Source organism: Cnephaeus nilssonii (genome assembly GCF_951640355.1).
Source record: "Cnephaeus nilssonii genome assembly, chromosome: 15".
Lineage (NCBI taxonomy): Eukaryota > Metazoa > Chordata > Mammalia > Chiroptera > Vespertilionidae > Cnephaeus > Cnephaeus nilssonii.
In genome coordinates, this window is record NC_137086.1 from 4180247 (window position 1) to 4324425 (window position 144179).

Below are 144179 nucleotides of genomic sequence, written 5' to 3' on the forward strand. Positions count from 1 at the left end.
TTTTCTCATTATGAGGGCTGAAGCCAGGATGGTCACAGTGGTTACAACTCGGGACTCCTGTCCCCAGTGCCTTCTGACCTCATATGCCTTGAACCTGTGATTCTGAGACTTAGGATCAGTCCTGCAGTGTCTCTAACTCATGGCTTTGGCCTTCTCTGGCCTTGAGTCCACATTCCTCTACGACGGAGGCTGGGGGAAGGCTTGGGAGAAAGCGCCTTCCTTGAAGACGAGGGCATTCAGAGTGAGGAAAGCAGGATCGTGTTCTATTTCTTGCTGGACCCAGGCAGGTAAAAGCATTTCTAAGAGCCCGAAGCAGCAGCGTCTATGATTCATGGGGTCATGTCAGAGCCTGTCATCGGAGCCGCCCAGGAAAAGAATTGTAAGGGAACTTGAGCTCCAAGGACAATTGCTCTGTAATGGGTTTCAGCACTCAACGCCGTGGGCTTTCAAGATTCAAAAGGAGAGATTAAACCCCCAGGGGATAGGAAAACAGTCTACATCTTATTTGTGGGAGAGAATAAGGCGGCCTGCACCTCCCACCTCACTCGCACTAGCTTTTGAGAATGACCTCCACCCGGGCTTGTTTGGGATCCTGCTAATGCCCGGGCCAGCAGCTGCCTTGGTGTTTCAGTGATTCAATCCAATCTCATTCAGTTCAGTGGAGTCTCCTAAAGCCCCTACTCTGTGCTGGGTACTAAGGAGACGAGAATGGATGAGATAGTCATTTGAATCCTCTGGGAGTTCAATTCTAATCAAAAGAGACAGACACATTCTCCAGGTTACATAGAGATAAATGGTTTTCTCTTAAGAATGTTCCAATTCAGTACGAAGAAACCAGCTTTGCTCCTCTGCCCCAGGCCACCCCTTGACTCCCAGGTCAAGAATCACGTCCTCCAGGGACCCCAACCCCACATGCAGTGTGGGGCGCGGCGAGGCAGGCATCTGATTCCTCCCTGGGGAGGAGAAGGCTGACGTGCATGTGAGGGACATTCCAGATTATAAGAAACTTGAGAGAGGGGGACATTAGGGGCATGAGGACCCTTTTGGGGGGCCACTAACCTCTCCCCATTACAATTGATAACCCAAGACCTTCCAGAAGCACTGTCCCGGTGTTCCTGACATTGTAAGCGTAAGGACTAGGCAGGGGTCACCATCACCACTTTACAAACGAGGAAGCAGAGGCCTGGAAAGGAGGGTGGTGGCCCCGGAGTCACACAGCAAGGTGTGCTGGCGCCAGAGGGCACCTGGCCTCTTCTCAGAGCCCACAGTTGCTCCCTCGGCTGATCCCTGGAGCTGTAAATCGAACTCGCTACCCTTCAGTCCTCGGGCCCTAACCACTGAGCCAAGCCGGTTAAGGCAAGGGGAGGAACATTTTGATCTGCTCTGAGCTAGAGGTTCACTGTTCCAGACACCCAGGCCAAGCCGGGCACTCGAGTGCCAGTTACCAGAGGGTTTCCCTGAAAACCCTCGAGTAAGAGCCGGGCCATCTCACACCGAAACCTCCACGTCCCACACTGTTGCTCCTCAGACCCTTCAAGTTCTCAAGGCTTCTTTCTGCAAATCTGAGTTTAAAAAGCACGAGTCTTCCGGCAGAAAGGGCCTTGGGAAGAATTTTCCCAAGAGGCTCCGCTTCTCTGCGATCGCTTGCTTGAAAGCCTCAGAGAGTTTGGGTAACTCGGCCCGAACACGCTCCCAATGTTCACTCCCCACAGGATCACGCTTCCCAGTCGGCTGCTAGTTACTCCTCATTAGGAATGAGAGTCAGCAAGCCCCATTCGGCATGCTTACCTGGACATCTGGAACTAAAAGCGTGTCAAATGCATTCACTCTAATGCGCACATTTCAAGTGACAGCTTTATGGCTCTCTATCTTGCAATGCCTCAAGCTGCTGCTCATCCAAAAATACAACCTCTGGAAACTGCTTCTGACTCCTGCCACCTTCCTCCTGCTACATCACCATCACCATCAAAATAGTGGCTACAGAGGGCCTATTATGCTACCCATTGAGGTATACTTGACAGACAATGACATTGACTTTTTGGAAGCATCCAGGTGAGAGAGTAGTGATGAATCCATATGTCAAACACGCCCAACCCCAAACATAGCTCTGCGTCCATTTGCAGTAATTCCCTTCCCCAACTCTCCGGCCTTGGCAATCGCCGAGCTGATGCCTGTTACCACAGTTTGCCATTTCTGGGTTATCACATAAATGGAGTCAGACTGTATGTGGTCTCTTGTGTTGGCTTCTTTCACTAAGCACGATCCTCCTGAAATCCATCTTTGTTAGACCCACTAGTTCTTAACCCTCAAGGCTTCCCCAGTCTCCTGGAGCATTTAAAAATTACTCCGAGGTGTGGTCTCACCCACCGGAGAATCCAACCCCTTTTGTCCGGGGTGAGGGCCACTTTTGTTTTCAAAGCTCCCAGGTGGTTCCAAGAGGCACCCAGGTTTGAGAACCACCAGCCTGTACCATGCTATTCTGTTTTACATGCGAACCCCTGTCCTTCCCGTGAACTTGAAAGGTCCCATTTCGTAGGTGAGGAACACAAGGCCTGGGCAAAGGGTATGTATCTTGCCCAAGATCACACAAACAGTGGTGGGGAAAGTATGATTCAAACGCGAGTCCTTTTCCAGCCCACATTCCTTCTCCCACATGGCTTCAGGCGAAGGAGAAAACCTCCCACTGTGACAAAGAATCTGTTCCTACGCTCCAAAGAGGCCCTGGAAAATTTTTACTTAAAAAAAAAAAAAAAAAGAGTAAGAATTTGGCTGGAGGTGGGTGGAAAGCATCTAAACAATTTCAGAGCGTGATGGCCATGCTTCACGCTCCCACAGTATAAAAATGGCTGAGCACAAATTTACCGAACTTCCAGGAGGGAGACAACACCTTGGAGCCCAGAATAAGGCTCCTCAGTTCCACCCCAAAGGGTGAGTGGAAGGAGGCCGCGGGTTTCCGAGACACAGACGAGTGATGAACACGACTGGTGGGATCACTGCGATGCTGCCTACAGGCAGGCAGCTGGCTGTGGAGGTCAGAGTGGCCGGAAGCAAAAGCTCCCTCCAGCCCCTGGTTTCTATATAGACGCTGCTCACTGGGCTTGTCCGGGAAGAAGTCTGCGGTTTGTCAGAGAGAACGCTGCGGCCCATGGACATTTTCAAACGAAGAGCAGTCTCTTTCTAGTGAGCAAACAGCCCAGGAACCACAGTTTTAAGTGCATTATTCAAACGCTGTGCAATGAGAAACGCTGTCCTCTGTAAGGACCTTTGCATTAGTGTGTCACCAGGGCGAGGCTGGCTGCTGAGAATACAGTGGTAAGTGGCTTTTTTTGTGTGTGGTGTTATGTACCAGGATTTAGCAGCATTTAAAAAAAAATATCTTCTTATTGATTTCAGAGAGGAAGGGAGAGGGAGAGAGAGAGAGAGAGAAACATCAATGATGAGAGAGAATCATGGATTGGCTGCCTCCTGCACCCCCCACACTGGGGATTGAGCCTGCAACCCAGGCATGTGCCCTGACTAGGAATTGAACTGTGACCTCCTGGTTCATAGGTCAACACCGCTCAACCACTGAGCCACACTGGCTGGGCTTTACCAGCATTTTTTTAACCAGAAGAATGTCAACCAATGTCTGTTTCAAGAAGTGAACAGTCCCATCCTGACTGACTCATTGGTGACAGCAACCTGTCCACACCTCCCACGAGAGTCCTGAGAAGCGCTGAGCGCATCAGTGAGGGTGGCAGCAGCTCAGATGCCAGGGACAGCCAGGGGAGGGAACTGCGCAGCAGAGCCCACCCCTCCTCCAGGCCCTGAGGCTCCTGCAGAGGCCTGCCCCTGCCCCTCCCCCAGAGATCCCGTTCACCAGGAGCCGCGTGGGGGCGGGGCTGTGTATTCTGTTCCTAGGGCAGCTGCCACAAAGCGCCACAGGCTGTGTGGCTTCAACAACAGAGACTCACCATCTCACAGCTGTGGAGGCTGGAAGTCCAAGGCCAAGGGGTCGGCAGGGCTGGTTCCTTCTGAGGCCGTGGGGGAGAATCCGCGCCAGACCTCTCTCCCAGCTGGTGGGGGGTTGCTGGTTGACCTTTGGGGGCCTTGGCTTATGCTGGATCACCCTGATCTCTGCCTTCATCTTCACAGGCTGTTTCCCCCTCCGCATGTCCAAATGTCCCCTTTTCATACGCACACGAGTCATATTGGAGTAGAGGCCCAGCCTAGACGAGCATGATCCTACCCTGGCTTACCCAATTATGTCTGCAGGACCTTCTTTCCAAAAAAGGCCACCTGGGAGGTACTAGGTATGAAGACTAGGGGCGATACCATCCAGCTCATAGCAGGCGGGACTGTTCTTGTAACCAGTGACCCAGGCGAGCTTATCAGCCTGGTCAGAGAACCACTGACTTACAGTGGAGGCAGCACCCTCGGATACACCCATGCCCTTCGCAGGAGGAAATAAACAATACAAATGCCTCCGTTCCCCTCAATTCCCTTCCTTCTCCCCTAATACCTCATCTTTGTTTCCCTGCACGTACTCTCTCGGACCAAAGGAGAAATCATTGGTTTAGAGCAGGGGTGGGGAACATCTCATCCGTGGGCCACGTAAGGCCCAAGAATCATTTGGTCTGGCCCTGCCAAGGCATTAGCAGTGAGTTCATTAAATATTTGACCAAATAGGGTAGGCTAATTTTTAAGTTGAGAATTTTGTTACAAATATCCAAATGGCCCTTGGCAGAAAAAAGGTTCCCCATCTCTGGTTTAGAGGGTGGTGGCTTAGGTCTACAGAAGGGTCCGACAAAAGGGGCCACACTCAACTGGGCATCAGGGACCATCTTTGCCACCCCCTCCCCACTGGTGACCCCAGGAGGAGCCAGAGATGAGCTTTACCAAGAGAGTGACTCCTATTAGATGATGTTCGAAGTCTGTGAACATTTGTTCTTGTCCCCAAAGATGTTTGCTCTTCCAAGCACCAAAGAGAACTGGACATCAGTAAGCAGCAGGTTCCTCTCTGTGGCAAAGACAAAGGAAGGGTCCCTGCTCCTTTCAGCCACTCGCCTCCCGTTCAGTTTTCTCGGGAAAGGGCACTGGCAGAACGCCAGCACAGATGGTGCACGTGAACAGCGTGGGGATGTCAGGGACTCGGTGACAAGGAAGGAGGAGAAGATCATTTGCAACTATCATTATTGGCAGCACCATCCATATGTGGTCCAAACAAAAAGCATTCTGTGTGGCACAGATCTTTGTGTTTCGTCTGGTATGTTGTCTGGTGTGTGTGTTTTTGTGTAGAGTCTGCTGATGTGCAGTTTTGTAACGTGTGTGTTTGTGTGTACTTGTGTAGGGTGTGCTGTTTGTGTGGTGTGTACTTGTGTAATTTCTGGGGGGCGGGAGGGGTGTCATGTGACCAGCCTGCACAGAAGCCCTTGCTCAGCCTGGCCACGTCCTTGGCAGCTGCATCTCAGGTCTCAGCATGGATGGCATTGCCTCTGAGGACCTTCCTGCCACTATAGCCCCATCCTCAGCCCTTCACTTTCCTGGTGCACGAATCAACCATGTGAGGTTCTTGCAGACTCTGACCCAGCAGGTCTGGAGTGGGACCTGAAATTCACCTTTCTACTCAGGTCCCAGGTGGTGTGATGCTGCAGGTTGGTAGGCTGCAACTCTGGCTAAATAATAGCATCGCCGAGAGAGCTTCTCAAAACTGCCAATACCTGTGCCCTGCACTGAAAATTATTAAAATCAAAATAGTTGGGGATGGAACAGAGTGCAGAATCTCAAAGGGAAGGTGGGGGAGGGTGGGTAGCTGGGAGGTAATCAACCAAGGCTCTTGTATGCATGTATGCATGGCCCATGGACACAGACAATGGGGTGGTGAGGGCCTCGGGTGGGGGGCGGGGGCAGGCTGGAGGGGGCCAAAGAGGGGGAAAAGGGGGACGTATGTAATACTTTCAATAATAAAGAATTATTAAAATAAATTTACAAAATAAAAACAGTTGGGGAGCATAGACATTGATCATTTGAAACGGCCTTCAGTGATTCTAATGTGCAACCAGAGCTGAGATGCTAAGTCTCAAGCCACCGCTCCTGACTGCAGGAAAAGGGGACGCAGAGCGAGCAAGTGACCTGCGCCAGATCACTCATTTCACGAGAGAGCCTTCCCACGGGGTCACAGCCTCTCGTGCAGGGATCTTGGAAAGTTCCTCAAAAACAATGGCAGGAGGCTGCAAATAGTGTCTGGGGTATTTTCCTGGGAACGGTTTTGGGTGCTATTCTGGGAGTTTATTCTCATATGCGTGTACTAACCTTTGATCTTCTTGATTAGTGAGTGAAGAAAAGACCCCTGAACTCCCCTTCCCATTCTGTCAGCTGCAAGATCCTATAACAAAGTGTGTTGAGAGCTTAATAGGAAAAACTGGCAATGTGTTGCAATTATGCTTGGCTGGCTAGAAATTGAATTCCGCAAATGCAAATCATTTAAAATTTAAAGACGTCGGTGGCTGGGGTTTTCACTTAGGAAAATAAAAGGGAAAACGTGTCCCTTGGACTGTGTTTTCTCATCTCAGAGGCAGTATGGCCTTGAGGGGAACCACTGGACTGAGCTCTACTTGGGGCCTCTGTGACTCATTGTGTGACCTTGAGCAAGTGACAGAAGTTTTGAGCCTCAGTTCTCTCAGCAGTGAAATAAAGAGGTGGAATTAGATGACCGCTAGCCCTCCTGCTCAGAAAAGCTACAGTTCTAATTAAAAAATAACTGGGGGGTGTGAGGGGTCAGGAACTGGGAAAAAAAAATCCAGCAAATCAATGAATTAAAATGTAAGCAGAAAAGACAGTGAGAACGAAAAACTTTGATTCTGGCAAATAGGTACTGCTAGTTACTTTTCCAATATCTAAGTTCTCTTTCTTCCTTCTGATCAGAACTCCAGTTATGTTTGAGGGAGCAATGGGTTAAGGTAAAAATTACATTTCCCAGACTCTCTTGCAGCTAAGATGGACCATGAGACACAATTCTGGCCAATGAGACATCAGTCAAAGTCACTGGAAATATTCTGGGAAAGTTTTGCTTTCCCAGTGTAGATGGGATCTCTTTCTCCTTTTAGCTTTTTACTCCTTCTTCCTGCATGAAGCATATTTGTAAATTTCCAATCCATGTTATCCACAAGTGCTTTCAAGTAGTATTACCTACTAGTGCATATAAACAACTAGGAAACATACAACTAAATTGTTACCAGCAAGACCACTGTGACACTGCTTATAGTGATCACCCAGCAAAATCTCGAAGCCAGCTAATTCATCAATAATCATTATCTCACTGATTCACCTAAGGACAAGTTTGTTGAATTATTATTGATTTACTAAAGAAAAAGGTTTTTATTTCTCAATGACTATAAAATGTATATCTATTCTGTTTCCTTTAACAATAGCTACTGTTAAGGATACTTATGCTTTGCAATTTTTTGTATTTTGAATTTTGCCTGTCTGGCAGGCCACAGATGTTGAATATACATAAAGGATGGGTTTGTTTCACTCAGTGTATTTTCAATCCAGATTACTGCCATTTCTATTTGGTTGATTCACTGGCTTGTTTTTATGATTGAGAGAAAAGGGATGGTACTTGGGTAGTGCACCAAGAAGTGGAATATTTCACTCGTTTATCTACACAGATCACACATCCAGCAAATCAGTACACTCACACACCTCATAACACTCAAGCCCATATCCACACAGACCTGACCTGCTTAGTCAGGCTGGCGAATGTATATGATAACACTGTAGACCTTGCATAAGGAATAGATGATACAGAAATCACACAGTACCAATGGAAACGGTGATGGAGACACAACATGTTAGTGTCCTATCTTGATAAGTGGGCATCATTTGAGATGAGAAACAGAGTTGCAATATGCTACACAATGAGTAACTTGCCTAAACTCTCTAAGAATAAAGAAGAGCCTCTGTGTCTTATGGGCATGGATGTATGTGTATCTGAGTGATACATGCATGGCAAGGTGAGTGTGCAAAGGCACTTGTGCAAAATCCTTCCCCAGGACAAAATCCTGGTGCACTCTGTGAAAATCCATCCTTTTTCTCCTACTCAAGAGAGTAACTCCATGGACTGAGGAAGGTAGGAAAGGCAGAAGATTGAATTTAAAATGTACTTGGGGACAGAGTCCACACATTCATCATAACCCTTGACATTCATGTTGTACATTACTCTGAAATTCAAAATTGACAAAACATAATACCAAAAATGCACAGAATGTTGGGCCAGCCTCAGTGAAACACATATACTTGCCATAAACTTTCTAAGTGAATAAAAAGTTTGGGGGTTTTTTGGAGGGGATGATTAACTACGTGTTGGGGTAATAGGTCCTTCAGCAACTGGTTCCATTGATCATCGGCTGCCTTAGAACTGGAATTGGGCCACTGGTCATGCCAAGGTAACTAGTAAACTATTCGGTAAAGTACTCTGGGGCTGATTGTCAGTGACATCGCCCAGGGCTATATCCTGAGATTAGCATTACAAGCATTTAGGTTATTTTTAAGCATTATAGACATTTTATTATAACGATGGTGTTATTTTTTAAAAGACTGTTCATTAATGAACTCAGTTCCATTGTCTCATGGGTCTGGTGTGGAGGCTTCCAGCTGACTGATATTACCTTGTGATCCTAATATGAACAATACTCCTAAATTACATTGAAAACTCCTAACTAGAAGAGAAAAAAAAAAGTTCTCCCCTTTCATTGTTCGGATCCTGCGGGCGATCTGTGTGCTCCACACCATTCCGGTCCCACACAACCTCCACTGGAAATGTCATTTTCCTTTAAAAGGCAGTGAATCACAAGAGAAATAATTTTGTGTCTAGCTGTAATTGTTTCAAGTTCTTACTTAATGGAGAGTTGTCATCAAGGACATTTATTTAAAAATGATCTTTGAAATGCTAGGCACTGTTACTTATTTCAGAGCGCCCCTGAAGGTGTTCTGCCTTGGGTGTGTGTGTGTGTGTGCCTATGTGCGTGCATGGAGAGCACAGTGGTAAATCACACTCTTTCTGATAGGAAGATAACATCATAGTTGATTCCAAACGGAAATGAACCTCTGATGGTCAAAAAATGAAGCTCCCATTCCTCTCACTTCCAGCTTTACCCCTTTGGTCACCTTACTAGTTGTAGCCCCTCTGGGACTCCTGTTTGAAATTTACACCCCTTCTCTCATCACTTTAACGTCAAGGAGATTGCCAGTGCTTAGCCACACCTCTATTCATCCTCCAGTGTTTCAACCACCCTCTACATTAGGTCTTCCCCCTTTTTAATTTATTTATTTTTATATTAAACTAGAGGCCTGGTGCACAAAATTCGTGCACGGGGGTGTGTGTCCCTCAGCCCAACCTGCACCCTCTCCAATCTGGGACCCCTCGAGTGATGCCCAGTAGGATCGGGCCTAAATGGGCAGTCAGACATCCCTTTCACAATCCAGGACTGCTGGCTCCCAACTGCTCACCTGCCTGCCTTCCTGATTGCCCCTAACCACTTCTGCCTGCCAGCCTGATCACCCCCTAACCTCTCCCCTGCCAACCTGATTGATGCCTAACTGCTCCCCTGCCAGCCTGTTTGCCCCTAATTGCCCTCCCCTGTAGGCCTGGTCACCCCTAATTGCCCTCCCCTGCAGGCCTGGTCCCCCCCAACTGCTCTACCCTGCAGGCCTGGTTCCCCTCCAACTGCCCTTCCCTGCAGGGCCAGTCACCCCCAACTTCCCTCCTCTACCAGCCTGATCACCCCTAACTGCCCTTCCCTGCAGGCTTGATCACCCCCAACTGCCCTCCCTTGCAGGCCTGATCCCTCCCAACTATCCTCCCCTGCTGTCCTGATCACCCACAACTTCCCTCCCTGGCAGACCTGGTCTCTCCCAACTGCCCTCCCCTGCTGGCCATCTGTGGCAGCCATCTTGCATCCACATGGGGGCAGCCATCTTTGACCACATGATGGCAGCCATCTTGTGTGTTAGAGTGATGGTCAATTTGAATTACTCTTTTATTAGATAGATGTATTGGGGTGACATTGGTTAATGTCATATAGCTTCCAGGTGTGGGTTTCTATGCTACCAGAGGCCGTAGAGAACATGTTAAGAATTTGACCCCAAAGGCAAGGGAAGTAAAGGCAAAAATACATGAATGGGAGTATATCAAACAGAAAGGCTTCTGCACAGCCAAAGAAACTGCCAACAAAGCAAAGAGGCGGCCGACCAAACGGGAGGTCTTACCCCCACAGTCCTCGGGTTTATCTAATATTAAAATCCAAAGCTGTCACCGCCCCCCTTAACCACTTCTGACAAATCCCATCTCCGACAGGGTGGAGGGCAGACCCTACCCTGGGCCCGCCCCGCCCCGCTGGCCTCCCCCGGACTAACTCCTTCTCTAGGTTGGCGGGGCAGTGGTGTTCGATACCCGCTCCCCCCGCAGAAAGGCCTCTGATGCTGTCCTCTCCCAGGCCACTCCATTGGCGTTTTCCTCCACCTGGGCAACTCCCCTGAACCACGATTCAGATTTATAACCCACCCACAGCTGTGCGGGGAAGAAAGAGGAGGGGAACGCCGGAGTCATCGCCTGCAACAGGGAATGGTCTGGAATCACTGATCCCCTGGGGAGGGGAAAGGGGCTGGGGGACTGGAGAAGCATATGCCACCAGATAGCTAGTTCCAAGAACGCTCACAGCTATGACCCCAGCCTTTAATACATAGGCGTGTGTTATTCTTTCAGTAAATCCCGGTGGTATTAAAGTTTCGGGTGATGAATGGCTGTAATGACAGCGTCTCTGAATGCCCCTTGTCATTTTTACTACTTTCCCACTCAAAGAAGTGCCGGTCGGGTTATTATTTTGCAGTTAACACACCCTCAGATACGAAAGGCTCCTGAAACCCAGGCCTCCTTCTCAAGAACATTCTCATAATTTAGACACGAGCTGTTTTTTATTAACTACAGAAAGGTACAGGATTTATATGCCTCATAAAAGCCATCCCAGGTGAGCGCGCTGTGAGTCTGACCTGCCGCTGCCCTCCTCCTGCTCCCATCGCAGAGGCTGGCTCCCACGGCCGAGCCCACCAAAGGCGACGGGGTGACTCAGATGTCTTTAAAGCCTCTTTGGAAAGCGGAAGTGCATCCTCTTAGGTACCTAACTGGCGACTGTCTAAGCAGGAAACCAAGGCTGTCAGCTCCCTCCCCGGCCCATGAGGCACCCAAGGAGAGCCAGCCAGCCCTGCACGCCCAAGGAAAAGGGGGCTGTTCTTCAGCTAAAGACGTTCTTCTCCCCGCAGCATCTCAACAGCGTACGGCTTAGAGATGATGGAGATGCACAGCTGGAAGGTCAAGTCAAACTGCCCCTGAGGGGACAGAAGGCGCAGTGAGAAAGCATGAGCCCATCCTGTCCTCGGACGTGGCTGGGAAAGGCTCTGACCCCACAAACATCTCTCCACCAAGACCCATTCCAGACACCTGATATGGACCTCCGATGCCCTTCTGGAGGGAGAGTTTCTAGTGCCCTGGAGTCCCTGGGGGTCCATTCCATGAGATAATGGGTGGGAGACCACTTGGTTATTTTAAGATTTTTTTTTTAAACCTCGGGTACAGAGGGTGGTAAATGTTCATTGTAAATGATACACGATTAGATGAACCAAGATGAAGTTGTTGTCATAATGAGAAGAGTGTCTCTGCTCCCCACTGCCCCCCAAGGAGTTCTGGAGGTGAGAAAATATGTCATCAGACCTCTCCCCGCCCCTCAGAGAGGAGGCCCACACTGAGAACTTGGTCTGGCCCAAGGAAAAGATGAAACTATAAATTGAAAGCAGCCTCCTCGTCTTTGCATAGCTAACTGGAGGTGCCGAGATCAATGAGAGCCCTCTGGAATGACACAGTTATGAACCACCTATCATATGTCCGAGTGGGTCCCTTGCCATGGAACAATGCATGACGGGAAAGGGAGAAATTGAGAAGGGGAAGGAACGCTGTTTCCCAATGTAAAACGCCATCCCCCTTGGGCCCAGGAGGAATCCTGGCAGCCTGCATACACTGTGGAAAACTGTTGGCCTGTATTGATTTAGTCTGTATTGTCTCGGAGATTTATTATCTGCTTATCTGCCCTGGAGGCAACATAGGCACATGCATGGGTGGAGGGGCCTGGTGGGGAGGGGTTTAGCCCAAGGTTTATCCACATGGGAGCCAAGGCCCGGGAAGAATGAGGGCAGGGCTAGTTTTTCCTTCTGGCAGGGAGATGTGACGTGTGAGCCACCTTGGGAGTCCATCACCTACTTGAACTGTTCTAAGATGCCCCATACACATTGGTCTTGTGAGAACAATTCGGTCTTTAGGGAATGGATATTGTTGTGCATAACTGTGGCTGCTGTTTGCCAAGGTGGGGGAAGAGGCTGGATCTAGAGTGAGACCAATCCCTGAAGGTGGATGTGGGTTTCCTTAGCAGGAGACTGAAACCCACTCCCTGAAGGATGAAGGAAGTGCCTATGGCTCTCACATATCCAGCCATGTCAGGACCCCTGTAAGTGACACGGTTTACTTCTGTCCCTTGGTTGCTGAAAACAATATTTTTAGCATCTAATATTAAGAGTCTTACTCTCAATGCTGTAATTCCCTTTCATTACCCTCAAACCTTAGTAAAAATTCTTAGACAATACAACCGAATTATATTAGTAGAGTTATATAAAATTATGGGCCCAGGCAGTAGGGGTGGCCTACACAACACGAGGCTAGTGTGATAACAACACCAACCATGGAAAGACAACAATGGCCCAGAGTTCCAGTCCCTGAGCAGCTGAGAGTGAGCACAGGTTCAAAGTGACAAGAGCGAGATGAATTTATCTGTCCACAAAGTAGCAGCTGCCTCACGGACAATTCCTGAGCAGATACTGGGAAATCCCCTCTTTTCACAAATATTCTAGTGGAAGTTTCCCCTTCTTTACATGATTACTACTTATTATGGTTCTAATTATCGTTAAATGGTTCCATAAATATTTATGGAATTGAACAAATGGAATAATTCATTCACTGTACAAATATTTACTGTGTGCTGACTCTGGGCATACACAACACTTTCCCAAAAGTGTGTACTCTATCCTCATATCTGCACACTCAAGCATGCATATACCCATACCCACCCATGTAGAAGTATGTATGTCTCTATTCACACATACACACATGTACACATAGGCACCTAATGTTCACATATATACATACTAGAGACCAGTGCACAAAATTTGTGCATGGGTAGGGTCCCTAGTGGCTTCTGCGCCGCCCCTTGGTGGTCAGCACACGTCATAGTGAGTGATCAAACTCTCCACTGGTCAAACTCCCAAGTGGACACTTCGCATATTAGGCTTTTATATATATAAGATGGAATACACAGAAGGACACACTCCATGTACTTGCAAGTTCAGACACTAGCTGCAGTGTTGATGATACAAGACCCCAGATGTTAGCCCAGGCAGAGGCAGAACCTCATGATTTCCTCAATGCTGCCTCCCTCCAGTTCTCTGCTCTGACTGCAGGAATCCTGGCAAAGCAATGGCCCTAGTTGCCCCTTTACAAATAGAGCTTCGTCCTTAGGGGACTTTTACCCCTGAATAGTCAGGAACCATTTTTCAAATACCTGGTCTAACGCTAAAGATTGCTAGGTTGGTCCCAGTCCCTGTGAGACATCCATTACTTCCTCTCCCTGCTGCTTTCACTCTGTTCCATGTTGCCCATCACCTGGCCAGCTGTTGGGGTACACACAGGTGTGTCTGGCTCAGAGGGCCGTTAAGGCACCACCAGAACCAAAAGGAGATGGGATTTCAAGAGGGAAGACACAGATAAAGGCAGGTAAAGACTCCTATGGAAGAGTGAAAGGGAGATAGAAATAGTGCATGAACAATAAGATAAATTGTCAATGGAGGTGATGGAATGGAGGCAGGATTAAAATATGGAACGAGTCAAATATGAAGGCTCGGAATCAAGTTGGTAAATGTTGAGAAGGCAACAGGGGTGTTCCTTATGCTCAAAACCTGCTGTGTCTTTCCAAGGTAGGGACAGGTCCTTGGGAACTTCAATGAGCAGACCCAGCATTAAATAAAAACAAAAAGTAAATGGCAATTGAAAAATGTACACAAAAACACAAATTAAAAATAAACATTAGAAAGAAATTAAAATATACAGTGTCGTCAACAGGCTTCCTGTCTCTTTTGTGCAGATAGTGAACAGCTAGCAGACTGGTTGGGTGTTTGTCTGAAATACTCTTTTTCTTTAGGGTTAGGGTTTGCACGGGCCAGTGTTTGCACATACTTGTGCACTAGAAGAACTTGATAAGTGTGAAACCAGAACAATCAACCAGAAATAGAAAGGATGCGGTTTCTGACAGGGAAGAACAAATGACAAAATCGGGGCATTCTCTTGCAAAATACAAAACTGAATACATTACATCGCTGTGTCCTTTATTCAGTGTTTGTTCTATTTGTGGGAACAGCAATATTTTACCTGAGACACTTTTATAGGTATGGCCTAATTGTTTCTGCTCAGCTTCTCAATATTTGGGGAGTTTCCACAATGATAAAATTATTCTTTATTTCTTTGACTCATCCTTTTTTTTGTAGAGTGAAAATACTGGTGATTCTACTGAGGTTATAAATATGATCAATGATGTTATACATACGATAGTGATTAAATAAATTGTTGTATTACCTTTAAATGGTCTGTATTCATTATTATCTGTTTAGCAAATAAAATACTTATTTGAATTTAATATTTTTAAGAAATAAAGATGAGCATTTTTATCAATGTGGCTTAGTTTAAGACTTCTTTTTTTCTTACCTCTCAAGAGACTTTTGAAAGGACTTACTATCCATTACCAAATGGCTGAGCCCTAACCATTTGACTCAGTCAGCATAGCTATGTAACAACTATTTATTGGTTTCAGAAAATGTTAGAGGCTGTTGTAAATAATTTTCATATTAAAAGAGAAATATCTCAGGATTATTCTCTACTCATTTATTCAAAATATGTTTAAAGTGTGGTATCATAGAGACCAAGGGAAAAATAATAATTCCATGGTTTATAGAATCAAATACCATAGAGTGTTCAAGTAGGATCAATCTGGAAAAACTATCCAGGATCTAGAAAATAGGAGATTGTTGGTATCATTTCTGTGAGACATTTCAAAGGAATGAAGAGAGTATGATCTAGGTTACAGAAGGTTGATAACAACTGAAGAGAACAATTGCTTTCTGGCTGTATCAGTTAGCATACTCTAGGGTACACTGTGTAACAAGCAGCCCCAAAATGTGAGCGGTTTATTGTAACACATTTATTTCTCACTGATGCCACATGTCTAGCATGGGCCAGTAGGAGAATCTGCTCATTGTACACAGGCACCCCAATCCCCTGCATCTCCATCTCAACAGATCTGTCCATGTCTCCATGTAGGGACAGAAAAGATGGAGTCAAAAATAAAAGGAAGCAGTTAACAGCTTCAACCTGGGAAAGACAACTCTGCTCCTCCTGCATCAACATGAACATGTCCTGCCCTGGTGTGTTGTGCCTGCATCACAGTAGTTACACCGTGCAGCCTTAGATGTATATGTGTGTATCCACCAGAGCAGCAGTCGCCAACCTTTCAGACCTTACGGACCACCAGCGGTCCATGGAACACCGGTTTGTGACTGCTGCACCAGAGCATTAGCCACTCGATTCTATCTCCTTGAGGGTGAGAAGTCTGCAAATCTTCAACTTTTTATCATTCCAGTGCCAGCAAGATGCCTGTCCAACAACATCTGTCTACGTTTATTTCAATGCAAAGTTCTTGTTTTATTTTTTTCCTCATTTCACATAGATTAGGGCCCAGATACAGAGTTGACAGATGGCATCATCTATAACCACCAGACAGCACAGAATTTGGAATGCCAGGGAGAACTGCCTTCCCATAATCAATGGACTGAGTCAAGGCCTCCGTGGGTAACCCTGTGACAGTTGCCTAACTGGCACAGCCCATCCCCATCTTCAAATCCACCCTCCCTCCCAGCCCTATGCCAGCCACCAAGAGTCTTGGTTTCTTGGCCTAGAGGGAAGCAGTCTTTCAATCAGGAATTGTCAATTCTGAAAAGGACTGTAAGCCACAGCTAATCCTTTGGTTCTCAAACTCTCTCTCTCTGAGGAATGCAGAGCTAAAAAGAGATGACCTGCCTTTAAAATCAGATGGGATAACTCTCAAGGAGCTTCCATTACATGTCAAGCAATAAATTAGATACTCTACCCACATTATCACATTATATTCTATAAACCAAACCATGAGGCCTTTCCCCAGTCCTCATGGAAAAAAGAAATGCTACCGAGTACAATTTCTAATTATAACAGTTCCTTGAATGAATTTTCATGAACTTTTAGCTCCTTGCATTGCTTTTCTGCCAGTAGGCAATTTAAAAAAATTAGTTGGTAAATATCACACCTGATATCAAGTGTCTTTGCTCAGGTATGTGGTAGGTAGACCTAGATTGTTTTTATTCTGCTCATATGGCTTCTTATATTTTACCTGATATTCCCATTTGAGATTTGGAAGAATAAAGAAATATAAAATATGTTCTTCTAGAAAAATCTTTCTGGTTGGTATGGAGAAATTACAATAACTTCACTGCATGTGGGAATGGAGAACCCAAACTTCTGTTGCTCTGCTCTCTAAATAACTTTGAGAACAATGCTGTGCTCCCACCTTTCATTTATAGATGAAAATCGTGATGCTTAGGGAGAAAAGACTTACTCTAAGTCACACAGTAATTTAGCATCAGAGGCAAGAGTAGACCTCAGCAAATTCCTTCTCCTGAATCTAAGTCCATTCTTCCCTCTGAAGACACAGAAATGCTTTATTAATGCTAAGGGCCCAGAACTGGGTTCTCTTCATTACTTTTGAGCACTAAAAACCTACTTAGTTATGAATTTAAAAAAAATAGACACCAGGAGGAAAAGGTGGTTAAATAGAATAATTTCTTTCAAATTTCACACTTAGGTTCATAAGGGAAAAAGATGTCCAAATGTCAGAAAATTATTAGTCCCTGGAAGAAACAAACACTGAATAAATCCATGACTTTTGCTATCGTTATTGGTTTTATGTGTAAATGTGGGGTCAAGATCAAGAACCATCATTACCAACTGGTAAGGTGGCGCACTTACCCCAGACCGGTACCCACCACCTGCAGCAGGAACTGCAAGTATAAATAGGTAGGGCCAGGAGTAAGGAGGGAGAGTGAGGGGCCACTTCAGGATGAAGGCCACATCCAAGGCTTTTCTGACTCATCTAAGCCCTTAAACTGGAGTACCTGGCATTCCAGCTCCCATCACTGAGAACAAACATGCATGAACTGAAACATCTAAAGGGAAATAGATAGGATTTCAAACAATCCGGGGGTCAAATCCCAGCTGCATTTCCCAGTTGTGTGAACCTAGGCAAGTGATTTGAACTCTGTGGGTTTCAATCCTTTGTAATTTGGAGACGATAGGAGTTAAATGAGACAGCACACGGAAAGCTTCAGCACTTGCCCAGCTTCAGCACCATCACCATGCACCTTGCCGCCCCTGCTTGAAGTCCTCATGTGCATCTTAAGCACCTAGTCCTCGCCCCAGCTCTTACACTGCTGCTTTGCGAGGTCCTACTTTCCAAGCAACATCCCTCCTTCCAACAAAGATGTCTACCTCAGAACCTCACAGATGCCTCTCTCTGTATTAATTCCTCCCAAGCCGGCCAAAGGTGCAACATGCATTAATATCACAGAAATTGAAAGCTGAGTCAGCAAATCCCAAGTGCTCTTTCCTGGGTGCGAAAGCTAGAACAAAACTGTCTGTTAAAAAACGCTTAATTTTTCAAAACCCAGACACCTCGCCTTCTGAAGCCAGCTGGAAAAGCTGATGAAAAATCAATGGCGTTTGATTGTAAACCTGTCAAAATGATAGCAACGGCAGTACATTAATGGTGGCTCTCGGGTATTGATTCCTCCCCATTCCTTTCTCCATCATCGCACATCACCGTCATACTAGTAACAGATTCTTTTTTCTAAATTAATCTCTGCACAAGGAAATCAATAGCATTTGCCATGTGTAAATTTTCCTACCCTAGAGTCTAGAGCCAACGGTTCCTGTAGCTTTGAACTTAAGGAGCAGTGCCGTCCACAGGACACGCTACAAGAGGTGACGTCTGTCTATCTACTAGTAAACGTTTGCTGATTCTTTTTAGTGTAAGGGCTGACCCAGTCCAGCAAATAACAGGAAGAAGAAAGACACAACATGTAGCCCCATGTGTGTTTAAAGGATGGAAATATGATTTCTATGCACAGAGATTTTGGAGAGGCAAAAGAGGTCAGTCAGCCAAAATCTAGTAACATTTCTTGACAGGAAAAGTAGACAGAGGTGAGGGTCTCTCCCCCTCAACAGTCACAGAATTGGGCCACATATTAGATCTTGAGGGGACAGGAGAGGACACCTAGTTCTCTGAGTTCCATCTTCGGGATGTGGTTTGAAAAGAGAGAATCATTTTGCCCCAGTGACAGGATCTCTTTTTAAGCACAATATTGAATTCTTTTTCATTTTAAATGACACTAAAGAAAAAAGTGAAATTGTATAGAAGATGCAGAAATGACAGTTTTGAAGCATTTGAAAAACGCTGGTCTAGTTCAACTCCCTCAATCACCAGCTGAGTCCAGCAGAGCGAGGCCTGAAGTTCACCCGGATGATATGACAATCACTTTATGATAATACCGGTAATGCTTATAATAATGGCTGTAATACACTGAGCATTTACTTTCAGGGTCAGTCTCAGTAGGCACTTTACACAAGTGTTTCTACTCCTCAGAGCAATTCCACATGATAGCTACTATTACAACCATTTTAAAGCTGAGAAAATGAGGCTCAGAAATGTTAAATAATTCATCCAAGATCACACAGCAAATGCTCAGAGGATCCGGGATTCACGACCTGACCTATTTAGCTCCAGGTCTCCTTAGAAGCCATGCTGACCTTGCAGATACTTACAGCAACCATGAGTCTTGTGCTGTGCTAGGGACCGAGGATCGCCTAAAGGTGGTCTGATTAGGAAGTGAGACATGAGTGGAAGTATATGGAAGTGAGAGCAACACCATATAGCAGAAATACTTAGTTGCTTGGTGAGTGAGGAATCAGGGTAGGTCAGAATAGCAGGCACGGTGTTAGTAAAGACTGGAGAATTTGGGATAGGAGGAAAGAAAGAGAGATTATTTCACATAGAAGTGGTTAATCCAATCAATAGAAATTAGAATAGTGAGACTTGGTGGGGGGTTGTAAGGAAATTCTGGAACCACCTGGTTCATAGAACAGAACAAGAGGACATGAGTCATGACCTACAAAGGTAAGAGAAGATGCAGGGACACTCCCCCAAAAGGTTATTCCAATGGCCTTGATATCACCCTCCAAGGACCTGGTCTCCAGGGGCTAAAACAGAAGGACAAATGGAAAAGACGTTGTAAGAGAAAAGCTTGGATAGAATCGGGAAGCTGTAAGGATTGGGGGACAGAGGAAAAGCAGCAGTTGTAGACATATTACACTGATGCTCATGGAATGAGGGTCACTGTAAAAACATCAGCAAAATAACAGGAATGTTGAGAAGCAGATGAGACCCCCTAATTTATGTCGCAGTTTTCTATTAATAAGTGTTTTTCCTATACATCCCTTGGAATGTTTCTAAAAAATGAACAAATTAGATGGCACTCTCATCCTTCTAAAATGGGCACCCAGGAGCCTAGAGAGTTCAAATGACTTGCCCAAGGCTATTGGATCTGTTGAGAGTTCAAATAATCAATATTGTGAAATAAGTAACAGCAGAACAGCAATAGCAGAGACTGAAGATGGAACAAGAGGCACTGGGCATCTTTGGCCCAGAGGAGTGACGTCCATACAGAATCACACGTCTTGTCTTGAGGATTAACATTTTGGTCCATTGAATCATGTCCTCCCACCCTGTCCCCCAGACTCTACAGTGGCCTCCTAATAATCCTCCCTGCTTCCACCCAGGGTCCCTCCAGCCCACTCTCAGTGCAACAGTCAAAACAAGCCTGCTCAGTATGTTAATTTCCATCAGTCCCCTGCTCCAAAGCTCCACCACTTTCACTCTGAGCGAGGTCCAAGGTCAGCATATAATCTGCCTTGTGACCCCCCAACCTCATCTCCTCAACTCCCCACTGTACCCTCTACCCTGCAAACTGGCCTCCTTGCTGTGACTCAAGCCCACCTCAGGGCTTTGCTCCAGATGCCCCCCTGCCCAGAACAGTTTCCCCTGGACGATTGGGAGATACACTTCTTTTCTTTCTTGAAAAATATATTTTTTATTTTTTTACAGAGAGGAAGGGAGAGGGATAGAGAGTTAGAAACATTGATGAGAGAGAAACACTGATTAGCTTCCTCCTGCATGCCCCCTACTGGGGATCAAGCCCACAATCAAGGTACATGCCCTTGACCGTAATTGAACTTGGGACCCTTCAGTCCCCGGGGCCGACGCTCTATCCACTGAGCCAAAGGGGTTAGGATGGGATTCACTTCTTAGTGCCCTTGAGTTCTCACCTTATCAGCCCTTCCCTGGCTATTCTCTGCAAAATAACAGCCCTCCTGCCACCCTTATCAGCTTTATCTTTCTTCACTAACCTTATTTCTGTCTTACATATTATACATTATACTCTGCTGTTGTCTGACACCCAATTCTAGAATATTCCCTGAAGGAAAGCAGACTTGTTATTTTGGTTGTTCCCCACTATATGCCCAGAGCCTTGAAGAGTTTCTTGCATATAATAAAAACTCAAAAAATATTTGTTGGATGACTAGGCAGATGGATTCTACAGCATTGTGAAGTCTTGTTACTTATTTGTTTTAATATCTGATCAGTATAACCCTGGGGCAGCCTAAAGAGCTCATTTCTTTGTCATTATGTCATTAGCAGGCACTTAATCACCTGCCAGAGTCTATTCACTGTGACCCCTAAACTTCACCCACTTCAGGCCTTCAGGTGCCATCAGAGGTAGAAGAAGAGGACTCGCATTTTCTTCACATTCAGACTTAGTTTCCTGCCAGTGGGATTAACGTAAGCATTTAACCTCCCCAAATCTCAGTAACCCTCTCAGCAAAATGAGGGTCAGAGTAGCTTCTTCGTGGGCTTGAGAATGAATGGTTCCACGCTTAGATGTGATAAGAAAAATGATATGTAAAATTAGTATAATCTTTGGGGGCCTGCACTTCAAATTAAACAAACATACTAATGTCTTTGAAGCCAAAACTCTTAATGATGCAATTGCTATACATGCAGCAACATTTAGCCAAGATTTTGGATTCAGTCTGGAAGCTGATGTTCTGCCTAAAACACATGAGTGAAATGAAATAAAACCCAGGAAATAACATTCTGTGAGAAGGAGACCTTGCCCAGATTCCTCTAAATTAGGCCTCCATTTGATTTGAAGAGCTGGGAATTTCTAGGTTGGCAGTGCCACATGCAAACATAAGCAGAAGAGGTCCATTAAGAAGTCAGAGAGGAAGACCCGCTCACCACTGCTCTCCTGAATTGCCAAGCTGGCCATGCTCTGGGAAGAATGGTAATTTGGACCTTCTTCAGAAAGCTTGCTTTCATCAGACATTTACCAGAAGAGAGCTGCTCTATTTTCGGCTCCTAGACATCTTCAGAGGGCTGGTTAGGTTGGTTACCCCACCCCCAGGTAACTCAGGGAGACTCCTTTGGGTTGAAAATAACTGGAACCAAGTCATCTCTCATGTTGCATTGTGATTATCTGCTTATGTGTTGTAGGCATCTGTTTCCCCCAACAGACCACACATTCCTTACAAATAGGAAAGTCTATCTTTGGAAATTTTGTCTAGAGTTGTCACTGACATATTACGGGTGCTGAAGAAATGTTTGTGGAAGGAAAGGGGAAGGGAGAACGAGAGGAGAGGGAAGAAGGTAGGGCAGGAGAGTGGGAGGGAGCCAAAACAAAAAGGAAGAAAAAAAAAAAAAAGGAAGGCTAGAGGAGGAGACATCTACTTTACAATTTTAATTTAGCCATCTGAGAAATGAAAATTTCACAAGATATTCCCATAAATTATACATGCATTTTAGAAAATCTGCAACAGAGGAAAGGAAACTATTCTTTGCCATGCATCCCCTTCCCCCGGCTCTGCTGGGGTTGAAGCGATGCTCTAAAAGCAGACGTATTTTAAGTGAGGAGACTTCTCTCCCTGGAACAGACATCAATAACACTGAAGTGCCTGTCCCTGTAGTGTCCTTACAGTGTAGCACTTGTTAGAATGAGACTTTCCAGCTCATTAATTTGCTTACGCAAATAGAGCCCAGAACCAGTGAATCCCGAAAAGGGATGACTGTTTTTATCTTGTGGTGACTGTTTCATGCCCAGACTCAAGCCTAAGCTAGACAGAGACTCCTCACTTCCCCCCTGGGCTGCTGCAGAAGGAAATCTAAAGCGGCCTTGTCAGGTCCTGCTCATTTCTTTTCCTGAAAGTGGCAGAGGACATCATTATTCAACCAGAAGGCAAGGCCACGGCCACCAGGTCAGCGTGGTTATCAATCAACCTGGGGTAGCAGCAAAATGCGCTAGGTGGCACTCCTCAGCGCCATCATCAGGTGGGGGCCCTTGTGACCTGTCATTTTATAAAGTAGCACTCTCATTTTGAGTAGACATGTCTAATGGCTATCATGGCAAGATAAATCTGCCATGGTTTGGGTATGTTTAATACCCATGTTCTTTAAAATGTAGAGATGCAAAGAGCAGAGCGTTTGTTGACAATAATTACAAGCTCGTTCTTGCAGTTCCCACTCTTACCACCCATTACCTCTCTGTGTCCTACAGCATGAGGCCAAGAGTCCATCCTCCTCAGTATGACATTCATGACCTTAAGAGTGCACCCCCAAGCCAGTCAGTCCACTCCTCAAGCTCGCGTCCCCAGTGCCCACCTTCCACTTACAAAGCCCCAGCCTTTGATCAGCATGTCTTTGTCCATCATAATGACCACCCCCCCATTTCTGCCTTTCAATGATGGGTCAAAAGTGTTTCATGGTCCTGGGCTAATAAATGAAATTGAGTTCTGCATCTCCTGTAGCATTTCTCTGCATGTCTCTGCAACACGTGCTTCTGGCTCCTGTTAGAACTTGTCCTTACATCTGGGTCTTCCACATTTGGTCTGATAATTAAACAGCAAACTGAGTCTGAATGAACTCCTGGACACTGGCTGTGACTCACGTACTGTAAAGGGTGACTCTACCAGACTTCAGCCTCAGCAGACAACTGATGACTCAGAACTAGTTCCTCCCGCTTCTAGAGCCATGATCCCCTGCGTATCCAAGGTACATACAGATGGGAACGTTTCTAACATTAGAAATCCTCATTTCCAGAAACGATTGGGCCAATTGCCTTGCAGCCATTTGCTCCTTACAGCCAATACCTTAGGCTCAGCCATCTTTCAGCACACAGATAACAATAAAAGAACCCTAAAAGTAATTCCCCAAGATAGAAGGGGCACCCTCCCATCCCCCTGCTGCTGTGCCCTGTGCACTCCTCTATGCCGATCCCTTTGTTTATGGGGCCATCTCCCCATGAGAGAGAAAGCCCCAGGAAGGCAACAGGGGTGTTTTAATTCCTCTCTGTATCTCCAGGGCTGGTGTACACAGCAGGTGCTCAGCAAAGACTTAGGAACAGAGGAGTAAAACAAGAAAGTACATAGACCTGCTGGGGAAAGTATAATTGGTTTTCCACAGTGGAGCAGGGGCCACTCTGGGCTAAAGCTGAGGTCTCTGTGATGGCTGGAATTATATGTATTCAGCTCTTACTGTTTTCCTGGCACTGAACATGGGTTCTCTTACTGAATCCTCACAATACCACTGAAGAAATAAAATTAGATGAGATAAAGAACTTGTCTAAGATCATGTAGCCAGGAAGTGTTGTTTTGATTGGCTCAGGCAAACCAGTAACACTTGGGCTCCGGTGGTCCCTCCTGGATCTGCCCAAGGGGCGGAAGTGATTTTCCCACGCCAGGCCAACAGGTATCTCTGCACTGGGAGGGGGTGGGGTCTGCTCCCGCTGCTGCGGCCCTGCCAGCCCTCCGTCCTCCAGGCTTTGCCAGTGTCTCTGGGTAGCGAAGGAGAGTCTTGGACCCAAGAGAACAGAGAGGTGGCCTCCACCAGGTTGCTTCCAGTTCTTCCACCTGCCCATTCATATCCTTTTTATTTTCTCTCCCCCTTGCCTACATTTTAGCACTCAGTGCAATGCTTTGCATATAGTAGATGCTCAGTTGTTACTTTACTTGTATGACTCATCAAGGTGTTGGTCAAGATGGTTTGATTTTATTCCATTCTCATGGGTTTGTATAGATCCCTGTAAACCAGAGATATGCCTCTCACATATGGTTATATACAGGGCATGGATTCTTCCCATGGGAAGTGTCTACCTTCACAGAAGTAGGGGAATGGCTTGGAGGTAGCACGCTATTCTGTTGAGATGTTTTTGTTTCTGTCACACAGAGTCCACTTGAGAGGCAAGCAAGAAAAAGCATTGCCTCCCCTCCTTGGTTTTTGTACAGGAAATCTAAAGGATTGCAGAAGGGAGTTCTAAGCTTTTCCATTGCAAAACTGGGTACTTTGTTGACATGAGAGGAATCCATAAACAGGTAACTGTTCTATCCCTTGTCACAGTGGCTGGCTTAAAAGCACACATTCCTTAAATTTGGTTGATAGGATTCTAGAATATTAGAACTGAATGAGATAATAGAGAAAAACTGGTCCCAAACCTCTGTGTTGCCAGTGTGGGAAATGAGGTTTATATTTAAAGTAATGAAAGAGTTAGCAGGAGATGGGCAGTAGCAGAGAAGAACTAGACTGAAAGAAATGTCTTGAGGACCAATGGGATTAAAAAATAATCCAAAATTTTATTCGAGTTCCAGAAGGATTGAAAAAAAAAGTGGGAAGTAGAAAGGGTTTCAGAAGAAACAATGGTTGGAAATATCCCAGATTTGCTAAAGATACACTCCTCCACATTCAAGAGACTGAGCAAACACTGAAAAGGATGAAGTCAAAGATATCCATGCCAGGACACATCATAATTACAGCTTTAAAAACTGAAGATAAAGGACAAGTCTTAAAAGCAGATAAATGACACAATTCTGATAGGAGAACACCAATTCAAATGACAGCGGATTTCTCATCAGAAACCATAGAGGGACAGAAGGAAGTGGCACAATATTTTTCAAGGGTTGAGAGAAAAGAACTGTCAAACATGAATTCTACATCTTCAGAAGTCATCCCTCAGGAATGAAGGAGAAATATCAACCCTCTCAGATGATGAAAAACTAAAAGAATTTGTCATTAGCAGACCCGCTCTTACAGACTGGATAAGAGGAAGTTCTCCAAACAGAAAGGAAATGATCAATGAAAGAATCATGGTAAGTCAGGAAGAAGGAACATCAGGAAGATCATTAATATGGGGAAGTTCGTTAGAATATTCTTTTTCTCCTGAGCTTTATAAATCTTATCTGAGGATTAGAACAATAATAACACCATCTGACACCCAAAACAACATTTAAATTGTAGAAGGTAGAGACCCAAATGGAAGTATGGTTTCCCACCCTTTGCTCAAAGTGGTAAAGTGTGGATGTCAGTAGACTGTCATGTGTCACATACATATATTAAACTACGCAGAGCAACCACTATCAAATCTATAAACACAGATATACTCAATAACGTGATAAATAAATCAGAATTGCATCTAAAAATGTTCAAGGTTCTCACAGGGAGTTAAGAATGAGAGAAACCTAAGAATCCTAATCAGAGGGCAAAATTTTTTTTAAAGTAAAATAAAATGGCAGACTTGCATGCTTGCATATTGATCATTATCTTCAATGTCCAAATACACTAATTAAAAGACAAGCTTTCCTTTTATTTATGTTGGGCCACTGTGGTTTGGTGTGTACACATTTGGGCCCTTCATATTTCCCTGGTATACTTATCCTTCCATCATTATGTAATGTCTCTCTTTGATTTAGTAATTCTTTTGCTCCGGCATCTACTTTATCAGATAATAATATAGCCATTCCTGCTTTTTTAAAACAATCTTTGCATGGCATATTGTTTTCTGTCCCTCTACTTTTAGTCTGCCTATGTCAGTGAACTTGAAGTGAGTTTCTTTTAAGCAACATAGAGGTGAGTCGTATATTTTTACCCAACTCTGCCAATCGCTGTCTCTTCCATTTACCTCCTGGCACACACCCACCTGTGCTGTAGCATCCAGACCACTCTGAGTCCCCACCCATCACAGGCACACCTCACTTTACCTCGCTTCACACGTGTCCTGGGTTTTACAAACAGAAGACAAGACCCTCCACCAGCAAAAAGATTAAGTCTTGCTTTCTGTGATGCTCGCTTTATTGCAGTGGTCTGCAACCCGACCCTCACTATCTCTGAGGTCTGCCCACAGTAGGTGCCCTAGAACTATTCTCCTCCCCCTTCTCCATGGCAATCGAAATGAATCACAACAACAAAAATAGCCCCATTTTTAGCCAAAATAATCAATGCAATGCAGCAGCTCGTTTTTAAAATCTGAACTATTGTCCTGATGACTAAAAGGTGCAAAGGCTGCCGATCGCAGGGGAAGAAGAGGGCAAAGCCTCTAACTGGCCGAGAGTGGTCTCCGATGTTCTGTCCAGGCGCGAAGTGCTGCTCATTGCATTACCAAGGCCGTTTTTCTTGTAAAATCTATCCTATTTCATTTTCCGTTTGCTGTCAGACCTCCCCGGGGGTCCATGTTCTACTCAGTTCATTTATTTTGTGAAATTCTGCATCACATTTTCTTTTGTTTTCTTTGTAGCCTCCTGATAGCTCCCGTTTCTCTATGAAAAACAATAACGACAACCCTGCGCCAGCAGATGGAAGTGATTTCCGTGGTCCTTTCTCTGCTCGGATCCAATGAGCGTCCCTGGGGCCCAGCTATGTAAATAGAGGCGGCTGCTGACATGCTCGCTACCGCGTGGGTTCAGACAGAAGGTTTCGATATCTCAATCATGACGCCCTCTCTTTTATTTACGAGGTTTTCATTGAACTTGGAAATGATTACAAAGTTAGCAATTATCTCAAGGTCATTTCTGTTTCTTATGGAGCCTAATTTCCCCAGGGGCTCTCTTGTAGAGTTGCTTCCATAAATGTCCACAATGTTTTCTCCAGGTGCTTCTAACACAACGTCATTTTCCACAGCCCTTTGCTTTATGGTGAAAAATTTTCAGATTGGGGCATGAGCACATACATTCGAGGGTGTGTGTGTGTGTGTGTGTGTGTGAGAGAGAGAGAGAGAGAGAGAGACAGAGAGAGAGACAGAGAGAGAGACAGAGAGACAAATAGAGAAACATGATGAACATTTTAATCCTTATATCTGCTCTCTTCTTGGCCTGTTTGGCTCAGGGCCAGCTCTGCCATGTGGGTGCTAAGCTGTTATGTTTATTAACCTTGAGGGGCTTCATTTATGGAAGAGCATGAACACCTATAGATTGATTTTTACATAATTAGCGTGGGACACTTGTGTATTTTGAGTTATATAATACAGCCCTGAAACTTTAAAATGTCACACAAAGGCAAAGTCACGCATCTGAACCTGGATTTCAAACCCAAATGGACCCAAGTTTGAATGACAGCTCTGTCACTCACTAGCTATATGACATTGGGTAAGCTACAACTTCCCTTTGAGCCTCTGTTTTCTTAGAAATTAAATCGAGATGATAACAAGTACTCTGACGATAATTAAATGGGATCATTCATACAAGTACTTGCAGAAAGTAGATGTCACAGAAAAACAATGCTCTCTCTCTCTCTCTCTCTCCCCAAGCCTCTCTCGATGTCAGTAGAAGTGGGGTCATTGTGGTGTCACAAAAAAAAAGGCATTTTCAGGAACCCACAAGGGAGGATGAGGTCTGGTGGTAAGACTTATTTGGATGAAAATAGAAGATGGCCCTTGAGTTTTCTGGCGGGGGGTGGGGGGGTGGAGAGAGAGAGAGATTGGTTGCCTCTTGTATGTGCCCCAACTGAGGATTGAACCTGCCATCTAGGTATGTGCCCTGACTCTGAATAGAACCCCCAACCTTTCAGTGCCTGGGACGACATTCTGACCAACTGAGCCACACCAGCCAAGGCTAAATGTCCTCTTCTTATAAGAATGCTATTCAGATTAGATAAGGGCCTACCCTCGTGTCCTTATTATAATTTGGTCATCACTTTAAAAGCCCTACCTCCATACACAGTGACGTTCTGAAGTACCAGGGGTTGGGGATTCAACCCTATAAATCGGGAGGGTGGGGTGCACAATTGAGCCCATAACTGCCGATAAGGAAGGAAGAGCAGTCAAGTGACCAGAGAAACCACTATTAAGAAACTACAAGCCCTGCTTCCGTTAGATAACAGCAACAAACCAACTCAAAACTTTGTGGCTGAAAACAACATCAACTTGTCATTTCTCATGATTCTGCTTGTTGGCCAAGTGATTGTTCTGCTCCACGACATTGGCCAGGACAATGGGTTAGCTGGATGACACCAATGTCCTCATTCACATGGCAGCAGTTGGTACCAGCCACCAGGGGGCAGCTCGGCTGTGTCTCTAGGGTAGAGGTCCTCTCCATGTGGCTAATTGACCTTCCTCACAGAACAGTGACCAGGTTGCAAAAAGGAGCAGTCCAAGAAGACAGGACCCAATGTGCAAGGGCTTATGCAGCCTCTGCTTGCATCATACTAGTCAGCGTTCTATTGGTCAAAGCTAATCACATGCTCCAGCCCAGAGTCAATGAGAGAGGGATCACATAAGGAGTGCTGGACGAGATAGTTCATTGAAGACACCAGAGCAACAGTACCATAAGCCCCCAGCACATCTTCTTTTCATCTCCATCACATCACCTTTCACATTGCCCAACAAGCATTCACTTACATTACCACTTTCCCTGGTAGACCACCCTCCTCAAGGGTGAGGACTATGTTGATCAAATCCCCCACCATAGTACCTGGAACAAAAATAGATGTTAAATTGACATTCACTGATTCATAGAAAATGTTGGAGAAAGGAAAGGAGAAGGGGAAAGAGGAAGACAGGTTAGACATTTCAAATATTCCCATGCCTTTTATTCTGCATGAGATGGTTAATTTTACATGTCAAGGATCATAGAGCACCTACATATTTGGCTAAAGATTATTTCTGGGTGTGTCTATGAGAATGTTTCCAGATGAAATTGATATTTGAATCAGTGGACTCAGAAAGTGGTTTGCTCTCCCCAATGTGGGTAGGTTCCCTCCAATTCTTTGAGGGTATGAATAAAACCAAAAGATGGTAGAAGGAAGAACTCAGCCCTTCCTGCCTGATTGAGCTGGGACATCAATCTTCTCCCACCCTCGGGGCTCTTGGTTCTCAGGTCTTCAACCTGGACAGAATGCTACCACCAACTGTCCTGGGTCTCCAACATGCAGAGAGCAATTTGTGGGACTTCTCAGCCTCCATAATGGTATGAACAAATTCCTTTGAAATATATCTTCCCCTCTCCACATATATCCTATTGATCTGTCTCTCTAGAGAAGTCTATTACACTGAGGTAGAAAGAACAAGTTATTTGGTCACCTTTCTTTCTAAAAGATAAAAACCTCCTTTGTGCCATAAGAAGACCTGAAGATCAAACGTCCAAACTGGTTCAGATCAAAACAGGTGACTGTGAGGTTTCGAGAACTCATCCACATCCAGGGATCAAAACTATTTCATTCAAAATACAAGTGTGAAAATAGTGGCCCGATTATGATCCAAACTGCCAACTACCAAGAGTTGTTTTGAGGCTGAGCACACACAGTCCCAGAGTGAGAGCCAAATTTTCTTACTTTGGGAAGAATTTCTTTACAGAATAAATCTAACTCCTGGCAATTACACTTTGTTGTCATCCAAAGTCTGCACATTGGAAAAATACCCAAAGCTTTGTCAACAATGAATAAGATCTGAAGTTTCTGATTTATAATTTCCAATAGAGAGTCACTTAATCCAACCCTCAGCATCCTCTCTGTCTGTTAATTTGTTCTTGGAAAGCTCAATCACCTTCCCTCTCCACTTCTAACTACTTCTGATGTGCTTCTAATGTAACACTAAATCTTTATCTTAATCCCAGATATTTCCTCTCAGCTCCATGATACCGTCTTGTGGTCACCTCCTACTTCATGTCCAATGAGTTGTCTTCTCACCTCTTTCAAAAAGTTTCTTGAGGTTCAACAGTCTGTTCATGCTTCTATTATCAGTTTATTTGTTTCACTAGATTACACATATGAGTGAGATCATGTGATACTTATCTTTCTCAGAGGGAAGACAGGGGAGAATGGGTGGGAAGAGATCAACCAATGAACTTGTATGCATATATGCATAATCTATGGACCCAGACAATGGGGTGGTGAGGGCCTGGGCAGGGAGGAGGCAGGGGAGGACTGGAGCAGGCTGGGAGAGGTTAATGAGGGGAAAAGGAGGAGTCTATGTAATACTTTCAACAATAAATATCTTTTTAAAAAAAGTTTCTTGATATATTTTCCTAAACATTCAGATTTATCCTGAACCCCTCTCTATGTGATTGTGAGTGTGATATGTAATAATACTCATCATTAATTAGTACATCCTAACCTTTCAAAATTCTATCTGCACCCATCATCTCATTTCCTCTTCTCAATAACCCTATAATGTAGTTAATATTATTAATCATAATTTTGCAGAGAGCTGAGACTCAGTGTTTACGTGGGTTGCCCAGAATCACAGGGTTGGTTACAGTAGAGTAAGAATTTGTTCTCAGGTCCATTGTCCCATTTTTGTGCTATTTTCACTCTTCCCAGCATGTCTCTCCCAACAGAAATTATATATACAGAACTGAAAACAAAACCTTTACATATAGTGAGTATCAAATGCTTTTAATGATTTGATCAGTTTGTGGCAGTCATTACAGTGTCAAGGTAAGCCCTATCTGAGTGGCACCAGACAGTCCGACTGCCAAACCTCCCCCCCATACACACCCCTCCCCGCCAAAGCAGCCAGTGGGGAGAAATGAGCCCTGAAGGAGCACGGCCAGCTGGTGAGGATGCTCGGAGGTGACGGCAGGAAGGACTCCCTGCTCCATGGTACTCAAGCACATCTTGCATTTTTATTAACTTATAATGCTTATCTATTTTTAGCTCTTTGAACAACTACATCTTCTGCCTGAATTGCCCTTTCCTACCTACGCTTTTTTTTTTTTTATCTGAACAATTCCTACTTATTCTTCAAAACCAAGGTCAAGTTAACTCCTCTACAGAGTTTTCCCTGAACAGCCTAGGCAGGGCCCTGAGCTACTGCTCTGGGCTCCTCTGCTGGGTGTGTTTTTTCCCCATACGACCAAGCAATTAACTCCATTCTGACGTTAGCTACAGAGTGTGATCCCACAGGCCAAGGACTCAGTCCTACAAGACTGCACCCCCTCACAGCACAGACCATCAAGAAAACTTGACCTGATTAATACAGAGTAGCGAGTGGTGAGACTTGACCAAAAATCATATATTCTTCTGTCTTGTTAGAAAAAAAATGACACCCCAAAATACTGATGTCTTCATTGTGTAGATAATAAACAGCTCTAAATCTGGAAGCACAACACTCACAGCCATGCAAATGCTCCCAAAGAATGAGGTGGGTAGCATTTGTCTCATTAAAAAAAGGGACAAGCTGGGTCATCTGGCAGTTGAAAATTTGTTCTCTGTTTTTCTGTGTTTCTACTATTTCCAGAAGGACCTGTCAAAATACCAGTTTTCTATTTCACCAGGAAATAGCTCTAGTTATCAATTTCTCCAGAACATCTGTTCCCCTGAGTGATTTCACCAAAATTCCAATGTTCCCTAGTTGGGGGACTTTAGAGTCAAAAGGGAAGCTAAGGATCCTTGAGACAGGAGGCTCTTAATTCTTCTTGGACCCGTCTCAGAGTCCGATGAATGGTATAGACCTTCACCCTAGAATACTGCACCTACACATGACACTTTACACATGACTTTTGCCTCCTTATCAGCCCTCTAAAGGCCATGAACCCCCAGTGAAGCAGATCTAATCTAATCATTGAATACAACCCACCTTCTTAGTTATGGATGAAGACAGCCAGACCCATGAGAGAGGACTCACCAAAGTGACATTTGCTTGTCTCCCTGTCCACTTTCCTTCCATCACATGGTGTAACCTCCCAATGAAAACTGTAACCGTGTGAGCAACTTGAATAGGCAATGGACATTTTAAGAATAAATTTAAGTGGGGAATATAAGACTGTAGTTTGATATAAGATTCTAGATCATATTGTAAAGTGATTCACTAAAATGAAGCTATCATAATAACATAAAGCAATTACTGAACACCTACTATACACCAGGCAGCATTCAAAATATAATACCTCGTTAATTCTCATCACCACCCTGCTACACTTAGGAAGCTGCTTCTACAGTGGGGGTTCAATGATTTGCCCAAGGTCAAATAGGCTGCCAGTGACAGTCAGAGTTTGATCTCTAAATCTCACAGTAGCGCCTGTGCCAGGAACCACTGTGTGATACAGCTCTGTCACAAACCGAATTAGCAAAACACACACAAATTGTAGATAGGATGCTTTTCTAACAAAGTATACTTTTATTCCTGTCAAGAATCTACAGGGACTCAATTTAAGCAAAGCATGTTTCCCTGGCATGCATTAATTAGTGGTTAAGAATGGTTTGCAATTCGCCAACCAATGTTTTTATATCTAAATCCATGCTCTTCAAGGGCTTCGCATTACTTGAAAGTGTTCTCTCAAGCATTTTAAACACGTCTCCCTATTTCTCGTTTACACTATTCATTTGTAAAACTTATAAAGAAGATGTTTTACTTGACTGAAGTTTTTAGTTACCCAATACTCATAACTACATTAATAAGAATCATAGTTGGCTTCTTTTTTCTGAAGAGCAAAAATGGATCTTACAGATCGTTTGGTCTGACCCACTCAGAAGAAAGAGCCTGGATATATCCAAAGCAATTTTCTTGAGGATCTCACAGCACATTGTTGGAAAAGCAGGACTAGAGCACAGCTCTGCTCGTCTACAGCTGGCCAGAGTCCTATCCCACGTCCCACTATAGCCGTTTGAGGCTTTAATTGTTTCCCAGTGATTACTTCATTCTTTTCCAGTGAAAAGCAAACCCCAAGGAACATTGGAATTTTTTTAAGGAGTTGGAATTGCAGCTGAATTGAGTGATACATCCACTGGCAATAAAAATATACTAGCTTTTACTTATTTTTTATAATAGATGAAATGCATAGGCTTTTTTTTAAAGCCTAGTTACCATATCAACCATCTTTCCTTGTAGTTTAAAATGAGAATTTCAAAGCATTGTCTTATGGGAAATTTTAAAATAACAAAAATGTAAATATTTTCCACCACACCATGAAATCTTTCAACTGAAGTTCAAAATGAGAAGGAAGGCCAACCTCCTTGGCTCTGCTTCTCTGACACTCTGCCCAGCCCACCTAGAACTTGGAACCCCCTGGATGTCCAAGTGTCAGGCAGGTGGGGAATGGGATGGGCATGTCTCGGAGCCAGAGGAGCCCAGCCCTGTGCCAGACACTTCTCAAGCAGCCCCTCGTCCTATGCACAGGCGACTCCAGCCTGCTTCTCAGGTGACCACAGAGACTCAGAGGCTAAGGAACTTGCCCACATGTCACCTGTAGTGAATAAGAAGTAAAGTTGGGACTTGAGCTCAGATTTGTCGATTTCAGTGTGTGCTCTTTGCACTAAAATACTGCTTAGATGTCATAGACAATGGTCTGCCTTCGAGGTCCTTACAATTGGTTGAGGCAGACAAGCCAACTTCGAGAGGGGGTTGGCTTTCCTTCTCATTTTGCACTTTAGTGTGAACGTACAAAATGCATAGGTAAATAAAGACCAAAATATAACGGTATTAAGAGGCGACTTTTACCTCTTAAATGGCAGCACATAACACTAATTATAAGATAGAGAAGGAGCCCAGTAAACAAAGAAAGGGGAAAGGAAGCGGGGAAGGAAGGGAAACACTCAAGGCCTCGTAGTCTATACCTATGTGATTGAAAGCGTGGTCCAGGGACCAAAGCAAGAACATCCTCAGAATGGAAATACAGACTCTCGGGCCCTCGTCCAGACCCACGAATCAGAATCTGCATTCTAACGAGTCCCCAGGTGATGTGAATGCACATGGAAGTCTGAGAAGCCTGGTCTATATGAAGCACCAAACCACAAACACCACTGGAAGTCCCAAAAGCCTGGTGGGCATTCACTAGTAGGAAGGTGTGACCGCGGAAGTGTTGAAGGCTATGAGGTTATGGATACAACTGCAGATGCTGGAATCAAGCAGTTCAGGGTTCCAATAGGCTTTGCAACTTAGTACCAGCAGATCCACAGAAAGTATGTGAGATAATAAATAGCTGTTGTTGTGAGCAGCTATGTTTGGTGGGGGGCGGGGGGTGGGGGGGAGATCATTTTTTAACACAGCTATAGACAGTGGGCACACTGTGAAAGGAATGAAGCTCAGCTTTCAGGGCTCTTCACACACTGAGCTCTTCCAAAGAAGTGGGGGAGACGAGGGAGGGAAATGGGGAGTTCCCTAGCAATGTGTTTACAAGGTCACAAGATTTTGTAAATATGTAAACGTAAGGTATTGGATTTTGTGGTGTTTTAGAGATTTGTTCAAATTTTTAATAATTTGCACTTGCTTATTCGTTCTAAACAAACATCAACTTTTATGGAAAAATAAATATGTAAATGACAAACATGCACACTCACATACATATGAGACCTGTGTTTAATGGTATATGGTATGTGTGATGCTGTGCCTACTGAGATGTGTGTTTGTTACTATATATCAACAGGATACCATTTGGAGATTTAAATGTTTCATTTCCTGAATGTGGATGAATCCAGAGTCATGCTAGGCAATCTCACCTCTTGCATCTATCTTTCTATCCCTTTCTTTTTGTAACTAAATTTACTAGGGCCGTGGTCGGCAAACTGCGGCTCGCGAGCCATATGCGGCTCTTTGGCCCCTTGAGTGTGGCTCTTCCACAAAACACCACGGCCTGGGCGAGTCTATTTTGAAGAAGTGGCGTTAGAAGAAGTTTAAGTTTAAAAAATTTGGCTCTCAAAAGAAATTTCAATCGTTGTACTGTTAATATTTGGCTCTGTTGACTGATGAGTTTGCCGACCACTGTACTAGGGTAACATTGGTTAATTAGATTATGCAAGGTTCAAGTGTACATTTTTATGATACATGATCCATATATTGCATTGTGTGCCTACCATCCAAAGTTAAATCGTCTTCCATCACCATATATTTTACCCTCTTTACCCTTTACTTTCCCTCCAACCCCCTTCCCCCTGGTAACCACCATTCTGTTGTCTGTGTCTATGAGTTTTTGTTTATTTTTCTTGTTTGCTCATTTGTTGCTTTCAGTTTCATATCCCACATATGAGTGAAATGATATGGCTCTTAATTTTTTCTGTCTCACTTATTTCACTTAGCATGCTGTTCTCAAGGTCCATCCATGTTATTGCAAATAGCAGTATCTCATCCTTTCCTATGGCTGAGGAATTCTCATCCCTTTCTTGTGGGCCTTCCATGCAGAGCTCTGCCCCTCACCAGCTTCTTCAAGGAACCCAATCTCACCAAACAATGCATGATGTACTCGTGTTTCAGGAGGGCTGGTAGAGTCAGGAGGAAAAGCTTACATGGTTCCCCTCTAAGGCATCCCATCACCATCTGGCCGACCTTCTCTCAGAGCCCATCTGTTCCCCATTTGACCCCACTCTAAACCCTAAAATGTGACCTTTGATGTCACTTGCAGACCCTAGGACGTCTGGTCCCATCCCTGCTTTTGACTCGGTTTCTCCAGAAGCTATTTTTCTGAAATTCCAGGGAGCAATGTGTCCCAACTCACTGTAAATCTGTGCTGGAATACCTGGATGAGCATCTACTTAAGAACAAGCCTAAGACATAATTCCACTGGCCTCATTTACCTTCAGTTAAAGATCACATTGCACCCAGCAGCAGGACTTAATTGAGAAAGGTTAATGAGAAAACACGAGGTAAGTGTGTTTCCAGCATATAACACTCATTGCAAATAAATACAACTCACAGCATGATGTAGAAATTAGGGCTGTAAGATAGCTCAAAGAGAGAAAAGTTGTGGGAAAAACTGAACCATCAAAGAACAATGGACAGGATCATCCTCTGACCTGAAAAAGCCTGCATTATAGCAATCAGCATCTCATTCAATCTATGAGTGGTGATTTAGTTTCTTCACAATATCATCTACCGTGTTATCAGTATAGTCCATTGGAATTGTATTTGTTTTTTTTGTGTTTTGTTTTTTCTTCAAAGAAGAGGAGGGACACTGTTTAATACACCGGCAGACTCAGGGGGAATTGTATTTGTTTTGTAGCTTTATATGTAGTTTGTAAATATGTTTTGATTTTAGATTCACAAGAAATTATAAGCATGAGAAACTTAAAAGCATTTCACATTTGTTCATGTATAAGTCAACACTTGAGGTGTGTGTGTGTGGGGGGGGGGGGGGGTCCTGTGGGCATTTTTTCAGATTTAAGAAACACTGACTTAACATTTTAGAAAGTGAAAAAGAAAAACACAGAAAGGAATAGTCACTATTGTCTCAGTTACTCATTCATTGGCTCACTTGGTCATTCCTCCAACCCCTCCCCCCTCCCTGTGCCCTGAGTTGTGTTGGTAAAGTTTTAACAACTGGCTCCCTAAAGTGCAGATTTGTGTGCTGCAGATATGCCACTGTGGTCAATTTTAAGCAGCGGATGTACTATCAGTGAACATGGAGTTGGGAAGAGGTATACATTGTCAGCTCTCCCAAGAGGTGTGAGCCAGTGTCTGCACACCTTGGCCGTGGACGCTCCTGTGTGAAGGAGGCAACCCGCTGGCCTGCCTGCATCTACGCGGCCCCACAGGGGGAGAAACTACCAAAATAGAACTAAAATAGCAGAAACTTCATAGATTTTAAGCAACACAATGATCATGACTATAAATTATTACTCGTTAGTGGAAAAGAACATCTTGTTTTTAAAAAGTTGAATTCAAAAAAGAGGCTAAGTAGAGAATTAACCACTTTTATAAATAACATCAAAGGAAATGAATTTAATTGAAAGCTCAAAATTTAAGAAAATCTCTAGCTCTGATACCACTTAATAACATAAAGGAACCTTAAGCAATCTATTACGTACTCACAAAAGTTTCCCTATGCTTCAGATGCTTACTTAAAATGGCATTTATGTAAATGCTGGCATGTCCCTTTTTGTAATAGGAAGTTTTGAACTGGGAGTCAGGAGACTTGGACTCTAATCCTGGTCCTAATCAGCTGTGTGACTGTGAATATGACACTTGACCCTCTGAGACTCTTTTGTTGTCTGATATTTAGAAGATTGAGCTGCATGACAGCTCGGATCTCTTCCAAATGCCTTGTTCTTTGAACCTATGGATGCAAGGTGACCATCTACTGCAGTATTAAAGCAACACGCTCCTCTAAGCCATTTCAGTGACTTGCTGTGGGATGTAAATTAGAGCTGCAAAAAACAACAATCAGGTCACCAAACATATAAGTTAGCTCTCATGACTTGATTATTTCTATGCATGGCAAATAACTTGGATTTAAATATTTATGATTTCGCAGCCTGTTCAGGAATGTAGTCTTTCTGTCATGTATTGGATACAAATAATCAATGGAAAGTAATGTCTCCCATCAAGCACCAGTCGGATTGAATGTTGAATAGCTGAACAGCAGACACAGCAGATTTTTTTTTTTAGAAAATCAATCTCCCAACAAGAGATGTAAACTTATAAATACTGAACAACCGGTCTTTGCTGTGGAACTGCTCGGATTTCAGTCTCTGTTCCATATTTGTGACATTCTCTCTATTTTGAATGCTCCATCAGCTTTCAAGCGCAAATAGGCAATGAAGTCTCTTGAATCTTCTCAAGAGAGGTGACACTTCCTGCCTCTGAATTCATTTCATCAGAAATGTTCATTATACATTTATTGAGTGCTTGTTCTGTCATAGTCCCTGGAGCTCAGAGCAGAGGAGATAATTACAAAACGACGCGGAGGTATGTACGAGGTGCAGGAGAGCACCTCACGCACTGAAAGATGAAGGTGAGCCCCACGAGTAAAACATGGTACACGGGTGGGAGGGAGGAGAGAAGGAGAGTCGATGCCTTTGTTCTTTAATCACTGTGTCGTTAGTAAATAAGACACTGTTTCAGAAGCATGGACTGTAAGAGAGCATAATTAATAAGCCCACAGAGAAAGGTTAAGGATGATTTGTGTAAGCTGACACAAGCCAATGCAAGTTTAATGAGGGGGTGGACAGGATCAGATTTGTATTTCACCAGAGAACTCTCTGACGATGGCATGGGAGACAGCACAGAGCAAAGCAGACCAGGCAGCAGGAAAGAGGAACTGTTGGGAGGCTGCTGAAGGCATATAGATCAGACACCATGGTGGCGAGCATGAAGGCAGAAGTTAGCATTAAAAAAAAGTCCAAAAATATGAAAGGGCAAACTCAATATTGAAAGTGTTGATTAGGGGACAGGAGGGGGCAATGATGATATACTGGTTCCTGGCTTGAAAAATTCATCCATTTGAGAAATTCAGAAGGTAGGGCAGATTTGGGGGGTAGAGTAAAAGTAATCTGAGTTGTATTGAGTTTGAAGCGCCAGTAGAACACAGCAGTGGTGATGTCCATTAGGCATTTAAATATATAAAATCGGAAGCTTAGGAAAATGATATGAGCTAACGATGTAGATCTTTGTAATCTTATTAAATTAAATGTGCATATAAAAATGTACAGCTTAATTGTTATAAATTAAACATCCATGTGACCACCACCAAGATCAAGAAGCAGAACATTTCCAGATTCTGAGAAAGCACCTGAAGACCTCTCACACGGATGTTTCTCTCTCTCTCCCTCACCCTCTTCCTTCCTCTTTCTCTCTAATTCAACAAAAGCATTTCTAAAAACCTCATTGCTTTTTACTTTATTGGTCTGATATCTGATGACCTCACTCAATTCCTCTGTAATTCTGCTACTTTATCTGTATGTCCTCTTAGATTTGCTACATACAGAATCATATCATTATGCCAGTGCATGAAGGCCAGATTTTTGCTTCTACTCACCTGCACCTACAATGCACATCTTGGGAGCTTGTGCACTGCAGATCCACAGTGAACCTAATTGAAATAACTACATTATTCACTGGGGAGTCATCCTGGTCTTTCTTTATCTCGTTGACGTCTATGGAAAAGGTTAGCCTATTCTCTGAGGACTAATGAGAGCCACAGAATATCTGAGCACTTTAGTGCACGTACATCAGCCGTCTGGGTGTGAGGTGAGAGACAAAAGAAGAGGAAGCCTTGGTGATCAGTCTGGAGGAGGTCCAGTCTGGTAGAGGAGACAGAAATGCGCATGGCAGTTGAGGAAAACAAAACATTTTCCTTTCTAGTTCTTGAAAAACGCGGACTCTGGATCATGTTATTGCTTTCAAGGGTTGTACTGAGCAGACATCTCTCTTCCACAAGCACTCCTTCGAGAAATCTCCGGATGATGCTATCCCCTCAATAATTTAAGGGTTCTATTATGTGGTAACTTATACTTTACTACTGGGCTTAAAAATTTATATTGCATTCTTTAAGAGCCTGGCAATGCACTGCAAAACAGGCCATGTGAAATGCCTTGAAAATGCTTTCATCACATCAGCATCGCTCACATTCCCCAGTGGGAAGGGGGGTGAAGTAGGGTTGTCTTGGCAAGTACAGGTCCTAGATACCCAGCGTGGAATAGGGGGCTCTCACATTCATTGTTCTCCGTGCCTACAGTCAGAGGCTAGGACCACAGAGCAGGCCTAGGAGAGCATAACTAACCCACCAGGAATGCAACCCTGTCCCTGGTAGGGATTAGGGTCAGAATCTAGCACCAAGAATGGTTAAATGCATGAAGCAAGGAGCAGTAGTTCAAAACACAATTCAGCAAGGGAATCAAGCAAATGCTGGACATCACTGGCTTTTGTTCTCGGCTTTTCCTGGCATTCTGAGTGTGAACCAGCTTTAACTAAAGAATCTAATGAAGTAACTGCTTTGGGAGGGAGGGGTGGCATCATTTCTAGAGTTCCAGCCACCAGGTTTCAATCCTACCTCAGCTTCTTACTCACTGGGTGATCTTGTGAGGAAAGCAAACAAACCAATGACAAAAAAAAAAAAAAAAGTCCTCTTTCTAAGTTTCAGGTTCTTCATCTGTAAAATTAAAAATAACTAAATTTCATGGTTGCATCCACAGTTAATGAGATAGTGCGGTGAAATTTCCTACCATGATGCGGGCATATAAAAGGCAGTGAGCGCCGTTTCCACATTACAGCTTGTATTCATTAAGGTAGTGCTAGAAGCTATAGGAGGTACACCTTGAATTCTAAGCATTACAGTCCTCATTTCAACCCAGGAAAGATCTTTTGCTCACTCCTATCACAGTCCAATGTGAGCATTTGACACTGGGCGGCTCCCACAGCGTGACACAGGGACTCGGGCTTGTCTCCTGGAGCCCCCTCCCTTGGGTTGTCAGTGTCCTCTCCACTCAGTCGATGAGGGACAGGGAGACTGAAGAAGGCACCCATCCATGACACATCAGGGCATGTTCCAGGAACCCTGAGTTAGGAAACCATTCTTACACAAGGATTCTGCCAAAGCTGCCCATTTTCCTCTCAGGAGACCCACTACCCTCATTACCCTGAAATGTAAAGATACTTCACTTTATCATCCCAAATGTGGTCATTCTTCTTCTTCTTCTTTTTTTTTTCTTTAAGAAGGAGTCACTACATCTTTTCAGGGTCATTTGTTTATGTAAATACTAGAGGGCTGGTGCACAAATTCGTGCACCAGTGGGGTCCCTTGGCCTGGACTGCAGGATGGGTCCAAAACTAGCTCTCCAACATCCCCCAAGGGGTCCCGGATTGCGAGAGGGCACAGGCCAGGCCGAGGGACCCCACCGGTGTATGATTGGGGCCAGAGAGGGATGCGGGTGGTTGGCCAGCTGGGAAGGGACCACAGGAGGGCTCCAGGGAGTGTCCGGCCCATCTCATTCAGTCTCCATTGGCTGGACCTCAGCAGCAAGCTAATATACCAGTAGGAGCGTCTGCCCCCTGGTGGTCAGCGCACATCATAGCGATCAGTTTAGCGGCCTTAGCATATCATTAGCTTATTACGCTTTGATTGGTTGAACGGCCTACCAGAGGACCGAACACTTAGCATATTAGGCTTTTATTATATAGGATTCTCAAAAAGCTATTTGGAAACAATTTGCCTGCTCATACCCAAATATGTAGAAACCTGAGAGATTCAAGAAGAATTAACCCCCACCACTTATAATGCCTATTTTTGTAGACAAGGAAACAGATTTTAAAAGTTTCTATCCTCCTGGATGTCCCCTGAGGGCAGTCAGTGGGTGGGAAACTGGAGGTTCCACCTGGGTCTCCTTGGACTCCAGACTATAGACTCCTCCCGGTGAGGACTGGCATCTGAGGTCCCACCCAATGTTCTACAACTGGGAAAGCTGCCACTTCCACGGGGTGCCTTCACTGAGACACCGAGTTACTGAATGACAGAACCAAGACTTGAGCCAGGCCTCCTTACCCTCAGACTGTGGATACCATACCACAGTGTTCAAAAGCTACACGCGAGTAGAAAACAGCACGGGTAGAGCAACATGCGACATGCAAAGCCCGTTCTCCTGTTGCAAACTGATGTTTGAATCACAGTCAGCTCTTATCCTTTCTGAGACTCAGATCCCTTATGCTAACTGGAAGAGCCTTTCCTGGGAGGTTGCGAGGAGGATGGAGATGAAATTACATAATGTGAAGCAGCAAACACAGCACCCAGCATGATACAGACCCAAAGCATTGTGAAGGACAAGAGCCACACCCGGTAACAGCAGCTCAGAGCGGTTGAGCATTGACCTATGAACCAGGAGGTCACAGTTCAATTCTGGGTCAGGGCACATGCCTGGGTTAGAGGTTTGATCCCTGATCATGCAGGAGGCAGCCAATCAATGATTCTCATCATTGATGTTTTTATCTCTCTCTCCCTTTCCCTACCTCTCTGAAATCAATAAAAATATATTTAAAAAAAAAAAAAAAAGAAGGCTGCTTGGGCTGTTTTCTACTGTCTGTGTGAGCCACTTAACATCTCCTTGACTTGATTATCAAAGCACCTATACAATGGGGAGGATACTAGCACCTATATCCTAGGGTTGTTGGGAGGATTAAGTAAGATAATATTTAAAGCACTTAGAACAGTGCCTAGTATGAAGGACTCAGAAAGTACTAGCTCTTACTATGAATAGTATATCTAGTGTCATTGTTACACATGACAGCAATACCACTGCTCAGGAGACCCGTCTGCTCAGGAGACCTCCTCAAGGACCCGCCCTGGGATCGGAGCACGTAACAGGTAGACCTCTTGGTCTCTCACCCCACTTCCATCAGGGCAGCTCAGGTGCGTCTGTATTATTCCTTATCCTTTATTGGTGGGCTTCCTTCAACATGGCTCTCTGCATTGAAAGGGAAGAGAAACCACCTCCTCTGTTGTTCTGCTTCTTACCTGAACTAGATCTGAGGTGGGTCCCTCCCACCCCGGGGGACTGCAGCTTCCCCATCTGCAAATGGTGGGAGGTGAGGTTGGGGTGGAGAACCACAATAACTCTGCGTGTCCCCTCGTGCTCTCTAGCACACTAACATTATACACTCTTCCTATCGATGCCCCTTTCACTTGTTCCTAGTGAATTACACGGCAGAAGGGTGGAGGTTGGAGGACCAGTGTGATGGGGGGTCTGGAGGGGAAGAAGCACGAGGGCACGAGGAGCCCATGGGTCTGCTTAGCCTTGCAGGCTCCGCCCTGGCACAGATGACTACCAGCTCTGGCCTCCAGCCAAGTGGATAATGGGAAGTTTGGCTCTGGATATAGACCAACCCACGTTCTCCAGCCCAGTGATGCTAGCAATCGTTTTATTCCAGCTGTCAGTCTCCTATGTCTGCCTCTCAATTGACTCCTACTGAAGTGGGCAGCACATGCTTAGTGACTGGTTTGTTACATGTTGCTAATGCAAATAGGCCTAAAATATATTACAATAGCAATAACAATATTATACACTAGAGGCCCGATGCACGAAATTCGTGCAAGGGCCTCAGCTCTCACAGCCCCAGCTTCATCCGGAAGGTCGTCCGGATGGTTGTTCTGTGGTTCAATCTAATTAGCATATTAGCTCTTTATTATATAGGATGTGTGTGTTGATCCAGAATTTTCCCTTAGGCCTTGTTTTTCAATGCAGGAGCCCTATAGCAGAAATGTCAGATGACTTACCATAGAGCTCTCATGTCTGAAGTGGTGAGAGTAGAAGTGGAATCCATGTTTCCGTGAACCTAGCCCAGTGGTTGGCAAACTCCTTAGTCAACAGAGCCAAATGTCAATAGCACAACGATTGAAATTTCTTTTGAGAGCCAAATTTTTTAAACTTCAACTTCTTCTAACGCCACTTCTTCAAAATAGACTCGCCCAGGCCGTGGTATTTTGTGGAAGAGCCACACTCAAGGGGCCAAAGAGCCGCATGCGGCTTGCGAGCTGCAGTTTGCCGACCACTAACCTAGTCCAACATTCTTCTCTCTCACTCCACATAACCATGCACTGTTTGAAATACAACCGTCAAGTGAGGTTATGTGGCTGAAAATTGACCACTGAGGCCGTAGGACTTCCTCATGAGATGTCAAGGTCTTTCTGAAAAATACTGCTAAGCACATTAATGAAAACAACAACTCGTCAATATTCATTTGAACCACATACACACACACACAAAAAAGGATTATCCGAGATGGGCCTTGGCTTAGTATTTCAAAAACATCCACACAATTCAGACATGGTTTTGCAGAACTCTGACACTAAGAGACTACCAACAAGTCGCAGCTAGAACCATGACACTACCCGCAACAGTCATCACGATACACACGTGACTGGTTTAGTCATAGAAACATCATAGAATTCTGTGCCCAGAAGGTCCTTGGATGGTTTATAAGTGACGCAGAGAAATGAACAGCAAACAGGGTGATCGCCAAGAGCTTAGGAGGAGCGAAAGAAGCTTTCTATCGGGTAAATGAAACGAGCTGATATATCACTAAGTGGCATTTGCAGACTTGTCTGTGTAGGTCAGGAAGTCAGCCTTGCTGGCCACGTTCCAGGAGCCAATAAGATCTGCATCAAGCCACGGCCGTTTCCTGAATGGAGAGCAGTCCCAAGCACGTCCTGCCAGCTGTGCCTCTGCCTCATGGCTCAGGAGAGCTGAGAGGTTGCAGACTGACAGATTAATTCTATTATGTTTGCAAACACCGTGAAAAGTCCAGGGAGGCATAGAGGCAGGCGTCTCTTGGGGAAGACCGGAGCTACTGGCCTAGAAGAATAAATATAAGAATGTTCTACCTCAAGGCCCAGCCAAGGGCCAATGTCTTTTTAGGCAGTTTCTGTATCTTGAATGTGATGTTTTTATTTTTTAAATGTATATATTTTTATTGATTTCAGAGAGGGAGAGAGAGAGAGAAACATCAGTGATGAGAATCATCATTCAACTGCTCCCTGTACGCCCCCTACTGGGGATTGAGCTCACCACCTGAGCATGTGCCCTGACTGGGAATCAAACCATGACCTCCTGGTTCATAGGTCAACACTCAAACACTGAACCTTGCCGGACAGGTAAATGTGATATTTTAGTCGCCAAGGCTTCTCCATGGAACAGTTCAGCAAGCACCATGAGCACTGGTGTGCACGGGCAAATGCTTTGTGCACTGAAAAGCAGGTGAGTGTAAGGAGTGGCCCGCATTCATTAGAACACTTTTGAGATGATGCTCACGATGGTTGTAAAAATAAGTAAGATGTCACGCCTCTCTGTCTCCTGAGAGTTTTTTCTGTTTTGTTCTTATACCTTGGTTGTACCTTTTCTGTTTATACACTTTTATTAAATGTACTTGTCATATTTTTTTTAATAAAAAGGAAATTATATATTTTTCTGCTTACTATGATCCTGGAGTTACTAAATGTTTCCTAATCATTATGATAGCCATGAAGAGGCAGAGAAAAATAAAAAAAGCATGTCCACAAGCAAACCAGTGAGTTGGGTTTCAAACCCACAACTTCTTACCTCACTCTGCTCATTACTAGACCTTGAGAACAGGTACCTTGTGGAGTGCCTGCTACATGCCAGGCATTGCTGTGTGTTTTACATAACGTATCTCAGTTACTAACTGTATTTTACAATGAAGGAAACTGGAGGTCAGAGAGGTTAAGCAACGTGCCTCGTGTTGTAGATTAAAAACAGCAAAGCTGGAAGCTACATCCGATGGGTCTGGTTCCAATGCTTCTCATCTGTCTCCACCCCATGCATCCCATTTGGCCAAGAGTCAGGGGTCCGGCTTAATGATGGCATTTGTACTTCAGGGCACCTTGATCGGGTGTTTACTTTGTCTTTTTAATATTTGAAGTAGTTATTTAATACTTGAATTTTAATAGAGTAATCATAGAAAGACCCACTTATAAATTACAAATGATGACTTGAAAATAAGGGTCTAGCCCAGACATCATGGCTCAGGGGTGGAGTGTCGCCCTATGAACCGTGAGGTCACTGTTCGATTCCCGATCAAGGGCCCAGGTTGCAGACTTGATCCCCAGAAAGGGGTGTACAGGAGGCAGCCAATCAATGATTCTCTCTCACCATTAATCTCTCTCTCTCTCTCTCTCTCTCTCTCTCTCTCTCTCTCTCTCTCTCTTCCTCTCCCGTCCTCTCTGAAATCATAAAATATATATATATTTTTAAAAGCAACTAATGAGCCCAGGGGAAAGCTGCCAGCAGGGGCAGCTGAACAAGGCCCAGGACTCCCAGGTCAGAGGACAGTTTGGTTCCCGGCAGCTGGAGAGGAGAGGCCCCCCAACATGCAGTAGCAAGCATAATCCTGAGCGAGACGTGGCCTCAGTGCTGGACCCATCAGCCCTGAACTGCAGGCTGGTCAGGTCCTAGCCAGCAAAGCTGAAAATCAAGCCTCAAAAGAATAAAACAATTTCTATGTACTTTAGCCTGGGTGTGAGTACATGGGCTCTAAATAAACTAAAACCACTCCAGAATATAGGCTTTGAAATAATTAACTACCTTAAGTAATTTTCTTGAAATGTAATAGTTTACAAAACTCCAAATGTAGTCTTCCAAAGAAGTTATAAACTTCTGTTTTTTTCCTTAGAAGACACACTGTTTGCAAATGCTGATACCTATCTTTCTGGAATCATCTCCCCTCCTTTGGGGGGAGAGGGGGCAGTGCTATGAAAAGAAAACTTTATCCTTTATTCATAGTTGCTCAGGATTTTGTTCTCTGGAGCCCAGAGATTCGTTTTACAAAAGAGATAATGACAGATTTTTCAGCCAAGGAAGTGGAATGTGTCATGATGTAAGATATAAATTTCCATATCCTGCACACAGCAAAAACCCTATCTCAATGCCAGCAAATGGCCTCAGAAACAAACAGCAAAGCACATTGCCTAGCATATGGCATGTTTCACCAGTGTTAACTTTTTTTCAGCAATCCTAAGCACTTTTTACTGATAAGGGTATTACCTGTGTATTATCTCTAAGAACCTGAAGGTTATTTTGCTGAAAGTCGGGAAGTTAAGGCTTATTAAAGGTACTTGGTAATCATGTTCTCTGAGAAACACAGGCACTAAAATCAACTTGGGAAATGCCTTAGACGCCAGCTTCCAAAATGCTGGTTCATACATGAAAGATTATTAGTAGCAAATCCTTTTTAGGATGAAAGGATCAGAGTGACGCATTCCTATAAAAACTAATACCTTCTTTTTTGCCAGGTGACTCCTTGAAATTTAGAATTTATATCTTATATGTTTGACTACCCTAATAAAATATTTAAATGTCTTTTAAAGAGTTGGGGGAAAATCAGGGATAGATACCTAGAGAAGCAAATGGAAGAAAAAAAGTGACACATGGTACAAAAGAAAGGAACTATCACAGATAGTTCATCTGGGAACAATGTTTATATGACCAAAATAATATAACCATTTGAATAGCAATTTAACCAAAAATTGGAATATTGCCATGCTTGGCGGGAGGAGGAACAGGAGGTATAGGCATGAAGAGAAATTATAGGGGAATTAAATCCTTAGTTCCACAATAAACTGGCTATTCACAATACGTAAACGGATCAATCGGAAATGGCCTAGTAAGTATGTTATACGGGAATCAGGAGGTAAATACCAAGAATAGCTCACAAGGTTGAAAGAGGTTAATTCTGAGAAGCAAGATTCACAAGTGCAGACGAGAGGGGAAGGGGAATGGCATTGTGTTGTTATTGTGATTGGCCTTCTTATTCTATTTGACTTTTTAAACTGTGTAAAGATATTACTTTGATAAGAAGTTAAATATTTAAAATTGAAAAATAAATAAGCTAAGACATTCAGGTTTCCCTCATTCAGAAAAATCTGGAACAAAACAATGAAATTACTCTAAAAAAAAAAAAAGTAAAGCCATTAATCCTTTGCACTCTCTTGCTTTTTTCTCGATTCCTTTATTCTAATGCTAACCGTGTTGAGTCACACTCAACATCAGAGTGCAAAAGGTTAACACTATAGTATGAATTACCTTGATCAACTCCTATGTCTAAATCTCAACAACACAATGATTCAGGGTTTCCTAGGAGGCTCCTCAGGACATGTCGAAAGGGATGTAGCCTATCTCTCTTCCTCAAAAATATCAAAGACCTTGCTTCAGCTCAGGCAAGAGACTGTTTTATATTTATAACTAGGGGCCCAGTGCACAAATTCGTGCACCTTGAAAGGAACTGTGGGCCACGAGGCTGCGGTTGGCACAGGAGCAAGTCTTGGCCCATCATCCACGCCCCTGCCCAGCCCCTCCCGCTGTGGCTCCTGGTCCGCTGTCTGCTGGCAGCCCCGTTCCTGCCACTGCTCCCATGTGCTGATGGCAACTACCCCACTCGCACCCACTGACAGAATGGAGCAATTGGGGCTGGTGCCATCAGCGGGTGCAAGCGGTAGCTGCTGCCCCGATCACCCCTCAGGAGCAGGGGGAGGTGGAGAAGCCCTCGGGGACGATTGGGGCCAGCAGCCACCGCTCGCACCCGCTGACTGCACCGAGCGATCAGGACCAGCTTCAGGCACAGGTAGCAGGTGCGAGCAGCAGTTCTAGTGTCGGCTACGGGTACCAGTGGGACCGGCGTCGGCAGCAGGTGCAAGCGCTAGGCAGGACCACAGCGCATGGGAGCAAATAATTTTCAGTAACCACCAGAGGCTTGCCCCAATGACAGTGACCAGCACTCTGCCTTGATCTGGCGCCCCCGTTAACCTGCTTCACCATCCCACCGTGGCCAACACCTGCCATATTCCATGCTCTGCCGCCTGCTGCCAACACCTGCCATGTTCCACGTGCACCCCTTGGTGGTCAGCGCATGTCATAGCGACCGGTTGTTTGGTTGTTCGGTTGTTCCACTGTTCGGTCTATTTGCATATTAGCCTTTTACTATATAGGATATCTGTATACTATGTTTTTCTCTAAGTAAAATGTGAAAACACTTATTTTACTGAGCCATTTATATGCACCATTTTTTCTTCTTAAAAGCTTCCCTTTTCCCATATCCATTGCTCTGGAAACCTCTGGAGATATTGTAATGAAATATTATATCCTAACTACCTAACTGGTCTGTGCATTATTAAATATTCTTCAAATTTGACCATTTACTGCTTGAACTTAAGAGCAGGGTTCTTGTTTTTCACAGCAACTTCATTTTTCCCTTAGTCATGATGCCTCCTACATTCTTGCACTTAACAAATCTTCCTTCGGTGTGAAGGGGGGATGGACCACAGCATAAATCACAACAAACCAATCAGCTGCCCGGAACAGCACTGCAGAGCTCTCTTGCTGTTTGCTTTGACTTCATTTTGTGTTTTAATAATAGCTCCACAGAACAGGGAGCGCTGACAGTGTATCAGCACTGCAGCTGTGGCATCTTCTTTCTAGATGGCACGGGACCTCTTTAAAGAGATAGGGAGCTCCAAGACCTGTGACTCTTTAGATCAAGCATGCCAAACTCAAAGGCTGACACGGGCCAAATAAACAAGGTTGTAGTTTATGTGGTTCACAAAAAAAACACACAAAAGCTTCAATTTTCATAGAAACGTAGGTTTATTTCGATAGAGACATGCTGAAGACAAAGGGCTGAAATAAATGAGTCATTGTTCACATAAAATAATAGAACATTTTAATAAAAATTAATATTTTTTCTTGAACATTAACTTACCAGACACTGAATAACTGCACAAATTAATAAGCGTAACACAAATAAACCTATTTTTCTTGTTCTCTGAAAGCGAAATATTGCCTGCTGCGCACACAAAATAAGTCAGTCCAAGACTAATGACGTGGCCATCAGCTGCTGAAATGTTCGCTGCTGGTATTGGTGGAGAGAAATGGTGCGCCTGCGCATAAGGCGTGTAAGGGAAATGAATGCAACATGATTATAGTAATCAGTCATTAGCGAGCGTTGTAGTTTGCTATTAATAATTACGTATAACAGGATATTGTAAAAATTAAGTTATGCAATTTTTATTAAAACGTTTCTTACATACCACTATATTGGCTGCACCGCAAAAATATTTGTTGTGGATTGCATGCGGCCCACGGGACGCGAGTTTGACTTGCTTGTTTTAGATGGAATGCTAAAGACCTTCTAGATGGTGAAGTTGATGGTTTGAAACACCTGGGGTATGGATCACAGTAGGCAACTACAGTCCATTTACCAAGATGAGTCTGCTGATAATGTATCATCCTTTTAAATATAAATATTCTATTGTTTAGTAAAAATTCACATACACTGTGACCACATAATGTAATAGAAAAGGGAGGCCCTCTCATTCAGAGTTCCGAGTCCTACTTTTGAGGACCTTGTTGCTGCAGGAAAATGTACCCCGGGCATCAGAGTAGATGAGCTGTGGGACCACGTGACTTCTAAGGTCCCCAGAGCCTGCCCGGTGCTCTGTGACCAGCCACTTTACGCAGGGACAGTGAGGGCCTCCAGGAAGGAGGCAGACACTGATCGCAGGTCACTCAATGAGCAGTGACGAAGCTGGAGTCGAGCTCAGGGCCTCGGATTCCCGCTTCAGTGTTTGTGCCTCTGTCTTATTCTGCCTTTCTTATTTTAGGTGCTTTTCCCCTTTTAGAAACTAAAAATGTGCCCTTTTCTAGAGAGCTCCGGAGATGTTACTACTCCGCATTTTCCCTAAGGAAAGAAGTCTGATAAATTATTTAAATATCCACTTTTCTCTGCTAAAACGTACACTATGTTTTTCTCTAAGTAAAATGTGAAAACACTTATTTTACTGAGCCATTTATATGCACCATTTTTCTTCTTAAAAGCTTCCCTTCTCCCATATCCATTGCTCTGGAAACCTCTGGAGATATTGTAATGAAATATTAATCGCTCACTCTCTCATCTCCTCCCTACTCCTGTTCTAATGACCCTGCATCTCCAGAATCATTTTTGTTCAGGAGGCACTAATTCAGAAACTGGGTTTTACATTTTTTAAAAATCTTTATTGTTGGAAGTATTACCTATGTCCCCTGGTTTCCCCCACTGACCTCTTCTAGCCCGCCCCCCCCCTCCACCCCAGACCATCACCACCCAATTGTCTGTGCCCATGGGTTATGCATATACATACAAGTCCTTTGGTTGATCTCTTCCCACCCACCCACCCCGCCTTCCCTCTAAGGTTACACAGTCTGTTCCATGCTTCTATGTCTCTGGATCTACTTTGTTCATCAGTGTATTTTGTTCAGTAGATTCCTCATATGAGTGAGATCATGTGATACTTGTCTTTCTCTGACTAGCTTATTTTGCTCAGCATAATACTCTCCAGGTCACTCCATGCTGTCTCAAATGGTAAGAGTTCTTTCTTTTTTACAGCTGTGTAGTATTCCATGGTGTAGATGTACTGCAGCTTTTTTATCCACTCATCTGCTGATGGGCACTTAGGCTGTTTCCAAGATGAAACATGTCATTGACCAGGGACTGTGCCCCAGCGTTTCAGCACATCAGCTCCCATTTGGGATGTTTCATGTTTGGCCATCACATCTCATTAGCAGCAAGACATCTGAATGACTGGCTTCAGAGGGATCTTTCAATTCCCATGAGATGAAAGGTTCAGTAATCACAGTGGTTAGCAAGCAGGTGAGCTTGGGGATCAAGGAGGAATCCATGGAGGCTCCAGTCTAAGGGGTGCAAATTCAGCTTCTGGAAAAGGCTGGGGGTCTGTGTTCCTTGGCTCCAAGGTCTCAGATCAGTTTTGATCTGATGACATCGTTTCTGGGTTTAGAATCTGAAGAATCCAGGCTCAACGGCCATTCCATGGCATCCTGATTCAAGTGGTAATTTAATTCATGTTTGTTCAATTCTCCCCTTTGTAAATGGTTGAGAAAGACTACCTTTTTACGGATGTTGGGAAAATATAAACAGATCATTCACATTTAATGCCAACATATGCCTGCAGATACTTCAGAAATACAAAGGATTGGCCTGGCCAGCGTGGCTCAGTGGCTGAGCATCAACCTATGTACCAGGAGGTCACGGTTCGATCCCCAGTCAGGGCACATGCACAGGTTGTGGGCTCTGATGTTTCTCTCTCTCTCTCTCTCCCTCTCCCTTCCTCTATGAAATCAATAAAAATATATTTTAAAAAAGAAATAGAAAGTATCTTTATTCCTTGAGAAGAAAAGGTAAAAAACCGTGTTAGTGTTTCTAAGGAAGATCAAGGTCGTTTTCCCAGTAAGACAAAGGAGGTGCTAAGAAATCCATCTCCCACGATGGTCGTTAGGACATGGACCCGATGGTGAAATTACGCGGGTAAAACCGGGAAGCAGCACAGAGCAGAGGAGAAGGGCTGCAGACCAGAGGAGCTGCTTTGCTTTCCTCAGGCTGCATGATCAAGCTCCCTAAACCGTGGCGGTTTAAAACACCAGCCACCCAACTTCTCTCGTGGTTCTCAAGTTTGAGCTCCAGTGGGAAGGAAGTTCTGTGGATCTTACTTAGGGTCTCATATGGTATTAGTCACATGGCAGCTAATGGGGAAACTGGGACCCCTGGCCCCTCTCCCTCTCCATGGGGTCTAGGGCCTCTCCCGCCCACCAGCAGGGGAACTATTGTCTGTGTCTCTGAGGGTTTTTTTTCCCTTTGCTTCATCCATCCACCCCTTTCACCAGCTCCCAGCCCTCTCCCCTCTGACAGCAGTCAGTCTGTTCTATGTATATAAACCTGTGTTCACTTTGTTATTTTGTTAATTAGATTCCACATATAAGTGAAATCATATAGTATTTGTCGTTCTATGACTGGCTTATTTCACTTAGCATGGTACTCTCCAGGTCCATCCATGCTGTCCCAAAAGATAAGATTTTAAAGGAGAGAATTTAATTATTCCTCAGCTAAAGGCCAAACCAAAAAGATTCAAGCAATAGAAAAACACACGGAGATAAGTAAATTGTTTAAGTGGTAAAGAGCTAGAGAGGATTTTATAAGCGTTTCAGAGGAAAAAATAGATAAACCACAGATAAAAAATGGGTATTCTAATAAATGAGTAGGAACAGAGAATTAACAATAAATGAGAACAGTGGAAATACTGAATTCATCCTTTGCAAGAAAAATGAGAGGAAATAACTTAGATTCTTAGCAAGTAATAAAAATCTCACAAAATACTTAATAGGGATAGAAATCTAGTGAGGAAATACTCATTATGTTTAATTCATCATTTTTAAATAGACAGCTTGCAGCCTTTACAAAGTGTGTTTCCACTGGGAATCAGATCAGAGTTAGCTCTCTCCTGCTTTAGTTATAACCCCTAAGGACCCTTAAGAAAGAATAAATGTGGGGGGTCAATGCCAAGGAAAGGGGGCGCTGGGGACAGCAGTGACATCCAGGGAAATGCAGGAGGGAGCTGGCTATGTTTCCGCGATAATTCTCTCCCTTCCCATACCAGCGCCACTGAGCTCTAATCATCACTCACATTCTGGGCTGTGAGGCTACTTGCCCTACCTCTGAGTCTGTTTTCTCCTTTCTTCAATATCTCAGCTGTTCTCATTTATTGTTAATTCTCTTTTCCTACTCATTTATTAGACTATCCATTTCTCTCTGTGATTTATATATTTCTCCCCCAAAGTGCTTATAAAATCCTCTCTAGCTCTTTCACCACTTAAACAATTTACTTTTCTGTGTGCATGCCTGAATCTTCCTGGGAGTGCTTGATTAGGACAGCAACAACTTCTTCCTTCCTAGCCCTCACTTTTTTCTAAGTCTTGTCTTTTCTGTAAGAGGCAGGAAGAAGTCAAAGGGCCGGGAGAGAGAGCCTATGTCTGCCTAGACCTATTTGTGGGACCACATCTATGTGAACTTTGGACCGTGTTCCAAGCATTGCTAACTGGCATAATGGTCAACCTGAGAACTTTGTCTCATCCAACACTGAGCCCTACGTGCTGATTCAAAGCATGACCAGCAATGCAAGACTTGAATTTCCTGAAAATGGAGTGTTCTGGAAAATTGAGGCATGGGGAGGACTAGGAGAGAGAGCACCTGGAGGTTAGGATGAGGGTAATCCAGGTTGAATTGGTGGGTAACTAATCAAACAATCATCATCTTGAAGCCAGAAAGTCTGGGGGGAAGAAGGAGGCCCCACAAAAAAATCAACTAACATAATTCCTACTGGAGCAAATTAGCTGTTCTAAGGAAAAGACAGAAGGTAAGAATGTTATGACAGAGAACCAAAGGGATGGGCAGCCACATGGTCAAGACACCGTGGTAAAAGCTAGGTCACAAGGAGAGAGGCGAGGAAGCCACAGTTTGAACCAGTGGCAACCATCAACCCCAGTGGAAGACAGTTGATGTCAACAAGCTCTCCATGAATGAGTCAACGAATGAATAAATGAGGACGAGAACAAGCCAGGGCCTTCTTCACACAGGGTGCTGGTATCTTGTGTGCCCTAGGAGGTAACGGCCAATCACAATATTTTATGAGCCCTTTTGCAGGGATGACCACACCCTTGGAGGATATAAGCAATTCCATCTGCACGTTCTGAATATGTCTCCATAGCAGAATCTCAAAACCGTATGTCCAGACTTTTTTTCTGAGTTGTGAAATGAGTCTTACAAAACTACATTGTGAAGAAGTCAGAAATTGTTCAAGAAAAGCCAAATGAAAAATACACACAAAGGATCCTCCCAGGATGTTGGTAAGAGCCTAGTGTTTGGAAGACAAGCACTAGGTGAGAAAATGGACCGCTCCCACTTTAGGAAAAGTGACTCCGATATGGCACTTGCCGCTCTGAAAGAACATTATTGGCAGGTAGATGAAATCCAGCAAAGAAAACAATCAGGGAAGAGGGAGGGGGGAGGGATCTTATAACCCCACTGTCATTGTCAGTGCCCTCAGGCCAGCATCTCACAAGGATGGAAAAGAGATATTTTGAGGCCAAAAAATGTCACATTAGAACAAAAACCATCATGGTTTCAAAGAAATCAGGGGGGTCAACATTGGAACTCAACCATTGACATTTTACTACAGAGAAAATCAGGGTTCAAAGAAGAGGAATGGCTGTCCCATGAAGACATGGTCACATCTGGTGGGATGTGAGACATAAGATAGTCTAAGCCAGGAGCAGTGGGAGAGAACAAAAGGAGATCCAGGTGATGTTGCCACCTGCCAGAGAGCCTCTGAGCCTCCCCGGGGCCTCCCTTATCTACTGCCCCCTCAGGCTGGATGAGGCACCCCTTCTGGACACTCAGAAAAACATGGGCATTTCTCAATTGGCTTTCACACTGTTTTATAATTATTTGTAATTTTCTCTTTTTCCTCTAGATCCAAAGTCCCATGAGGATGAGGTCAGCATCCTATTCAATGGTGTGACTCTGATGACAGACTCAATAAATGTTTGTTGAATGAACAAAAGGATAGATGAACTAAGTGAAGACTCCAAAAGCAGATTGTCCAAGACTGTGGAGATGTAACTATGAAACCGGAACTGAGAATCTGTGACCAGGAAGCCACGTGTTGCTCCCATGATGCCCAGCATGCCCTGATCTCGCCAAGAGGTTGCTGGAGAGCTGGACAAGGACCCCGCTGTCTGTGGTGACTCTGCCTTACTCTCTGGGCTCCTCCTTAAGGTGTAATTAACTAACCAAATATCCTGGCCAGCAAAGACATAAACAAGATCGCTGTACTGCTGCTAACCTATGTATCTTCCTCCTCTGTGTGTCTTGAACTGAATACCAGTGGGAGAAGTGACGCAGCTGAAATGTTTAAAAGCTGGGAAGATTAAAATGAGATTCATCCTAATGAATGCAATGCAGACAATGCATAACTCAGGTGTGTTCAGCACGGCGTGAGTGGACAGCGACGGCTGAGCATACAGAATGAATGCCTTTATCACTCAAGTCTAAAGCCCACGGGGCCCAAATCCACTCCCCCAGGGAGGCTTGTGTGGTGCCCCCTCAGAAGCAGCTTCTGCTCTAAACCCCCATGTGCCTCTGCTGTAGAGCCGTTGTCCCGTCGGCTGTCCACCCATGGGTGTGCATGCTTGTGCCACGCTGTCAGATCGTGAGCTCGGAGAGCAGGGAATGTTTCTAACTCATCTCTTACCTACGCTCCCTGATTTGATTTCTACACCCCAGTAGGTGCCCGTGGTGGGGGTACAGGAGTAGTGAGGGGGGTAGCAGCAGTGTTGCCAGCAGCGGTGGGAGCAGTCGCTGCCCTGAGCTGAACGCTTGGCATTGTCGGGCACTGGGCACGACTTGTGTCCACCTGTTTCATCGAATCCTAACATCAGCTCTAAACAGTCAGTGCTTATTATCTCAGCTTCACAGGCTTCTTCTCTTACAGGGGAGACAAAAGATACTCGAGGTCCGGTAAGCTGACCTCGCAGAGTCAGGATTCACAGCGCACGTCATTGACGCGGAGTCTGTTCTCTTCCTCACTGAGCATTTCTGCTGGTTCTGCTCCCAAAGGCTCAGAAATGCCGCCGCCACCTGAAAGGCTAGCCAAGCCAGAGGCCAGGCTGTGCCTGGGGACCCACCTTCACTCCCCATTGCTCCTACCAGGCCCCTGCTCTGCCCTCCAGGGCTGTGGAGTTTGGGAGTGGAAGGCCCTCAGAGACAAGCTCCCATGGGCCCGAAGCCCTGGAGGTGGCATGGCCTGGCTGAAGTCACTCGCGAATCTGGGGCAGAACAGAGCAAGCAGCCGGGCCTCCTGGGCCTCAGGGGGCAGGTGCTTTCTCCACGATTCCTGGCTGTGATCTTTGAGGAACTGCAGTTCCTTCTTGATATCAACGGTCAGGAATCTGACCAGGAAGAAAACGAACATGTAACATGAACATAAACACACTCCATTTCCACGCGGGCTGATTAGATGAACACCACGAAGGGACCGGGCAATAGGCCGGAATGAAGTCCAAGAGGGAACAGAGGCTAGACCGTCTGCCCTGAAGATGAAATGTCCCAGACCTCCGACCCTCCCAAGGTCCTGGTGCCAGCCCGCTCCCCTCCACAAGGCTCATAGTTTCTCAGGGTTGGAAGGGTCCTCAGAGTTCATCCGAGCCCTGGCTCTACGGGTGAGCCCCCTCCCAGAGATGCCCACAGAATTGGTCTCCGCTGGGGTCTGACCCGTCTACTTTTATAAGCTGCCCAAGTGGTTCAAGACATCGCTAGAACTGAGAACCCTTGAGCCTAGGGCAGTGTTTCCCAAACCAGGCCATTCTGCTGCGCATCAAGCACAGACCCTGCTGTGGAATGATAGAGGTGGCCCCAGGGGATGAGGAGAACAGGCCTGGGAATGGCGCCAGGGCTCCGAAGCAGAATTCGCTCGCCAGCTCAACTCCTGGCGCTGCCATTTCCTGGCTCTCAACCAACCGGCATGCCCGCCCTTGGAAAGCTAGGTTTCCCTGGCGGTGAAAGCCACGGTGGCTTCATCCTCTCACATGCTGTCGAGATGAGAAAGGAGTTAATGATACAAACAGGGCTCTGTAAATGACGACACCCTGGTGGTGGGGATAAAACCATGTGCCAGGGAGGCTGGGGAGGCCCACACAGAGAAAGGTGAAGGTTGGGGTGTGGGCGGAGGAACCCACATGCCCAGCAAAGCTGCCCCATTGAGCTTGCTTCCTCCCCAGCCTTTCGGACTGAGAAAAGGGTTAAGCCATTCTCCATGTCGCCAGCAGGCTTTGCCCGTTGCTGGCAGGACTGTCTTTGTTCCTGCTAATTAAAAACAGGTGCCTTTGCCTGAGACTTGTGCTGGGAACCTTTGGGGCCCGGTTGCCCTGGAGACTACCATCCCCGCCAGCAATCAGCTTAGGGGGAAGAGTTCTAGTTCATTTCCATATGAGAACTTGGGTTTCACCTGAGGTTCATAAAGAAGGGGAAGTTATGCATGCTTAGCTGTTCTCCAAGAGAGAAAATGGCTTGATTAAATAGCTGGTGGCAAAGGCAAAGAGTGGCAAAGAATGAACACACTCTGAGAACACACTGGAAAGCCAGGAGCGCGGGGTCCTGGGTTCAGGGCCGCCACACTCTCTCTAGCTGACCTTGCACAGTTTACAAAGAAAACCGATATAATAGTGTATACTATCCCCTCAAAGCTGTGCTTTCATTTCCATCTTAAAGATGTGAAAACTGGGGAAGGAGGCGCCATAACCCAAATCCAGCTCTCGTGTGCCTTGACGCCACTACCCTCTGCCTTCTCCTGCTCTAAGCCTCAAACTTCCATAAAATGAGGCATGTGCACTGTATCCAGGTCCGTCCCATTGTGGAAGAATACAGTGTTTTCCCTTCCGCCTAAACCTGTTCTGACATCTCAGAACCAAGTCCCCTCAGCAGGTCCAAGCCTGGGTTTTCTGACTCTTAGCCAAGGAGAGAAGGTGTAGTTGAAAGATAAGAGGAGAGAGAGAGAGAGAGAGAGAGAGAGAGAGAGAGAGAGAGAGAGAGAGAGAGAGAGAGAGAGCGCCATTGGCCCATGCAACTGAACAGCTACACTGAAGCTTTAATTTTATTTTTAATATTATGGTTGGAAATATTTGAGGCTGACATTTGAAAAGGATTATTGGGATGCCAAAATGAAGCAAAGAAACTCATTTACTGTGCCTAGGATATGTGCCCAAAATTTAACCTCCAATCCCTCCCCCATACACACAGTTTCTAATGTACAGCTCTGGAGCCAATTCAGTTGGACTGTCTTCAGTGGGTTATTTATCGTCATTTGAGAAGGCAAGCTATCAAAACTATGAAAGCCTTCAACATTGCATTGGGGATAGTGAGGAATCAGAAGATAAGAAGTGCAGTCCTCCTTCCTCATTTACCCACACAGCGTGAAGCAGGGTGAGCAGAGGCAAGTTGGTGCATTCTAGAGAATGATTGGACTGGATTACAACTCACAAAAAGTTTAGCAAAACCTACTTCTTTGCCCCAAGTCAATCACTTGAGCATTTGAAAACTTGTCTCTCTCTCTTCCTGCCTTTGGACAAAGACACTCAATGTTACCTTTCTAAACCTTTCCCTCAAATTTAGCTCTCAAGATATTGTTGAAAGCAAATTTTCGAACAACCAACCAGCTTTTCAAGAACACTCAACTTAGCTGTCACTCAAACACTCTGAAGGAGCTGTGAGAAAGTAAAAATTGCCCTGGTCTTGAAATCAGAAAATGTGCATTGGTTTTTATCTTCAGCCTGTTTGACCTTGAACACTGCGTCCCTTCCCCCTTTTAATTCAAGGATTTTCTCGCCAGTAAGACAGGAGAGGAACTCCTCCACTGAGGATCACCTGGGCTTGGATGGATGCATGCTGGACAAATCTGAAGCTCTAGTATTTCCTATGGCACAAGGGCTGAAAGGATGGGGTTCTGGCCCAGAGAGGTGCCCGGGGTTATGGACAGTGGCAGGACAGGATAGCACATGGGTTTTACAATGAGGCCCAGATGGGTTCATAGCCCAGTGTTGCCACTGACAACTCTCCCCGATGACCTCCAGCCCTACCCTATATAATAAAAGCCTAATGTGCTAAGTGTCTGGTCGACCAGCCAGCCATTCAATCAATCAAAGCATAATGTGCTAGTGATAGGCTAAGGCCGCTCAACCGCTAGCTATGACATGCACTGACCACCAGGGGGCAGATGCTCTGACCAGTGGGTGAGCTTGCTGTTGGGGTCCGGCTGATCGGGACTGAGCGAGACAGGCTGGACATGCCCTGGAGTCCTCCTGCCGTCCCTCCCCAGCTGGCCAACCTCCCGCATCCCTCCCCAGCCTTGATTGTGTAAGGGATCCCTTACACAGTGGGGTCCCTCAGCCTGGCCTTCACCCTCTCACAATCTGGGATCCCTTGGGGGATGTTGGAGAGCTGGTTTTGGCCCAATCCCACAAGCCAGGCCAAGGGACCCCACTAGTAAACAAATTTGTGCACCGGGCCTCTAGTTTCTTCTATAAAACAAGAAAAGGTGTCTCTCATTTGTTGTCAAGATTAAACAAAATGACTTAAATCCAACTAGTTAACATTGAGTAAGAATTCAATAGTTCCTTCCCTAGTGTTGTGGTTATGCACACAGATCCTAGAGCTGGGCTATCTGACTCTGTAAATATCCCATGTAGCTTCTTAGCTGTGTGACGTTGGACAAGTTACTTAACTTCTCTGAGTCTCAACTCCCCCATCTGTAAAACAGGAAAGTAGGATTATCAAGGGATTAAACAACTTGAAAGGTGTTTAGAAAGGGGCCTGTCCATCATTAAGTGCTGTTTATCAAATCATTTTAACCAAAATAAACTCAAATATCTTCCTTTCTCAAGCTGTGCTAGAAAAAATGGAATTAATAGTAGAAAAATTTAACCTAATTCTAATCCTTCATCACCTCACCTCAGAAGGACTAACTGGCCCAACCAGTGTGACTCAGTGGTCATGAACCAAGAGGTCACTAGTTTGATTCTCGGCCCAAGATTCTGGCTCCATCCCCAGTAGGGGAGCATGCAGGAGGCAGCCAATCGATGTTTCTGTGTCATCGATGTTTCTATCGCTCTCCCTTCTTCTCTCTAAAAATCAATAAAAAACATATTTGGAAGGAAAAAAAAAAAGGACTAACTGTTCCAATCAGGAATACATGCCACCCTCCTACACATACACAAAACAGAACAAACACAAAAAGAAAGCAGCCCATCAAGTCAGCACTGTGCCTGGTGACTCAGGGGAGGTTGGGCTCGTGTGCAGGTGACAATCCTCTTCTTGCTTTTCTAGGTTAGGTCTCTCCCTTCCTGAGCTTAGTCACTGCAGAGACTGGGAGTCGTCCTCTGGCAGCCCGAGTTTCTCCAGGTAACCTATGAAACTTCTCACCATGTATTTGTCTAAAAAAAGAAATCCCTTTAACAAGTCAATTTAGAGGTCCTACGGCGTTCCTTTGTTACAAGGGGATTTTTATCGGAAGTAATGTTATAGACCAAAGTTTCATTTTGCCTCCTGTTCTATATCCTGGTCTGGAGCTATTTTATTTTAAACAACACCAGGTATGGAATGAAATTTCCCAAGAGCATTTCAAAGAGCAATTTCTCATTTCCTGCCTCTACAAATGTATGTTCTTAAAATAGAATTGTGCTAACAGTTTCTTCTGAAATCAGGTTAATATAAGCATAAAATGATGGGGAGGGGGAAACTTGGGGGGGGGGGGAAAGAACATTAAAGCTTTTACAAAACCCATTTATAAGAGGCTGCATCTCCATCATGAAAATAAAGATAAACTACTTATTGGCACTGGAATATATTCAACTGTCCTTCACTCATTAATTCACAAATATGTATTGAATTCCTTCTATATCCCAGGGCTCCCATGAGCATTGGAGTTTACAGTCTGTCAGAAATAAGAACAAGTAAAGAGGGAAGTGGAATATAGGCATGTGCTGTGGCAGAGGTAAGCCAGGGGTGTGGCGAGCTTCCTGGAGGAGCAGCCCAAGATGTGCGTCATTAAGGACTAGTCAGAGTTAGGCAGAGAAGGAAAGGGCCTTGACCACAAAGAGGCCCTCATGCCTGAAAGCAAAGAGACCCAGAGGTCAGGAGAGAAAGCACAGGTCAAGGGCCAGGTAGCCAGGCCTTAGGAGAAGAGGCAAGAAAGGAAAGCCAAGACTGAGCCTGGAAGAAGCTATGGAAGCCCAACTAAGTCACTTCGCTTCTGCCCTGAGAGCTATAGGAAGACGTCACTGGGGTTCAAGCAAAGGAATAATGTGCTCAGGTTTGGTTTTAGGCATTGTATACAGTGGAGTTGGGGGCATCAGGCAGAAGGAATGGGCCCAGTTGGGAAGCCATGGGGTGACCTTGACCGTGGGAATAGAGAGGAAGGTGCAGACGTAAGGGGTGTTTAGAGGAAACACTCCAGAGGCCTGCGTTTTCCCACCTCCTATTCATCCATCAGCCAGGCAGGGATTTCTGCCCCGGGGTCATAGGGATAACCCAAACTGGATAGACCAGATGGACAGAAGTTTGTTAGTCACATAAGTTCACAACCCACGGGGGAGGACACCTCACACCTCACCAGGCCACATGGAGGTTGTCCTTGGGAACAGACTGCATCAGCAGGGTTGTGGGAGGCAGTGTTTACAGTGCCAATAGGGTGAGATGTCCCTGATTCCCCAGGGAGGATGTGACTGGCTTGTTTGCATAATTCCATGTGCTGGCAGGGTGATGAAACCTGTCACTTGGAGATAGCCAGGAACTGTGCCTGGTCCCTTGATCAGGAGCCTTATTTGAAGGAGCAGGGCCAGGAGGAGAAATTGTGACTATCATTCAAGGCCCTCTTGATTTTTACCAGCTGTCCAGATGGCACACAACCATGAGTCTTAATTATAGGTCTTGCCCCATAGCCTGTTACAGCAAAGATATAGAAATGAATGTGAAAAAGGATTCCAGGTGTTTCTGCAATTTCTAACTTTGGGGAATGAGTAGGTGATGGATGATGAAGGATGCAGGGGGTGCCTTCTCTGAAGAACACATGATGCTGTGTCCATGTTGGGCACGGTGAGCTGAAGAGATGGAGTAGGAAGAGCCTGTGGGTCAAGGTGGAGATTCCTCATAAAGAATTGTGTGTAGATATCTGAAAGGTCCAGGGAGATTCACTCCCCGCCTTCTGGGATCCCTTCCCTTTACACATACCCATTCAATAGTTTTGGTTAAAGCCATTAAGTTTGGGAGTATTTGTTATGCAGCCAAAGCTAACTGATACATGCAGCTTGGGAAGTGAGATCAGAGCTAAAGTTTCCAGTGAATGACTGGACTGGCTCTGGAGGGGCAACAATGGGACAAAGCACATATAGGTGATAAGTTTAATGTCCTTCCTTCCTGTTTTCCTAGATACCCAGCTTACTATCAAAGGTTTTTGCTAGAAAAAATAATTATATCAACTGGGTGTTTTGGAAGGAGTATTTAATAAAAGGTAGGAGCTCTGTGATGAAAGATAGCATGGCTTATTGGTTAAAATCTGAGGCTCTGAGGTCAGGATGGGTTGCATTTAAATAAAAGCTCTGCTCCTCTCTTGTGAGCTGTGTGACCTGGCACAAGTTACTTAACCTCCCTGAGATGTGTAGAACAGGATAATCCTAGTTCCTATTAGGTTGTCATAAGGATTAAATCAAGAAGCTTTATAGTATGCTGGGTTGTTATTTGTCTCCTGTCTGCATTAACCTGCTCTCTGATTCAAAGGAAAGCCAGGCCCCCCTCTCTCACCTCGTTCCCCATCTGGAACATGTGAAGTTTCCATTGGAGGAGCTCTGTCCCATCCTACCCGTCACAGTCTATGAGAGCAAAGTGTAGGCAAATACTCTTTAGGATTCAACCCTTTCAAGGCAACAACATTCAGGGGATGTTTAAAGGCATTTAAATAAGTGTACTGCAGCTGTGCAGGAAATTTTCATTGTGTTGTTTTGTGTGTTTTTTTTACATTTCCTTAAAAAAATATCAGAGAGCTAGTTGTCAGTCACAAGATAAAGCACTCGGCTTCTAAGTTATATCCCGCTGACAGTCTGCTCTGTAGCGCGGCTAAATATCAAGCCTAGATTGCTTTCAGTAAAAAATATAGAAAGGATAGCATATATCAGGTCCCAGGAGTGATTTTTCTCACTGTGACTACTGTAACGTGGCCATGGCTATCTTGCCTCGCAGATGGCCCAGTGCGTGACGGCTGGCCGCTAAGTCCTGTGTGATAATTGATTGGCTCGTCTGTGTTGTCTCAGCAGATGCCTCCTGTATGCAGAGCTGGTGGAGCCCACAGTCTGGGAGTCTGAGGTCCTTTTCTTGCCAGTTGTCTCAGCAAAGCAGACAATGCGTCACACGCATGCACAATGTTTACGGTTCTACTTCCAGGTCTGCTGTCAACTCCCTGTGCATAAGGTGGGCCAGATTGTCACACCCCCCTTCTCTGTCACCCATGAATAATATTAGAAAGCAGAAATAACACATGTGTTTGTTCACGTTACTACTGGAAATGTCATGGGCTGGCTGGACCAAGGGCAAGAAGGCCCATGGATTTGATCTCCGTAGAAAGGGTCAGAAAAAGTAAAAGGAAAACACTAGTTATCTATGGCTGCACAGCAAATTGCCTCACACTTAGCAGCTCCAAACAACCTGTTCATTCAGCAGCTCCAAACAACCTGTTCATTCACAGTCACTGTGGATTGGGAACTGGGTGTGACTTAGCCGGTTCCCTTGCTGCGCTACCTGTCCCGACATCTAATCACAGCGATGGCCACGCTGGGGGCTTCTCTGAAGACCGGACTGGGAAGGAATCTGCCGCCTTATTCATGAGGTTGTCAGTGGGTTTCAGTTCTTCCAGAGGTTTTGAACGGAGGGCCTTCGTTTCTTGCTGGCTGTTGGCCAGAGGCCACCCTCATCTCCTTGGCCAGTGGGCCTCCCCGGCATGGCCGCTGGCTTCATCGGGCCAGAAGGGACAGAGTCTACCAGCAGGATGGAAGGTGCCCTTCTCTGTAACCTAATCCCAGAAGAGCAAGCTCATCGCCTTGGTCATGATCCATTGGTTAGAAGCAAGTCCAGGGGAGGGAATTGCTGAAGGTGTGAATACCCAGAGAGTGGGCCTGCCACAACAGATGTCAAAACCAGGGTGTCATGCATGGTTAGGCAATGGGGACGGGGGCCTGGTCACTGCTCCCCCAACCACATGCCCAGAAGCAGCACTGTGACCACTCTGGGGAAGAAATGCCCTTTTGCCATAGATTACACAGAAGCACTAGGTCACCCTCAGTCAAAAATGCATCTGTCCCCGGGAGATGGGCAGCTCTTTCAGCAGGAAGAGGAGGGGCCTGTGACAAACCAGCAAGTTCAGGCTCCAAGTGAGACACTCAAATTCTTCCTCCCACCTCCATCCCCCACCTGCCCTGTGACCCATCAGACACAGTATCTTCCAAGCAAATCAGATCTGTGGGCCGAATGCAGCCCAGGCCGGCAAAGGTGAGCCTTTTCCACAGCTCTTCACCCCCAGCCTCCCCTCCTTCTGGGAGGGGAGAGGGTGCCAGAGTCTTTGCCAACCTGCTCTCACTCCCAGTGCGCAGCCTTGGGACCCGGCCACGGAGGCACAGAATAGAGGCTGCCCCTTGTGGAAGTGGGTCTTAGATGGCTAACCTCACTGCACCTGGGATCATCTCACCAACATTCCAGGCTGGAAATAGGCCCCTGTGACTGGCCCATTGGGAGCTGTAGTCTATAGGAGACCTGAGTGGTAGGTGCGAATGGAGGTTGTACAAAGTACGGTGGAAACTGCCCCGACCCGCGGGGCAACAACGCAGACACCAGAGACGAACCTAAGAGAACTAGACAAACAAGGGACGCGAAGAATGGAGGCAAGACAAATGGGTTTCTGATCAAGCCTCAAATTTTTATTCTTACAACGGTGCCTTATATCCAAGTCAGGGAGTGGGAGGTGGGGCGCGGGGAGTGAACTGTGGACCTATCAGTGCTTGCCAGCAGGGGCTGCAGGCAGGGAAGGGGGTATGAGGAAGTAGCCGTGGGTGCAGGTGGTTTCTAGAAGGGGAGATGTCTAGGAGGGATGGGGGCTGAGCGGGTCATGTGGGTTTAGGTAATTGACTAGGGTCGTGAGGGGTGCTGACTTATAGATAAAGGATGTGATGGTTGGAGGGCAGGTGTGGTGGTTAGAGGGTAGTTATGCGAAGAATGCTTTGTCCTTAGGCATGAGGAAGTAGGCCTATGGTGAGGACCAGTTTTCCATGAGGTTCTGTTTCATTAGCTTACTGAAATAATGTTAGAATTAATTTGTCATTGACTCTTGGCTCCTGACATCTCCTCCCTCTCTGTTTAAGAGAAGGGAGTGGGCCTTAACCAACCGGGGAGACATTGACCTGGTTCCTCCCGTGGGCTTTGTATGCCCACCGTGTGTGGCTCTTGACATCTTTTGGGGAGGAGAGGCAGAGCCATTATTTTTATTGATGTCAACCTCTATGCAGACCAGGTGTACCCTCAGGGAAATCCAGAGGAGGTTGAAAATGTTTGAACCTTCCCTTGCAATGCTTTGCTCTGCACCCGGTTTGATACCCATACCTCTGGCTCTGGCTAGAGCATAGGTAAGCATCCCTCTGGTTAAGATGCTGTCCCCGTAGGGAAGGAGCGAGTCTGGGTCCGGAGGTGCTCGTGCTTTTGGAAAGCCGAGTCTTGGCCAAATTTGTTTTAATGAGATCCTCCGGTGGGAATGAAGGGTTGGTAATCATTATACTGTCTACCTTGATAATTATCATATAGATTTTCTTGATCAAGCATCGCTAAGCGGTGGTAATGTATTTGGATGGGTTTGGCAAGAGCTTTATCTATCTGTTGTTTTATAAAATCAGTGAGTTTTCGGAATGCCCAGGGTCCAAAGGTTAACATTAACAGGAATCCTACAAGGGGACCCAGGATAGGGAGAAGGTAAGGGAGGAGTCCATTTAGTCCACTCCAGAGGGGGTTATCAAACAACTCTTTTCGTCGCTTTACCAGATCTTCTTGGAGCTTCTTAATCTTGTCTCGGACGATCCCGGACTTGTTGACGTAGAAGCAGCATCGTTCCTGTAGGGCCAAGCATATTCCTCCCTGTTCTGCAGTGAGTAAATCTAATCCTCTTCTATTTTGTAAGACTACTTCCGCTAAAGAATCAATTTGGTCTTGTAAGTCATTGATAGTGCCAGAAAGTGTTTGAACATCATCAATTAATTGATTAGATAATTTGTTATAAGTATGTATTGCAGTTCCTAGTCCTGCAGTACCTGTGGCTATGGCTCCTGAAATTCCCAAACCAACAAGTAGAGGAATGAGTTGGACAGCTCTTTTGTGGCGTCCTGCTATGTAATCAAGGGAGGGTAGGGGAACGGGTTCCTCTCCTGAGATAATATCAATATCTGGAAGAATGCTGGCTTGTATACATTGTCCTGTCCAGTTCACAGGAAGGGCAGTATATGCCATATTTCCTCCGCATATAAAGACTCGACCAGGCGTAGGACAGAAAATGGAGGAGTGATTGTCAAGAGAAGTGCAGTTATTAAGGTTGGCAAAACCAACATTTATATCATGGCTGTTGTTTTGGAAGGATCTTTGTATGCAGGAAGAAGTGTTGGTCGTTAGAGGTTGCGTTCTGAAAGGTAAGCTAAGGGAACAATTTTCATGTAGCATGGTAAGGTTGTTATCGGGAATGGCAAGGGGCATGGGGGTACCCAGGTGTAAGCATAACCAACAATTAGCCGCTAATGAGGGATTGGAGGCATTAAGGGCTTTAAGGGTAGCTTCTAAGACATCAAAGATTTGGGTGTCTAAATCTATATCTCTTGATTTGGGCAGAGCTAGGGGATGGTATGTTAAAGAGGGATATTTACTTTTAATAATATTATTAATTTGTTCTTGAACGAGAGTTTCGCGGACTCTGTCTGTTGGTCCTCCACCGTCAGAGATGTGGACTGGTGCTACTGGGGGCCAACAGACTGGTTCACCTATGTTGCCCTGACAAGACGCTAAGGCATATTTGGAGTTGCCTTTTCGGGGAGTGAAATCGTATTCTCCTCCGAAGGAACCACTAAAGGTTCTTTCCAAGATGGTAGTGAGCAGGGTGTTTCCAGAACCATCAGAGCATTGTTGAACAGAGGAATAGCATAGTGAGTTCATCTGATCACTGTATTGGCAGTTTAAAGGGCAAGGTCCTGGATGGCCGTTTTGAGGGGGTATGATTTTTGGTTTGTTAATACATTTCCAAGAGAGTGTTTTGAGGCTACCTAATGAATCTTTGATATAGACAAGGTAGGCGGTTTTAGTACTGCAATCTATTGCCTGGGTATATTCTGTGCTGAAAGGGTGAGTTGAGGTATGCCCTCCTTTGCAGTCACAGGGGGAACCATATAGTTTAAGGCGGATTTTTTCAGGGTCGGGTGACGACCAACCGCCGGAGGTGAGGGGTACCAAAAGAGAGAAAAGGTAGATTGTTAGAGGGAGTTTCATTGGGATTTTATTTTGGGTTTTAAATAGGAGATATTTATTGTCTTTCTGGGTCCCAGCAGGGGCAAAAGAGTTTACCTCCTGGAACAAGTCTTGGATTTCGGCGGCACTCGTAGAGGGCAGTGGTAAAGATGATAAGCAGGATGAGAATGATGATGGCCCAGATGTACCAAAGCATTTCCGGTGGTTACTCTTCAGTCAGGTTAGGTGTTGTTTTTCTTGTGTCTGTGGATAAAAAAGAGTTTATCTCAGGGACTTCCTTCCCTGGAGGTAACTTGGTTATTATTTTTCTTTTTTGGGGGGTTTATGGGTTTTATAAGCCGTTCCGGTAACCATCGGGGTCCTTCTTCTTGTGTGTCATAAATGCACGCAGAGCCTCGTCCCCAAATGAGGACTGGGTCAGGGCCATGCCATTTGGCTGTCATGGGATCCTTCCACATGACTTTAGCATATTGGTTTTTTGTTTCTTGGTGCCATAAGCGGTCTGCGGCGGATTTTTCCTGTTTATCTAGTTGTAAAAAATTGAGTGTAAATAATGCATGGTTTAAGATATTGCGAGGAGAGCCTTTAGTGGGATAGATGTTGTTTGATTTAATTTTATTTATGGTATTTTTAAGGGTTTGATGAGCTCGTTCCACTATTCCTTGTCCTTGGGGGTTGTATGGGATACCGGTGGTGTGTTTAATGTGGAATTGATGGCAAAAGTTTTGAAATGCCTGCGAGGTATATCCTGGTCCATTATCTGTTTTGATTTTTTGAGGTTTTCCCATGACAGTGAGACACTGGAGAACATGAGCTATAATGTTTTTAGTAGCTTCTCCGCTATGTAAAGAAGCGAAGATAAATCCACTATAGGTGTCAATGGTGACATGGGCATATTTTAGGTTACCAAATTCAGGAATATGGGTAACATCCATTTGCCAAATTTCATTGGGAAGTATGCCTCTAGGGTTGACTCCTAAATGCGGGAGTGGTAAGAGGGTAACACATCCTGGGCAATCTTTTACAATTTGTCTGGCTTGTTCTCGGGTAATTTTGTATAACAGGCGGAGAGTACGGGCGTTGAGATGATGGAGAGCATGGCTCTGTCTTGCTCTGGATATAGGGTCTGAGGTGACTGAGAGTATGAGACGGGTTTTTTTGTCTGCTAGAGCATTGCCTCCAGAAAGGGGGCCAGGAAGGTCAGAGTGTGCTCTTAAATGCCCGATGTAAAAAGAGGCCTGTCTTTTTGTAATAAGGGTTTGGAGCTGAGAGAAAAGGGGGGTAGCATTGGTGGTTGGTTTAATGTAGGGGACTGTTTCTAAGAGGGGAACTGAGAATGCAATGTATGCACTGTCTGTATATAGGTTGAAAGGGGTATTAGGTAGTTTAAGGAATACTTGTAAGATGGCAAATAATTCTACAAGTTGAGCAGACTGAAAGGGGGATTGGATGAAAAATTCCTGTGAATCAATGATGTAGGCAGCGATCCCGCTAGAGGATCCATCGGTAAAAACCAAGGAGGCTTGTTTAATGGGTTCTTTGGAGGTGATTTTTGGGAATATAAAGGGGTGGAGGCGAGTAAATTGTATTAATTTGTTGGGGGGGTAATGATTATCAATTTTGCCTGTAAAGGAAGATAGGGATATAGCCCAATTATCATCATTTTGGGTGAGCCAGTTTATCTGTTCCTTTGTATAAGGGAGAATGAGCTGATCAGGGTCTCGGCCAAAATGTTGTCGGCTCTTTTCCCTCCCTAGTATTAGGATTTTTGTGACTAAGGAAGGATAAGGGATGAGAACCTTTGATGGCGAAGATGGTAGGTGGATCCATAGGAGGGGGTTGTCCTGCCACAGTACTCCGGTAGGAGTATGAGGTGTAGCACAGATGATGAGGGTAAAGGGTTTGTCATATGTTATAAATGTAATTTGTTGCTGTTGAATAGCGTTTTCTATTGTTTGGAGAGCTTTATGAGCTTTCGGGGTTAGTTTCCGGGGGGATAGGGGATTAGAATCCCCCTGAAGTATATCAAAGAGAGGTTTTAAGTCTCCGGTTGTGAGTTTAAGATAAGGTCTAAGCCAATTAATGTCTCCTAGGAATTTTTGAAAGTCATTAAGTGTCTGTAGATGGGATGTTTTTAGCTGAATTTTTTGGGTAGTGATTTTATTATTATTTAATTCGAAGCCAAGGTAATAGTAGGGGTCTTTAAGTTGTATTTTGTTGGGGGCTATTTGGAGCCCAAAAGAAGCAAGGCGATGAGTTAATTCTTGGCTACATTTGAGTACTTCGGGAGGGGAAGCTCCGGCCAGGAGAATATCATCCATATAGTGAATTATATAGATGGAGGACCACCGCGGTCGGAGGGGGTCCACAGCCTGGGCAACGAATTTTTGGCAAAGGGTCGGGCTATTAGCCATGCCCTGGGGGAGGACTTTCCATTGATAACGAGGCATAGGGCCTTGGAAGTTTATGACCGGGAGGCTAAAGGCAAATCGCTCTCTGTCTTGGGGGTGAAGAGGAATAGTGAAAAAACAGTCTTTAAGATCAATAATGATTTTAAAATATCTGGAGGGAATAGCGATAGGGGAGGGGAGCCCGGGCTGTAGGGCTCCCATAGAGAACATGGTTTTATTAATTTCTCTTAGATCCTGTAGGAGGCGCCACGCTCCAGATTTCTTTTTAATGACAAATATAGGAGTGTTCCAGGGAGAGGTGGTGGGCTCTAGGTGTCCAGCGGCTAGTTGTTCCTGTACTAACTCTGTGGCTGCTGTAAGTTTTTCTCTGTTTAAAGGCCATTGATCTACCCACACGGGGGAGTCCGATTTCCATTTTATTTTGTCTGCGTGGGGTACAGGAAAGTCAATGGCCGTCATGAAAAATTTGTATTGCCTAATCCTGAGCGATTAGTTTTTGAGTCAATTATAATGGGTTCTTTAATTCCTTGATTATGTTTACCTAATCCTTGTCCGGGGAGAAAGCCTTGTTTTAGCATCTGTTGGGTTACTAGTTCGTTGGGACTACACATAATTAGTTTTAGCTGGGATAGGATGTCCCTTCCCCATAAATTGACTGGGAGCCTGGGGATTATGTAAGGTTGGACTTGGCCTGAATTGCCTTCTTCGTCTGTCCATGTTAATATTTTTGAGCTTTGCCTGGGATTAGTGGACTGTCCGATGCCTTTAAGGTGGGTGGCTGATGCAGTAGTGGGCCAGGAATCTGGCCAACTATGGGTAGAAATAACAGTGGCATCTGCCCCTGTGTCTACTAGGCCTTCGAAGGGCTTTCCATCTAGTTTAAGGGTGAGTAGAGGCCTTTCAGGTGTTATTTGTTGAATCCAATACGTATCGGAGGAGCCAAAAGCAGAATTCATTCTGGGGTTAGAAATATGGCTCTTGGAGGAAGACTCTAAAGGGAGCAGTATGAGTTGCGCTATTCTTTGTCCTTTTAAGATAGATATGGGCCCCGATGGGGCTGATGCTAAGAGGGTGATCTGTCCTGTATAATCATTATCAATGACTCCTGGGATGATATGGAGACCTGCTAGGAAAGAACTACCGCGCCCTAGAACCAGTCCGAAGGTTCCAGGGGGCATAGGTCCATAGGTTTCAGTGGGGATGAGTTGAGTTCCTTGTTCGGGTATTAATATTGTCTGGGTGGCGGAACTGAGGTCCAGTCCTGCACTCCCTGGGGTTGCTCGGCAGAGGGAGCTAACGCCTGCGCGGGAAGAATTTGATTCTCTGTAGGGGGGACAAACCTGATAGCCCCTTGGTTGTGTCCCAAGTAGGGGGCCGGGGGCTGGCCCCTCTGGGGGTTTCCCTGATTCTGAGGGATGGGCTTGCCGTTGATGTCTGTTTGAGATCGGCATTCTTTTGCCCAATGTTTGCCTCGTTTGCATTTTGGGCAAAGTGAGGAAGGTCTATTTTGCTTGTTGGACGGGTATTCTCGGGTGGATGGACATTCCCGGGCGAAATGTCCCGGTTGTTTACAATTAAAGCAAATCTTATCTTGTTGGGATTTAGTAAAGTCCTTGAGGGCTGCCCCTATAGCCAGACCGATAGCATGTGAGGTTCCTATGCCTGCACAAAGTTTGATATAGTCAGAAAGACTGCCGCAACGGTGGGGTCTGATGGTCTCTTGACAGGATGGGTTAGCATTTTCATAAGCAAGATGTTTAATAAAGGCACTTTCTGTTTCCCCTTCTCCGACCAGGCGTTCAGCAGCATCAGTAAGGCGGCTGATAAAATCACTGTAAGGTTCATCAGGTCCTTGGCGGATTTTGGCCAGAGACATGGTAGCCGACCCCTTAGGGGGTAGGCGGCGCCAGGCTTTAAGGCCAGCATTTTGTATTTGTGCTAATAGGCCAGGGGGAAAAGCTGCCTGTGCTTCATTGGTGTCATAGGGACTGCGGCCAAGCAGTTTGTCTCGCGTCCATGAACGGGATATTTTACTTTCATTATTGCGCTGAGCTGTTTCTCGGCAGTTTTCTACAAAGTCTGTGCGCCAGAGGACATAATCTCCTCCCGAGAGGGTGGCGCGGGCCAAGAAAAACCAATCATTAGGTGTTAGCCATCGGTCACTTAAACCTTCTAATAAGGCAAGGGTAAAGGGAGCAGTGGTTCCATAATTACTAATTGCTGCCTTTAAATCTTTTAAATGTTTAAGGTTAAGGCGGCGATATTTTTGGCCTGAGTTTTGATTTGGATTTGATGGGGGGTCATCTGTGTCAGAGGTTTCTTCGTCTGAGTTTTGGTCTGGGTTATCTTGGGAGTCTGGAGATTGTTCTTGTTGGAGATTATTTTCTTCTATTTCTTCGCTAGAATTTTTGGACTGATGGCTGCGAGTGACAGGGAATGCGTGAAGCAGAGGTTTATTTTTGTTTTTAGTTTTAGCTGGTGGGGGGTTGTGATTAAGGGTAAGTGTGGTGAGCTCAGTTTCAAGGGCTTGGATTTCTTTTAAGAGGTGTATGTGTTCTCGTTTTTGTTGTAAAAGGTCCTTGAGGGAAGAGACTTCTTGGGTAAGATTTATTTTGGCTTGTCGGATAGGGTCAAAGGAGGAAGGGGCAATTTTTGAAAGGGGGGGGTATTTTGGGTTATAGGGAGGAGGATTTTGGAATGTGGGAGCAGTTAAACGCCAAGGGTTATCATTATGATAGCGTGCTGCCTCCTCGTCTAATGTTTCTTGATCTTCCGGGGGAAGACGGTCTGGGTAATTTTTATAAGAAAATGAGGGGTAGATTCCGGGATTAAGTGGTGGAGGGGGAGTTTTTGGTGGGCTGGATATTTGTTTTAATGGTTTGTTATTATCTGGTTTATTTAATGTTTCTTTAGGGGGGTCTAGGGGTTCTTCAGGGAGGTTAATAATAACCGAAGGGCATGTGGAGGGGGGGCGGGAGTTTTCTTTAAGAATTTCCTCCCCCGTTTTAATAACTTCCTGAACGTCAGGGTCATGTGAGTGGATTTTCAGCATGTCATTAATTAAATTCCAATAGGAAAAAGTAGTTACAGGAATCTTTTCAGGGCCAAAGACTCGATAAAAATCTTGTAAAGCATCTCCTACTCTAGCCCATCGTCTATGATTGATGGTTCCTTCTAGGGGGAACCAGGGAAGGGTATCATGGATAAAGTCAAAAAATTTCTTGAGATCCTTCTTTTTAACCCTTACTCCTCGCGTCCTGAGGGATTGCTTGAGGCTATCAAGGAACATTTCATGACTACTCAGTGAATTCCCCATTCTTGGTCGGCTGGATGGCTTTTTAGGTAATTATGCTCTCCCACGTAAGCCTCCGGGCTGTATAAACCCCGCGCCAGGTCAGCCTGACTTTTTTCGCCTACTGTGAAATCAAAGCGGAACTCTCACTTTTCAATATTGCTCTTTACTCCCTTGCTTGCGTGAAACAGTCGGTAGGTATAACCCGCCTACTCGGACCCTCATAGACGAGGAAGAACCCTGATGTCCCCCGTCCCTTAGGAACGGGGGAGGTGAACTCCTCGTGGTTGAGTCTATGAGGTGAACGACCTTTTGTTCATAGCAAGCTCAAGGTTTGGAGAGCAAATCTACTCAGTGAGGAATTCACGACAGAGAAATCAAGCAGGGATACTAGGCCAGGTGATTCAGAGTTGTCACTACCGAGACTGGGTACCCTTCACTCTTCCCCAGTACGGTGAGGTGACTGCTTATTAGTGGGCTAGAGGAATTGACCCGAAAAGCCAATAATAACAGCCGAGCAAAGAGGGGTGAAATGCCCGAAAATGCTTGTTTGTAAAATTATCCACTTACCTCACTCCGATCTGACTCGCGGCGGGTGCGCGGCGATCTAGGGGGGAATGCAATCCGAAGGTGAGAGATCAGGGGGAATGCAATCCGAAGGGTCGCCTGGCCAGGCCTTTTCAGTGGATGTTCCCGTCGGAGGGTCTCTAGACCACGTTGGGCGCCATCTTTGCCCCGACCCGCGGGGCAACAACGCAGACACCAGAGACGAACCTAAGAGAACTAGACAAACAAGGGACGCGAAGAATGGAGGCAAGACAAATGGGTTTCTGATCAAGCCTCAAATTTTTATTCTTACAACGGTGCCTTATATCCAAGTCAGGGAGTGGGAGGTGGGGCGCGGGGAGTGAACTGTGGACCTATCAGTGCTTGCCAGCAGGGGCTGCAGGCAGGGAAGGGGGTATGAGGAAGTAGCCGTGGGTGCAGGTGGTTTCTAGAAGGGGAGATGTCTAGGAGGGATGGGGGCTGAGCGGGTCATGTGGGTTTAGGTAATTGACTAGGGTCGTGAGGGGTGCTGACTTATAGATAAAGGATGTGATGGTTGGAGGGCAGGTGTGGTGGTTAGAGGGTAGTTATGCGAAGAATGCTTTGTCCTTAGGCATGAGGAAGTAGGCCTATGGTGAGGACCAGTTTTCCATGAGGTTCTGTTTCATTAGCTTACTGAAATAATGTTAGAATTAATTTGTCATTGACTCTTGGCTCCTGACAGGAAACCAAGAGGATCAGCGGTGACCGGTGGGCCCACCAGAGAGGTGACGCCTCATCCATCCAGCACACGTCTCTCCAGTGTTTGCTCTGAGCGGGTACCAGTCCAGCCCTCAGCCATCCCAGGTGAGCCGGACAGACAAGGTCCCCACTCTGCCCGTGGACAGTTTACATTGGAGCCGAAAGAAAGGGTGGACATTTACCTGCTGAACAAGGGCAAGACTGTCCAGCACAGAGGACATGACAAGGGCCGTGGCTCATGGGAGGAAAGAGATGGGGTGGTTAGAAGCCTGCCAGCAGCCTGCTCCCCCTCCCCCAGCACAGCACACCTTCTAAGGAGAGGAGGGAATTCAGGGAGGAGGCCGGGCCCCACCCCGCTGTGGACCACCCACCAGGAGTCCAGCCACGCCAGTGATTGGGAAATATTAGAACATCGGGGTTTGGGTGTGTGTTTCCCTAATGATTGAGCATTTCCCTAACGTTGAGGATTTTTTCAGGTGCTCATTGGCCATTTGTGTATCTTCTCCAGAAAAATGTCTATTCAAGTCCTTTGCCTGCTTTTTAATTTTTTTTTTTTTGTTGTTGTTGTTGCTGAGCTGTAGAAGTCGCAGAAGGAACTTTGTTATTCACAGATACAGTATGGATTTATTCTACAGGGTATTTTGTTGAAGAATTATTCCTTTATATTTTCATATGTATTGTTTTCGCTTTGTTTTTCCCTTTGTCTTGTGAGTTTTTCAAGATTTGTGAGCTTGCGCCTTGCTAGCTTTGCAGGTGACTCACATCTTTCCGATCACATTATGCCATCGCAGAAACGCACCAATAAGTGGCCATTTTCTCAGAGGGACCCCTTCTATTTTCTCCTTCTGGTTTGGACCCCCCCCCCCGGGGTCCTCTCATGAAGACCTAAGGGCACGACCCTCTGCCTTTGACCCCACATGCAAGTCCTGTGAACACAGCGCCTGGAATCCCATGGTGGCAACTTCTATTGCTCAGCAGGTCACTCCTCCTGGCCCAGAGGAGGCCTGCAGAAAGCTCCTCAGCAGAAAGTGAGAAAGTACACGAGTGAACTCTACTGTCATTTGTCCTACGCTAATGTCATTCTTGGGGAGCGGTTTGGGTTAAAGAAGAAAAAATAATGGTTTATATAAGATGTGGTTGTACAACATCCTACCTAATAAAATAGTAGTATGCAAATTGACCGCACCTTCGCTACGCCCAAGCCATGCCCACCAGCCAAAGCCACACCTACCAGCCAATCAGGGCGAGTATGCAAATTACCCAACAAAGATGGTGGTTAATTTGCATACGCTGAGAGAGGGAGGAGTGAAGACTGAAGACATCTTAGAAGGAAGAGGGAGGAAAAGGGGAAAGCAAGGTGGCTGCCAAAGGGAAAGCCCCCCGGGCGGGGCGGAGCGGGGTGGAACGGGGCGGAGTGGGGTGGGCGGCAGTGATGAGCGGGTGCAGGCGCGGTGGCCGCTAAGGCGGTGGCAGCGGCAGCACACGCGGCCGCAACAGCCGCTTGCAGGATTTTCCTGCAAATGGGCTACTAGTGATAAAATAAATATATATTTTATATAAAATATTCGCACATCTTGAAAGGAGCAAGCCAAGAGGAACTTCTGGAGGGGCGAGGAGCCCCCAGAAGAGAGAGGCTTGTGGGCAAACCACTGAAGCAGCCACTGGGGGAAGGCTAAGAAGTCTGCCTGGGAGCACACGGCCTGGGTCCGGGGAGAGCAGGAAGGATGGGTGGGTGTCTGCGTATCCCCACGGGACACAGTCAGCATCCGGGACCCTGCTGTAGAGAGGACACTGGTTCTGGATTTCACCAACTCCAGGCCTGGACTTGGCCCTTCCCTCCTATGCACATTCTCCACTTCAGTCCTGGAAAGTACAGAAGCAGCACAGGAGACGGGAGGCGTGAAAAACAGACCAGGCTCTGCCCACCCACATCCTGCGGTCAAATTTTGTAGGGAGCCTGAGCCGAGAGAGTGAAGCACGGACTAGAATGAGCAATGCATGTTTTGACTGAGGTTGGACTGGACTTGCTAATACCCGGAAATCAAACTGCCCCCTTACACAAGGACTGAAACAGCTGGACCCCTCTGCCCGCAAAATCAACCAGGGCCAGGAAGCGGTGTGTGATGGACAGGGCTGAGGGGCAGAGTAGATAAAAGTTTTCTGCTTGCCCCTCCTTGAGTCTCACCCGTTCAATAAACCCTGCTAAAACCCTGTTGTCACCAAAGGCACATGTGCGATTCTTGCCAATGACCCCTAAATGGACAATAAGCCGGAATATTTTCTACGTTGTCAGCACAGGACATCTGGCCAGGCTTCGACGTTGGAGACGTAAATAGATTCCAAAGAGCGATGGATCACGTTATTGACCGACGGCCGGCAGAGACATTGCTTTTTTTAATCTCGGCCCTTCGCAGTAAACATGGCAATTTTTATTTTTATTATCACAAAACAGCAGCTGGAGAAACCAGGCCAAGGGGCAGGGAGATAAAGGTATATAATTTTCTCTCTGAGTCTCACGAGCTCCATTGCTAACGGACACTGACCCCTTTCCGATGGAGAGCAACAAGATCGCTGACTCGGCTCCGGAAGGAGGTTCTGTGAGCCCCGTGCTGGTGCGGGGAACTCTTGGTCCAGGGCCATGGTGCTCGTGGCACTGAGGACGATGGGCCAGAGGAAGAATGAATGAATGAATGAATTCATTCATTCATTCATTCATTCATTAATACTAACAAGAATTTAGGGAACAAGGATTCCCCGCACCACACTGAGATAGTCGATAAATCCACGGTCACCAGAGATGGGAGTGAAGGAGGGAGGAGATGCCTGCTCGCGGAGGGAGCCAGGAGAACACTCACGAGTGGCGGTTTGAGCCATGAATGATCTAAGAACCTCTTGGAGTTTGCAGGATCTTTTTCAAAAATTCACCAGGGAATGTGTGTGGGTGGGGCTGCTGGGCTCAAAGAACCAGAAGGAGACAGGCAGCCCTCTTGTCTATCATCAGCACGGGGGCGGGCCTTAAGGAGACAGGTGTATGCCAGGGACCGAGTTTCTGCTGCAGCACGTAGGATTGTGTAACTCAGTCTTGCTCATGCGCCATGGGTAAATCGGGAAGGATGTCAAAATAGTGCAGAGGTCACAACTGACAGCAGCTTTTCCCCGCATGGCAATACCTTATGCTACAAAAAAACAGCTGCTGACACAGAATACCCTCCCCAGCTGTGTCAGCCAGCAGGGGGAAGCCAGGACTCCACCTGCCTCCCTCCCCGGCTGCAGAGGGGCCCTCAGTCTGCTAGGAAGTGCTCCCTGTGTGATTCTGTCAGCCCAGCCCCTCCTCCCGCCCCTTCCGGCAGAATCCTGTACTGACGGCCGCACTCCCTTCTGTATTAGACATGGAAGAGGGCTCTGTTCTTTCCTCCGTGCCAGTGGCTTTATTATCATGGTGATTGCTTTCTCCCCAGTGGAATGGTAACAAGGTTGAGTGACCTGGCCAGGGTTCCGTGCTTGGTTTTGTAGAATGGGAGGCGTTTTAGGATTACAGGCTTCACCCTACAGCAGTCAGGAGCCCGGCAGAGGGAATCTGAAGAGCTGGGGTCCCTGGTGCCACCCCAATGTATCTCAGGACCTTCTGGGTCAAGCGACACAGGAACATGGCCTTCACCCTCACTGTTTTACCCCTCCCAGCAGTGCATGGTCTAGGGCGGGTGGGGAAGAGCCTTTGAGCCAGATCGCAACGTGTGCGTCTCCAAAGGGCCTCAAGTGGCAGGCAGGGGCACAGGCAGGATCAAGAATGACGTGGAAGTCCAGGGTTCCCCCCTAATGACCCACCTATGTCACCTCCACTTTCATCTATCCCATTTGTTGTGGCTCCAAAAAAATGGGGTTTGGGCTGAGTCAGTGTGGCTCAGTGGTTGAGCATCGGCCCATGAACCATGAAGTCACAGTTCCATTCCTGGTCAGGGCACATGCCCGGGTTCTGGGCTCGCTCCCCAGTGTGGGGCATGCAGGAAGCAGCTGATCAATGATTCTCTCACACTGATGTTTCTCTCTCTCTCTCCCTTCCTCTCTCTGAAATTAATAAAAACATATTTTTAAATGGGATTTGGTAAAACAAAAAAAAAAAGTTTAAATGATTGCTGTGCTGTCATTGAACCTGTTTCAAGGCTGAGGACATGGGGAGACAGGCTGGCGGGGGGCCGGCAGGCAGAGCACCCAGCATTCGGAGCCCCTTCACTTCCAAGACCAGACCGGAGAGGAGCCTATGGATGACCTGCCCAGGCCTGCAGGTGGTCAAGGCCTCCATGAGGCCAGGCCATCAGCTGGTTCCCCGAACGAACGCTCTCCCCTGAACCGAATCCCTCATCTACCGGGAGGACTGCGGGAGCGCTCGGTCCTTTTCAATCAAGCAGAGGCGGCGGCCAGGCTGCGAACAGGGAGGCAGTTAGTGCCCCCTCCGCCTGTTTACTCGTCTGCCCCTTTTGCATTAGTGTCTTCCAAAGCCCCGACGGGGCTAAAGGCGCCTCCCAATAGACACCGGCCAGGCGGTTTCTATAGTTACCGCCCGGAATGAAAAGGCCTGTTTCGTCGAGCTTGAAGATGCCGTAGCCCTGGAACTCATATTCTGTGCAATATTGTTCAGGCAGGCCGCTACGTGCGAGCTGCTTTTTGGTCAAAAGAAAGATGCTTTCCCGAAAAGGGCTTTATTCCTGGCGGATTGTACACAATTGATAGTGTGAAGGCTGGGGCGGTGTGCCAAGGCCTTTTACAACAGATCCCTCATTTTACCCAGGGGGAAACTGAGTCCCGAAGAAGTTAAGTCACGCGCTCAATAGCACAGAGCTTCCCTGGCAAGCCTGGGACTCACGCCTGGTTTCCAGACCAACCTTCTTTCCTCTCCACCTTCTTCTCCCAATCCACGGGTGCCTTCCTTGAAACGGGAAGGAACGAAAGTACTTTCTGTGGAAATGTGCCCCTCAAACCTCAGCAGGCCTTTTTTTTAAAATTTTCACCTGAGGATATGTTTCCATTGATTTTAGAGAGAGTGGAAGAGAGAGGGAAAGACAGAGAGAAACATGGATGTGAGAGAAACATATTGATTGGTTGCCTCCTGCACACACCCTAACCAGAGCCCAGGCTAAGGAGGAGCCTGCAACCGAGGTACGAGCCCTTGACCAGAATCAAACCTGGGACCCTTCAGTCCACAGGCCGACACTCTATCCACTGAGCCACACCGGCCAGGGCCACATCAGCAGTTCTTTCAATAACCATCTAGGCTGCTTCATTCGATCCACAATCAACCTTAAGCAAAGATAAGCAGCCACCTTTTAAAGAGGAGAAAAAGCACAAACAGAAAGCCCACCGCTCAATGAAATGATGGATGGTCCGGGGCGACAAGGTACGCAATTATTAACTGTAACATTAAACAAGCAGTTAACAAAGATTAATCCTCCCGTCTGTATGCAAAGTACACAGATAACTCATTGGTTTGCGGAGTCCTCTCTTGTCCTGGCAGCCTGAATAAATGACCCTCTTTTCTGAAAAATGAGCCGTCCTGCCTGTGTGGGAGGCCCTCGCAGGCCTGGGTCAGCACCACGCCCAGCAGGCAGCCCCCGGTGAGCGCATCCGATGGGAATTCAGAAAGAAGGAACTGTGATACAGTGGTCTGCCCGGCACCGCAAGGCTGGTGATAATTTCTAAGTCCATAAGGCTGCTTTGCGATTATCTTCATCCCAATATCAGAAACCCTGTCGCTGGCCTTTCCTCTTGAATTTTAGCTGCTAGAAATCAGCGTATTCCACCCTGAAAAGCCTTGTTTGTATACGATCCACATGTATCCGTGTGGAAGGTGAACCGGGCCAAGGTGAGGTCTAACTGGCGGGTTTTTCTCTTCATTGGGAAAAGACGGGAAAACAGGGTGGTTTCTGAGAGGTACAAATATGGGGGAGACATACAAGGCACTTTGTTTAGAAATAACGAGGTGCCCTGGGGAAATTTAAACCCCAGGGTCTAGCAGACCTCACCGGCCTGGGATTGTACCAAAGGAAAGGCTAAATTGTTTTATATAAAAATAATGTTTATGTTATCCGAAGATTACAAAAAGGTAAAGCTGACCCCATTTTCTCCACACCCTGTCCCACTGCCCATACGCAACTACTATTAACAGCTTGTTTTCAAAGTCTTCTTGTGAGGTTGAATAATGTAATTAAACCTCGCTGGCCTGGTCCATGTCAGATTGAATCTTTTTCAGTTCCCACTCTGCAATCAGGATATACACCATGAAGAGACCTGCCCGTTTATACAAACTTCCACATCTCCTTCCTCCTCTTCCTCTTTTGCACTATGGTGTGAAAAGGTAGACGGAGGCACCTCAGTGTTTCTAACCGTGCATTGGAGCAAACATCTGCTGGAACTGGGCAGCTCCCACTCAGAAGTGGTTAGAGCACCACCACTCCACCTGGGCGGGAGCACAGCGCAGCAGTGATCTGATTGGCTGGAGCTTTCGCAGTGGTCTCCTTTGGGGAAGGCTAGCTGGCTGTGATTGGCTGTCCTTAGGTTTCACCTTCAGATTCAAGTGCAGAGACTCTAGCTTGGGTGTTGGTTTGCTTATCTAAGCTCCCAAGGCCCCAGTCTACTGGCCTCCCTAAACCTTAGCACCAAATATTATTCATACTTTGCCAAGCTCCGTAACATGTAAACCCTCTTCCGTAACTTCTATAGGTCTTCCGTACTGAGACTATAGGGTAATTCCAAAATACAAAGAATCAAGTAATCTGACTTTATCCTTTTTTTTTTTTCTCACCGAGGACATTTTTCCATTGATTTTTAGGGAGAGCGGAAGAGAGAGGGAAAGAGAGAAACTCATTGATTGGTTGCCTCCTGCACGAGCCCCGACCAGGGCCTGGGCCTGGGAGAAACCTGTAACCAAGGTACATGCCCTTGACCGGAATCGAACCCGGGACCCTTCGGTCTGGAGGCCGACGCTCTATCCACTGAGCCAAACCAGCTAGGGATGACTTTATCCTTTTTATAAAATAAAAAAGCCCTATCTTATACAAAAGAGAATTTTTAAGAAACCAAGTCTAACACACCCTCACTGCATTTCCTTGTAGCTTTCTACATTCACTAATGCCCTCTTTTTTATACCCTGTGTCATCTTTTTCCGTGGTTCCCTTTTTATTCTGCTGATATATCTCCTAATTTTTTTATAGGATATCTGAGAGGTAAACTCTGAACGCATGTATGTCTAGAAGTGTGTTAGTTTGCCTTTAACTCGGTTGATGGCTTGTCTGGACACAGAATTTAGATTCAAACCATCCTCTCGTGGAATTTAAAAGCGACGCGTTAGAGCCATCGCCCCAAAGCTGCCGATGGAAACAATCTCAGGGCACACAGGCTTGTTCCTTGTAGATAACGTGTGTTTTTCTCTCCGAGAGCCGGGAGATTTCCTTGCTATCCGAGGCTTTCTGAAATCTATATTTCTCATTAATCCAGGCTATATCTTGTTCGATTAATCCAGCTCAGCCTTTCCGTGTGAGGATTCACCTTCTCAGCTCAGAAAATGATCTTCCATTTTTTCTGGGATTGCTTTATTTCCTGCCGGATGTTTGTTTTCTCCTCCAGAGTTGCAGTCGGTTAGTTGCTGAACCCCTGGGTCCATCCTCATGTTTCTTAATTTGCTTCTCCCGTTTTCTACCTCTGTCTCTTCACCTGCGGCCTAGCCTTCACCCTTGCCATCAGCTGGTTGTGCTGATGTCCTTCCTTAGGCCATCCATCGACACTTTGATGTCCGCATCATATTTTCTGATTGCCCATGTCTAGCTCTTATTTGCTGACTGATCACTTTTTTGTGCTGACCTTTTTGTACTATATGGAAACAATCTTCTCTCAAATCTAAAGAGAATAACTATTTTTGTTTGTTCATAAGTGTCTTGTGCACCTTGAATTTGCTCTGTTGCTCATCTGGGTCCCTTTCCATGCTATTGGGTTTGCCTCAAATCCCACGATTCTTCGTTTTCCAATTAGACTTGTGGGTGAAGGGTAATGTGGACTCATTGTGGGCACTGTTATCATTTTCCTCAGCAGTGATGCAAGCCTGCTATGCCAATGACCGCTCCCCTGAGCAGCGCCATGTTTAAATGCCCCTGTAACAGGTTAGCCCCACCCGCCTAGCTGCCGGAAACGTGTCTCCGGGCTCTGTCAGCTTCCACAGCAGCGGGCCCTCCACGTGCCCGGCACTGGTTCTTCTGGTCTGTCCACTCCAGGCTACTCATCGTGCCCACATGCCTTGCCTCTGTTGCTAGACTTCTCTCTTCCCCAGCCATGGGTGCCAGTTTGGGAGCAGGGCATCAAGCAGGATCTTTATGTATGAAGATTTCTCTTCTGGGTAAAATATTAGCTAGTTCAGCCTGGTCAGAACATGAAGTACAAATGGAGCCCGGCCAGTGTGGCTCAGTGGCTGAGCATTGTCCCAGGAACCGAGAAGTCACCGGTTTGATTCCTGGTCAGGGCACATGCCTGGGTGGTTATAGGCTCAATCCCCAGTAGGAGACGTGTAGGAGGTAGCCAATCGATGATGTTTCTCTCTCATCTATGTTTCTATCTCTCTATCCCTCTCTGTTCCTTTCTCTCTAAAAATCAATAAAAACATATTTTTTAAAAAATTAAATACAAATGATTAGTGTAGATGCATCTCATCTAATTCCCCAAGCCACCATCTCCAGATAATGCTGGTCTTGAAGTGCCTCCAGGTTGTTCCTACTGAAATAATCAGAATTAAAACATGTATGTATAATGTTTAACTTGACACATACTAAGTTGCATCAAAAATAAATGTGAGTGCCATGCCCTCACCGAAATAAACACTGAGCAGGACAAACCACAGCAGAATTCTGAGATCTGCTGGGAGGGTATGTAGGAGGTTTTCTGGACTCTTCCTATAAAGAGAAATAAAATTCCATTGGCTCCAACTGACCCAATGCCAACCAAAACCTTATTTGTATATTTGTATTCTTTGCTTTGGGGGGAATAAGAATGGAGACCTATAGACTTAGAAGATTCCATTAGAGTTGGACTCATCAGTGAAATGAATATTTCAGTACCAAGCCAGGTTTCCCCACTGCACCTCCAAGGCCGGTCTGAGGCAGAACAAAGGACTGTTCTTCGGGTGAAAGATCAGTCTGCTCAACCCAAGGACAGCTTTCCTTTTTTTTTTTTTTTTTTTAAATACATTTTATTGATTTTTTACAGAGAGGAAGGGAGAGGGATAGAGAGTTAGAAACATCGATGAGAGAGAAACATCGATCAGCTGCCTCCTGCACACCCCCTACTGGGGATGTGCCCGCAACCAAGGTACATGCCCTTGACCGGAATCGAACCGGGACCCTGCAGTCCGCAGGCCGATGCTCTATTCACTGAGCCAAACTGGCTAGGGCCCAAGGACAGCTTTCTATTAAAAACAAGGCAAAAGGAATATGGAGGCAGCAGCTTACCTCTCTCCAAAGCCCCCGTGACCACACCAGGGCCACCAGACTGACAAGGATGATGTGTCCATTTCCTTTCTTTTCTCTCATCTTTAGCCAAGATCACTGGGGGCAGAGGCATAGTTTGACTGATGGGGGGCCAGGGATGGAGGCAGAGTGAGCCGAGAGGACCAGCACTCTCTACCATACACCTCCATTCCACAGCTCCCCACACTGCAGTCCATATCTGCCTATATTCTGACTCCCTCCCTAAACTGCAAGTTCCTCAAGGGAAGGGGAAATCCTCTCTTTGTTTTCATATCTCCAGCCCCAGCCCAGTCCTAAATATGCATAATAGTCTACTATGCGCCGGATATTTTTATAGACACTTGATATTCTTCAGTGAACAGAACTGGCAAAATGATTGGCTCTCCTGCAACTTTCCTTCTAAAAGGGATGGGGAGTGGGACGGGGAAGGGTGGTGTTTGCCACAAAGGAAGCATCAGATAAAACATCCATGAATGAATGGAATAAATGGCCAGGGGACTACCCTCTCCATGACAGCCCTGATTCAGTGGCAATCCCACAGGGCCTGTGTTTGCATGAATGCCTCAGGGGGCTCTTGGCGGAAGGTAAGCCTCCTTCTCACCCAGAGCCCGCAAGTCCCAGAGGCATTCGCTCCTTCTTGCACGGCCACTCCCAGGACAAGCAGCAAGCTCTTTTCAGAAGCCGTTGACCTTCATCGAGGTGCAAAGGATCCTGGGAGCTTGGAGCACGTGTCCCCTGGCCTCCAGCCCCGGGCTCTCCAGCAGCTGCTCTTTGCAGGAAGGAGGAGGGCCGAGCAGATGGATGGTTTGCTGACGGGCTCAGAATACCTCCTGGGCACAGGAAGTGGGGTGATTGCTGCTCAGGCCGCTGCTGTGAGGCGCCAGCTCCCACGGAGGACTGTGCTCAATTAGGAGACTAAACCCAATTGTCCCCGCGACAAATTCTCTGATTGTGGAGATTCTGTGCTCATTTTGCCGGAGGAGTCCGTCTCCTATTTTCAGCCACAGATTGTCATCAGACTGTGGAGTTAGCATCTCCAGTCCCTTTGCATCCGTGCTCGTTCTGGTCTCCGCTTTCTCCACTTACTTCCCAATGTGCAAACATAACACCCACGGAGCAGAGAGGGAAGATTTTCTACTGGTTTGCAGATGCGTTGCAAAGGCAGTTGCTTCTTTATCCCATCAGGTTTGCTGTTTCTCTCAGCCTGGCTGGGAACCTTTCCAGTAGCTTCTCAGATACTCTAGACCTCCAACCACTGACTATCAGGTCGGGACATAGGGGTCCAATAAGGTATCTTCCAAACCCGCTACTTCACGGAGTAGAAATGAGGCCCAGGAAGTGGGGGGTGGTTGTCTGAAAGCCGAGAGGACGTTGCTGCCGCCCTTAGGCTGTGTTTCCCAGTGCCCAGGAGCTGCCAGCTGCCTGCAAGGGGACCCTGAGCCCCACTTCCCACGGGGAATGTGGAATTTCCGAGCTGGAGGCCACATGGAGAAACTGAGGACCAGAGCAAGGAAGGGACAACACAGCCTGGCCAGGCCTGGCCCGAGCACCCCGTAGGGGCTCACCTCATGAGTCTGAATCTAAAGGGGAAAGGATTTCCATTCATGCTCAAAGTGGGCTGAGAGATGCGAGCCTTTTCTTGGGAATCTCAAGCCCTATAATGCACGGTAGACCTAGATTCGACAATTGCAAAAGCCCAGAGCCACCATCTTCCTCGTTGTTCATCTTTCAGACAACCCATGAGGAAGGGGTGTTGGTCAGCTAGGGCTGCTTAACAAAAATGCCATAGACGAGGTGGCTCATGAACAACAGAAGTTCATCTCACAGCCTGGAGGCTGGAAGGCTGAGATCGGGTGTCTGCAGGGGCAGATTCTGGTGAGAACCTCTTCTGAGTGGCAGACTGCGGGTGGCACTGCAAGGGCACTAACCCCTCATGGGCCCCCCACCCCCCTCAGCACCTCATCTAACCTTAATCACCTCCCAAAAGCCCACCTCCAAAACTCACATGTATAACATGGTAGGGGACAGGGTTGCAACATCTGAATTTGGGGGGATAAACATTTAATGCACAACAGGAGAAGAGATGTTTTCCCACTTCCTTCCCCTTTGGCTCTTTGGACATTGAATCGTGCAAACGTTTATTTAGTGCCCTTAGTTCCAGGCCTGTGCTAAGCATGAGGAACCCAGGGATACATAGAGTCTGGTCACAGAAACAATGGAATTCCAAGGCTAATGGGATGAGAGGTGTGGTGAAGGCCTGGGCAAGGGCTCAGGGCACACGGAGGAGGAGCCAGTCCATTCAGCCCCCCAGGCTGGGGGTGTGGCACACGCCACCCTTGTCCCCACAATGCCAGTAACGCCCGCTTTTAAGCAGAGAAATGACCGGGTCAGTGTGTTTTAGGGGAATCTTTCCAGCATTGAGCACTTCCAAGGTCAGAAATACCCGGAGCCCAGCAGAGAACGTGACAGAGAGGCCACCAGTCCCCGTGACACCGATGGAGGTCCTATGATACACTCCGCCAGGCCCTGTGCACACGAGCGATGCTGGCCCTGTTCTGGGAGCAAAACACTCCAGCCAACAGGCAATTAAGTGCCACAAGAAGAAGCCACTCATCCTTGCTGGAGGGTGGAAGCCAGGTGCCCAGATTCAATATTTAAGCTGTCTCAGGATGGAGACGTAGCGGTTCACCAGAAAAAAATGGGGCAGAAGGGGAAGGGATGCGCAAGGAAGAAGGTCCTGGGCAGAAGAACTAGCACAAGCAAACGCCCGAGGCAAGAGACAGCCTGTCTCCCCAGCAGCTGGCCCCGATTAGTGTAGCCGGAACTGTAGACAAAACTGGGGCGAGGGACAGGGCATGTTTATTCAACCGAATCGGAACAGCTGCAGTGAGGGCAAAACACTAAGGGAGCGGGCATAGGGGCAGCGAGGCCACTGGGAGCAGAGCGAGGGGAGTTCGATGAAGGGAGAAGTGTGGGTGGTCCGAATTTATGCTGAAGGTGGGAAAAGGATGACAAAGGAAGCAACTCTGAAGAACCCTCTAGATATAAATGGCAAGGGGTGCTGGGTGGGGCTCCAAATCCCTGCACTTGACCTTGCCCCACCACCACCAGGTGGCTCCGTGACCTTGAAGAAGTCACTTCACCTCAAGAACTTGCTTCTTCATCTGAAAAAATGAGAGGTAATACCTATCTGCTCTCCCAAGCTTCACCATAGAGTCTGCAATGCACCGGCAAGCTGAGCTGCCTGCACCATCCACGGCTCCTCAGGCAGCAGGAGCATCCTACTCCCACGCTGGTGGCATCAGGCCCGACAGTTCGCCACCCTCCACAGCCTGCCCTCCTCTAGACCTCCTGGTCCTCGCTCTGACCACTGCAATGACCTTCCATTTTGCCATGTCAATCCATCACTGATTAGAACGATCTTGCCAAATTGCTCATGTGATCAGGTCCCTCCCTATCTTGGGGACCCTTCCCATCATTCTGGGTCACATTACAAGCTCCCTAAGACGGCATACAAGACCTTGCATGGCCTGTCTCAACCCTCCATCGCCCAACACTGTGCAGCCAAGCTGCACTGTCACCCCGATTCCCCCCAGACACCCCGATCTCCATGACTCCAGGCCTGTCCCTTTCCTGGGGTGGCCTTTTCCATCCAACATGCTCCAACTCACCCTTCAGGACCTCGCTCAAATTCAATCTTCGCGCGAAGCTTTGTCTAACAGCCCCAGGCAGTTAATATTGCGGTTACCTTTGACTTTTACCAAAACAATTACATGTTCACACTGGAATTTCTACCATTTCCTTGGAAGGAAAAAATGCCCCATCAACTGCTTTTTGAGTTTAATTCTCTACATTTTCCTTTTAGCCCTGAAATTGTACCGTATGAACATCGCCAAGGTCAGTGTTCCAGAAATAATGGTTTCTCCTATCTACACTACTTGCTAGGGCTACTGGCCTTGGAAGAAATGGATATGACTTTAGGTCATCGTCTGCTCTGTGAGACATTTCTGTAAGTGTGAGAGATTTGGGGTGAGAGAGGAATCGCCTGCCTTTGTTTATTCAAGAGCCTCATCGAGAATTCCCTTCTGTGATGTAAAGTACAATTAGTCAATTACAGTTGATTATATTGTAATAACTACGTACGGTGCCGGGCGGGCACCAGCAATATTGGGGATGGGGAACATGCTGTAAAGATTATCATTATCTTACCACTATGCTGTACACCTGAAACTAATATAAAATAATATTGAATGTCAACTGTGATTTTAAAAAATAAAATAAAAATTATCTTAAAAAACCAAAGGACTTGAATGCATGCATATAAGCCTAACCAATGGACACAGACAACAGGGGGTGAGGGCATGAGTGGCGGGGGGGAGTGTTGGGGGGAATAATGGAGGGATGAGGACACATATCTAATACCTTAATCAATAAAGAAATTTAAAAAGAAGAAAGAAAACACAATAATTTCAAGAGGAAAAAAAACTGATGAAAGGAAAAGCAAAAGGTAAAAGAGGGAGAATTCCCTACCTTGCCCTCATGGTGCCCTGCACAGCCTGCACCCAGGACTTCTCATGCTCTCCACCTCCTGGCCTCCCACAGAAGGCCTAAATGCTGCAGGGCCTAGGAGTATGGCCGTATCTCCATAGTCCCCAGCCCCCAGCCTAGTCTGTGAGACATGATTAGCTCTTGGTTTAGAAATGTTCATTAAATGAATAATAATAGTGAACATTGTGGGGTGCTTACTATGCACCAGGCACTGTGCTAAGTGCTTTCTGTGTAGTAACTCATTTAATTCATACAATAACCCTGTGAGATAGGCAGTATAGTTATCCCCACTGTAAAGATGAGAAAACTGAGTCCAGTGTGTAGAAGCCTGATTTAGAACCGCACCACCCTGGCCGGAGAGCCCATACCTCCACCACTCTATTACCCTGCCTCTCATGGTAAATAAACAGGCCATCTGGGAGTCCCATTGTAATGAGGCTCTTTAGCCAGTGCTGAGAGAGAAATAAGTCAGGTAGGTCTGAATGCTGCAAATGATACCATTAAGAAGGTGAAGAGACAACCCACAGAATGGGAGAACTTATTTTTAAATATTTATCTGAGAAGGCACTTGGACCCAGAAGGTAAAAAAGAAGTGACTCCATTTTTGATGTGTGACAGCTCTCAAGCCCCGCCACCATCCGCCAAACATCTGATGCAAAAGCCCTGAGGGTTCATGAGGACCCTCCCCCTAGCTCTGTCCCCTTAAACTCAAAAAAAGGACAAGTCTGTCTTCTTTCCCTACTGTCCCAAGCCATGTCTGGACTCATTTGGGGGGCTTCCCTGCTCCCTCAGAAAGCCCAGCTATGTGAGTAATAAAGCTTTTCACATTCTTTCCGTGCCTGTGTGGTGTTACCAGGATTGACACCGGTGGGTGAGCACGGGACTTGGTTGGAATGTCTGTAAGGAGGATTCTCCAAAAGGTCGGGGGCCTCTAGGGGGGACCTTGCTGAAGGTGGCAGCCCCTACCTTCACTTTTCCAAACAAGTCCAATCCCCCGGGGTCTTTTGCTAGGGTCTCTGTTTTGTCTTTAGACCTGACCTTGTAGAAGCAGGTGCTTTCTCAAGGATACTTGCCCTGCTGATTGTATCCAGAGGTTAATTTTAGTTCAAGCTGTTGTTATAATAAAAGCCTAAGGAGGCCGGCGCACGGGGCTTTTTTGGCTCCTTATGCCAACTAGCCCCTTAGCTTCTCTTTTACAGAAACATGGGTCAGAGTACTCATTCATCCGTCGCTCAGGGTCTGCCAGTCAGCCCCGGCAGACACCCAAACTAAATTTTAGATGTGGGTGCATCCCACTTCTATAGGATGACCACAACACAAAATATATACAGAAATCTTACAACTGGACGATAAAAAAACAAAGAACCCAATTTGAAAATTGACCAAAAAAAATATCTGAATAGACATTTCTCCAAAGAAGATGTACAAATGGCAAGCCAGCATATAACAAGAGGCTCACATATTTAGTCATTAGGGAAATGTGAATGAAAACCACAGTGAGACACCACTTTGCACCTCCTAAGATGGGCTATAATCAAAGAGGCAGACAATGAGTCTTGGTAAGGATGAGAAGAAATTGAAACCCGCATACCAACTGCTGATGGGAATGCAAATGGAGCAGCTGTTTTGGAAAACAGATTGGCAGTTCTTCAAGTTGTTTAAACATACGAGTTATCTCAGCTCAGCAATTCCATGTCTAGATGGATATGCAAGAAAAATTAAAACATACATCCACTCCAAAACTTGTACAGAGATGTTCATAGCGGCGTTATCCAAAATAGCCACAAGGCGGACACATCTCAGCTGCCCATCAATTGATGACTGGATAAATAAAATGCGGTATATCCATATAGTGGAATATTATTTGGCCATAAAAAAATAACGAAGCACTGATACAAGCTACTACATTATGCTAAATGGAAGAAACCAGTCACAAAATATTGTGTATTATATGACTCGGTTTATATGAAAAACACAGACTAGGCAAATACATAGAAACTGGAAGGAGGTAGTGCTTGCTTAGGGCTGGGGGGTGACTGATTTATGTACATGGAGCTGCTCTGGGGGCTAACAAAAACGTCCAAACTTGCAGTGATAGTTGCATAACAAAGCGGATACTAAAATCATTGCACTGTCTAATTTAAACAGGTAAATTCTATGTAAAGTATCTCACTCAAATAAAGATGTTAAAAAAAAACACTAAAAAAAACAATGGAGAAAGGATAGTCCTGGAGAAAATGGTGCTGAAGCCTGGCCAGTGTGGCTCAGGTGGTTGAGTATCATCCATGTACCCCAGAGGTCACCGGCTCCATTCCAGGTCAGGGCACACACCCGGTTGTGGGCTTGATCCCCAGGAGAGGGCGTGCGGAGGCCGCTGACTCATCGATATTTTTCTCTCCCTCTCCCTCTCCCTTCCTCTCTCTCTAAAATCAATAAAAAACGTATTTAAAAAAAAAATAAGGCAGATAAAAGACAGGTTTCTAAAATCAAAATTCAATCACCATACAATGAAATGAGCCCAAACGGCATTGCGCGTCTACTATGGACCAACTTTGCCACGTGGGATAGCTCACCGACCCTTGCAGGCTTCACGAAGCCAGGTGACTTCCTACGGCTGCACTGGCTGTGGAACCAGATGCAAATCCTGGCACCCGTCATCCTAAAAGCAGTGTCACCTCAGAGACACCATTCGGAAAGGACCCTCAAGGAAGAGAGAAACGGGAAGTTGGGGCGAGGGGGGGGCTCTCTGTCTAGTAACCCAAGTTGATGAGCGGCCCAAGACAGGACCACTCTGCCCTCTAAGCCCTCGGCACGTGCTGAGGCACTAAGAGGTTTTGGAAACAGGAGTGATGGCTGACGATGACAATTGACAGTGACACTTGGCTACGAGCATCGCACACAGAATGGGAACAGGACAGCGTGTCCTTGAAGCCCTTTCCCTGATCGGGGCCTTCGCGCCGCCCTGTGCTGGGCGCGCTCCCCACCTGGGGAACCTCCTGAAACATTCTTACACCTGCCTCAGGGGTTCTAGTGCCACGGACGGGTCGGGGGCGAATATGAAAATAAAGATTTCGTGGAATGCCTCTCCAGCCCCGGGGCAGGCGTTCCCGCAGCATCAGTCACCCCGGCTCCGCCCCTGAAGACTGGGGTGGGCCAGAGCCTTCCAGGCGGTCAGGAGTGGCCACCTGGTCCCCAAAAGTAAAGCCGCATTGCATCAAACAGTCCCGAAGCCTGCTTTTGCATTACGGCATCTAAAATTCTTACATAAAATAAGCCTCTACAATCAAAGGAGTGACAACCTGGGAATACGTGGAAAAGTAACATTGATTTTATTTTTAAAAGGAATTTTAAAACGGGCTTTAAATATGCACATTCGTCTGATTTAAAATATGCTTCTTGACAGACGTAGGTAAAGCAGCTGAGAAGGAAAAAAAAAAAAAAGGAGAATTTAAAGTGTATCCGGGGTTTTAAATTCAATGCATCGTGGGCCTCATTGACAGGCACACGCAAAAATAAGAGGCTTCAAACCACAGCACAGGAACAATGAGAATCAAAGGCGGAGGGAAATGAACAAACAGGATACAGCGAGTCCTTTATTCCCCCGGAATATTTTTAGTTTATTACTTGTTCTTAAGTCCGCGGTGTGTCATTGTAATCCCGCACACGTGCTCCTCAGGAACACTGGAGCTACTTTGCCTCGGTCAAGTTTACAGGGAGGAGGTGACCGTCTCCATTACATGCATTGAGCTACCGAATCAAGCTCATCTCCTAGGCCAGTGGTCGGCAAACTGCAGCTCGCGAGCCACATGCGGCTCTTTGGCCCCTTGAGTGTGACTCTTCCACAAAATACCATGGCCTGGGCGAGTCTATTTTGAAGAAGTGGCATTAGAAGAAGTTTAAGTTTAAAAAATTTGGCTCTCCAAAGAAATTCCAATCGTTGTACTGTTGATATTTGGCTCTGTTGACTAATGAGTTTGCCGACCACTGTCCTAGGCCTCTGGACACCCGCCAATGGCTCGAGCCTATTTCTCCAGCTTTGTTCCCACAACCCCCTCTGGCAGAAATGCCACTCCCCCATCTCCACATGCCAAATCCTTCCTTCCCATCCTGCAAGACACACATCAGTACCAACTCTCCCCCCAGTATTTTTTTTCAGATTTCCCACGACCAAGAATCATCTCCTCCCTCCTTTTAATTTCCACAGCATTTTATCCGTACCCGCTCACAAACACCTTCTGTTAAAAGTTGGTCTTAACTAACAGTGATGTGTGCCCATCTTATTGCCCCTACTGTACATTTTGTCCCTCCTCCTGGCCTCCCTCCCATTCTCCATGCCCGGGAGAGTGTGATTGGTCAGCGCCCAGGGAAATGTATGTGTGTTTGTCCGGACTTGGCCATCATTGCTCTGGGAAAGGTTCGGGCCTGAGGTGTTTGTGTGCATCACTTCCTCTGAAAACCTTGGTAAGGAAATAACTAATCCATCTCCTGCCTCCCAGAATTAGGTGAAAAAAAACACACAAAAAAAAACAAGAAACGTTACCCCAAAGATTTCAGCATATTTCTGGAAGCCTTGAATTATCTAGGAAAGAACTTGTCACACGGAAGGGGCTCAAAAAAGAGTGAATGAAAGCTAAGTGCCTAGAAGAATCCTTGCTGCAGAGAAAGGTATGAGTGCACGGCAGTGTGGAGTGGAAGAAGCCGTCATGAGCGGGGCCAGAGACAATGACTTTGCTGGTGGGGGAACAAGAGAAATATCGTGGACCTAGCATTCTCACCAAGAACACTGGCCACAGTGTGAAGGGTTAGCTCAGTGGTTGGCAAACTCATTAGTCAACAGAGCCAAATACCAACAGTACAACGATTGGAATTTCTTTGGAGAGCCAATTTTTTTAAACTTAAACTCCTTCTAACGCCACTTCTTCAAAATAGACTCGCCAAGGTCGTGGTATTTTGTGGAAGAGCCACACTCAAGGGGCCAAAGAGCCGCATATGGCTCGTGAGCCGCGGTTTGCCGACCACTGGGTTAGCCGATGTTAGGCCAGCAGTGAATTAAATTGACTCTTCTGGGTCAATAGTTTCTCCCAACAAGTGCCAATTTACTGTCCCTGTTTTCAGGAAATGTTTTATGAATCCCTTATAAACAAAAAACTCATAAACTCTCAGGACTGAAGAGGACCTTAAAGTGCATCTAGTCAGGGGCCCATTCTGTGTTTGAGAAGCCTGGACGAGGTCCCTGCCAAGTGGTCATCCATTCTCTGCTTGGACATCTGTCTCCAGGCGGGGAGGGGGCAGAACTCTAATGACCTCCCAGATGCCACAGCCCTGCGTCTCTGAGCCCTGTAATACTACTCCCAGGGCTGCGGCCTGTGACATTATGACTGGGCCAGCTTTCATAGAAGGAGACTGCGTGGATGGATCTAACATCATCCCACGAGCCCTTAAAAGCAGAAAACGCTCTCCAGCTGGTGGCAGAGGGAGACGTCGCATGATTTCAAGCAGAAAAAGACTCAACCCCCCATTCCTGGCCTTGAAAACGACGGAACAACAAGCCAAGGCCTGCAGGTGGCCTTTGGAAGCTAAGAAGGACCCCCCGCTGAGAGCCAGCAAGGACCTCAGTCCTACAACCTCAGGAAACTGAATTCTGCCAGCACCCTAACTGAGCCTGGCAGCGGATTCTCCCCCAGAGTCTCCAGCTAAGAGCCCAGGCCAGGCAACATCTTGATTTCTGGCCATATAAGACCTGCTGAGCAGTGACCTGCGAAGCCTGCCTGGACTTCTGACCGGCATAGCTGAGGTCATAAACAGGCATTTCTTTAAGCTGCTAAATGTGTAGTGGGGGAGTGAATGCTTAATGTACTGCTCAGTGTCCCCTTAAACTCAAAAAAGGGGTTGACAGCAATAGAGAATGAAATGTACCTCCAAGGACTCAAAGTCACTCTCTCCCGTGGCAGCCTCTTCTATCTTGGGAGAGCTCGGGTCAGTAGAAAGTTCTTTCTCAGTCCACAAAAGATTCCTTCCTGTGACACACATTGATCCTGCTTGTGTCACCTGGATCACTTAGAGCCGTGGTGGGCAAACTGCGGCTCGTGAGCCACATGCGGCTCTTTGGCCCCTTGAGTGTGGCTCTTCCACAAAATACCACGGCCTGGGCGAGTCTATTTTGAAGAAGTGGCATTAGAAGAAGTTTAAGTTTAAAAAATTTGGCTCTCAAAAGAAATTTCAATCGTTGTACTGTTGGTATTTGGCTCTGTTGACTAATGAGTTTGCCGACCACTGACTTAGAGCAAATGCAGTCCTTCTTCCACGTGACAGTCCTTCAAAAACGAAAGATGGTTTCCCTGTCACAACCTCAGTCCCTTACAGCATTCTTTATAATGCACGGCTTTGAGCGCACATGCCATCCTATTTATCATCCCATGAGTGTGGCCTCATCTATCCAGGTAACTAATACAGGGAGGCCCTCACGGAGAATGCTTGCTGGCTCTGCGCCCTCTGCGTGGCTCAGGCCGGCACCTCCAACTCTCTGTGGCTTGAAGCCTGGGTCCCATGTACATGGGCGATTGGTGTTGCAAGATGGATTACCTTCTAGCTTCCAGAGAGAAACTTCCTTCATCCAGACACCGTTCCATCATGACTGGGCCAGACACTGTTCCATCATGACTGGGCCAGACACTGTTCCATCATGACTGGGCCAGACACCGTTCCATCATGACTGGGCCAGACACCGTTCCATCATGACTGGTAGGGAAAAAATGATTCTGAAGAAGTCTGAGTTTTCAATTTCAGGCTCCTACCTGGCAGCCACCTAAATGTCTGTGTGGTTTATGAAGTTTATGAAGGAACTCTGACAAGGATGGAGTAACTGCTCCTGGACCAGCCCTCCCACTGTAAGCAACTCTAAAACTGGAAAACAAACTATATTCAGCAATTCTTTTAAGACACTGAACCACAGATACCATTCCACTGTGACCCTTGGGAGAAGGTAAAACAGGAGGTGTACCAGGCAGGGCCCTAGTAATGAAGGGGTAGATTTGAACCCCGAAGCAATCATTGGTACCTGGGACACCGGTTGAGCCTCCTGACCTCACCCTGGAAGCACTAGCTTTCTGCCGGGAACCACTTTCCAGACTTCAGTGCAGGAAGATGGAGCACAGCGGTCTGGCTGAGCTGGGGATGCAGGGATCAGAGTTTGGGACTGGTGGGTTGGCCAGAATTCACAGACCAGGAAACTGCAGAGGAGGGAGCAGCACAGAGAAAAAGCTCCGTCGATCTGCATTAGTGGTGCCCTTACATGGTTGGCTTAATACTGAGCTGGGCATGTGGAGGGCAAGACTCAAGGTTTCCTGAGAATAGTCCTGAGAGAACTAGGAGTGCCTACTGACTGAAGTAGATATAGAGCTGCTGAAAATGTCAGGCATTCTGTTGAGATGACAGAGTCCATACCTTGGGAGTAGAACTACTCTCTCTCCGGAGTTAGATCTATTCTAGACGCACCTATAGTGCGTCGGATGGCAGTCTATGTCCTAACTGTTAGAACCTGTGAATGAGACCTTATTTGTAAAAAGAGTGTTTGCAGATGTAACTAAGTTTAAGATCTTGAAGTTTTCCTGGGATATCTGGGCCCTACATTCAATGACAAGTGTTCTTATATGAGACAGAAGAGAAGACACAGCAACAGAGAAGGCCAAGAGAAGATGCAGAGATTGGAGTTACCCACAAGCCAAGGATGCCTGGAGCCACCAGAAGCTGGAAGAGGCAAGGAAGGACCCTGCTCTAGAGCCTTTTAGGGAAGCGCAGCCCTGGCAATGGCTTGATTACAGGCTTCTGGCCTCCAATATAGTAGGGGAAGAAATTTCTGTTGTTTTCGGTCACAGCATACAATACAAAAGAATTTAGACATGCAAGGAAGCAAGAAAAATTTACCAAGCAGAAGGAGGATGAAGAAGAGGAGGGGGAAGAGGAGGAAGATAGGGGAGAGAGAGAAAAGGAAAGGAGGGAGGGTGGGAGGGAGGGAGGGAGGGAGGGAGAAAGACCTAGAGATGAAAGACATATTGGACTTTGCGGCAAGACTTCAAAACCAATTTTCAATATGTTTAGGGAATTAAAGGAAAAGATACACACAGTTACTGAACAAATAATCTCAGTAGAGAAAGTAATAGCAGCGAACCCAATGGGGAACCTATAACTAAAAAATACAGTGTCTGTAATGAAATTTGTAAACTTGGAATTGAACATACATGAGCTCATTTAAGAAGCAGCATGATACACTGCGAATAGCATAAAGCTTGGCATTCAAATTCTAGCTCCACAAACTACTAGCCAGGGAGTTGGGGGCACATTGTCCTAGTAGATAAACTGGGCTTTTTCTGACCTGACCTGAACCGCACCCCTCTCGCCCACTCCCTTATGCCTCTTGTCCCCACCATAGACGAGGTTTCACATGGAAGCGGCCATCTTCTCAGCAATCCCACATTCCAGGCCACAGTCCCTGGAACGACGATCAGTGGCACCTGGCCCACGCTGGGACCATCCGTGTCCTCCCCTTGGCTTTACAAATGGAGTAAGAGAACAGGGTCACGTCCCTCTCAATCCGAGGGTCCGCTGTGTCTCCTTGGGTCCTCATCTCCTCTCAGGGAGCCTGCCTGGCCCTGCTCTGGTTTTTCAGGAGGCGTCCTTGTTAAGTGGACCTACTTTCTGTTTATCAAAAACATGAAGTTGCAGGGTTTGAAGAGGTCTGGGTAGAAATGCTTCTATGCCCCCGTTTGCTCTCGGGGAGAGGAAAGCCCTCCAAGCACAAGTGGCTCTCTGCAGGTGTGTCCTGTTCTTCTAGACGCCTCCCTCGCCCCGCAGTGCTTCCCCACGCGCCCACATGCTGCCAGGCCTCTGTGCCTTCGCCTGTGCTGATGCCTCCAACGGAACGCCTTTCCTTCTCTTCTCCTCGGACCAAAACTCCATCTGTTCCCGTCACACTCCGCCTGGAGATCCTCTCCTCTGTGAAACCTTTCCCGTCCTCCCAAAGCAGAATGACTCGTGTCCTTCCCTTGGCCTTTGTCATCTCTCAAATCTGCGGCATTTCGGAAGCCCCGTGCAGGGGCTGCATCACCAAATGCCTTGCATGGAAGCTGGTGACCTGGGCCTTCTCCTCCTCCCAGAGCGGGCTTTGCAGGGGAGGGGCAAGAACTGTGTCTTTATTCATCTGGGAAACTCTCACTGATGCTGCCCGGTGAAGCTTTGCATGTGTAATGATTAATCGATATTTATTGAATTCAATCAAACTTTACATTAGTAGAGACTAATCTCAAAATATTTTTTTTTCTGTCCACATATTAGAGCTCTAAAGAAAGGTTAAAAGAACTGGAATTGCTTTTCTGGGTAGAAAGTAAAAAAGAAAAAAAAAATAGCAAAACCACAGTACAGTGCTGGCTTTGAGTACACCTGGCGCATAGTAGGTAGACAATTAACCCGTGTTAAATTGAATGGCAGGACCACAGCTAGGAATCAGAAGAATCAACTTCTGGATGCCCCCTCTTTCTATCAGATACACTCCCTCCCATGTATACCTTTGCCTTGTACTCCAGTGAAAGTCGGTCTTTTTGACATTGCACTTCAGGGATGTTCCCTCCCCCCTCCCCCTGCTCCAGCCCCAATATAACACCTGGCATCTGTGTGAGAAGCCTCCTCTCAATCTCACTGTCTGCGCATCCTCAGGGTGCACGGGGGATTCAGACTGTAGAGCCTGAAGACGAGGTGCGTGGAGGTGCATGGAGAGCTGTTTTCTGCCCAGTTCCGTGAGGCACAGCCGAGGTTGGGGGAAGTGTTCATTTTTGTGAGTCACTGCTTATCTGTCCATAAATTTAGTAATGAAATGCTGCTGCCACAGGGATGTGAAGAAATTTCATCTTTGCTTATAAAATCCCCGGGGCATGTTTGGATACAAAGTGCAATAACATGATAAAATATCGCCCTGGTGTTGCCACCTCCAGGCCCGGCACGCATTTCTGCTGTAGGAGAAGCAAAGGAGGCTGATGGGAAAGATAAGGAGAGAGCTTTGCTCAGGTATTTAAATGAGGGTTTTCTTTAAATAGCCATTGTTTGGTTGCCAGTGTGCTGCTGTTTGGGACTGAGAAAGAATATCTGTCAGTAGCTCCATTTATTGGCAGGCAGGGCAATAATTCAGTAGGAGTGAAAACAGCTACAATTTATTAAGTATCACTTTCTAGCCCTGGCTGGCTGGCTCAGCTGCTGGGAGTGTGGTCCTGTGCACCAAAGGGTCTCATCCCCAGGTCGTGGGTTCGAGCCCCGGTCGGATGCATGCTGGAGGTAACCGGTGAGCATTTCTCTGCGGATGGCTGCCTTTCTGAACTTCTGAATCCTCTGTACCAGAGAATTTGAACCGTTTTCATCTCACGGCACATAAACTAGGTACCAAAATTCGGTGGCACACGAAAAAATATGGTTTTGCCGATATGACAAAAAAATATATATAATTTTGATTCATTCACACGGGGTAGCTATTGTTGTATTGGCTGTTGTCATTTTTTCATTGGACAATCTAAGGGAAAAGAGGCCCCTAACTAAAAAGTCAGGCATGGCATGTCTTAAAAATTCTTGCTGCACACTGGTTGAAAGTCGCTGCTCTACACCTTAATTTGAGGCCGCTGACATAAATTTAAAAAGTCCACCGCAATTAAGAATTGTCTTATTAATTCTGAAATAGTGGGTGGGAATTAGTGGGTTGGCATCCTCAGAGACCTCCACACACTGAAGAACTGCCATGAGGCACCTCATCTTCCACCAGACCCTCTGCGTAAACCGAAGCTATAGCCACAGCAACATGAGTAACTGACATCATTAAAGATCCTTTAAACATCATTAAAGATCCTTTAAACTCCATAGAGTTGGGCTGAATTTACATGTAAGTTGTGGATGTTAATCACCTTATCAACAAGATACTACTCTGCGTGTGCATTTCAGCCAGGAGTCAGCTTACAGATAGCCCAGAGCCAGGTAAACCTGCCAACGTTTAGAGGCTCCCATTTCTCACAGGGGTACCGTGGGGCAGCATAATTGGGGAGAAATAAGCTATTTTCAACTCCCTCCCTGAAAAGATCTGGAGCGGAATGTTTCTTTATAATTCCCACACTAGTATCTCCTGCCAACATATAGAAAATAAATCCACAACAGTTCAGAGAATGTGTTTAACACCACCAAGTAGAATGATGTTTAAAAATTAATTTAACGCATTCAGCCCTCTCCCCCTCCCCACAACCCCAGGACATGCTGGATAAACTCTGGCTTGCAGTATAATACCTTCAACTGATGGGGAAAAAAGGAGTGTTCGTTACATAACACATTCCATTCGTCTCTTCAATTCCCCATTATTTCCTGATTTTTAAAAGGAACATAGCAGAAGTATTTTGCATCAAGACTTTTCTTATATTTCCCAGTAATGGTTTTCATGCGCTTTTGAAGAAATTGGTTAATAATAATAATAATAATAACCTGGCCCATGAATCATATATCCTTCAAAAGATCCCATGTATTTTAAATAAAACAAAATGTATCAATTGTGTGACTGCCTGATAAGTGCCTAGAATTCTTTAAGATTATTAAAGCGCTGATTCCAACTAACAGTATCTATGTTCACAAGAGTTTTGTTGATTTCTCTCAGCAAGTGACACAAGATAGTAGACAGTCTTCTTTTTTGAATTAAAAGTAATTTATTTTATTTTGTTGTGCTAGATTGAAATTTAAGTGCTGCATTATACAGACACAACGTGACTTAATACTGACATAATTTCTTTTTTTGACAAATATGTACATACTAGAGGCCCGGTGCACAAAATTCGTGCGCGGAGGGGGGTTGTCCCTCAGCCCAGCCTGTACCCTATCCAATCTGGGACCCCTGGAGGGATGTCTGACTGCCCATTTAGGCCCGATCCCACCTAAACGGGCAGTCGGACATCCCTCTCACAATCCAGGACTGCTGGCTCCCAACTGCTTGCCTGCCTGCCTTCCTGATTGCCCCTAACCGCTTCTGCCTGCCAGCCTGATCACCCCCTAACCACTCTGCTGCCAGCCTGTTTGCCCCCAACTTCCCTCCTCTGCCAGCCTGGTCACCCCTAACTGCCCTCTCCTGCAGGGTTGATCACCTCCAACTGCCCTCCCTTGCAGGCCTGGTCCCTCTCAACTGCCCTCCCTTTCAGGCAGGGTGCCTCCCAACTGCCCTTTCCTGCTGGCCATCTTGTGGTGGCCATCTTGTGTCCACATGGGGGCAGGATCTTTGACCACATGGGGGCAGCTATATTGTGTGTTGCAGTGATGATCAATCTGTATATTACTCTTTTATTAGATAAGATAGAGGCCTGGTACAGGGGTGGGGGCCAGCTGGTTTGCCCTGAAGGGTGTCCCTAATCAGGGTGGGGTTCCCTTGGGGTATGGGGCGGCCTGAGCGAGGGGCCTGTGGTGGTTTGCAGGCCAGCCACACCCCCTGGCAACCCAAGCAGAGACCCTGGTATCTGGAATTTATTTTTCTTCTACAATTGAAACTTTGTAGCCTGGAGCAGAGCCAAGCCTGGGGCTCCCTCCACAGCCAGCAGCCATTTCTGTTGGGGTTATAATTGAAACTTTGTAGCCTTAAGCGGAGGCCTGGGCCCGGCCAGGATGTGCGGAAAGATTTGCTTCCCCTGTTGCCGGGGGCAACCCTGGCCTGCTCTCTCAAGCTCCATTCTGCCGCCATTTCTGTTTGAATTTGTTTACCTTCTATAATTGAAACTTTGTAGCTTGAGTGGAGGCTTAGGCCTGGCAAGGGCAGGCGGAAAGCTTGGCTTCCTCTGTTACCTAGGAAACCTTGCTCTCTGTGGCTGTAGCCATCTTGGTTGGGTTAATTTGCATACTTGCTCTGATTGGATGGTGGGCGTGGCTTGTGGGTGTGTCAGAGGTATGGTCAATTTGCATATTTGTCTATTATTAGGTAGGATATCATAAGATCACAGACTAGAATCAAAAAGTACTTTAGACATTATATCCATATCTTTTGGGAAGTTTGCTATCCAGGTAAATAAAGATATAGAAATAAGTTATTTTAGGAAAAAGTCTTTGTTAAAACATCAAGTGGGCAAAAAGGGAAACACTAGTTCTAGTAGCTTTAACATAATTTTCCTTGATACTTTCAGTAAGATAGGCTAATTATCAAAACTTGGAAAACATGAAAGGAAAAAGGCTATGTTACCCATAATTTTACCACAAAGAGTTTCCTTTATGCGTAGAGCTAAAACCAGAATTGACCCAAATACCCAACAGTAGGGAAATGTTTAAATACAGCTTACCTAATAATAGACAAACATGTAAATTGACCATACCTCCGCTATACCCACAGCCAATCAGAGTGAGTATGCAAATTAGAAGGCCAAAGATGGCGGCCGCCCAGCTGCTCCAGGCGCAGAGTGGCCAGGCGGGGCAGGATGTCTGCTATGAGAGGGAGGGCAGGGGGCAAAGGGATCTATAGGATCGGAGTGCCCCAGCGAAGACAAGACTGCAGACTCCAGAGTCTGCAGTGAAGAGGAAGATGGCGGACTCCAGCCGGAATCTGCAGCAAAGATGAAGATGGCAGTCTGCAGTGAAGATGGAAGACTCTGGCCAGAGTCTGCAGCAAAGACAAAGAAGGCAGACTCTGGCCGGAGCGAAGGCCTGGGTCCCGGGTGCCGGAGGAAAACTGGTGCTGGAAGCCAAGGGGAGGAAGGCCTATTGCACGAATCTCTTTGTGCAACGGGCCTCTAGTTTTAGTATAATTTTTGCTCTGTTTTCTATGCATTTATTACTGAGTTGATGTCGCACCCCAGCATTCAAACGCTGATGAATCCTGAGGTGGGTTTCCTAGCCTCCTCTCTCTTTCCCTCCTCCTGGCCTCCCTCCCATTCTCAGTTTCTGCTAGAATATAATTAGTCAACCCACGGGGGAAATATTTGTACTTGTCCCGACTTGTCCACCACCGGGCTGCAGAAAGTTTCAGGCCTGAGTTGTTGGCGCACATCATCGCTCTCTAAACATAAGTAAGGGACCAAATACATCCCCTCCCTCCCAGAATGACATGAAAAAACAACAGATTTTCACCAGTTCTTTTCTTGATATTGTCCCTATCTTCCTAAGTGGGGTGGTATCATTGAGGCTAATGTCCATTTGTAAGAAAAGATGACTCTTAACTGGAGGGATGGTAGCTTTCATCTATGTAAGTCCAATGAAAAATGTAAAACATAACATCAAAATGGACCCGTCTACCAAAAGTACCAGGGCAAGAGCACACTGTAAATGGGGCACAGCTTCATCTTAATTAAAACGCTTTTTAAAACGAGTTGATGATACTTCCCTTTTAATTCAAGTGGGATCTGTGGAAAAATTAATTACATTGAATCCCTCCCTTATTATTCTCAATGGCCACTAAGAATGTTAATAGAAGAAAATTACAAAAATAGCAGGCAGCAGGGAAGAAAGTCTCTTCAATAAGTGGTGTCAGGGATATGGGACAGCCACATTTTAAAAAAATGACACTGAGTCACTATTTTATACCACATAAATCAACTCAAACTGGATGAAAGACTTGAACTCAAGTTCCAAACCCATAAAACCCCCTGGAAGAAAACATAGGCAGGAGGCTATTTGATGTGTTTTGGTTTCTTTTTAAAGATTTGACACTAAAAGCAAAGGCAGCAAAAGCGTCTATGAGAAGAGTAGACACTGCCTTTCACATGGGTTCAGCCGAGATGCTGCTCATATGTGTCTATGAAACGGGACATTGGTGCTCATACGTTACAGAACCACGGATCTTAAAGCAGGAAGGGGCTTTTATGATAGTTGCCCGGAACGTTTATATCAGAGAAAGTCCTTTTAAGGCTCAGAAGAATCTCTAAGCCCATATTAAATATCGATACTTATTCGAACTCCCTCACAATCAAAGAGACGCAAATTTATGTCAAGACCATTTTTCACCTATTGAATTAACCCCGATTTAAACTTTCATAATCCCCAGTCATGAAAACAGGACCATGGAGTGGTCACGCCCATAACTTGCTGGTGGTGGGATGAATAGCATACATTTGAGGGGTGACTCCTCTGGACACTGACCCCAAAGAGATCATCCTAAATTCAGAAAAACAAGTCTTCCTAGCAAATCATCACTGCAGCATCCAACATGGACCAAAACTGAATACAATCCAATGTCCAACCACAAGGTAATATACAGTATGTGTAAACTATGGTGCACACACTTGTAATAATATTACACTGTCATTAAAAAGGATGCTTGCAAAAGTAGTAGTAAGAGAGAATGAGTGTGCTATAATTTTAAATAAAAAGGCAAGGCATTCATGGGCAAAAAAACCCCACAATAGCATCATTACAACTCTGTATTAAAAAATTATGTGTGCATAAAACAGACTTTGAAATGGATCAAAGATTTACCAGTTTATATTTGGGTAATGAGATTATGGGTAATGTTTCTTTTTCTCTCTTCTTTTTTTCTATTATTCCCTATCTTCTGGTTAATTTTAAATGACGCTTTTTCTCATGGCATTTCTTAAATTGCTAAAACAGCAAGAATACTGGTCACTCAATTGAAAATTTCAGGCACAAAATGCACAAGCAGGATTGCATCTTGGAAGGTTAAAATAAAATTAATAAATAACAATATCAACATTAACAATAGCATCTTACATTGAGTAACATGCTTTTCACTGCAAAATATGATCTTTTATCTCCCAAGTCCTGACAGTTTTAAATCTCTGAAGTAGATTAAATCATTTTATCATCTTTTTTTTTTTATTCAACATATTTACTGAGCATCTCTTGGATCAGACCCTGTAATATGTGAAAGAAACACAAAAAAAATAAGATGTGGATCATGAAATTGAAGAGCTCACAGGCTAAAGGAACAAATGGAGAAACAGACACCAGTGACAAGCAGAGAGGGCCGTGGGAGGGACTAACCCTGCCGAGGGGAGCAGGGGCCCAGGAGCCTGGTTTGAAGCAGGAGTGGGAGTCTGACAGCTGGGGAGGAGGAGGGCCGAGCAGCGTGTCATCCATGGACTTGATGACAGAGGAGGGGGCAGGACGGACTCCCCATGTGCATGGGGGAGGGAGCGGGGACACAGAAGAAACTAGGTCAGACGTCACGCGTGATTCCCAGCTTAAGAGTCAGGGCTGGGGTTTGACCAACAACCTTGAACTTTCTCCATCAACCTAAGAAACCTATTAGATTTGGAATTTAAGGACAAGTCTGGTTCATGTCTCTGCGATAGAAGGACTGCCTTGTGGAGTCCGCTGCTCCTACGAGGGATGCCTTCCCTGCAGGCTGTAAAGAGCTAATGAACTAGCGGCTAGATGGCCGTGTCCCCCGTGAACTCTAGGGATGTGAAGTCCCTTAATGCTCTTCTGCCCTGCTTTATAGGGGCCGCACCCTTCAATTTGGAAGTTGCAGAGCCGTGGTCCAGACCTGAGCTGGTTTAAGACTTCCCAGGTGACTCCAGTGCACAGCCAAGTTCAAGTTCTAGTGCTTGAGCCTGGCCAAGGACCAGCTGTATCAGGATGGCTTAGGTGCCTAGTGGAGATGCAGAATATCCGGCCCCTCCCAAACCTGCCATGTGAGACTCTTCTTAACAAGCTTTCCAGGTGATTGGTGTACATCAAGCATGTCAAACTCATGGCCCACGGCCCGCAGGCCACATGCGGCCCACAACGAATATTTTTGTGGCCCAGCCAATATAGCGGTATGTAAGAAACATTTTAATAAAAATTGCATAACTTAATTTTTACAATATCCTGTTATACATAATTATTAATAACGAACTACAACATGACTGATTACTAGTATAATCGGGTTGCATTCATTTCCCTTACGCGCCTTACGTGCAGGCACACCATTTCTCTCCACCAATACCAGCAGCGAATATTTCAGCAGCCGATGGCCACGTCATTAGTCTTGGACTGACTTGTTTGGTGTGTGCAACAGGAAATATTTCACTTTCGGAGAACAAGAAAAATAGGTTTATTTGCGTGATTCTTATTAATTTGTGCAGTTATTCAGTGTCTGGTAAGTTAATGTTCAAGAAAAAATATTAATTTTTATTAAAATGTTCTATTATTTTATGCTAATGATGGCTCATTTATTTCAGCCCTTTGTATTCAGCATGTCTCTATCGAAACAAGCCTACGTTTCTATGAAAATTGAAGCTTTTGTTTTTTTGCGGCCACATCCACGTAAACCTTGTTTATTTGGCCCGGGTCAGCCTTTGAGTTTGACATGCTTGATGCACATTCAAGTTTGAGAAGCACTGCTCCGCCCAGATTCATACATTCAGGCAACAGTGTCCAAGTCCCAACTCCAAGCTGGCCCTCAGGACACGGAGGGGATGAGCCCCCGTCCCTCCTTCAAGGACTGGCTCTCTGATAAGCAGGGCAGGCAAGGCAACAGGTCACCTTCCTCTGAGAGGGTGGGGCTGGTGAGTCAAGATCAGGGCAGGCTTCCCGGAGGCGGAGGAGTGGTAATGGACCAGGCAGACAGCATGGAGTTCGGTGTGGGACACGTTGCCTTGCCGAGGCAGCGGGCTTGCGGTTTGGAGGGATGAAGTTAAGGGAGGAGGTCCAGATTGGTGACATAATGTGTGTGAAACTGCCTGGTAAACTGTAAGTCATTATGCAAATGGGAGAATTTACATTACTGCTCCAAGGCCTAGTGGTCTTCCTCATAGCAGAGTCTTTAGGGAATTAAACTGGTAACTACAGCGAAAGGAAACCACCAAATCCAGATGGGTACTCGGCGCTGTGCTGAAGTCCTTGCGAGTACAATGACAAGGACACCATGCAGGGAGGCACAATCCACCCGCAGGCCATCTGACCGGGGTGACCATACATCCTGCTTTGCCCGGGACAGTTTTAGCGGCGCCTGTCACCCCAGCACAGGTTTTTATGATGCCTCCACGCACTCTCAGAAGTGCCCTGCTTTGGATGATTCAAATATATGGCCATCCTGTGTTAGACCCAATAGTGCTTAAAAAAAAATGCAATTTCTTCATGTTTCAGGACACGGCCCAGGGCTGAGCCCAGCAGGGATGGTAGCCAGGCTTGGGCGGGGTCAGCCCTGAATCCGGGTGCTTTCTTGCTCTAAGAAGCCCCAGAAGCACCAGGCATAGTGCATGTCCCTCCGGGGGTCCTGCATCCATCAGGCGTGAGTCAGGGCCTCCCAAACTTTCAGGGGAGCACTTGGCAGGTGGCGAAGGATCCCATCAATCATTGATTTGGCCCTGGGCTGGGGTGGGGTGTGGGGGTGCAGTTGAGGGCGGAGAGATGCAAACCATGACAGCCCACCATCCCAGAAAAGCCTCGTGTGACCCCAGCATCTCAGTGCTCCACTGTCCCCCTCGACCAGAGACCGCAGCTGCCAACGCCCAGCTTCCGGCCAGTCCCACAGTCATGTCTCCAAGCTCAGCCTCTGAGGGAACCAGAGCATCGCTCATGGAGTCATAGGAGAGGATGATGCTGTAATGTTTGTGGAAACCAGTTCCTGATTTCTGAACTGCCCTGAGCTCCCCACAGTTCTCAGAGGGGGACCTGTGAAGGGCGTGGCCATTCACTGAGGACACGGCATGTGCAAGGGATCCTCAGAGCACTTGGGGTCATTGCTCAGAGCCTCCCGGCCAAGGACAGACCATGCTCTCCTCTTACACATGAGAACACAGATTCTGAGCAAGGTTACACGGCCCAAGGTCACAGTTCAGTGCACTGGAGACCTACACGCTAACGTGGATCTGTCCTGGGCCTCCTCATTCACACCCAGCGAGGACTCATCCTCAAGTTTAAGGCATCGGAAGAGCAGGGTCTGATGGCTGACCTTTCAGCTGGTTTCCATGCCCGTACTGCTCGGCCGGCCGTCTGCTCTTTCTAAAGCCGAGCGCTGGCCATTCCTCCCGCTTGGCATTTGGAGACGGTGCCTCTCTCTGGAAGGACACGGCCCTAAGGAAAGTCATGCCATTCGGTCCATCAGTCCCCTAATTCCCAAATAATCCTGTGCCACGATTTGCCCTTTCGTAGTGCTGGCAAGCTCTTCTCCCTCGGGGTTGTCTAAAATGTCCAAACTGTGTTATCTTTACTCCCTGCTGTCAGCGTGTTTATTAACACCCCAGCCCCTGCCAGAACTCAGAGGAAATCCAACTCAAATTCTCCTAAAACCATCTCACCAATAGCCTGCCATTCTGTAATCTACTCCCAAACATCCTGTAAGCAACTGGGATCATCATATTTATTAAAAATATATCGTTATCACTCTAGCTGGTTTGGCTCAGGGGATAGAGCGTCGGCCTGTGGACTGAAGGGTCCCGGATTTGCTTCTGGTCAAGAGCACATCCCTGGGTTGCGGGCTCAACCCCAGTAGGGGGCGTGCATGAGGCAGCCGACCAATGATTCTCTCTCATCATTGATGTTCCTATCTCTCCCTCTCTCTTCCTCTTTGAAATCAATAAAAATGTATTTTAAAAATATATATATACTGTTATCACTCTAGCTGGTTTTGCTCAGTGGATAGAGCATTGGTCCGTGGACTGAAGGATCCCAGCTTCAATTCTGGTCAAGGGCATGTACCTCTATCCCCCATGCTTGCGGAAGCAACCAATGGATGAGTCTCTCTCACATCGATGGTTCTTTCTCTGTGTCTCCCCCACTCCCTTCCACTCTCTCTAAAAAAATCAATGGAAAAATATCCTAGGGTGAGGATTATCAAATATATATTTATGTAGAATTCAATTCAAACCAAAATCAGGGAATATCTATTGAACACCAACCAGGCCCCGCCCACTGTTTCAGAGGGTGGGAATACAAAAAAGGAGACACATCCCTAGCCCTCCACCAAGAGCAGCCCGGGAGAGGAGACCAACTTGCCCAGAAATAACCATAATAGAGGCCCTTTGGGAAATGGGAATGCACCCTTCCCATAGTGCCTTGCACACCAAATGACATTTGCTCACCGGCACTGAGCTCCCTAAGGCTGGGAGCTTGTCCTAATTTTTCTTTTACATGTTCCAGCCCCAGATGCCGCAACTCATGCCTAATGTGTACTCCATAGGTATGTGTTTAACTCAGGCGACTTGGCTCAACCTTGAAACTGATGGCAGCCGAGGGGAGGTCACTATTGAAGTGAGCCTTGAAGGAGGTGGAGTCTTAGCTCCTGGAGACTGTAACAGGATTGCTCCCCACAGTGGGGACGCAGAGGTAACCGACAGGAGGTGGGTGGTATGTGTTTCCGAGTTTGTCCTGCTGAAGTTCTCGGGCATCTTCAGGACCCCCAGAAGTCAGTTCAGATTCATCTGCCAGTCCCATTTCCTGCCATCTTCTTCTGAGGTTGAAGACAGCATGTGTTGGTCACTGTCACAGTGCTTGGCACACAGTAGGGCTTCAGTAAGTGTCATGGGTTTCTGGACCCAGATAAGGCAGAGGATAGCCCTCACACACACTGTGTCTCAGTGATCCCTAGAATCATAGGGCCACTAAGAATGGTAATAGCCCAGCTGGCATGACTCAGTGGTTGAGTGTCGACCTATCAACCAGGAGGACACAGTTCAATTCCTGGTCAAGGCACATGCCTGGGTTGCAGGCTCCATCCCCAGTATGGGGCATGCAAAAGGCAGCCAATTAATGATTCTCTCTCATCATTAATGTTCCTATCTCTCTCTCTCTCCCTCTCCCTTCCTCTCTGAAATAAATAAAAATATATATTTTTTAAAAAGAATGAAAACAGCCACTAATACGTATGTTAATATACTATGTGCCAGGCACTGGTTTAAGACTTTTATATGTATTAGCTTGTTTAATCCTAATGACTCTCGCAGCCAAGTCCTATTGTGATTCCTGTTTACAAGTGAAGAAGTGGAGGCCCAGAGGGGTGAAGGAACTTATCCAGGGTCACAGAGCAAACGTGTGGTGGAATCCAGAATTCAAGACAAGGTCATCTCAATGCCAGACTGCATGTGTCCCCACACCGCAGGGCTGCCTTCCAAGGTCAAATCCCGTCTCCGAATCTGGGACATCTGCTCTCGTGTCGTCCACTTGCCCATGTCACAGCCCACAGGGAAAAGCTTCCGAAATAATTGCTCTGGGCCGTCAGGAGATCTTGCTGTTTCTTCAAGATGACAGCCACCCTCAGGTGCTGAGAACAGCCGTGGCAACCTTGACTTGGCAGGATCTAATATTGTGGGAAGGAGCGGTCTGCTGGGACCCCAGAGCCCCTTCTACCTCCCGAAGGGCAGAGAAGCAGATGCTGACATCATAAGAAAATCACCCCTTAGATAAACCAAGTACAAAATGTTTCAAGGTCTCCGAAGAAGCACAGCTGCCACCACGCGCTGTCTCTCCAGCGAAGCTGTGCAAAGTGAAGATGCCTCCCTCCACCCCAAGGAACCCAGAGGAGACACATTCGAGTTTTCAGAAAGCTTCTTATCCAAACAACAGAAAAAATAACAATCCTATCACACTTTTGTTTATCAGAATAGTGCGATGCCCAACACTTAAACACATTACAAGTTGCTTCTCTGCTCTCTAACCTGGGACATGGAGTTGCTCGACTGCCAGATGAACCAGGTCAGAGTCAGGGCCGGTCAACCTTTGCCCAGCTGACCAAGCACCGGCCCCTGAGCTGGGTCTCGGGTCCGTGAAATGAATCGGAAGTTGCTGGCCTCACCTGACGTGCCCAGCTGAGGCACACGTGTGTGTGCTAAGCAGAGGAGCAACCCCCATTCATCTTCATTCGCTCCCCTCTTCCTCTCTCCTCATTCCTCCCACTCAGAAAGGCTCCTCTTCAACCTATATATTTTTTTAATCTTTATTGTTGAAAGTATTACATATGTCCTCCTTTTTCCCCCATTGACCCCTTCTAGCACATTCCCCGCCTTCCCCTCCCCCCTCAGCTCCAAGTCTTCACCACCCTATTGTCTGTATCCCTGGGTTGTGCACATATGCATACAAGGGCTTTGTTTGATCTCTTCCCACACTCTCACCCTCCCCCGCCTCCCCTCAGCGATTCCACAGTCTGTGTTATGCTTCTATGTCTCTGGATCTATTTTGTTCATTAGACTCCACATGAGTGGGATCATGGGATACTTGTCTTTCTCTGACTGGCTTTTTTCACTTAGCATAATACTCTCCGGGTCGATGGACTATTCTTTACATGCTCCCTGCAATTAGCAAGCGCTAGACCCTTCCAGGTTGTGGTGACTTCCAAGTAACCAGTGTAACCCAACCAGGTGGATGCCCTTCGGGGGCGCTGATTGTATTTATTCTCTTTCTTCTAACATGAGGCTGCTTAGTTAAGGGGCATGTCCAAGTTGGCAGAGCAGAAGTGGGCCTTAGCCCAGGCCCACTATAGCAAAGCCCTGGTCCCATCATGCTCCCAGGCTGGGTGACACCACCATCTCCAGAAACAGTGCTGCGTGCTGGGCCTTTACAGGACCCTCGCTCCCTGTTTAAGATGTATCTTATTGTTGAAAGTATTACAGACGGCCCCTTTTTCTCCCCACACCCCCTCCACCCCGCCCCCGCCTCGGCTGCGCTATTGTCTGTGTGGGACCCTGACTCTTAAGCCAGCATCTTTGCCCTCAGAGTGTCCTTGGGCAAGGTGGCCCCCTGCCTGCGTGAAGCCAAGGAGAGGAAGGCGACAGCAAGTGGTGACTGCAGGTTGGAGAGGAAACTGCCCCGTCAAGGAAAGCAGCAAATGCAGCATCAGGCTACAGACTCTGGGGACTCAACCTCCCTTCCCAGTTCCACGGGCCAGACTTGCACACCAAGATAAGCTGCTTTTTTTCTTCTAATGCATATATGACACACACACTCACACACACTCCGGTTGCTATGGGAACCATCCCTGAGAATTCCCGTCTTTTATCCAATTAACATTTCAGCCTCACATCTTCTTGAAGTGCAATCCACTTTCACTCACAAGAGGACGGTGAGAAGGTAACTGACGGGTTGGTTTCCAGTGAGCAGGCTGAGCTTCTGCAGATCGGATCCTCCCTCCTGAGAGTCTCAGCAGGCCGGCAATCATGAGGCGAGTCCTAATTACTGCTGGGCGAGCACACGCCACGCTCAGGCAACCACAGCGCCACACGTCCACGCCGTGACCCCCGTGGTCACACAGCCTCCCCACGCCCCTACCAGCCGCCTGTGGTAACCAATGAATGCCCGTTCATTCGGGCTGCAGGGACGCCACCTCCGCGCGGCTTCTCAGAGGGGCTCCCTGAAGTCCGCCCTCCTGCTCCCAGGGGAGAATGAGGCTTGCACATGAGTCTTGTCAATGCAGTCGCCCAGGAGCCATGCATGTAAGACGGCCGACTCTGTCGAAGCCCCTCGGCGGAGCCCATTTACAGACTCACCTGGGAATTGCCAAGCAAATAGACGTCAGGGCTGTCCAGCTGATGCGCAGAGGTGAGCATGTGAAAATCACTTGTGTCTATTCATCAACTCATTCTATGGCACGCCAGAAGACCTAGGTTCATCTCCCATTTCCAGCCCTGCCTGCTCGTGTGTCCCAGCCAATGACTTAAATCCCTGGAGCCACAGATTTCTCATGCAGAAAACAGAGCTAATGATAAGTAAGACCCTTTGGTCTGCAGGCTGATACTCTATCCACTGAGCCAAACCGGCTAGGGTGAGCCAATGTCTTAAAGAAGATGGGGTGTCATTTACCAGCGGGCAGGAAGGTGGGTTCTGTACAGAGAGAGAATGCACACAGAACCTCTAGTACAGCGCCTGAGAGGCTAGGGTAGTCAATTGCAACCATTATCACATGACCCAAATCTGATTATTGTTCAGGGTTTATGTCCTGCCTGCCTCCTTTGGGCTCGGCGGCTCTCAGGTAATACGGCTATGATGAATGTTACAAAGAACTGTGAGGGAGCTGGTGACAAATTTTAAATGCACAGTGGTGACATATGTCAAATAAACCACATTTTCTAATTTCCTTCCGCATGAAGATGTTCTATGTGGACAAAGTGTGCAAGGCATTCGGGGTGACTTTAATTCTAGTGAGGATGGTGACAGGCCCACGGCACACCCGGGCACCCGAAGGTCATCTTGTCACTTACCCCCCGAAGGGCCCGGTGAGGTAAGAATTCCTGTCCCCGCTTCAGAGACAGAGTCACTGAGGTTCAGAGAGCGAAGGCCGCATCACGCAGCCTGGATGGACCACCTTAGCACCAGCGTGCCTGAGCCCAGCCTGCACAGCGCCCCTCCCGCTGGAGAGAAGAGAGCCTTGTAGAGGCCATTGTCTCAAAGTTGCTCACATAAAACAGGCGACAGAACGTGTTGCTCATTTCCCGGGAGACTGGAAATCTGTGTGAGGAACACAAAGTGGGTGAAGAATCTCTGCTGTTGAAATGTCCCCTGTCCAGAGCTGTCTTCCTCCAGATTCTCACATATGTACTGCCACACTGGCTGCTTACTCCCAAATCCCTCGCTGAGTATCTGCTGCATCTGATGCATATTAGACACCGTAGGAGACTGATGAGATGATTGCCACTCCGTCCTTAGCATGGAGTTCTGAGTCAAACAGGAGAAAATCTACATAGTTATATGACATCTCTATATATAAAAGCCTAAGCGACAGGCTGATTGTTCGACCGTCTGACCGGTAGCTATGATGCGCACTGACCACCAGGGGGCAGAAGCTCAATGCAGGAGCGGAAACCACAGGCATGGAAACATGGAACAGACTGATGAATCTCAGAGGGAAGGGGGGAAGGGGGAGAGCGGGAAGAGATAAGCAAAGATCTTATATGCATACTAGAGGCCCAGTGCATGATTGAATCATGCACGTGTAGGGTCCCTTACACGCTTTCGCTTTCGATCGCAGTGGAGCTGAGTGCCTGTCTGCTGGTGCACCAGGCCTTTCAGAAGCCTCCAGCTTGGCGGAGGCTTCCGAAAGGCCTGGTGCCGGAGCAGACAGGCACCCAGCTCCCCCGCTTTTGATGGTCCGTGGCAGGACGTGAGCTCGCTGCCCCAGAGGCCCCTTCTGTTTCGCAGCACAGCCATGGCGCAGACGCTGAGCTTGCGCTGCCGCTGGCGACGCGAGTTCAGCATCCCGCCAGCCCAATCGGCTACCCCGGCCACCCCGAGTCCTGCCCCCTGCGCCTCCTTCTGGCCCAATCCTGGGTGTAGCAGAGTGATGGTAATTTACATATTACCATTTTATTAAGTAGGAATAGAGGCCCAGTGCATGGATTTGTGCACCGGTGGGGTCCCGCGGCCTGGCCTGTGCCCTCTCACAATCTGGGACCCCTTAGGTGATGTCAGAGAGCCGGTTTCAGCCAGATCCCCACAGGCCAGGCTGAGGGACCCCACCGATGCACGAATCTGTGTTTTGGGCCTCTAGTTATAATAAAATGTAACATAATATCACATCTATAATAATAAAAACTCAATATGCTAATTAGACCAGATGTCCTTCCGGACAACCTTCCAGGCAAAGACGGGGCTGCAAAGGAAGCCCGGGTCCTGGGTACCAGAGGGAAGCCGGTGCCAGCAGCAGGGGGAAGGAAGGCCTACTCTTACACAATTTTCATGCATTAGGCCTCTAGTATAATATAATAATGCAATGTTAAATCAAATTACAGTTGTTCTATATATTATATACCCCACTTAGTATAGAGAATTTTAAAATGCTCAAGCTATTCAGCGCGGGGAGAAGTTAAGTTCCAGAGCAGAGGTAAGAGAGGCACGTGGGGGGCAGCCCTTTTACTTTTAGGCTGGGCCGCTGGCGAAGGAAGGAGGGATGGCAGACCAGGTGGGAGGAGCTGCTTCTGTACTCAGTGCCTTTTGAACGAATGACCCCAGAGCGACTGGAGGAGTGAGGATGGTTTGGAATGTGGTGCGACTTTGCCCACTGGTTCTCGCAGCCAATCCTCAGGAGTGTTCATGGCACGCAGGTACACAGCCAGGTACTCGGAATCGAGCAGCAAACAGAGCCAACAATGCCTTGTATGCACATGGCTTACTTTCTATTTCAAATTCATTCATTCTGGGTCATCCAGTTCCTCAATGCCAGGAAGAGAATCAGCAGGGAAAGGGATGAGGGTCCAGGTGAGATGGGCCAATACCCGCACCGGCTGGGGACGGTCTTTCTCTCTTTGGAGGTGAGCACAGTTTCTTTTTGTTGTTGTTGTTTCTTTTGTTGTTGTTGTTGTTGTTGTTGTTGATTTCAGAGAGGAAAGGAGAGGGAGAGAAAGATAGAAACATCGATGATGAGAGAGAATCATTGGCTGGCTGTCTCCTGCACACCCCACACTGGAGATCGAGCCCAAAACCCGGGCATGTGTCCTGACCAGGAATCGAACCGTGACCTCCTGGTTCAGAGGTCGACGCTCAACCACTGAGCCACACCAGCCAGGGGAGCACAGTTTGTTGAGTCTGAGTGAAGAGCAACCCCGCTCCTAGCTCCCCAAGAGATCTCTAAGCTCGCCCAACAGAACCCAAGACTCCAGCTTCCCAGAAGTCACTGCTACCTTGTTTTTTTTCTGTTTTGTTTTTTACCCAGGTTCTAACCAATCAGGAGCAAAATACTTATACCAAGATAGTCCTGGCTGTTAAGAAGCAGATCACTTGCAAGTACCCAAGATTTCAAGTGTGTCCCTGGATTGGTTTTAATGACGATGCCTCCACAACTCCTGAAAGAGAAGTGTGGGCGCAGTATCAGAGAGCCAGCTGTGCTCTGCAATCCGGGAAAGAGAAATCAACGTGGATAATGTCCATTTTCAGACACCTATTTTTTAAATGCCATACAAAATTAGGGCATACTTTAAATTCTTTTTAGGCCACTGAACCCTCTAGCATGTAGGAGAGTGTTTCTGAGCCAAGGATTCCTACGCACAATTTCGTCCTCTTCACAGATTGGATTGCTGGCCTCCAGTCACTAATCAATTAGGTCTCCTTCAAAGGATAAAACAGTTTCTTTTCAATCCAGTTCATCTGACACAGCCTTGGCTCTTGTACCACTTTTTATTTGTATTTTATGACTTGATGCCAAATTTCTAAAATAAGTGATTTCTAAAATTGTGAATATACAAACAATTTACAGTGTCTGGTCATTTGCTTTTTTAAATAATATTCACTTAGAGCTTTTTTAAAAAAAGGGTTTTGTTCACAAAGTATCTTGCAGAATTTTTTTCATTCGATTTTTTTCTGATTTTTTAAAAGACATATTTCAACATTTGAAATAAGAACCCGTAAGAGTTTCCCCAAAATTGGCATTTGGTAATGTGTTACTTGCTAAACTGAGTCAGGAGACACTGTTATTTTTATTACTTTAAAAAATTGTTACTAAAAAATAAAAAATAAGTAAAAAATTGTTTCTAGGGATCAAACAGTGAGTGACAAATACCAGCGTTCAGCGTAGGATGAAGTTTATATTTTTAACTGTGAAATGGTGCTAACAAGACAGTCAGGGTCTGGATTCTCCTGGAAAAGTTAGGAGAACTTCCTGCCAGTGACGGAGTGACCTTGATACCAAACCTGACAACAATTAAACATTGTTTTACTCACACTCGCTACAAACAGTGCTATGAATCCTGGCAAGTCTAAGTTTCTTGTGCTTATAAAAATAACATTCTAAGAACTAAATTTATTAAAATTTTCTTTTATTGCGAACAGTTAACATGTGATCCACCCCCCTAACTGGTTTGTCATTGTACAGTACACAATTGTCAGCTATCGGCGAAAGGGTATGGAGCAAAGTTCTAGAACCCACACACCCTACAAACCTTTCTCCCTCCCTCCAGGCCCGGGCAACCACCATTCTATTCTTCACTTCCATGGATTTGACTATTTTATAGACTTCATACCTTGAAGGAGTAGGTTTCTTTATTTAGAAGAGTTGTTCGTTTACTGACAACCCAGCATGCGGAATGCACTTCTATCATTTCAGTCCATCCTCAAACAACCTGACGGGTGGGCACTGTTGCCATGGAGATTAAGCCACTGCCCCGGCCATGGCCATAAGGGTGGCAGAGGACTGCAGCCCAGGAAGATCTAACTGGAAGACGGGGTGTTATGAATCCGACTGCAGCAGGAGAAGGTTTGAGGTTATTGCTCGGTTTCTGACGTTCATTTGTATTTCCTCTGCTCCTCGATGTTGGTCATGAGCCTCCACTTAGGATCTACTTAAAACATCATTAAACACCACTCAGTCTCTCTTTGTCATCATTAAGGCAGACATTAAGCCGGTCAGGAATTCTCAACCACCCTAGGGGGACCTGGGACATAATGCCAAGCAAGGCCACGGGACTGTTCATCATTGCACTTGGCTTTCTCCTAAGGGCATTTGCAATACGTGCGCTGATTTTCATCTCCATGGAATTGGGACTAATTTTAAAACTGATCCGTCAGGATGCACTAGGCGAGCCAATTATCTGAGGCCAGCCACCGAGCGCCACCAGGACCTTTCCCCACATAATGGCAATTCCACTAGATTCCGCGGTGGCTGCTGAGACCCACTCAGTCGCGTGCTGTGGGAGAGGTAGGAAGCCAATTCCATCAATGCTTTTAACTTTTCTCCTTTAATATTGGTCTCACTTACTCATAATTTTTAAATCCAAGGACATGGTATGATTTCCCATCTTTTGCCCTCCTGGTTTTCTTTTCTTTATTTATTTCTTTAATATATTTTTATTGATTTCAGAGAGGAAGGGAGAGGGAGAGAGAGAGAAATATCAACGATGAGAAAGAATCATTGATCGTCTGACTCTTACACGCCCCACACTGGGGATATAGCCAGCAACCAGAGGACATGCCCTGACTGGAATGGAACCGACCGTGACCTCCTGGGTCATAGGTTGACGCTCAACCACTGAGCACACTGGCCGGGTGCCCTCCTGGTTTTTAAACTTACAATGTTTATTCAAGGAAGTAAGGATTTTTTTCTTCTTACTGAAGTCATTTTTCTTAGGAAAGTTTTATTTTTCCTTGTGAGCTAGAGATTTGGCCAAAAATCGGCATTAGCCAATAGAAAAGGCCCCTTCCTGAGCTTCCAGTCGCATCAGGTTTCCTGGTGGGAACTGCGCGTCTCCTCCTTGGTGGAGAGTGCATTGACGACACACGGGATCTCTACTCAGCGCCGGGTCTCAAGCATCACGCTCGCAGGGGAGATAATAAAGGCTGAAGAACACTAAGTAGCAAAATGTGTTGAAAATAAAAAACAGTGTGGGCCTTGCATTCAATCCAATTCAAATCCAGGCTCCACGATCTGCCAGAAGCATGACTTCAGTCAAGTTACCTAAACCTTCCAAGGGTCCGTCCCCACCTCTGTCCAATGCAGATCATCATACCTGAGTTACAGAGCCATCACAAAACTTACAGAACAATGCTTTAAACGTGGCAAAATGAGAAGAAGAAAAAAAAGTGGTCAAGTGTCATAAATGCCAGCAAGTAAAAATGGTGTCCTTGCTTCCCAAAGGGTTGTGAACACAGACCAGAAACTATGAAGAGCCACTCTCTTAACCAAAACCTAGCCATCCCAAACAGACAGGGCAGCCTCTCTCCAAAGAAACTCCACACGGAGATGTAGGACTCGCTCACGTGACCAACACATAAGAAGTGTCTCATCAGCCTCACAGGATCGCCTGGCTGTAGTGCACACTCACTAGGAAAAGATTTGCCCGTTTCTTTCTAAAGGCTGCCAACCCAACAACACAGAAAGAAGAAAGAAGGAAGTTTCCAACTCTCTCAGCCAGAGATCCCTAACCTTGACCTACAAAGAATGCTAATCATCCCAGAGCCCCAGCTGAAGGTCCATGCGATTGATTATTATGTTGAGCGGGACCAATAAATGATGCAAGGAGTCATTGTCGAGGCCAAAACTGAAGGATGCTAGATGTGACCTCACCTGTTGTGGGGGGCCAGATGTCCCTGCACACACAGCAGTTCCACCCAGAAGAACCCGCAAATCCTGAAACTCCAAGTTTCTATAGAAACACAGGAAGCTATGGCACATCTTCCCATCCTCCCTCTGGAGACAGACAGACAGACAGACAGGGGCGGGAATCACACAGTTTGCTCTGAATGCAAACAAATTCTGTGGTGGGAGAAGAGGGGAAGGCCTCTAACCTGGAATATCAGCAAAAGTCTCTGAGGAGATGATAATGCAACGCAGTCTCTGGACGGCATTCCCCTTCGAATGGGGGCAGACGGCCTGGAGGAGAGAAGGCGTTCCCTCTCTGTCTAGTTGGTGGCTTTCTATTGCTCTGAAGGCCCGACACATGCAGGAACGCCAGGTAACCCAGCGGGGACTGTGTTCCAACACTGATCAGCCGAGCAAGGAATTACAAACCCAGGAAGCATATGTTGGGACCAGGTGCTGTGAGGGGACGTGAACACCTCTCTCCAGGCTAAGAAACAGGAGTGAAAGGCCCTGGAGATCTTCTCACACAGAGGAGTCCTCCCTCCATGGAGCTTCTGGGGCCATCACCTCCATGACAGAAAGGGGGTAGCGGACCACCTTCTCCACTTCCCCCTCCAGATCTCAGGGCTGCCCTTTGCCTGGCCCCATTGCCGAGCGAGGTAAACCAACGTGAGAGCAAATTCAACCAGGTCCACCTAGCCAGTCACACTGGCTCTCCGATTGGAGCCCCACGTCCAGCGTGGGTGGGTCCTGCTCAGCCTCGTTCCCCAGTAATAATGCTAACCTCCTGTGTTTTATGGGAAATTGCAGTTTTACAAGAAACGTTCAAATCTACCTTACTTAATACTCCAAACAATCCTGTGAAAATGGTAGAGCAGGCTCTCTAACTCCCTATTTTATAGACGGAAATAAAATGTCGCTCCACGGAGCAAATAACCAACAAGTAAATGCAGACGTTGATGACCGTTGATGACCGGCAGGAACAGAATGAAAGCCCACTTCCTGTCTTCAGATGCTGTGACTTGGCATGAACACAGCACCCCCTCCTCACACCTTCAGAGACCAATACAACCAGGAGATCTTACAATCTAATATTTTGGCTCCTTCCTGGATCCTTCAAAATATTAAATGGCGAATACGATTATTTTCCAAAGCATTGGCTTATTGTACTATTGTTATTGCTATTGTTTTAATTGTTTAAATCCTACAATGGTTTTGGTAATTGTGGAGCTTCAATGTTTAACCTTTTTCACCTTGACATAGGCATAAGAGAATTGGGTTACACTTCATCTTCCTTTCTTAATCAAGGAATTAATCAAGTAACTAATAATGCCAGTTATGATGCAAGAGTATTCCTAAACTTTGCTCCTAAGAGTGCAAGGTTGGAAGTTATTTCTACACATAATAATTGATATGCATATCCAACAAGTCAACCTTAGTTCCTGAGAACCAGATAAAAAATCTCTCCTCTTTTCTTGAAATGAAAAAGTTGTTTTGCCTAGTCTTTTCCTTATTATTTCAATGCACCTGATTTTTAGTAATTTTACACAGAATTTCATGCACATACAGGAAAGTATTTCATGCAAAGAGCTGCAGCTTTTGAGTCCTGTAAATTTGTCACATCAACTGTGATTATGCACATAAAAGAATGCACTTTCTGCATCTCAATAAGCCACAAAATAGTCTGGTTCAAAGCATACGGTTTAATGAAATGGTAATGATTTCATTAATATATCAAGCCATGTCTAATTCCTTTCAAGGAACATAAGACAATTTGCATTCACTCAGAATACACAATAAGTAAATAGTCCAATTGGCAATAGCTTAAATGGGTACTCACAATCAGAGTCCTGATAGAGACATGTTTGCAAAATCATTAGAGATTATTATAAGGGAAAATGAATGGAGGTATAATGTTGAGATGGCAGTGAATTTGGGTTTCTTTCTGGTTATAATTATAATGAGATAATAATTAAGCCAAAATTCAAAGACTCACTCATCAACGTTTTGTATTCACGACTGTCTATCTAACCTTTGTTGCAAGGTTCAAGTCCTTCCTTCCTATCCCTTTTTTTTTCTCTTATCTTTATTGTTGAAAGTATTATGTAGGTCTCTTGTTTTTCCCCATTAACCTCTTCCAGCCTGCTCCCATCTCTCCTCTCAACAACTCTCACCGCCCCATTGTCTGTGTTCATGGGTTATGTATATATGCATACAAGTTTATTGGTTGATCTCTTCCCACCCACCCTCCCCTGACTTCCCTCTGAGGTTCAACAGTCTGTTCATGCTTCTATGTCCCTGGGTCTATTTTTGTTCATCAGTTTGTTTGGTTCATATCCCTTTTTCATTGTCCGTTGGGGAGAGCTTTGTTAGAGGGCAGCTAAAGGGAGAGGAGCTGCATTTGGAGAGACAGAGAGAGAACCAGGTTGTGCAGACACATGGAAACCAGGAGGGACTGATAAAGCTGTGACCTGCTCCATGGGCCTCTCCGCCAGGCACTTCACAAATGTGTCATCTTATTTTAACCTGGTGGCAATCTTATAGTCTTTACAATTATCTCCCCATTTTACAGATAAGGAAATCAAGGCTTAGAGAGGTGGAGGAAGCTTTCCAAGGTCATGCAGCTACTCTCTCAAAACTGGAAGGTGAGCTTATTCTGTTGACCTCCCAAGTCCACGCTCTTCCTCCCGCTACCACACCATCGGAGATGTCTCTAAGAGAAGAGCTTCCGAAGGGAGAAAAGGCCAACAGCTTTAAATGTCCCAACGTGGCTGAAGATAATGAGGGCAGGACTTCGCTTGGAAGTGATGAAGTTCTCAATAATATTTCCAGGAGCTGGTCCATGGACTTGTGAAGCAGGAAAACATTGCGAAGGGTGGTGTGAGGCATAAGTGGAAGACAGCACAAGCAACTCTCTCAGGACACGTGGGGATAAAAGGTGCGCCAGGAGCCAGAGGGGGAGCAGAGATGAAAGAAGCTGGCTTCGGGATGGAAATAGGAGGGTGGGATGCGGGACCGAGATGAAAGCAAGAGCAGAAGTAAGGGGAGCCCAGGGGAAGGGCGGGGACTCTGGCAGAGAGGTTGGCCCTGAAGTTAAGTGGAGCTGTGCACAAGAACAAAGTGGATCAAAGCACAGAGGGGAAAACAGAGAGCACTCCGTTCCTGAGAGCGAGGGTGAAGAGGAAGACTGGGAACAAGAAGGGAGTCGAGTTTGTTCTTCTTGATTTAGAGTCCTCAGAGCTAAGATATGAGAAATGGCTTTTAGGGCTGAAATGACTGCTAGATGGCATCTCCTTTATTTTGAGACATCTAAAACAAAACTTGGTGGCGGGGGTTAGGGGGAGAGTATTATAATCCTGCTAGCATTAGATTCTGAAACTATGGAAATCTGAAGCAGAGAGATGAGTTAAGAGTCATTAATAGATTAAAATCAGCCACCACCTGCCCAGACGGTGTGGCTCAGTGGTTGAGTGTTGACCTATGAACCAGGAGGTCACAGTTCGATTCCCGGTCAGGGTACATGCCCAGGTTGTGGGCTCGATCCCCAGTAGGCGGCATGCAGAAGGCAGCTGATCAGAGATTCTCTATCATCATTGATGTGTCTATCTCTTTCTCACTCTCTTCCTCTCTGAAATCAATAAAAATATCTTTTTTAATCAAGCATCACTTACCCAGTGCTATACAAAATTTCACAATACAGAGATAAGTAGGACAGTGTCTTTGGAGAAGTAGCGTGCAGCGGGAGAGACAAAGGAATAAATACTTGTCACTACAGCAATGAGTGCTCTACAAAAGGCAACACAAAAGGAATGAACATTATATTATAGTGGCGTCTATAATATTACATCACCATTACCTCAGGGCCTACCACAGAGCAGGATCTGCATTGTTGTGTGTTGTTGACTAAATGAATTCTGCCTGAGGGAAGGATTTAGAAAAGAAATGATAGGGGGCCTAGCCCTTGAAGGATGCCTACCCTACGTCAGTCTGATTGGGAGGGTCTTTGGGGGCCAACCTAGAGCTAATTTGAGCATTCACCCTCCTTGGCCCTGAGTGAAGAGACAGAAAGACTGATTAGAACAAGTAGATCTGGCTCACCAGGTAGAGAGACACACAGGCTCACTCCTGACCCCCCGGGACCTGCTGCAAGGCTCTGGACAGCAAGCAGCAAGTTGGAAGCACCAAGTTCCAAAGAGCCAAAGGCTTGACTCTAACAGAGGTCATCCCAACGCTCTCTGAGGTCATGCAGAAAGAGGAAATGCTTTCTATTCAGCATAACTGGTCCCAGGTTAGTCACGGACCAGCTGAGTCATCTTGAGGGTCAGGTTGTCCAGAAAACAGACTCCGAAATGGGAGAATTGTGAGCAGATGGTTCCCCGGGGATGGCTCTTGGGAACATCCCCTGAATGGGGTGTCCCATCAATCTATTGGTTCATAAACTAACCCCATACTGGCTGGATTACAGCGGCTTTGTGGTAGAATGATATCTTCCAAGGCCCATCTCCATTGATTTTCCATTTTTAAATAAGGTTACTATAGTTTTCTTCATATAGATTTACTACCTTTCTTGCTTTATTTACTCTTAAGTACTTTAAATTTTCAGTATTGTAAATGAATTATTTTTATGTTGGATGAGAAAAATATCATTCATTTTTGTAGGTAGGTCCATATCCTATTTTCTTAATAGCTGTAGTAATATTATTACTCCCTGGGGTTTTCAAACACAAACTATAGCATAAACTCCAATATTTAATTTTACTTCTTCTTTTCAAGTGTTTGTAGCAGTTATTTTATTTTATTGTGATTTTGCATTCACTGAAACCTCCCTGACCATGTTAAGGAATGAAGGGATAGTAGGCAAGCTATATGGTTCCTGATTTTAATTTAAATGATTTTTCCATTGAAATAATGTTTAGCAGCAATTTCTAGTTGTTGATATTGCCATTGTGGTTGGGTTTCATCTGTATCATATTTAAGTACTTCAATGTGGTTCTCATTTTTTTAGTTATTAGGAATTGCTGCTGGATTTTATGAAGTGCCTTCTAAGAATTTATTATTATGACCAGAAGGTTTTCTCTCTCAGGTTGTTAATATAGTGGATAATATTTACATGTTTCATTGACATCAAACTTTAGTTTACTAGAAAAAAAAAAACTCTGCCTCATATCACATGTTATTCTTCTGATACATTGCTGGGTTCTATTGGCTATATTTAGAATGTTTGCATTTATATTCACGAGTGCAGTTGCTTTAGAGTTCTGTTGAATAGACCAATTACTGCAGAAAAACCTGAAAGATGATTAAAGGACTACCAGTAAAAAATTCATCCGGAACTTATGAGCTCACAGCTGCATTTTATCTATCCTTTAAACAACAGATAATTGCATTGTTTTCTAATCTGGTGATTTTCAAACTTTGTTATGAATAAGAATGACCTTAAGAACTTGGTGAAAGAAAGCGGAGGCCCAGGTCCTTCAAGCCTAGGTCTCTGTTCTCTAGCGGCTTCCCAGGGGATGCTGACACGCCAGAATTTGAAAACGTCTCTTCTAAACTGTTTAGAAAGCTCCGATTCATTTTATGAAGCACCCCGCCAACCCCCCCCCCGCCCTCCCCCAAAAAAATTAATACCAAGGTCAGATAAAGCTAGGGCATTTTTATGCTTTTAAAACAAAAATCAGATTGTGTCAATTCCCTGCTTAAAACTTTTAAACAGTTTTCCATTGCACTGGAATCAAACCCAAATTCCATCCTTGAGCCCATGAAGCCCCGCACCACTGGCCACGCCACATCCCTGTGACATCACTTCCTCTCTAAGCCACAGGTTTTCCTTCCTCACACCCAGCAAGCTCGGCCCACTTTAGCTTCCTCCTTCGGGAACATGCTTTCTCCAGATGTTGGCATGCTCCCTCCTTTTGACAACCATCAGCCTAGGACAAGCAAGTCTATTCCCTAACTACAGTCCTAAAGTAAGCAGGTTCAGATGTTTTCCATTTGTTCGTTCTCTCTCTCTCTCTCTCTCTCTCTCTCTCTCTCTCTCTCTCTCTTCTAGAATGTAAACTCCATAACAGCAAGGAGCTCATCTGACTTATTTACCACTGAATTCCCAACACCTACAATAACACCGGAAACATTGAGTGGATGGATTTATATCCTTATTTGTCTATAGGCTTCTGGAAGCCACACCTTTTCCTGGCTCAGACCTGTGGCCCCAGAGCCTGCTACAGAGCATGTGCTCAGAAAACGTGCTAAATGAGCCAAATGAATGCTTGTTGGTTTTTACTTGGCTGCGGAAAGACTCATACTGAAGGGTTGTTGATTTTAAAATACTGCTTTCAAAGCTTGTCGAGAATGCAAACTCTCTGAGAAACAGGAGGTGAGCCTGGCCTGAGGAGGAAGATCCCACCAGGAGGGTCCAGCCACAAATTCTCATCCCGGCGCCTTCTCCCAAACGTGCGACTACCCTTGGAAGCGTAATTGAATCATAAATCTCACACCGAAATGAGCTGGAAACGGGCGTCTGGTACAGACTCTCTGCCTTCGGGCTGGTTCACCATCATTATCCCTCACTTTACAGATGGAGCTTGTTAGTAACAAAAGGAAATAGAGACCTTGGGACTCAAAAGGGGGGAAATGAGGTAAAATACAGAAGTCGAAGTAGAGTAATTTCAGCAAACTCTTGGGAGAGGTAAAGGAATTGGAGGAAGCCTGTGTCTGGGTTTAGAAGCACACACCTGCCGGAGCAGCGCCGAGCAGAGTATTCTGACCAGATGCCATCAGCCTGGTCGCCGACTGTGCGTGGTGTGTGTTTCTTTCCTGTGGGTCCTGGTTAAGGGTCCTCAGGTGCCACCACACAGAGCGGGCGGGGGCTGGGGAAGCCGAGTCACCGAGAGAGGAGGGGATGACGACAGCGAATAATTCTGTACCAAATACTGGACGTTTGCCAAAGGCGATTTCAGGTGCTGTCATCACCAATATAAAAAGTAACTATTAAAGGAGATGTGTTCATTAGTAGGAAAGTAGTAATAAGTTCACTATGCATATGGATATTTAAGCATCATGTTGCACACCTTACATCCATAGGATTTTATTTTTTAATAGATTTTTATTGATTTCAGAGAGGCAGAGGGAGAGAGAAATAGAAACATCAATGATGAGAGAGAATAATCGAGCAACTGCCTCCTGCACGCCCCACACTGGGGCTCGAGCCGACAACCCGGCATGTGCCCTGACCGGGAATCGAACCATGACCTCCTAGTTCCTAGGTCAACATTCATACACTGATCCTCTCTGGCCCAGCATGATTTTATTTTTTAAAAATAGAAAGGAAAAATGGATGAAGGGGGCAGGCCTGGTGTTCACAGAGGCCTCCAGGGATGGATGCCGCACTGAGGGGAAGGAGTGAGGGGCCATCTGTCTCCGCCTGAGTTTTGTGCATGTTGGATGGTTAAAGATCAGAGAGAATCGGTGACTCCAGCAAGACCAAAGGGAGAAGGACGGAGAGGAAGCCGGCAGAGTGTAGACCTGGCTTCCAGCCTGTCTGGCCACTGAGGCCCTGAGAGGCTTCAACGACTCCGTTTGGAGTCTCAGACCGGCCCCTTCGCTGCCACTCCATCATTTGATCACAAATATAAGAAGAGAATGTATATTCTCGAGACCTTCTCCTGTAATTTGTAGATTCTACACCAGGGGTCCTCAAACTTTTTTTTTTTAATATATTTTATTGATTTTTTACAGAGAGGAAGGAAGAGGGATAGAGAGCTAGAAACATCGATGAGAGAGAAACATGGATCAGCTGTCTCCTGCACACCCCCTACCAGGGATGTGCCCGCAACCAATGTACATGCCCTTGACCGGAATCGAACCTGGGACCTTTCAGTCCGCAGACCAACGCTCTATCCACTGAGCCAAACCGGTTTCGGCCTCAAACTTTTTAAACAGGGGGCAAGTTCACTGTCCCTCAGACCGTCGGAGGGCTGGACTATAGTTTAAAAAAAAACTATGAACAAATTCCTATGCACACTGCACATATCTTATTTTGAAGTAAAAAAACGAAACAGCAAAAACACCCGCATGTGGCCCGCGGGCCGTAGTTTGAGGACGCCTGTTCTACACCAATATACCTATCATGGACGACAAAAAGGTATGAAGAAGTTCATGTTTAGAATTTATAATATATGACAGGGATTGAGAGCTCCAAGGGTTATTACCAACCAAGGATTCCTGTAAGTCACGGGCAGCCCTCTCACTGAATTGCTGTGGGAGCTCGGACAAGTCGGTTGGCATCTCTGGGGCTCATTGTTCTCCTGTTTGAAGCAAAGTATTTAAGGACCGTAATCCCGAAGGACCCAAGTCATATGGGAGCTGGCAACATGCTCAGTGGATCTGACACGGAGCCCCTTCCCTCTTAGCTGCGGCTGAGGGCCCAGGACAGCGAAGGCCAACCACTGCCGGATGCACGTGCGGCGATGGAAGGCGCAGCTGGCTTCCCACCGAGGGCAGGTCCCTGGGCCGCACCCAGGCGAGGGGGAGGCTGGAGAGAGGATTGGGGGAGACCGGCACTGTTTTGTGGGCCTCTCTCCTGGCCTCGCCACTGGCCTTGTGAGAGGGGCTTCAAGACCCCTGGGAAGTTTGCCCCATGTCCCCAGAGTTTGTGGGAGACAGGTCAGGCCTGAGAAATGCGAAAGGCAAGGGCCTGTGGCTGCCTGGCTGCTCAGGCGACACCTCAGGGAGCCAGCCCGCGTCTGCAGAAATCCCCACGGCAAAAGCTGTGACTAGACGGGGCGCTCTGGGAGAAAACGGGCCAAGGATGAGCCAAGACCCTGCCCAGAAGACGTCATGAAAGCGCAAAGCGACGCAGCAGAGAATCTAGACGTGTCCCTCTGAACGGCCAGGGTTGCAGCCCAGGCTCAGCGGGCAGCCAGAGGAGAGGGCAGAGGGCAGCGTGGCTTCCCAGCGTAGGTCCGGGAGGGCGGTGGAGGGAGTCAGCTTCTCCCCGGATCACACTCGGCATGTCCGGTGGTGAGACTGGCTCCGTGGGCCCGGTCAAGCCTCTTCTCCCGGACTCCAGCAAAGGAAAACCTCAGTGGCCAGCAAAGGAAACCCCACTGCAGTGGCCGTCCTTGACGCTCAAAACAGCATGCGCCTTCCCGTCCATCCCGAGCTCGTCTCAGATGCTTAGACTCTGGGTTCATTAGTGCCAACAGAGAGGCCCTGGTCATTGTCCTTCCTTTTTGCTCTGCACAGTGACGCCTGAGTGCACTGACTGGTCAAAGCTGTGGACAGAGATGATTTAGCAACGTTCTGTGGGTCCCTGTAAAACCGGCCCTTCCTCAGGGGAGACACTATCGCCACTTTGGTTATTTCCATCTGCTTTTACTCTGTCGATTCACAGAGACACAGAAACAAAAAGACGTTTTTCTAATTTTTTAAAACACGAATGCACATTGTTCTATAGTTCACTGTTTCACTTCATAACTTACTCCAGGATCTTTCCACATCAGCATGTATTGATCTAATTCATTCTTGTTTTTAATTAATTTGAAAGAGAGGAGGAGAGAGAGAGAGAAAGAGAGAGAAAGAAACATCAATTTGCCATTGCACTCTTTATGATTCAGTGGTTGCTTCTCGTACGTGCCCTGATCTGAGATCGAACCTGCAACCTTGGCATATATGCCCAGCAGGGCCTAATTCAATTCTTTTTAAAATGGATTTGTAGTATTTCATGGTATCATTGTACCATAGACTGCATTCCCCTGTTGATAAGTATGTAGGTTTGTTTGTTTGTTTGTTTCAATTTTTCACTCATAAACAATGCTACAGTACAAACTCTCATAACTGTTTCATAATTTACATATGGAAATGTTTCCTTAGGGTAAATATTGAAAGGTTGGCCTACTGGATTAAAAGTATATACATATTTTAAATCTAGGTAGAAATCATAAAATTGCCCTCCAAAAATTCAATTTATATTACTCCCACCAACCATAAATGAAAGAAGTTGCTTTCCTTTAACTTTTCTAATAGGTAATAGTATCAACATTTTAGATTTTTTCAATATGTTGTATTTTTTATAATACCTCATTTTTGTTTTAATCTATATGTCCTTGATTACCAGTGACCTTGAGTCCTACCCATATGTGCACCCCTAGCGCCTAGCACGGTCACTGTTATAAAAAAATATATGAGGGTTTTTATAAGTTTTCCAAATACAACAGCAAGAGCAAAATCTGTTTACCAGGTGATGTGCCAGGAGATCCACGGGCACTCGGTAGGCTTTTCCTCATGAACTCCCTCAACTGCCCTCCGAAGTACTTCTCTCCCCGTCCCACTTTATAATGAAGATACGGGCCTCAAGGTCACAGCGAGAAGACGCCACGAATGCCAGCCCAGGTCTGACTCCAGAAACTGAATCACATTCCACCGCCTCACCCCCAAATCTGGGCTCAGCACCTACTCTGTGCAAGGAGCGGCGGGGGTCTCCGGTCATCAGCGCTGTGCCCACGCCAGGCATGACCAGCAGACGTGACGTCGGCACCGGCGGTCATCAGCACCCTGCTTGTCACTCGCAGGGCCCTCGGGCCTCCTCCCGCGGCACGCATGGTACTCACCAGGACTCTGCGGACTCTGTCCATCCTTATCATGCAGATGTGAACCCAAGGCTCAGAGAGGCGGGAGTTGCCCAAAAGCACACAGCTGGCGGGCGCTGGGAGATGCCAAGTGTCCGGGCGCCTAGGTAGGAAAGACAATGGGCGTGACTGAGGGAGGTCCCTGCAGGCTGAGCACAGGGAAGGTTCTGGAAGGGCAGAACTCAACAGGAGCCCAGGCTATGGGAAGGTTTTGGGGATGAGGGAACACAAAGAACCAATCTGATGCTTTGACGTGTCATATGGAAATATTACCTCTGACCCTGCACCTTTGAGTCCTGACACCAGGGGAGTCAGCCGTGACACAGGGGGGATCCCTGGTAGCCCTCCTCCCCCAGGGTGGGCAGCAGTCATTTAGGGGCCTGGGACCCTGCGAATATGTCCTGCTGAGCCCAAGCAAATGCACCCTCAAGGCGAGCCTCCCTCGGCCAGTCCCGGAAAGGCTCCCAGCCACTCCGGGCGCCTGACCCAGGGGACGTGTGACGGAGTGGACACCACAGTGGGAGGAGACGGCGGTCTGAGCCAATGACGACCCAGTGTCTCACTTCTGCAAACGTCACAGGAAGACCTGATCGGCGAAGGCGGCCGAGGGCCCTGCGGCTGCATCTTGGCTGGCCTGGTGGCGGATGAGTCCGCCTCGCTCTCCGCCGGGGACACACGGATACACATTTGTGGCAGCGACTGGCCTCTCGCGCAACCAGAACCAGTGGGAGCCGAAGACCTAAATCCGAATGCAGACCTGACTGACTAGCTGGGTGTCTTTGAACAAGTTACTCATCTTCGCTGAAATGTAGGTTCCCAGTCTATGAAATGGGAATAATGATGCCACGCGAAGGACTAAGCGAGATGACAGAATGAAGGAACATGGGACTGGCGTGGCATCCATGTCACTGCGGTGGCACCCGGCACAGACAGGCTGAACACAGACGACCCAGGGCAGGGCTCAGCCTCCCTGCTAACATCCTCTTGGGTGCCTTCAGCTCAGAAACATCCTCGGATTCAGAATCCCCAGGGAGGATTTAAAGAAATAGCTGCATATGATTTCTCACCGGCTAATCTGTGCTTCCCCGTGGGTGGAAGAAGATTAAAGGGCTCCTAGAAACTCAAAGGCTGATCACTCCAAATCCCACCGGGGAGCCACGGGGGCTCCAGCACGGCTCCGTATTCTGTGCACGAGCCACGAAGTTTAAGATAAGCATTTCACGAGAAGTGAAGGGTTTCCAGAAAGCTGTGACTTTAAATCCTCGGAAGCAGGGAGCTGAGCTCTGCTCACAGCCTGTATACCCAACAGGCCTCTGCCTGAGACCATGGATGTCCCAGCCCTGCTCAGATACCCCCCACCCTCAACCTCCATCCCCACCCACTGCTGCAGGAAACCGCTTCCTCCCTCGGCCTCTGAGGGGCAGGACTCAGAACCTGCAGCTCTGGGAGCTGATCATCCGACTTAGTAACTTCCTTCCCAGCCCCTCCTCCAAGCTCTACTAAAGGTGAGGAGGTGAAGATGCCATCTGCACGTGACAGGGAACAAATTAAGTGACAACCTAAATCTTGTAAGAGGTCAGGTGGGGAGAGGTGTGAGTGACGCCTCTTCAAGGTGATCAGTCTTCTCCGTGTCCAGGGAGAAGGCGGATGGGCAGAGAGAAAAGAGAGTGATGGGCGTGCAGTTGGGAGGGATTAACTGGCCAACCCACAGCACCGCCTGTGCCCCTGCAGGCCGACCCAGCTCTAGGCCTTTGCAGAGCCTCGAGGATCTGCGGGGAGCCGCACTCTAACAGCTGGGGAGGCCTGACCGGCAGGGAGAGTCTCTCCCCACCGCAGGATCACCCTGCCAGCATTCACTGCCCGCCTCCCAGAGTCAGGCACATGCTTTAGCCTTTTAACCCTTACAGTGCCCAGGGTGGCACCCCTGGACGGCGGTGCCTCTTCCCTCCGTTCTCGTCTGGCTGCAAACATGTGACTGCCATCCTCAGAGCCCAACAATGCAGGGGGGCGTCACACACAGTCTGAGGCAGGGAAGCGGCGATGGCACGTGCTGGCTGGGTGAGCAGGGCAGCAAGAATGACCATGAGCCTGGCCCAGCATGGCTCCATGGTTGAGCATCGATCTATGAACCAGGAGGTCATGGTTCCATTCCCAGTCAGGGCACAGGCCCAGGTTGCGGGCTCGATCCCCTGTGTGGGGCGTGCAGAAGGCAGTCAATCAATGATTCTCTCTCATCATTGATGTTTCTCTCTCTCCTTCTCCTTTCTTCTCTGAAATCAATAATATATATATATATATATATATATATATATATATATATATATATTTTTTTTTTTTTTCTTTAAAGAATGACCACCAGGCTCTTTGGTTTCTACTCATCATGAACAGAAGGTGACTGGGAGAGGGAAGCAGGAAGCAAAACTACTCCAGTAAATCGGGAAATACGTGAACTGAACAGCCATCAGACAAAAATAACCACAAGGAAAGACTGGAAAGAAAGGACATACAACGGTGTCCTGTAGGAATCCACAGGAAGTGCAATGACCTGCCGTGACGGTGGTCCGCTCCGCATTTCTCCCGAGGGGAGGACCCAGAACGGAACCAGCTAAAGGCACCGGCCAAGGCCCTGCGTGTTTTCCACAGGACAGGGTGGGCGAGCGGCAGAGCCCACTGCACCCCTTCCTTCCGAGAGGTCGTTCCGAGCCAGACACCCAAAGGAACCCCCCTCCCCCCGGCCTCGTGCCCGAAGACAAGGAATCTATGAGCGAAAGCAGTTCTTGGATCTTCCCATGTCGGTGAATAATTAGATTTGGCAAAGCCATCACCCACGGCTTGACCCAGAAGCCAGCAAACTTTTTGAATAAAGGGCCAGACTGTAAACAATGTTTGGCCTCACAGCTTCTGTCTCAGCGACTCAACTCGGCGTGAAAGCGGCCAACATGACAACCGCACACGCGGGCGCGCAGCTGTGCTCCGATGGCGCTTTGTTTACGGAGCGGCTGGGAGCCAGATGGGGCCCTGGCCAGAGTCTGCCAGCCGTGTGCCAGCCGGGTTCAGGGATAATCATGGATCCTATTCGACCCGACAGCCCTTTGCCGTCCACTCGGCCCCGTGCTCATCCTTCACGGGCCCGTCTCTGTGTCTCTAAGGAGGCCAGTAGGGATCTACATAGACGGATCCGATGGTCCAGGAGTCCAGGTCCACAGAAAGCATGGGCATCTGGGCATCGCACAAGGTCACACAGTGTGTAGACAGCAAGCTGAATGTCACTCCCTGTGTGCCTGGGGCCCCACCTCTGGTCCGGTCCCAAGGACCCCTGGCTGGGCAGGCATCTGCACAGCATTGAGTCTGTCCTGGCTGGCTGTGTCTGTTGCTCAGAGCATCTCCTCCCTCCCTCCACCTGCCTGCACAGCGGCCAGAGTGAGCTTTCTCAGCGTCAGACGTCAGCACGTCACCCTCCTGCCGGAAGCCCTGTGATATTTCCCAGGACCTACAGGCTTTGCTGGCTCTGGCCTCTGTCTAGTTCTCCATCCTCACCCTTAGCTCTCCCCCTCAGTTCCAACTCTCCATCCTCACCCCCAGCTCTCCATCCTCACCCCACTCTTCCCCTCAGTCCCAGCTCTCCATCCTCACCCCCAGCTCTCCATCCTCACCTCTAGCTCTCGTCACCCCTAGCTCTCCATCCTCACCCCAGCTCTCCATCCTCACCTCTAGCTCTCATCACCCCTAGCTCTCCATCCTCATCCCATGCTGAGACCCCCCTAAACCTCAGCAATCTCGAATAGCATGACATGCCCACAGGTCACCATGCAGGCCTCTGTGACCGTATGCATACAGCTCCCTGTGCCAGAGAGCCCAACCCCACCCGCCCCTTACTCACACCACACCCGGATTCCTTTGCTAGGGAGGCCATGGTGGTATCAAGGATTTAAAAATTCCCTAAGCGTTAGAAGGCCTGGGCTCTGAGTCTAGCTCTGCAGTGGACTGGTGGCCCTCTGCTGGCTAGGCAGCCCTTCACACTCAGCTTACTCTGTCCCCTCCAGGGGACACCTCTGACCCCACCCACGCTGGCCACCAGGGCTCCTGCTCGTACCCCTGCAGAGCCCCCACCTGTGCCGTCCTCCCCTGTCCGTTATCTGAACACGAGGCCGCAAGAAGTGACCCTCCTGTCACCCTTCCGTTCCCGGCCCATAGCTGAGGGCCTGCTGCAGAGCAGGCAGTAGGGGGATGGGGACAGGTGGGTGGATAAATGAATGAATCAGAAAGTGAAGCCACAGACGAGGAAACTGAGAAATTCTCACACAGACTTTTCCTAATAAAGGGTCAGGCTGGACAGAGAGAAAAACGAAAAACTTTCCTTTGCAAGTACATAAAGTACAGAGAGTCCCCCCCCCCCCCCCAAGTTGCATTTCCAATTATTTGGATTCCAAATGACAAAATTAGCATTCCGTAAGACTACCTGTGAATGTGCTGACGCGGCATGATGCGGAACAGGGAAGAGGAGGCCTTGCATGGCTGAGCTCCCCACATTGATGAAGAACAGACGGCAGCTGACTTGGCAATAACCCCCACAGTCCAATTATTTCCGCTATCCTCAAGCCCATGGACGGGACACGTGCCGAAGAAGGAACGGCAAATCTCTCTATCATTGTGGTTTCTCATAAGATAGAAAAATACATGCCGTCTGCAGCAAAACAGACAAGGGGCTCAGCGGAGGATAGAACTGAGATTCCACAAAATAACTAGAAAGGCAGGGTTCGCTTCTAGTGTTGCCATGGAGAATACGGAGACACAAATTTAACCCAGGAATCGGAACACCAAGCCTTTTGTCCTGACTCGGATCTCTGGCAAATTACACGAGACTCAGTTTCCCCGCCTGCACAGTGGGGTGAACATCTGTGCCGCCTACGTCACAGAGTGGCTGTGAGGTTTTAAGAGATGCATTCCTCTTCTAAGCTGCGGTTAACTGTAAAGACAGTTACCCGATCGGCCAGGTTCCTCGTCCAATATTTTCACACGCGGGCAGCAGATGCTTCCTATCATGTAAGACAAATCTGACGCATGTTTCGCTTCCCACATGTAGCCTTCTGTGTGAAAGGACACGCACACCCGTTTGCTAACATCAACACAGAACTGGGGAAAGGCTGCACCGGCACTGAAATGTCACATGCTAACAGGCGCTCCCTGAAGGATCAAGTATCGGAGTCAGATTTCAAAGGAGAGAGCCCATTCTGCCCAATTAGCAAAGACGGACCAATTTCTAAATATGATCTCCTCCCCAAATAAATACCAAGACCTCAATCATGTATTTCCTGAAGCATTCCAAGTAGACAGACTGACAGGAGGTGGTGTGTGTATGTGTGTGTGGGGGGAGGGGATCATTGACCACCAACACTGGGCCAGGCCAGTGAGAATGCAATCCCAGGCCTCCCGAGCTCACCGTGGAAAAGCAGGTGTCGGGACAGTGAGGGGAGCTAGCACTGAGGAGGCGCAGAGAGGGAGGCTGTTCATTGTCCGCGTGTTTGTGGGCAGTCTTCCTCCTAAGCACAGGGCCTCACTGCCCATTGGAGCACCCCAGGGTGTTTCGCTTTGTCACCTGAGGGCATGGAGAAGTGCTCCCTCTCCCCCTCTCAAAAATGCCTTCCCAGCCTCACGTGCCAGGCCTGAGACCCCCGGGGGGATAGGAAGCGGGGGTTCAAATCACCCATAGTCTGGGCTGGGAAGAGACGAGGACTGTTCGGAGCAGGCCCTTGGCGCTGGGCACTGCCACCCACCGCTGCACTGTCTCAATGGATCCTCATGGGTTCCATCAACCCAGCCACAGAGGGACCCCACAGCATCCTCCCGGGATCAGCAAGAATCCCCTCCCCCCCCCCGCCCCGTCCCCTCTTAGTCATTTCTGTCCACTGACCCCTCTGCTGCTGCTTGGCTGCGAGCCCCAGCTGCCTTTGCTGTATTTCGAGTTGAATAGGTGTTACATTTCCCAAAGGCTTTTTAGGTCTCTACTGAGGTGATCATAGCTTTTCATCTTTGGGCTCCTAAGCGGTGCGTTACATGGATCAAATTCCAGAGGTTACGCCCACGGTGCTCTCTTCAGATGAGTCCCGTTTTGCATGGTGCGTTACCCTTTTCTGTATCAAAGACCCTGGTCCCTGATCTTCTCTGGGGGCCTGGTGCAGTGTTCATGGAGAACGTCAGTGTGTGGCTCTGTTTTCCTGGGGTGTCTCTGTTTGGCGTTAGTATTAGGGTGAGGTAACCTTACACAGTGAATTTGGAGTGTTCTTGTCTATTTGCTGGAAGAATTTGTGTCACTCGACATTATCTCCTCCTTAAAGATCTGGTGTCTCTCACCACCTAGGTGTCAGCACATGAATCCCAGTTACTTAAAATCCCCTGTCAGGCGGTCTCCTTCGGCACCACAGCTGGGCGGGGCTCTGCCGGCAGCTCTTGGGAGAGTGTTGCTTTCTCTTGCCTTCCATACACCTCCTGATTTCTTGCTGAACGTAAGGCATGACGCCCGGCCGGCGTGGCTGAGTGGTTGATCGTCTTCGACCTATGAACCAGGAGGTCACAGTTGCATTCCTGGTCAGGGCACATGCCCAGGTTGCGGGTTCGATCCACCTGTTGGGTGGTGAGTGCAGCCGGAAGAGAAATTCCCAGGTGGGAGCACCCAGCTCCAGCCTGGAGCCCCATCGGAGTGCGGGCGGCTGTCTTCCCACCAGCTCGTGATGTGGGTGGTGACCATGCGGGAGGAGGCGATTACAGGGTTTGTTTATGGAAACCGTTTGTTTGCAAAACTCCTTCTGTGTACATCACTAAACCTTCCATTTGTAGTTCCCCATCTGTGGTTTCACCGGGGAAGATAAGCAAACCTTGGAGAATCCTCAAGGAGAAGTGTTACATGATTAAACCTGCAACAGTGCACACGCGTCGGGAGGGCCTGGCAGGGGAGAGGTAGAGGGAGCGGGGGGCCCCAGACTGGAGCAAGACAGTGACCAGCAGCCCCTAAAATGGACAGGGGGAGCCCGGGAAGCACCTGCAGACCTCTGAAAGGAGAGCGGCTCGGCAGGGCTCTGCCGGCTTGTTGTGCTGGGCCGTCCACAGCCAACGCGCCGTCCCCCACATCAGCAGACCAAGCCCTTCTGGGATCCGATCCGGGAGAAGGAAGCTGCGTTACTGCTGCCCCAGCGGCCGGCCTCCTCCAGCGTTTCTCCAAGACCCAGGCTCCCCAGTCTCACCGCCACACGTGGGACCGGGAAGGGCGTCTGAGCCGTTGAGTTGAAGGCCGCCCCTCGAGTATCATCATTGGCCTGGGCTATCACTAGGCTGCGAACGGGCTCGGCCGAGCTGCACGGAGCGACGAGGCCAGAGCTGCCGGCCGGGCTAGTTCCACGGAGCGAGGAGCGGTGAAGGCCCCATGTCAGCGTGTGACCCAGCACGGTCCTCCCACAGGCACTTATCCCCCAGGCGCCATGCAATTCAATTCAATGTTCAGAAATGCTGGAGCCTCCCGATGAAAGCTGTAATTAACGGAGCGATGATTTCCTTCCCACAGGGGCGCGGGCATCTCAGAGCCGTTGATGGAAATGACACGTGGTTGTGGGGACCATGGGTTTGCGTTCTGGCTTCAAGCATTTCCAGGATTTAGACATTCTCAGGTCGAAATCTGAAGAGGCTGGAACCCAAAGTGATCAATATCCGTGGCGTGCGGAGGGCATCGCACATGCACAGTGAACTTTTGCAGAGAGTAAAAGACAAGACAAGGTCCTGCCTGCTGGAACCCCGGGTCTGAACAACATGGAAACGAAATAGCCGGTGGAGGCAAGGTATTGGATCAAAGCAATGCAGGTAGGGAAGGCACCTGGGGTTCGCCGAGGAGGAGAGCTGCGGGAAGACTCAAATGGAGCCAAGGTTAGAAGCAAGAGCAGCGCCCCCGTACCCACGCTGGGTCCCTGAGCGACATGTCTCTGCATGGCGGATGGAGACACAGTTCTTCCCACAGGCCAAGTTCAAATCTCCGAGCTGGGCTGCACGCTGCCCTGTCTGTCTAGTGCTGTGGTCGGCAAACTGCGGCTCGCAAGCCACATGCGGCTCTTTGGCCCCTTGAGTGTGGCTCTTCCACAAAATACCACGGCCTGGGTGAGTCTATTTTGAAGAAGTGGTGTTAGAAGAAGTTTAAGTTTAAAAAATTTGGCTCTCAAAAGAAATTTCAATCGTCGTACTGTTGATATTTGGCTCTGTTGACTAATGAGTTTGCCGACCACTGGGCTAGTGTATTCTCAACACCCGAAAGGCTCTAACGTCACCCTTCGTCTGGAGTGAGGGCCACTCACGGTCAGGCCCCTTTCGTTGTAGTCTCATCTCTCAGCTCAGATGCTCAGCAGAGAGCAGGTGCTCAGGAAACACGGAACTCCATTACACTGAGAGCTGACTTCTCACATCTACTCAATGCTTAGGCAGGGTCTCCTCTTGGGGTTCTAGCAATGGGCATGCATCCTTCAAGGCCTTCTGCATGTTGCCTCCTCCCAGCAGCCTTCCTTAACCACAGGCCGTGGTTACCTGACCTTCCTCTCAGCTCCAAAATGGCTCCTGGTCCCTGTATTTCTTTAGGTTTCTCCATGTAACCTGTTTCTCCATACAAGCTCCCTATAAGCTCCTGGAGGATGCAAAAAAAATATCTTTCTCATTTTTGCATCTTTCACAACTGATTTTTTTAAATACATAACTGTGTTCCTCCAAAATTTAGATTGGAAGTGCTAACCCCCACTATATCTCACCATGTGACTGTGCTTGGAGACAGAGCCTTTAAAAAGGTAGTTAAGGTTGCAGGAGGTAATGAGTTATGGTAAAAGGGTGAGCCCTAATCCAATATGACTGGTGTCCCTATAAGTAGAGGGAGGGAGACCAGGAGGGAGTGTGCACAGATAAAAAGCCATGTGAGGACATAGTGAGCAGAGGGCCATGTACAGGTCAAGGAGAGAGACTTCAGAAGAAATCAACTCTGCCAAGAGCTTGATCTAGGACTTCCAACCTCCAGAACTGTGAGGAAGTAAATGTCTGTTGTTAAAGCCACCGAATCTGTGGTATTTTGCTATGGCAGCCATACCCCGCTAACACATTAGGTACAGAACAGAAAACTCTCTTATTGGTCCTGTCTCCTCTGAGCAGGAGGAGGGGAGAACACAGGTGGACAAAAGGGGGCGGTTCAGTATCCAACCCCCGACCTTGACAAGCACACTGACAATTTCTAGGATTCCTCGTAGAATCAAGAATATGACTATGTCATGTCAACTATCATTGTAAAATAAATTTTTTACAAGAGTATGAATATGCTAACTGTGGACTGAGATTTCGAATGAGGCAGAATGTTCCAAAGTCGACGGTCTTTGGAAGGAAGAGAGACCCGGATTTCAACAGTAGCTCTCACATTCACTGGCTGTGTGGCCTCGGACAGGTCGCTTAAACTCTCTGGACCTTAGTTCTCTTTTGTGCTTTCACAGATTTGGAACATCTAGCCTAGACTGCTGTGATCACTGAAGAATTCATATGGGTAAAACATACCATGATAAATTCAGCACATGCACAGATGCCGAAGTAAAGGGCAGCCACAGTTTTTCAGGGAGAATCTCCCATCCTCAATAGCCGATCACCCTCAATAGCTGATCAAATTCCTCATCCTCACATCATCCCCCAACTGGCCTGCTTTCAGCCAGAATCCTATTAGGCCAGTTTAGCAAGAATCCCCCTACCCTCTCTCTCAGTGATTTCTCACGCACTGCCCCCCCCCCCCCCCCCCCCGCCTACTCCTTGGCTATCTACCTTTACTTCTCCTAGATACATTCAGAGAGGAGCCACCTCCCCTCCCCCAGTGCAAACCCCCTGCAGTGGCCCTTGAACACCGTCTTCTTTACCGGCTATAACTCGGGTCGGAATAATACATGCTAACAGCCCAAGGCTCACCGTGTGGACTTGAAGGGAGTCTCTTTTCCTGGGCGGAGATGATGTCATACTCACCCTTTTTTTATTTTATTCTTTCCATTTATTTTTTATTTTGATTTATTTTTTTCCTTCTTTCCTTTTATTTTACTTATTTTTTGTCATATGCCTCTTTCAAGTGCACACGTCTATTACACGTCAGTTCTGATGGACTGTCTGCATGTGATGGTAGTTGTTAGGAGGAGGGAGAGGAGCAGTTCCTATTCTGGCCCATCGGGAACCTCGCCTGAGAAAGACACACCTGCTCACCTACCCAAATGAGGAAAGAATGCGAGGACACACACGTTTCGCCTCGTTATCTCCAATCTGTCAAAACTCTTGTCCGGGGTCCTCGGGGCTCCCTAAACTAGCCCGTCAGTGAGGCTGCTCCGGGGATTGTGGGGTTGCCCAGAGAAGAGATTCCCTCTGTCATGACAAAGGCCCAGTGTGTCCTCCTCACTTCGTCTTTATTTATACATATATAATTGATTTCAGAGAGGAAGGGAGAGGGAGAGATAGAAACATCAATGATGTGAGAGTATCATTGATTGGCCGCCTCCTGCATGCCCCACACTGGGGATTGAGCCTTCAAAGTGTGGCATGTGCCCTGACTGGGAATCAAACCATGACCTGCTGGGTCAGAGGTTGGTGCTGCTCAACCACGGAGCCACATCAGCCGGGCTCCACACTCGGAACAGAGTGCCTTCCCAGCCTCCCGAGTCAGGCTGATGAACCCTTCTTCCGAAAGCTCTCCATCTTTACGGCCACTGAGCTGAGACGCCGTGGGGGCTGCAGACCATGGTTTCAGTCCGGCTCAAAGAAACAAGAAAGCAAACCAGGGAAAGAGCTGGCAAAGATGGCAAATAACACAACTCAAACGGCTTTTCCAGTGTCAAGGGAGTAGCCCGGCTGGCAGGGCTCAGTGGTTGAGTGTTGACCTATGAACCAGGAGGTCATTATGTTCCTCTCTGAAATCAATAAAAATATACTTTTTTTTTTTTTAATTTTAAGGGAGGAAGACCCGGGACATTTTTCTCACCTCCACATCTCTGTAAAACCTTCAGTCACATTGAAAGAGAAAAGCTAGCTTTTCAAGGACATTTCTCCTCCGTGATAGCATCGACATAAAACACTGACGAAAGAGCACAAAGACAGACCAACACGCAGCCTCAGCGTGAGTGTTTATAAAAACCAGCGGGGGTCAGCATTGTGACCGAGAGGCAGGTGAGCTGCTGGCCCTCGACCCAGAGCTACCTGGGACCCTTCATGACTCTGAGAAACAGCGCTCGGCCCAGGTGGACTGGATGTTGTCAAGACCCCCACGGAGAGGATGTGGCACTGTAGGGGCCCCTGGCAATGCCCCTGGTTTAAAAATGAATTCATTTTTTATCCCGGTCAGTGTTGCTCAGTGGTTGAGCATTGACCCATGAAACAGGAGGTCACAGTTCAATTCCCAGTCAGGGCACATGCCCAGGTTGCGGGCTCGATCCCCAGTGTGGGGCATGCAGGAGGCAGCCAATCCTGATCGATGATTCTCATCTTGGATGTTCCTAACTCTCTCTCCCTCTCTGAAATCAATAAAAATCTTTTTAAAAAATATTCATTCATTCATTTTTTAAAAAGTGGAGCCCAACTGTCCCATGAGCCCACCTGCCGTGCAGTAAATTTCCCACTCTGGAAATCACCCTTTCTAGGAGACCAAGGGACTGGGGAGAATGTCTGTACGCTGAGTCTCTAGTCCCACCTCTGCCCCCAGCAGGCAACAGGCACAGCTTTTCTTGGGTGTCTGCTGAGGACGCCCCTAACTGGACCTTGATCAGCTCTGTCTGTGCACATAGGGTCCGTCCCGGCCTCTCTTGTGGCAAGAATAAAGCTCAAATACATGCAAGTTGGAGGGGAAGAGAATGCCAGGAGGGCTTCATAGAGGAGGTGCCTGGATCCTAGGCTTTGAAAGTGTACAAATGGAGAGAAGGCATTTGGACATAAGAACAAGCACATGCAAAGGCCCTGAGATACAGCCGGGCTTGCCAAAGCTCGATGCTCAGAATAGAGTGTCCGCAGGTAACCGGTATATCTTAACACAGAACTGAGTTTTATCCTATTGGGAGCCCTGAAAAAAACACTCAAACAGGGGGCTACCAAGGTCAGACGGAAAGCCTCCCTGTGGTGGCTGTGATGGAAAGCGGCCTGGTGAGGGTCCCCAGTATTATCATCATGAGCAAGAACGGAAATATCGATAGAGCCAGCACAAATATTCCTCCTCAAGAACACCTCCGTTCCCTGCGAGGCATAAAAACCGCTTCGTCCTACATCTGTTCTTTCTCTGCTAGAATGTTCAAAGAAACTTGTTGACTTAGCCTCTTTAATCTTTTCCGACATCCCTGAGAGCCAGGCTGGGGAAAATAACACTTCCATTCCGGGCTCACAAAGACGGCAGAGCCTCCTGTGTGTGAATTAGGCACAAGGAGGACTTTGATCAATTTGGTCAATTTCACCGCTCTCTTCCCGGGACCCCGTCCCGACCTCCTGAGTGGAGACAGGATTTGAAGACTCTAGATCTGAGTTGCAGACTGCCGGGCTGTACTGAAACTTTCCCAAACAATAAGTTTTTTCTTGCAAAAAAAAAAAAAAAAAATGAAACAGAGAGAAAAAAAATTGCCCAGCTGGCGTGGCTCAGGGGTTGAGCATTGACCTATGCACCAGGAGGTCATGGTTCAGTTCCCAGTCAGGGCACACAGCTCAGGTTGTGGGCTTGATCCCCAGTGTGGGGCATGCAGGAGGCAGCCGATCAATGATTCTCTGTCACCATGGATGTTTCTATCTCTCCCTCTCCCTTCCTCTCTGAAATCAATAAAGATATATTTTTAAATAAATAAATAATCAACACAGACCTAAAAATCAGTAGTTATTCCGTACCCCAGAGAGGATGGCTTTTCGCATTTGGATGTCTTTCTTTCTCATCTTCTTGGCCACATAACAAAATCAGGATCAAAGAGAACAGACGATTGCGCACCCCAGGACACGCCCGCTCCACTGCGGGTGGAGTGAGACGGGGGAGAATGGGCATGATATAAGGAATGAAAAAGCAAAAGGCACTGTGAGGCGCTATGAAGGTCAAGCTCTGCAAAACAGAAAGCTGCCTGGAAGTGAAGGTCACTGCCAAGGTCATTTTCCGAATCTCCTATCAAGCAGGAACAGCCCAATGAGGTTTTAAGTTGGAGTTGGGCAGACCAGATAACCTCGAAATGCCCTCTGAACACCAGACCATCTGATTATGAAACTGTAAAATAACAAAGTAGCAGATTAATCTGAGGCTGTAACAACCTCACTAAGCTTGATTCTGAAAAGAGGAAATGTGAATTCTAGACCAGAATAGAATGAGAAACTAGTTCAGCCATAGGTAGTTGTGTAGCCTTCATCAATACATTTAATTTCTCTAAACTTCAGTTTCCTCATCTGTAAAGTGGGGATAAATTTTCTTCCCTTATAAACATTTGGGAAATTAAAAGATAATCATTGAGCATGGAACAACTACTCAATAAAGATACTCAACCTTGCCACCAACACTGTCACTTTCAAGTTCCTAAGAAATCACCCAGCCTGGCCAGTGTGGCTCAGTGTTTGAGCCTTGATCTATGAACCTATGAACCGGGAGGTCACGATTGGACTCTCAGTCAGGGCACATGCCTGGGTTGCTGGATCGATCCCCAGTAGGGTGTACACAGGAGGAACCGATCAATGATTCTTTCTCATCATTGATGTTTCTCTCTCTCTCCCTTCCAGTCTCTGAAATCAATAAAAAAAATTTTTTTAAAGAAATCATGCAGCAGCCACCACTCATTCCTGAGGCCCTAGTGGGATCTGTCAGGACCACCTTCATACCTCCCTTCCACACACATTCCCAAGGACACACCCTTTGTGGTGCCCACTACAAACCGGGACCTCTCCCCACGACCCCTGCTGTGACCTCTGCCGACGCAGAGCCTGAAGGATGACCTGCTCAATTTCTGAAGCCCCTGCCCTTAAGAAGGATCCTGGTTCCTCTTTTGCCTGATGTGTCCATGTCATTCCCAAGGTGTTCTTGGCAGAGGTTGCCAACCTCTCCTGGGCTTCTGCCACCCTTGATCCCCCAGGCGACACTCCCTCCCTGTGCTGCAAGTCCCCTCTCTGCATGGCTTCACCCTCCGACAGGTAGAGAGCAAGGCAATGGCAGGAAGGGGTCTTCATCATCTCTGTAAGCTAGTCCTTAGCTCCATGGGCCGAAACAGAGGACACAGCCAACAAATACAGAGAGAGTGGCATTTACAACAAATACAGAGAGAGTGGCATTTACAGAGAAGAATGACATCCCACCCTAAAGATTCATAGAAGACGAGGGGGAAAAGAGAAATGGTTAAGAATGGTGGTGGAGTAAGTGGATGCTGCACAGACACGCTCCCAGGACCAAACTGGAATTACAACTAAAATACAGAAAAACTTCCTGAATAATCAACAGAAGACTTGCTGGAGAGAACCCTGATAACCGAGGACCGAAAGTGGAGAACGCATAGAGACTGGTAGGAGGGGCAGAGGCACAAAAGGGCTGGCTGGGCTCCCACAGACAGCAGCTGAAGTTCCAGAGAGATATATCAGCTGTAGGGGTTGCCACTGAGAACTCTGGTGTCTAATCCCCAAACTGGGCCCCCCAGCAGAGAGCACCAGAACTGAGAAGGATACCCACATAACATCTGGCTTTGAAAAGCAGCAGGGTTGCTGTCTGCCAGGGAGTGATGGCTGGAAATTCAGGCACCCTCTTAAAGGGCCAATGCACAAAATTCCCTGAGGAGCCACTCACCTTGGGCTCCAGCAGAGGGAGGACAGAGTGGACTGGAGCTGTGTGAGCAGAAGCTAGGATGGGCACTCTGGGATTAGAGCTCAGAA